The following is a 144,179-nucleotide window of genomic DNA, read 5'->3' on the forward strand; positions in this document are numbered from 1 at the left end:
ATCGTCCAGCGTATACTCCTCGAACTCGTAAGTCTACAATCAAGATAACATATGACACCATTAGACCATTTACCTTACTTACTAACCAATTAAAGTACGAAAAGAGCTTAACGAATTTCGGACAACATTTCCTTTGAAAACTTAACAATCCCTCAATTTCCAATTCAACCCAAACATCATCAACAACATCATCATCAACAACAACAACAACACCATATGGCAACATAAACAAGTAAAAATCTCTCAAAAATCTTATCAAAATCAGCCCGCAAGGCAACCATATCAACAAACTAGTTTATGCCTCCATAACACCATCCCCTTCACTTAAAACCATTAAAACTCTTGATAGTTAAATCAAAATCAAAGGTAAGAATCATATACATACCTTGAAGGAACTAGAACTCCCAAAAATCAAACTTCAACTCCAATTCCCAAGCTCAACAACTTCAATGAAACCCTAGGAACAATTTTCCTTTCACTAGCTCGGGTTCACGGGGCTCGGATCTTAGTAAAACTTCACTAATGTGATGGAAAATGTTGAGAGGGAAATAATTTAGGGTTTTCTCTGGTTGGGGAATTATAAAATGAGGAATAAAACATGAGGGCTACATATAAATAAGTGGAACAAAAAGTTCCAGTGATGCGGGTTGACGAGAGGGTCGACGGCTCGTCGACGTGTCGATGACTGTCGACTTGTTCCGTCCCTCTACCACCTGAAGTTCAGAGGCTGCGGTATGGAACGATGCCTCATCGACGGCCCGTCAAAGTGGACTTGTTTCTGTAGGTTTCCCTGTGTCCCTCCGACTCGCGTCGATTCGATTAAGTTCTAATCCTATCGTATTGCAAGGAACATATACTTGTACTTTGGTATACGCAAGGTAAGACACTTAATATCTAGAAAATTTGGGTACAAATCTCTGTACTATGGGCTTAAATCACTAGGAAGCCAAAGACTTTCTTACGACGAAAATGAGAGGCGTAACAAAGATGCACTTTTGCAAACGGAAGAGAGCACCTTACAACCCATCACAAAAAAGATAAATTTAATTACTTCAAATAATGATGCTCCTAATGCTCACAAAAATACTTCTTTGAGCCTAAGAAGAAAATGTTCAAGAAAAATAATGGTGGTAATAACCAAGCACAAAATCAACAAGTACAAAATGGAGGACCATGCTTTGTCTGTGCCAAGAGTGGGCAGATTGCTTGATTTTGCAAGTTTTGGAAATGTGGTCCTACACCTCAGGCGAACGTTGCCGAAGAGCCACTTGTGGCGGTGATAGCAGACATAAATATGGTTGAAAATGTTGATGGATGGTGGGTTGATTTTGTTGCAAACCGTCATGTCTTCTATGACAAAGATTGGTTCAAAGTGTATACTCCTTTTGAGGAGCCCAAGACCGTCATACTTGGTGATTCTTAGACCACTCAAGTGCTTGGAAAGGGAGATGTCGAGTTGAGCTTCACTTATGGAAGGGTACTAACATTAAAACATGTACTTTTTACTCCTTCCATGAGAAACATTTGATGTCTAGTTTTCTTCTTAATAAGATAGGCTTCAAACAAATTATTGAGTCCGATCAATATGTAATAGTGAAAAAAGGTATTTTTATGAGAAAGGGGTATACTTGTGATGGGATGTTCAAGTTGAATGTTGCGAGGAATAAAGTTTCTAATTCTGTTTACATGCTTTCTTCTACTAATTTTTGGCATGCTCGTTTGTGTATGTGGGAATCATGAGTAGTTTAGGATTAATCCCAATGATTAAAAAGGATTTTGAAAAATGTGAGGCTTGTAGTAAAGCCAAAATCACCAAAAGGCCTCATTTTCAAGTTGAAAGAAAAACTGAATTGTTAGAGTTAGTTCACGCTAATGTTTGTGAACTTGGAGGAATTTTAACTCGTGGAAGAAATAAATATTTTATCACTTTTATTGATGATTTTTCTAAGTATACAAATGTTTTCTTGATGAAAAATAAAAGTAATGCTTTTGAAAATTTTAAAATTTATCTCCATCACTACCAAAAAAGCTCGAATTACCTTGAAATTTTACCTGGGGATTTTTTCCTTAGATAATTCCTACGGATTTTCATGCAGAAATTTAAAAATTCCTAAACTCTATTATATTTACATGTGGATATAATTTTCCCAGGTAAATATGCAAGAAAATGTGGCTCTATTTAGCGCCAAAATTTTATATGGGGATTTATTTGAGGAAAATAATCCCCAAGTACCAGTTCGTAGGTAATTCTGTTGGTAAAAGATCAAAAATATGAAAATTTCATTTCCTTTGTAATTTCGCAAGAAATTCCCCCCGTGGCAATACTTGCGAATTTATCTAGAGATTATTTCTTGGGGATTTACCTGGTGATCTTATTACCTAAGGAATTATTTGGGGATTTTGTTGGTGCGATTTTAGCTGGAAATGTTTTCTTGAGAATTTATCTGGGGATTTTGTTACCTAGGGAATTACTTGAGAATTTTGTTTCTATGGATTTACCTGGGGATTATTTCTTGGGGATTTACCTAGAGATTTAATTACCTAGGGATTTTCTGCAGCGATTTTAGCTGGGGATTTGTTCTTGGGATTTTATTACCTAGGAAATTAATTGGGAATTATTTGCCGCGGATTTACCAAGGTATTATTTCTTGGGGATTTACTTGAGAATTTTTATTACCTAAGGAATTACTTTGGGACTTGGTTGGGAATTAATTCTTGGGTGTTTATCTGGAAATTTTATTACCTCGGGAATTACTTTGGGGGGTGGGGGGAGGGAATTGCATCGATTTTAACTAGAATTATATCTTTGGGATGTACCTAGAGATTTTATTACCTAGGGAATCACCGGGGACTTTTGTTGCTGCAATTTTAGCTAAGATTGTTTTCTTGAAATTTATCTAAGAATTTTATTACCTAGGGCTATGAATTAGGAATTTGTTGCTACGATTTGGTGTGGATTACTTATTGAGGATCTACTCGGGGTTCTATATACCAAAATCATTTTAAACACAAATTTCATCTCTCGTATATATTTTAAATTTATTTGTAGTAGATGTAATTAAAATATTCATCCCTTATAAAGGTTGATGATATTATATTTATTTAGATTGAATATTACGTTTCATTAGACATGATGACCGATTGGCCGGGTACAAATCCAACACTTCATTCGTTTTAATTTTGAGTGTCTTAATTTGACTAAGCACATAGATAAGTGATAAGGAATGACTTTTGAATCTTGTGATTTTAAATGAAAGATGTGTATAAATATTAATCTTGTTGTCTTAAACTTATCATGTAGGATGTTTGAGTTGAAAACTTACTAAATTAAACATAAGCACACTTAAATTCGAGGGAGTACCAAAAATAATTTTCATAAAATCTTATTATTATATTTAAATTAAGAATTTAATATTGTTGATCCCATTTGTGCGATTACACTGGGTATGTTGTTGTTGTAATTTAATATTATTGATGTAAAAGAATATGACAAAGCAAATATATGATCACATCAGACATTTAGCTAATCCTACTTTGTACGTCAAACATTCAGCTAATCCTACTTTGAATCTTGTGATTTAAACAAAAGATGGGTGTAAATGTTAATCTTGTTGTCTTAAACTTATCATGTAGGATGTTTGAATTGAAAACTTACTAAATTATACAGAGACATACTTTTAGTTTCAAAAGAAAGTAAGGCCACTTAAATTGGAGGGAACAATTTTTTTTCCCCATAAATCTTGTTATTATATTTAAATTAAGAATTTAATATTGTTGATCCCACTTGTGCGATTACACTGGGTATGATGTTGTTGTAATTTAGTATTGTTGATGTAAAAGAATATGACAAAGCAAATATACGATCACATCATACATTCAGCTAATCCTACTTTGTATAGGAGTATATATTATTTCTTCACAAATATTTAAAATGTTGTAATTTAACTGTAGTATATTACTAATTAATGATTAGTATTAATTTGTAAATATTAGTATTTGAGTATCAGGTGATCAAATAATTTTATTATCAAACATCTTCTCAGTTAACTTCTAACATTATAGCACTGGTGATGAAAGGGTGCAGGTGTGTGTCAACCCCCCTGGTAATGAATGTACAAAGGAGAGGAAAAGGGCTATGCCCACCCAAACCAATCCCCCATGATAGCGTGTTCTTGGAACATAAGGGGGTTTAACCGACCCTTTAAGCAAAAGGAACTAAAATCCTTTTTGTGGAAGAATAAAATTAGTATTATAGGAGTTTTGGAGACTCGGGTGAAAGAACAAAAAGCTAGTAAAATAAGGAAGAACTTGGGGTCTGAATGGAGCTTCTGCTCTAACTATACAACTGCTCTAAATGGCTGAATATGGATATGTTGGAAACCTGCAGAAGTTGATGTCACTGTGATAATGTCCACAGCCCAACTAATCCATTGCAATGTAACAGATTGGAATTCGACCTTCTCCGCTGCAATGTCATTTGTTTATGGCTTAAATACTATGACTGAAAGAAAGGCACTATGAGAACAACTCCGACAGGTTAGTATGGGACTGCTTGCACCATGGTTGATATTGGGCGACTTTAACACGTTGCTAAGTACTGATGATAGATTACATAGGGCACCAGTACATATGAACGAGGTTGCCGATTTCCAAGAGTGTATTGATGACATTAGTGTAGGCCAGGTTACGAGAAGAGGCTGCACTTACTCGTGGTGCAACAAAAGGGACGCAATAGATAGAATCTACAACAATATAGATTGGGTATTTGGGAATCTTGCTTGGTTCAATCACTATGGACCAGTTGAGGCTGTTTACATGAGCTCGGAATGCTCTGATCACTGCCCAATCCTATTAAACACTGAAGTCATTTATGCTAAGGCCAGAAAACCATATAGACTGCTGAATGCCTTACTACCGTTATACCCCGTATTTTATACGTCGAGTTATTCGCGAAGGAATCGACGTGAGTTAAAGACGGAACCCTTCCCGGACACGAAATAGGAACCTTTAATTCTAAATTTCTAATTAGAACTAAGTGTTTATAAATTTTACTTAGTATAAAAATATTAGTGGAAGTCTTATTACACATTTTAATATTGGCAAAGAATGCTAGTGGAAGATTCATTACACATTTTAAATATTGACAATTCATTATTATATGAAGGCATGCTATTACATGTTGGAAGACTCATTACCCACATTTAAATATTGATTCATCCACTACACATTCTTTTGCATAGTGGACAATTAAATTGAAAGAAGGGAAAGGGGGAGTCTCGGCCAAGTAGCCGAGTATAGTGGAGAAAAAAATGTGGGATTTGGTTTCAAGGTTACTTGATTGGTTTAAAGCCTTGAGTGGGACACTTTTCACTCTTAAGGGATGCATATATAAGGAAAAATCTGTGACTAAGAGCTCATTTCCATCTTCAACATTACAAGAAATATAGAGATAGAGAGAGGAGAGCCATTCGGCCATGGCTAGCAAAAATTGAAGCTTAAATTTGTTGATCAAAAATCATATTTTCCAAGGTATTTCAGCCCTTAGGAAGGTGCATAGCAACTTGGAGTAGCCATTGGAGCAACAAGAACAAGTATTAGTTCATTTCACAAACTCTAGCCAAGTTGAGAAGTCAAATTGTCAAGGTAAGGTTTAACTTTCTTTTGCATGTATTAAGGGTGGTTTAAAACGTATGGTAGATGTGTAAATATAAGTTGCATTTAAGAAATCATATGTGTTGATGTTGAAGTATGGTTGTAACTTGGTGAACATGAATTGCATGCATAAAATTTTGAATGTTGGTGTTGGAATGTTGTTGAGCCGTACGGACTGTTTTAGGACGAATTTGGATGTGTTGTGAATATGTAAATGTACATTGCATGTATGAAACTATGAATGTTGGTGTTGAAATATTTTTGAAGCCGTAGGGGCTGTTTTAGAGCTGATTTGGATATGTTGTGCATGTGTAAATGTGAATTGCATGTATGAAATTGCGTGTGTTGATGTTGAGACATTGTGGAAGCCGTAGGGGGGCTGTTTGGTGTGAAATAATGGACTGATTTTATTTAGTAATTATGGTTGTTGCTTTCATAGATTGCATGGTAAAAAGAATGAAAAGAATTGGAAGGTTAAAGGTGAAGTTGTGTTGATATGAACATGTTGTTATTTTGTTGAGTTGAGGCCGTGTAGTGGACTATTTTGTAGAGGGTGGTGAACTGATTTTACTTCATGTTTTGATTGTTGTTGTCATGAATTTTATGATGGAAATGAAGGTATTTAATGGTTAGAGTTGGAACTAAAATTGTTTGTGGGTTGTTGTAAGGATTATAGTGATGACAATTTAGCTTAATTGGGTATGAATTGGTGATGTAGTTGTCGTGTGACTGCTGGTCGTATTTCACTGAAATTATATGAAAACAAGATATGAAATAATGTGTAAGAATCGTATGTGGTTTGCTTGGTATGTTCGTAAACGTTTGCAAAAATTTCGGGCACTTCTATGTTGATCGGTTATGGACTGTTTTGGATGAGTTGTTGTTTTCGTTAAGTTGGAAAAACTAATTATAGTTAAGAGTATACATTATGTTGTTGTAGTGATTGGGCTGTTATAGAATCGTTTTGATGAAGTGTTATGACTATAGACTAATAAGAATAAAATGGAGGTGTCATAATCGCATGTAAACTATTATTGAGTGTTGTAAGGTATGAGCTGATTTGAAATTGCATACGGGCTGTTTTGTTACGTTGTGGTTGATCTTGTTGAGCTTGAAAGATTAATGATAGATAAGAATATACGTTGCATTATATGTTGGTTGGGCTGTTATAAAGTTGTTACATGTAAACGTTAAGGCTACGGACTATTAGAAATAACTTGAAGATGTAGTAGCCGTATGTGAATCGTTATTGAATGTTATGAATGTGGGCTGTTTGGAGTGTGGTGCGGGCTGTCCGGGTTGGTATTGAACGTATGATTATTGATGTTGGATTGGTTGTATGTAGTTGGTTTGGATATAAGGAAAACGTCGTCTAAACATCTAGAAAGAAGTTACTAACATTAGAATACGTTTTGAATCTCCCCGTAGCTTAACCATAATTCTTGACGTCTTAATATAGGTTGAAACTTTGGGCAGCGTATACGTGTTGTGTTACGAATAAACGCCAAAGGTATGTAAAGTTAACACTTCTTTCTTTTTGGCATGATCCTTACAAAACGAATAGACGATATGTATATGGTTCCAAAGAAATTCCTATTCTTAGAGCCACTAGGATGACTAATGTTCTTGATTCTCAAAGTTTGATTTATTATTGTTTTGATATGTACATATGATTTCAAAGTTCCATTTTGATATAATCCACAGGGACATCCGAAGGTACTTGATATGATTATTATTTGAATTTGCAAATGATAGTTCGTTTTGATTATTCCATCGAGTCTTTGATAATGTTTAAAATTGCATATGGTTTCTCACTACTCTGCTCGTGCATGTCTCAATATATCTTTCACCGAGTCCCGGGCCGGGTATGTTATCGTGCACATTTTCACTGCATTGTTCACCGAGTCCCTCACTAGAGGGCCGGGTACGGTATATATATATATATATATATATATATATATATATGATGATGTGATGCCATGATGATGAGATGATGATATGATGATATAATGACATGTTATGGCGGCCAGGAGGGCATATGATGACTTTATTCACCGAGTCCCTCACTAGAGGGCAGGGTACGGTATATATGTATATGATATATGATATTGACAAGCATGATTATGTTTCAAAGGCAAGTGTTCTGGTGTTCTGAACATTGTACTTGTTCCTGTACTCCTTATTTCAGTTATGATCCTTTTACTGTATTTCCCGCTTTACATGCTCAGTACATATTCCGTACTAACCCCCTTTCCTCGGGGGGCTGCGTTTCATGCCCGCAGGTACAGATACTCGCTTTGGTGAGCCGCCAGCTTAGGACTTCCCTTCTACTATCTTGGAGAGCTCCGTTGTTCCGGAGCCCAGATTTTGGTATAGATCCTTTTGATCTAAATATATGTATATGTTGTCTAAGGGTACGACGGGACCCTGTCCCGTCATATTTCACGGTTGAAACTCTTAGAGGTCTGTATACATGTATGTGGGTTGTATTCAGATGTGATCAGTTGTGTGTATGATCAGTACGCGTGTTCTATCGTTGTAACAGCCTTGCCGGCTTGCATATATTGCCATGTTGTGATAGCAGCCTTGTCGGCTTACTTGTGTTATTGTTTCGTAGTGGCAGCCATGTCGGCTTGCGTATATATATATATCGTTAGGACGTTCCCACATGTTATGACAGCCTAGTCGGCTTACGTACTGCGTTATCTGTTGATAGTTGTGACTCCTCAGGAGACAGGTTGCTGGATATATATAAACATTTATGTGACAGCTCCGAGACTATGTTTTGGTCTTTATAAGTTCTATGTTATGTTTTGTTGTGGATTGGCCATATAGCTAAAGATGTGCATACGGGTGTCCATCTCGGGCACCAGTCACGGCCTACGGGGTTGGGTCGTGACAACTACAACATGATGCTTTCACAAGAGCTGTGGTGAAGACATGGGACTCTCAAGTCACTAGGTACAAGATGTTCACTGTGTGGACGAAGCTGAAATTGTTAGAGGTTGAGACACGGAGCATACATAAAGAATACTCATCATTAGAGGTGCGCTTGACCCAACTGAGGCAGAAGCTGAAAGAAGTGCAAGATGGCTTGAATGAGGATTTCTTTAACCAGCAACTAATAGCTGAGGAAAGGGAAACTCTATCACTTATTCAGCGGGGGGATGGAATCCAAGAAAAAGTGCTGAGACAAAAGTCAAGAGCTGTGTGGATCACTGATGGAGACACGAATTCAAAAACTTTTCATGCTCATTTGAGAGCAAGGCAAGCTAGAAATAGAGTGTCTAGTAGCTTCAATGAGGCAGGGGTCAAGCTAACAGATCCTTAGCAAGTGCAACATGAATTTCTCCAGTTTTTTCAAAGACTACAAGGTAAAGCTGCTAGTGAATTGCATTGTGTTGACCCTATCATAGCAAGGGATGGACCATGCATCACGTTAGAACAACGACGACATTTGCTGGAACCTGTAACAGAGGAGATGGTGCACCAGGCTTTGAAAGATATGCCAGCAGATAAATCCCTAGGTATTGACGGCTACCCCGTGGAGTTCTTCAAAGCTTACTGGCAAGTAGTGGGAAAGGAAAAAACTGAAGTAGTGCTACAGTTCTTTCAGTCTGGGCAGCTGCTGCGAGCAGTAAACATTACTACTGTGATACTAGTCCCGAAGGTGCCAATCCCTTCATACGTCAAAGAATACAGGCCTATAGCTTATTGTACTACACTGTATAAACTGGTAGCTAAGATTCTCACCATGAAACTTAAATCAGTAGTAGACTACATTGTGGGTCCTTCACAATCTGCTTTCATAGAAGGACGGAGTATATTAGACAATGTGATTATAGCCCATGAATTGCTGAAGGGGTATACCAGGAAAGGGGTCTCGCCGAGGTGGTTGATCAAGGTTGATATAAGAAAAGCTTATGACTCCATAGAGTGGCCTTTCTTTCGGATGCTCCTGTTGGAGTTTGGACTGCCTCAGAGATTCGTAGAACTGATTATGAAGTGTGTCACCTCAGTCCGGTACTCTATACTGATTAATGGCAGCTTAACACCAATGTTCAAAGCGAAGAGGGGACTCCGACAAGGCGATCCCATGTCTTCTTATCTATTCGTGCTAGCCATGGAGTACCTTAACAGATCCTTAAAACAGCTATGTAAGCAGCCAGACTTTAATTACCACCCACGATGTGAAAGAATAAAGCTTGTCCATATATGCTTCGCGGACGATCTGATTATGTGCTGCAGGGCTGATTTATTGTCCATCAAGATGATGCTAGACAGGTTTGACCATTTCTAAGTGTGTCAGGCTTGAAGGCAAACTTAGAGAAAAGTTCCCTTTATGTTGCTGGTATAACTAATGATCTTAGGAACCGGATACTTGGTGAGATGCACTTCTCCCTTGGGACTCTTCCATTCAACTATTTGGGCATGCCCCTATCGTAAAAAAAACTTAACATTAGTCAGTGTATGCGACTGGTGGAGAAGATGACTGCCAAAATTAAATGTTAGAGCAACAATTTTTTATCATATAGAGGCAGGCTACAGTTAATCAAAAGTGTATTATTCGAAATGCAGACGTATTGGGCCCAAGTATTCTTACTACCCAAGAAGATACTAACACTGGTGGCCAATGTGTGCAGAAATTTCTTGTGGACAGGTTCGAATGAATATACCAGGAAACCGCCTGTAGCTTGGGATAAATTATGCCAACCCAAGTCTACAGGAGGCCTGAACGTAGTGGACTTCTTTATTTGGAATAGAGCAGCAATTCTTAAACTGGTATGGACTGTAGCAAACAAGAAGGATACATTATGGGTGAAGTGGCTACATGAATTTTACATCAAGAGAAGTAGCTGGGCAGAGGTAGCCACGCCAAAGCAAGCAAGTTGGCTAGTACGCAAGATATTTGAAGCTAGAAAGTGTGTAGATGCTATTGTACCTTTTGACTTAGCTGTGGTGAAATACAACAAACAAGGTAAGTTTAGCATTAAAGAAGCGTATAAGGACCTTCTCCCACAATTTAATAGGGTCCAATGGAAGAAGCTAGTGACGGTGAAAGGGATTATGCCCAAACACCATTTCATATTGTGGATGGCGCTGCAAATGAGGCTCAACACAGTGGACGGGTACGGTGGGGCATAAGCGTACCAGAGGAGTGTGTCCTCTACTCTTCCACAGCAATGGAGACTCATGCCCACCTATACTTCGATTGCCAATATTCCAGAACTATTTGGCAGAAGCTCCTAATCTGGTTGGCGTGCAATAGACAAATAGGTAGCTGGTTCAATAAGGTGGAATGGGTCTCCAATCAGGTCAGGCATAAGAGAGTCATACGGGATATATTGGGAACTTTGTTTGCAGCTACAACATATCATATATGGATAGAAAGGAATAATTGAAGATTCCAACAGAACAGCAAGACCAGTGAGGAGAGACTGAAGGAGATTGTACTTCAGATTTTTGTTTTGGCCCAACGAGCTAATGGTTGGAGTAAGGTGATGCAGAGAGTTGATAGATTCCCATGTTAAAGGTGGAGTATGCTGCTAAATGAAGAGATCGCTGCATATAGATGTGTACGAGATTACTAATAGCTAAGCATACTATAGGCTTACTATGTATTCTGTTCTATGAGAAATCAATCCTATAGTCCAACGGACTAGTCTGTACATAACGATTCAGTTTTGATTGAATATAAAAAATTTCCCTTTTGACCAAAAAAAAAGTGACTTGATCAAAATAATTTAACTAATTTTTTATTGTCCACATGTATTTAAAATGATGTAATTTAACCATAGTATGTAACTTGAACTACATTAATTTATACTTGTTAGCATTGATATTCAAGTATCAAGTGATCTGCTTGTGCTTGTTCTCCCTTCAAACATCATTGTATACTACTTTTAACATCATTAAATGGTTTATCTCGTATTCTTTGCTAGAATTGGTGTAGCACTTTTAAACACTGTATTGTGTTTAATTAAGTTATTTTTTATATTGGAAAAGAATTTATTGTGCCAATGTAAATTGGAAATAGCTCAAAGTTCCTCTTTTAAAAGAAAAATAGCATAGTCATAATTTAATCCACGTTTTATCACCTGAATTGTTTAGTTTTATTTTGTATAGGGGAAGTCTTAATTTTGATACAAAATAAGACTTTTTGTGTAAATGCACATAGCGAGAGAAATGAGTGTGGTAGACAAACATGGTACCACATTGATTAGGAACACAAAAAGTTCCACAGTTTATAAGAAATGAGCGGCAGTGCAACTGCCAGCTCAGCGATACCATGGGGGATTTGCGAGGAAGCATTAATTGAATTCTTAATCTACTGTTTACTTTTACTTGTCCAGTATTTTAAAATTAATTTTTTTTACTTGTCATTTTTAGCATATTAAGACAATACAATTTTTATTTTATTTTACCATAGTACTAAATACTCACTTCAAATCATATTTTAAATTTAATAAAAATATGCATCAATCAATATAGGTACATTGATAAATTATACACTTTATTTATTATTTCTTAATTGATGTGTATAGTTAAAAGTAGATAAGTAAAAGTGAGCGAAAAGAGTATTTTATTAGCTACTTGGTCTACTTAGTAGAGTTGACAAGGTGGTAAAATTGTAAAATGATGATTGGGGGACACGTTGGGGTGGGTTTGAGTGGTTATGTGTGATAAGTTGGTAGATGAGAGTGATAGGAAAACGTTTAGAGTTGATGCTTTCTTGAGTTTTTTAATGTTGCATAAAGTTCCTACGGATTTACCTGGGGAATTTTCATGTGGAATTACATGGGATTCCTATTCTTACGAATTTCTACCAAAACAATCATCAAAGTTTTTTTTTTTTTTTTTTTTTTGCAATAAATCCGCAAGTAATTTACATGGGGATTTAAGTCCTTACGTAATTTACCTGGGAATTCTTAAAATCCGCAGGAAAACATATATGGAGATTTGAAAATCCCTAAGTAATAATTACCCACGAAGGTTTTTTCATCAATTTTTTTTGACAAAATAATCCATAGGAAACTGAATTACTTGCGAATTTTCTTGTATAATCCCAAGAAAAATACCCATGTAATTCGCATTTTTCTTGTATGAAGTTGAAAATCAGTTCGGTAGAAAAAAAATAGAAGTGATAGAGGTTGTGAATATGAGTCTAATGAGTTTATTTCTTTTGTTAGATCATTGGGAATAATTCATGAAACTGCTACACCTTATTCTCCTACGTCTAATGGTGTAGCGGAGAGAAAAAATAGAACTTTGGTTGAGTTAACAAATGTCATGCTTATTGAGTCAAGAGCACCTCTAAATTTTTGGGATGAGGCTATTTTGACTGCTTGCTATGTGTTGAATCGTGTGCATCATAAAAGTCAAAATAACACTGTTTGAGTTGTGGAAAGGCCACACGCCAAATTTGAGGATTCCTATTCTTACGAATTTCTACCAAAACAATCATCGATTTTTTTTTTTTTTTTTTTTTTTTGCAATAAATCTGCAAGTAATTTACATGGGGATTTAAATCCTCCCTAGGAAAATCCCCATGTAATTCACATTTTTCTTGTAGTGACATAAAGTTGAAAATCAGTTCGGTAGAAAAATAAAAAGAATTAGAAGTGATAGAGGTTGTGAATATGAGTCTAATGAGTTTAATTCTTTTGTTAGATCATTGGGAATAATTCATGAAACTACTCCACCTTTTTCTCCTACTTCTAATGGTGCAGCGGAGAGAAAAAATAGAACTTTGGTTGAGTTAATAAATGTCATGCTTATTGAGTCAAGTGCACCTCTAAATTTTTGGGGTAAAGCTATTTTGACTGCTTCTTATGTGTTGAATCGCGTGCCTCATAAAAAAACAAAATTAACATCGTTTGAGTTGTGGAAAGGCCACAAGCCAAATTTGGGATATCCAAGAATTTGGGGTTGTTTAGCCTATGTGAGGTTAATGGATCCCAAAATTTCTAAGTTAGGTAAAAAAGTTACTACTTGTGCTTTTTCTTGGTTATGCTTCAAATAGTACAACCTATAGATTTTTTTAGTCTCGAAGATAATATAATCATAGAATCGGTGATGCTATTATTTTCATTTGATTTTAAAAATACTAGGGGTCATAGGACTGAAGAAAATATTTTATCACTACCTAGTTCTTCTATTTTTGTTTTGAAAAATAGAGAAAATGATGATTTTGAGTTAAGAAGAAGTAAAAGAGCAAGGTAGAAAAATATTTTGGTTTTGATTTTTATGTTTTTGATGTTGGAGTTGACCCTCTCACTTTACAAGAAGCTTTATCTTCACATGATGCTATTTTTTGGAAAGAGGCTTTAAATGATGAAATATAATCATTTTTTTTCCAATAAAACTTGGAAGTTAGTTGATTTACCACCGGGTTGTAAAACAATTGCGTGTAAATGGGTCCTAAGAAAAAAGTTAAAACCGGTTGGTTCTGTTAATAAATACAAGGCTAGACTAGTTGCTAAAGGTTTTAAACAACTAGAAGGCCTAGAATTTTTTGATACTTTTTCTCCGATAACTAGAATTACATCCATAAGACTTTTAATTGCTATTGCTGCAATTTTTTATTGGCATATTCACCAAATGGATGTAGAAACTACTTTTTTAAATGGGACCTAAACGAGGAAATTTCTATCGAACAACCCGAAGTTTTGTTAAAGCAGGACAAGAAAGCAAAGTATATAAACTTACTAAATCCCTATATGGCTTGAAATAGGCCACCAAAGCGATGGCATGAGAAGTTTGATCTCTGCATGATTGAAAATGGTTTTAGAACAAACGAGTGTGATAAGTGCATCTATCATAAGTCTTGGAATAATTCACATGTTATTGTTTGCCTCTATGTTGATGATTTATTGATCTTTAGCTCTAACATGAATGTTATTGGTGAAACTAAAAATATTCTTAGAAGCCATTTTGATATGAAAGATCTTGGTGAGGAAAATTTTATTCTTGGAATAAAAATTGCTAAAACATGTGATGGAATTTTCCTTGACTAGTCACATTATGTTGAGAAAATTTTGAGAAAATATAACTATCTTGATTGCAAGCATGTTGTAACTCCTTTTGATTCAAGTGTTCACTTCTTTCCTGTTCAAAGTGAAAATGATGTGGTAAATCAAAAGAAATATGCTAGCTTAATTGGAAGTTTGAGATATGTGATTGATTGCACTAGGCATGTATTGTGTATGCAGTTGGAGTACTTAGCAGGTTTACAAGCAAGCCAGATTGGAAAACTTTATTTGGTGATTCCTGTTCTACCACTGGCTGTATCTTTACTTTGAGGGGTTATTAAGTTGCACTTTGGAGAATATAACGGCTTGGTTTTTTTTCATTGATTTACATACACTGGTACATCAATATATAAAGTACAAATAGTGAGTAGTGTTCAACATAAACTCAACTACCAAGTAATAAATATAGGAGTCCTAAACAGCTTCTAACTACTGGACTAATTGAGTCGGTCTAATACCCTCCTTGCAAACTGAAGGTGGGTCGATCACCTTGAGTTTATCTCGTAAGAACTGAAATCGTGCAGCGGATAGTGGCTTCGTAAGTATATGAGCGACCTGGTCCTTAGACGAGAGAAATTGGATAATGAGGTCATGCCTGGCTACCTTGTCTTGCACAACGTGAAAATCTATGTCGACATGTTTGGTACGAGAGTGAAAAATAGGATTAATGGAAAGGTAGGCAGCACTAATGTTATCACACCAGAGAGTGGGAGCTCGAGATAGTTGAAGTCCAAGCTCGAACATTAATGATTGAGTCCATGAGAGCTCAGCAGCAGCATCTGCTAGGGCTTTGTATTCAGACTAAGTAGATGATCGTGCCACTGTTCGTTGTTTGCGCGAAGACCAGGAAATTAAATTCGGGACAAGTATATCGCATATCCACCGGTGGATTTTCGATCATCTATGATGCCAGCCCATTCAGAATCTGTGAACGCCTGTAAACCAATGTTAGAAGCTTTTGAAATGGAAAATACCATGGATTTAGTGTGCTGAAGGTAGCGAAGGATTCACTTTACGGCATCCCATTGATTCACTGATGGATTGTGCATATATTGGCACACTTTGTTCACCACAAATGATATATCCGGTGGGTGAGGGTGAGGTACTGGAGTGCTCCAACTATCTGCTTGTAGAGGATTGGATCATCAAACGTAGAGATGTCACTCTTATGAAGCTTCACAGTGGTTGCCATGGGGGTGCTTAAAGGTTTACAGTGACTCATACCAGCTTTGGAGAGTAAGCCTTGAATATATTGAGATTGAGACAGTGAGAGACCGGCACTGCTATGGTACACCAAAATACCAAGGAAGTAATGCAACGGTCCGAGGTCTCGGATTGAGATGGTGCTGCCAAGTACTTGAACAAATGAATTAAGAAAGGAAGTATTACTCCCTGAAAGAACAATGTCGTCAACATACACCAAGAGATAGGCAACAATATTGGCATGAGAATAGATGAATAAAGAGACATCCGTTTTTGAGGTGGTGAAGCCAGCAGTAATGAGAAATTGATGAAGCTTGTTGTATCATGCTCGTGGAGCTTGCTTAAGGCCGTAAAAATATTCGTGAAGCTTGCATACATGAGTAGGGAACTGAGGATGAGAAAATCCTGGGGGTTGAGGTATGTAGACATCTTTGTGTAGCTCACCATGTAGAAAGGCACTTTGAACGTCCAATTGACACCCATATGTTACCGCAAGAGACAAGATTATTTGGATGGTGGTCGGTTTTATAACCGGACTGAATGTTTCATGATAATCCTGGCCCTCAACCTAATGAAATCCCTTGGCAACGAACTGAGCTTTGTAGCGCTCAATGGCTCCAACAGAGTTCCGTGTTATGCGAAATACCCATTTGCATCTTAAAATGTTCATTGAGGAATTAAAGGGAACCAACGACCATGTTTGATTTTTGAGCAAGGCTGTCATCTCAACCGACATAGCAGCGCGCCATTCTTGAAATTTGGAGACATCGGTGAAGCTTGTAGGCTCAATTAACGGAGGGATATCGAGAACTTGGGCAGATTTGGACACAAGGTGAGACGTAGGCTTTCGTTTTGAAGCTGGATGTAGCTGCATTGGATAGGTTTGTTCTGGTGGATTATTAGAATTAATAGAATAGTTGGACCCATGGTGTTGAACCAAAATGGAAGGTTGTGGGGGAGGGTCCATGTGGACTAGAGTAAAAGGAATGGAGCAGGTCATGGGAGAAGTATGTGGAGGATTAACTGAGCGAGAGGTTGGACTCGACAAGGGAGGATGGTGAGGAGGAGACGACTCTGAATCTATAGTTGTTTGGAAACTGTTGGGATTCGAAGGAGGTAAAATGGCGTGGGACTGGTAGAAATATAAGTATGGTAGAGTAACAGAGGAGGATGCCCAAGGTGACATACGGATTGGAGGTGGAGGTCCAAGAATGGACGTGGTTGCAAACAGAAATCGGGATTCGTCGAATTGAACATGCCTGGCAATGTAGAGCCTGCCAGAACATTTATTAAGACATATATAACCATGGTACATCGGACTATAACCTAAGAAAACACACGGTTGGCTTCGAAAATTAATCTTGTGGTGGTTGTCGGGACGTAAATACGAAAAACAAAGACACCCAAAAACTTTGAGGAAGTTGTAATCTGGCACAATGTTAAAGACAAACTCAAACGGTGATTTTCCATTGTTAGTTGGAGTGGGAAGACGATTAATTAAATAGATAGCAGTATCAAAGGCAAAGTGCCAATATTTCGAGGGAGTAGAACTATGTGCCATAAGACTTAAACCATTTTCAATGATATGCCGATGTTTCTGTTCCACCTTTCCTTATTGCTCATGAGTGTTATGCCTAGTTTCGCACAAAGAGTCGACAAAGGGCAAAATTCACCACACTAATCGGTTTGAAGTGACTTAACTTTTGTGCTGAATTATCGTTCAACAAAAACTTGGAATTGAGTAAAAATTTGATAAGACATCAGATTTTTGGAAAAGCGGATAACACCATATATAACTAGAAAAATCATCAACAAAAACTAGAAGAAAACGATGACCTTGAGAAGATAAAAAAGGAGAAGGGCCCCAAACATCTGCAAAAATAAGTTGCAAGAAAGAAGTACTTTTATTAATGCGAAGTAGAAGAGACAACTTATGGGACTTGCCAGGTTGGCAAGCAGTACATAAATTATTTAATCTAAAACTAGAACTAGAAAGCTTGTGTGTAGACATCACTTGACTGAGAATTTTCTGATGCGGGTGACCCAACTGAAGATGCCAATAAGATGCGAAAACTTTGACAGTAGAGAGGGCTGAAGGAGAGCTTGAAGATTGCGGCTTGATAGACATAGAATAGAGGCCATCGCTACTCCGACCTGAAAGAAGTGGAATCTTGGAATCCCGATCCTTGACAAGAAAATGACGAGGGTGAAATTCAAAGAAAGCATTATTATCATTAGCAAACTTTCGAACAGAAAAAAATGGTTTAGTTATAGAGGGGACATGAAGAATGTTATTGAGAAAAAATTTACGATGACAGGGAATCGAGAAAGAGGCACTACCAGTGTGTTGAATTGGCAAACCTTGTCCATTACTAACGTGTAATTGATCCGAGCCTTTGTATTCCTTAGCATGAGTGAAACTTAAGAGATCCGATGCAACATGATGGGTGGCACCTGTGTCAAGGAACCAATTCTGAGTCAATGGAATTGGTGCCTGATGAGTGAGATGTACAAATGGGTTGATGGTTTGATTATAGCGCTGAAAGCAAGTAGCGGCGAGATAATTAGTACTATTACAAATTTGACATCTCGCACGTCCATCGTTATTTGCATTCCAAGGCTGAGAAAGAGAGTTGGGTCCATAATTGTTGCGTGGGTATTGATTACGACCATCTCGTCCCCCTCGTCCCCTATACGATCTGTCGCGACCACGGTGAGAGGTATTATTGCTTTGTCCAGAACTCTGTTTATCCGCAGAGAAGACATTGTGAGCAACATTAGTCGATGGTGCATTAGAGTTGTCACCTGGACCAATGGAAAGAGAACATGGAAGAGCGATAGATTACTCATGATTCAAGAAAGCTGTGGAGCTCTGGTATGAAACCCGCTCGGGTCTTGCTGATAAAGCAGTAACAATATCCTTGAAATCAGGGCGCAATCCTTTAAACACATAGATATTAAATCGAAGGCATTCAATGTTCTTCTCATGGTTGCCAACTCGTCCGATAATAGTTTTGCTTTTTGGAGAAATTGAGAGACGGTGAGGTCATATTGTTTGAGATTTTGCAACTGCATATGAAGGTTAAGAACCCTAGTATTGGAAGGAGAAGAGAGAGTAGCCTCCAAGTCATCCCAAATTTCCTTAGAGCTATTTAAGTCGATACCTATGGGTATGGTTTCTTCTGAGAGAGAGGATATGAGCAGACTCATGAAAATTTGATCCTGTTGAATCCAAGTAGCAAATTCAGGATTAGGTTGCGTTTTAGTTGAACTTTCAACAGATATAGTAGCCGGCAGACATGGCTTGGATCCATCAATAAAGCCATAAAGATTTTGACCTCGTAGGAAAGGCCACAATTGTGTCTTCCAAAATAAATAATTTCGGGAAGTGAGCTTAATGGAGATAAAGTGGTGAGCATGGTTTAAAGTATTAGAGGAAGAAGAAGAAGACATGACAGGGGTTGTTTGAGAGGCAACATTAAACGGGAGGGATAAAGTAGTAAAAGAATCAGAAGCGACGTCTGATACCATATTAAGCTGCATTTTGGAGAATATAACGGGTAGGTTTTTTTTCATTGATTTACATACACTGATACATCAATATATAGAGTACAAATAGTCAGTAGTGTTCAACATAAACTCCACTACCAACTAATAGATATTGGAGTCCTAAACAACTTCTAACTAATGGACTAATTGAGTCGGTCTAATATAGGTGGTGCTATTTGTTGGAAATCAAAAGAGCAAACTATTATTGATAACTCTACCATGGAGGCTGAACTAATTGTTTTAGCTTCAGCCAGTGAAGAAGCGAATTGGTTAAGATATTTATTATTTCAAATACCTTATTTTTGAAAAACCAATTCCTCCTATTTTAATTCATTGTGATAGCACCACTGCAATTAGAAGAGTTTAACACTGTTATTACAACGCTAAATCCAAACCTATAAAGAGAAGACACAGTACTGTGAGATCATATTTGACAAGTGGTACCATTAACGTTGATTATGTCAAATCTTGTGATAATCTTACAAATCCACCAACCAAGGCCTTGGCAAGAGAAATGGTCTGGAGCACATCGAGGGGGATGGGATTGAAGCCTATAAATTCATGAGTCGTATATGAGGAAACCCAACTTGGGGACTACAGATCCTATAACCAGGTTCAATGGGAAAAGCAAATCATATGATGATTTGTTCAGAAAATGCACTATTTTATTTATTCCTTCCCTATGGTGTGAGTTCATTATTCTGTAACAATTTGTGGAGGTTGAATTTATAAACTCTTAATGAAATTTTGTAGCTTGTATGAGTGAGGTGTTAAAGTTACAGAAGCACCCTTGACAGATTTCACCTATGTGAGTGTGGATGTAGGCCGCTTCCTAAGAGAATTGGGCACGTTCTCAAAAGCACTCATGAAACCGGGATAGTACAAGGTCGTAATGTGCTGGCTGTGAAAGCTCATGTCAACACCTTGATTATTATGTGTAAGCAGTAATTCATTATTTCTCTAAAGCAGTCATAGTTCAAGTTTGAGACCACTATGACTCTGGAATAAAAATTATTGTTTTACTAAGTAAAGGTTCAATGCAGAGCACACCTTCATTATGCATAATAGTCTCCCTTCAGCTGGTAAACTCTCTTATACTAATATTAAAATGAATGGGGGATTGATGGTCATATTAAGCATTTTAATATTAAATATATCATATTAAAGTGCATTTTATTTGCTTCCTATCCAATTCGTTTGTGTAGAAGTTGTGGCCATACTTTGCACCTTGAAATTCTCATTACCACTACTTATTTGTTTAGTGGAAGAATGTGGTAATAATATCCTTGTAACTCTTTTCTTTATTAAATTATTATTCATGCACATTTTTTTCATAACTTATGCAACCTCCAAATAATAATTCTTTCACTATCTATCTATTTTACTACTTCATTCATATCCTATTCAATTCAAGGATGATTTTCTTAGCTATAAATAATTATTCCTCCTTAACTTGTGGTGGGTAGAAAATATATTGGAGAGTTCTTGAAAAAATGAGTAAAAGAAAAGATAGTTTATTTCGTTGAAGGAAGGTGTTTTTTTTTTTTTTTGTGGAGCTTTGGACTCAATATCTTGTCCAGAGTTTGTTGGGTTATACGACGTGATTGGGCTGTTGTATCCTGGAGGGGACAAGTCAGGAAGATTACGGCTGGATCGGTAAAGATTTGCTGCAGTGGGCTTGAATCTCCTTAAAGAGAGCGAGATATCCGCGCCTCAGCCTGAAGAAACTTTATTTTCTTAATCTTGTTTCAATTGTAATTGTATTTTCAATTGTATTATCACCAACAATAGGAATACAATGAAATTGGTGACCAGTCAGGGGCGGAGCTAGAGCATAGATTACAGGCTCGAACGAACTCAGTAATTTTAATCAAAATTTTGTATTTATCTTAGTAAATCCATTAAATATGTATAAATTATTAATTTAGAACCCAATAAATTACATGCTCCTTGAACGATTGATTCATGTATAGGGTTAGCTGATCTGATCTAAAACGTTTATCACCGAACGGCAACAAAAGAATGGTGTAAAAAGTGATATAAGAAGAAAAAACAGTAGTAATTAACAACCAGGAAGCTAGTGAGAAAATAAAGCTGGCCAAGAGGGACAAATGAAACAAAAATAAAGCTCAGTTACTTACCAAAGCAAGAATCATCGTTGAGAAGAAGACATAAAGTAACTGAAAATAGGAAGAGAGATATTGACGCGGCTCAATCCAAAATTACATGGCTAAACACATACTTAGCCACGTCTTCAGATTGAGCCACATCAATATCTATATACTCCATATCTTCCTGAATGTATAAGCCAAGGTACCTATCTTCAATGCCCTTCTTCTTGTATAATTAGCCTTTTCTTTGGTATCCTTCTTTTTGCAGAATAATTTCAAAAACGAAATTACATATTTTTCAACTATCCTCATGTCGCCACAAAAGATCTTTCATTTCTTGTGGTGATTCCATCAAAAGCCTAGTCTCCTGCTAGTACTTGCGATCTAAAACACATGAAAATATTGAAACGAATTTGCTGTTTTATTTTGGGTGTGAAAAGATGAGGAGTTGGAGTTTCTTTGCCTTGGCAACTACTGTATAATCCAATACCTAATTATATGGACAGGTCCGTTCTTTCTTGGAAGATTCTACAATTCTTCCACCTATGGGTCCATATATTTCATCCCTGAAAGACAGGTCAAGAGGTAGTTGTTTACTTGTCACTAGCTTGACCCTATACACCACAACGCTCATTGTCAACTAGCTCTTTAATATAATTTGGGTTTAACTTCTATACGAAAGTGTGTAGTTTTTATATCACTATCTTTGTTAGTTTAAGGACGTTTCTATACTCAATACAAGAAAGTATAGAAATGACAATTAAAAATTTAATATTTAGCAACAACTTAATTTTATTGTTGGCAATGAACTTTTTTGTTGACATAGTATTAATTATTGTTGCAAAAAATACTTTTGGCAACCACAAAAATTAAAAAAAAAAAAAGTTGTTGCACGTTCTTGCAATAACAACCGTTGGGAAAAGTTTATGCAACAAAAAAAAAAGATTTTGTTATCAAAAGTACTTTTTGCAACAATAATTAATCTATGGCAATAAAAATAATTTTGTTGCCAAATATATTTTTTCTTGTAGTGACTATTAGAATACTTAAAAGATATCTACAGATAAAATTCTCGAGACGAACGATATATATACCTTAAATGCTTTTATTATACAAAATATAATATTAATTACAAAAACGTTCAAATTAAAGACATTACACCTTTTTATTTAAATTTTATTCAACTGCAGCCGTTCCATTGCTTTGGCTCTTAACACTGCAATTTTACTTTATTATCTTTCCAATTTTATTTTATGCCCCGAGGGGACACCTTAATTAACCCCTAAATGAATGTAGGATGTTCATTATAAAATTGGTGGGGGCCTGGGGGGCGAGACCGAATTAATAAGTAGTAAACATTTTTGCTAGCCAACTTTACAGTAATGTGTGGATTATTTCTTTCAAGGGGCAAATCTGCCTAAATATTTCACTCATACTTGCATTGTTCTACTTCCTAAGATTGAATCCCCCAAGACTTCAAAGATTTTAGACCTATATAAGTTTATGCAATGTTTCATGCAAGATCATTGCCAAAGTCATCAATACTAAGCAAAATTCTTCCTAAATCATAAGCCCCCAAGACTTCAAATATTTCAGACCTATAAGTTTAAATTTTAGAGCTTTAAGTTTAAACTTTCCTTGATCAGTAAAGAGATACGTGATGTTGATTACGGGAATAAATTGGAGCCTAAAAACACGATTGTCTCCAAATCCAGACGTATCTCTCCGAAGTGGGACTTTTGATTTGGAATTTTTGTAATCGTGGCAAAATGGAGAAAGTATTATTTAATGGAATTAAAACACGTAGAAACATATTTTACTCATGACAGTTCCTGCAAATTAAACCCAAATTTATTTCATGGCAAAAGATGATGCATCGATGATGCTTCATTAACGTCATATATTGTGTCGTTAGTTTTAGACCTGTACGTAATTATCATTTTATTATACTCTCTCTTTTCAATTTATGTGGCACCGTTCGAATTTCAAAAGTCAAGCGAGTTTTTTTTACTAGATTTGTTCATATGCTATATAAATATTTTGAATTATTAAGTACTATGACTTATAGTACTTTTTACATAGATTCAAATATACAAATTTTATTTTGAAAAGTTAAAAATTTCATGTCTAACTTCATAGTTAAAATTTAAAAATTTGACTCTTGAAATTCGAACAACAGAGGAGTAATAGAAGTCAAACTTCTATTTCAGTAATGGTGTCGAGTTCAAACAAAATGATATACATAAATTAGGGGTGTATATGGATCGGGTTGGTTTGGGTTTTCAAATACCAAACCAAACCAGTTATGTCGGGTTTTTAAATTTACAAATCAAATCAAACCAATAAAAGTCGGGTCTTTCAACTTCGGATTTTCTCGGGTTTTCCCGGTGAAGTCTTCATACAAAACATATAATTTGTGTGTCAAATATTTCTTTAGTCCTAGTAAGATACACCTATCTAATCAAGGTAATTTCTTAAGAAAATAAAACAAAATGTGAAATGAATGATGACATTGTACTAAAATATTCAACAAAAAATATAATCAAATCGCTAAACCATAATGAAAATGATCAAAATTTAAAGGTATTAAATCATGCAAAATAAGTACACCTAATAAGTATTAATTACGACTAAATATTAAAGAAAAATTAAATTAAAATATGTATTCTACACTGTTTAAACTAATCCAAAACTAAGAAATAAAATTCATTTTTTTGCACAGATTGCCCTTCTTTTGGGGTGGTCTTTAAATTTTCCCCCTCATATTTGTGGTCTTTAAATTATGCCCCTCATATTGCTGGTCTTTAATTTTTGCCCTTCGCATTGCAACACTGAGCGTTCATGCAGAAATCATGAGGTTCTGAGTTCGAATCCCCGCTCAAGCATAAATTAAAAAAGAAAACCGCAAGGCAAGGTTTGGGTTGCGTGTATGCTGGACCCGGCATAAACTTATGAAGGAATTACCAAAGTTATGCCGGACCCGGCATACTCATGCCTTATGAGCAGACTTCGCATAAGTATGCCGGGTCCGGCATAACTTTGGTAATTCCTTCATAAGTTTATACCGGATCCGGCATAACTTTGAGATCTCATGTCAACTTTTTACAGATTTTTACTGACATCAAATGCTCTATTAAAATTCAAGTGGTTTTTGTGTCAATGTAGCCTAAAGACTTTCTTTGCTACATTTCCTGTATTGGATATATTATAACTGCTCTTATTAATATATTATGGGGTAGTGTTAGAAAAGAGTAGTTGTCGTGATTTTGTTCCATTATATCTAAGCCTAGTTTTTCATGAGTATTAACACTATGATAATTGTTGACAGCATTTGCATGACGATGAGTGGAAGAGGCCACGCACAAAGTTTTTACCATGAAGCCTTTTAGTTCTGTAATAATATTGGAAGGAGGACAATGAAATTCTTCCTAGGTACCCTCATCCGGTGGGGGCATACTTTTAATGGGAAAACTTTTATGCCGAATCAGGCATAAACTTGTGAAGGAATTACCAAAGTTATGCCGGACCCAGCATACTTATGCCAAGTCTGCCCATAAGGCATAAGTATGCCTAGACCGGCATAAGTTTGGTAATTCCTTAACAAGTTTATGCCGTTGGGGGCATACTTTTAATGGGCAAACTTTTATGTCGGATCCGGCATAAACTTGTGAAGGAATTATCAAAGTCATGCCGGACCCGGCATACTTATGCCAAGTCTGCCCATAAGGCATAAGCATGTCTGGTCCAGCATAACTTTGGTAATTCCTTCACAAGTGTATGCCGGTGCCGGTGGGGGCATAGCGAATTTAAACTCTGCCTTGCGATTTTTTTTTTTTAAATTTTAACTGTGTGGGGGTTCGAACCTGGAACCCATAGAGTTTAAGCAAAGGGCAAAACTTAAAGATTTCAAATATGTAGGAAAAAATTTAAAGACCACCCCAAAAGAAGGGCAATTCTGCGAATTGCCCAATAAAATTCAACATTATTGTTAGTCATATCCCATTCAACTCTCCAGTCTCCACCCCGTCAACTCCACCTACCATTCCACAGTGCCAATCCTCTCCACAAATAAATAAAAGATTTAACTTATACCCATTAAAAACGTCATCAATTTTATGTGTGGTTATCCCGTGCTTTCAAATACTATTAAGTTACCAAACTTGTGTATCACTGGGGAGACTGGAACCAAAATAAGAATACAACGAAATTGGCGACCAGCCAGGGTCGGAGCTAGGATATAGATAATGGGTTCGACCCTAATTTTAGTCATAATCTTGTATTTGTCTTAATTAATTTATTGAATATATTTAAATTATTTATTTAGAACTAAGAACGATTTCATTCATGCTAGGGTTAACTCATCTGATCCAAAAACATTTATCGACGAAAGCAACAAAAGAATGGTGTCAAAGATGATATAAGAAGAAATTAAAAACCAGAAAACTAGTGAAAACATAATAAAGCCAAGAGGGACACATGAAACAAGTCAAACAACTACCTACGAGTAATTAAATAAAGCTCGAGTTAGTTACCAAAGCATGAATCACCATTGAGAAGATGACATATACAAAGTATTCTGGAAATAGGAAGAGAGATATTGACGCGGCTCAATCCAAAAATCACATGGCTAATCATATAGTTAGTCACGTCTTCAGATTGAGCCGCATCAACATCTATATATATCTTCCTGAGTATAAGGTATCTTACCGGAGTTTGTGGGATTTCACTGGATATGTTGTTGTTGTTGCTGTAATGTATAAGGTACGTACCTTCAATTCCCTTATTGAATAATTAGCTTTTTCTTGGTATCCTCCTTTTTGCAGAATAATTTTCAGCCATGAAATCATATATTTTTAAACCATCCTCATGTCGCCACAAAAGGTCTTTCATTTCTTGCGGTGATTCCATCAAAAAGCCTGGTATCCTCCTAGCACTTACTCTAAAGCACATGAAAATATTGAGACAAACTTTGGTGTTTTATTTTGGGTGTGAAAGGATGAGGAGTTGGAGTTTCTTTGCCTTGGCAACGATTGTATAATCCAATACCTAATTAATGCGGACAGGTCCGTTCTTTCTTGGAATATTCTACAATTCTTCCACCAATGGGTCCATTCCATTATTCATGCCCAAAAGACAGGTCAAGAGGTAGTTGTTTACCTGTCACTAGCTTGACCCTGTACACTTCAAAGCTCATGGTCAACTATACAGCTCTTTAATATAATTTGAGTTTAACTTCTATACTTAAGTGTGTAGTTTTTACATCACTTATGCATCGTTAGTTTAAGGAGGCTTCTATATTATTAGGTCACTCAAAAGATATTTACGGATAAAAATTCTGATACGAACGGTGTATATATATAACTTAAACGCTTTCCACATAACATTAATTATAAGAACATTCAAATTAAAGGCGTTAACGCATTTTTATTTAATTTTATTGAACTCAAACCTTTGCTTTGGCTCATAATACTCAATTTTTCTATGTATCGTTCCAATTTTATTTGATGCCCCGAGAAGACGCCTCAATTAACACCTCAATGAATGTAGGATGTTCACGATCAAATTGGTGGGGGCCCGGGTGAGACTGAATTAAGTAGTAGACATTTTTGCTAGCCAACTTTACAGTAAGGTGTTGTGGAGATGAAAGTAGATCAAATTCTTCTACAGAGTTGCTACTGCAAGCTGATCTCTGAGAAAGTAAATCTTTTTTTTTTAATTTTAAATTTCAATCCTAGTTTAATGTCACTCCAATGGGCAAAGCAATGACAAAGGATAAGCCCGTTGTGCCATTCGGAACGGAAAAACAATTTGTGTAGCTAACAAATTTGTCTTGTGTCTCCAAAAAACGTCATGCGTGGCATTCTCTTGGCTTGCAAACAGTTTCAATCAAAGGCTTAAATGTGATTGATAGCCAACGGTATATAGAATTAGGAGCACAAGGCCACTCATAAAGGAAGTGATCATAAAGGCTATTTTTACTTGCTATCTTAATCTCATGCAGCTTTGCACTTTCAAAATCATACCAACTGAAGTTTTCGTGTGTAGCTAAGGAAATCAAGTGGGAGCTGCATGGATGAAGATGTCCTATGTTTGTGTCCTGTATGCAATAAATGAAATTATTTTGTTTAATTTCTGTGAAACTCACCTTAAGTTTCATGACCCGTTCAACTCTTTTGTTGTCTGACGAAATCCATACCTCTATATGGCACTCATTAGTACTACTAACATAATGAATTTTGCCTCACATGAACACAAGGAAGAAGCTGTGGTAATGTTTTCACCATCTGCAGGCAATTGTGATCATTGTATATTCTCTTGATCTTCAGCCATGGATCAATCAGAAGCCAATTGGAACTCTCGTGGGTCTTTCCAGTAAATCACATCATCTAGCAAAACGCCAAGGCAATTTGTCCAATGCATATTAAATGGCAAGACAGATACATACAAGATTAGACTGTTTCCATTGCCCAGTCAACGAAGAAAATGCCTCTATCTTGTACGTTTTAGAGTATGTTCGCAGATTTGGAATACAAACCCGGAGTATTTCATAGTTGATCCTATCAAGTGATGCACGACCATGATCCCTTTTGCAAATGAATGTCAACGCTACATGTCCTTAAACCTTGTGGGGTCAAGGGAGGACTTTGTATTCTCTGGTGATGGGGTTGCATACAATAAAATGTGACTTTTCCTCGAAAAAGTTTGGGCAACAGAGAAGTAATCCATTTGAAGAGCCCACAATGTGCTTCCAAGGCATGTTGAGGAAATTACGGGAAGCGTTCAATGAGCCCCATTCTCCATCCTGCAGACCTTTAATCGTTGATACCCTTATATTGTGCACGACCGCACTGTTGGGAATAAAATAGACCCGCAAAAATAATATTCACGGTATTAGTGATAAACGCGGAACACTAACTTATGGTTAAATCAGCAAGAATAAAATGCAGCAATAATGACACCAAGATTTTACGTGGAAACCCTTCTCAATAAGGGAAAAACCACGGCCAAGAGGAGCAGCTAATATTATTATAGCAAGGAATTTTACTCTGTGTAGTAACGAGTACTAATACTCCTAAGACCACTACACCCTCAAAAGAGAAAAACACTCTTTTGATTTTTTCCCACCTCACTACAATATCACTCACACTCTATTTTTCTTCACAGACTATTTTCTTCAACAGTCTATGGTATACCTCACTTTGCTCTCATTCAGATGTATTGTCTGAGATTTTGGTGTATAGCAAATGATTTTGGTGTATCACAAATGAAGCATAAGCTGCCTATTTATAGGAATGAATTTCATATGATGAGGTAAGCGCTTACATCACGACTATGATGAGGTAAGCGCTTACATCATGAAAATGTGAACAAAAGAATTGGATTGTTGGCCAATTCCACAATTGCTACCAATGTGATTTTGTCAAAGGAAGAAAAATCTTCCTTTCTTAAAATATGGGATAGGGGACTGGACCCCACAAATCTCCCCCTCCAGTCTCATTCACCTGAAGGAGGGTACACTGGCTTCTAATTTGAGTCTATGATATTCTCTATTTTGAGAACCACGATTCTTGCCTCTCCCCCTAGTGTCAGTCACCAAGACATCTGATGAGGAGGAACCTTGAGATTTTCTTCTCATCTCTTCATTTAAAAGACTGCTCTTGGTAAGATCCATAGAGATCACACCATTCGGAGCAGAATTTGATAATGAAGTTCTAATAATTTCCCAAGAATCTGGTAGGGAACCAAGTAGAAACAGGCCTTGAATTTCTTCATCAAAATTAATGCCCATAGCAGATAACTGGTTCATGATCCCCTGAAAAGTATTCAGATTATCTGTCATTGCGGAACCATCGTGGTATTTTAAACCCAACATTTGCTTTATCAAAAACATCTTGTTGTTACCAGTTTTCCGAGCATACAAACTTTCAAGATGCTCCCATAGGGTCCGAGCATGTGTCTCCCCAGAAATATGGTTCAACACATTATCGTCAACCCACTGTCTAATAAAGCCGCAAACCTGCCGATGCAACAAATTTCACTCTTCATCTGATTTATTATCAGGCTTTTTATTTGCAAAGACAAGTTGATGAAAATTCTTGACATAGAGCAAATCTTCCATTTTGCCCTTCCAAATGGCATAATTTACGCCACTCAAAGTAACCATTCTACTAGTGTTGGCTTCCATCGTTTATCACAAATACAAATACTATTTTATTCGAAGACCAAAGTAATTCTTTTCTGATGTGGAAGTTCAGACTGTGCTGCAACCACAGAGCATACTCAGACAGAACCTTGGCTCTGATACCACTTGTTGGGAATAAAATAGACCCGCAAAAATAATATTCACGGTATTAGTGATAAACGCGGAACACTAACTTATGGTTAAATCAGCAAGAATAAAATGCAGCAATAATGACACCAAGATTTTACGTGGAAACCCTTCTCAATAAGGGAAAAACCACGGCCAAGAGGAGCAGCTGATATTACTATAGCAAGGAATTTTACACTGTGTAGTAACGAGTACTAATACTCCTAAGACCACTACACCCTCAAAAGAGAAAAACACTCTTTTGATTTTTCCCACCTCACTACAATATCACTCACACTCTATTTTTCTTCACACTCTATTTTCTTCAACAGTCTATGGTATACCTCACTTTACTCTCACTCAGATGTATTGTCTGAGATTTTGGTGTATAGCAAATGATTTTGGTGTATCACAAATGAACCATAAGCTGCCTATTTATAGGAATGAATTTCATATGATGAGGTAAGCGCTTACATCACGAAAATGTGAACAAAAGAATTGGCTTGTTGGCCAATTCCACAATTGCTACCAATGTGATTTTGTCAAAGGAAGAAAAATCTTCCTTCCTTAAAATATGGGATGGGGGACTGGACCCCACACGCACGTCATACCTTATATTCTATTTGACACTGTACAAGAGATATGAGGTCGGATAAACCTAGGAAAGCGGATAACTCTGGGTCCAGCCTAATCTAATCCAACTTTCACGAGTCATGGGATTCAAATTAAAATCGAAGAAATTGCACGGTTTTCCCTTCAAATGGGATTCTCTTTAATTTTTGCCCTTCAAAATCGAACTTATTACTCGAGGAAACTTACATAGGGTACCTCCTTAAGACTTTTTATTACAAAATATATAGATAGTTTTCCTTATTTTCAAAACATAACGATATATTACGAAACATGACGGATTTTCATATATTTTTTTTTTCCAGGATATATATATTTTTTTTTTAAAATAACTTTTTTTAAAAAAAAATATTTTAAGTTTTTTTAAAAAAAAATTATATATTTTTTATTATTATTATTTTTTTTTTGCTCAAAGGCTTAAAAAATTACCTCAAATTTTTGTGTATGAAATGTGTATGTGTGAGCGAAATTTTTAATATAATTTTCATACACACAATTTTGAGTGGATATTTTAAGCCTTGAACGAGATATACACATTTCATACATTTTTCATACCGTTTTCATACACTAAATTTTGAGCGAACTTTTTAAGCCTTGAGCGAGATATACACATTTCATACATAAATTTTTAGCCAAAAAAAAAAAATTAAAAAAAATTAAAAATATTTTTTTATAAAAATATATATATTTTTTTAAAAGCATGTTTCGTATAGGGTTTGTAATGTAATGTATTGTAAATATAAAACTATTGTCACGTTTCGTAAATATTTCTCCTTAAGATGTATATATACGTAGTTGTCCCTGTATAACTAGCGGGCATAAGTTTTTTAAGGGGGGCCAAAAATAACTTGTTGGATATTATGACGCAAAAATATAAACTTATGGCCTGCGAAAAAATTGTTGGCCTTGAGGGACAAAATTAAAGACCAGCACAAAATATGTACAAAAGTGCAAATGACCCTTCAAAATCTCATTCCAGCCCAACGCAGTACTTGAACTTTGGTTCTATTGCCTTTTAAATTAATAGCATAAAATTTTATTCATATTTTTGCAAGTGAACTCCTATAAACACATAATAGTAGGCAGAAGTACTTCGAATGGACATCGAGTCTCCATTAATTTGCCTTTCATGAATATTTACTGTTTAAGTGCTCAACTTCCTATTAATACCAAAATTTAAATTCCTCGTTCGCCATTTTTTAAACAAAAACAAAAAGTAATTCCCATCCTATTCAACCGACATGCACCATTTTTAATCCTGCAAAACAGATAGAAGAAAGAAAAAATAAAAATCATAACATTCAACAATGAATTAAGCAAACTAAAATAACAATAATGCAAGATTCAAAAAAAAGTTATAACCACTTCAAAGTCAGCTAACAAAAGTCACTCATCCACAACGCTGTCATATTCAATGATTTAGGAGAAAGAAATCCATGCGCAAAATAGACAATTTAATCACAAACAAAAAAAATAATTACAAAACAAAGACAAATATCCAGAAGACCAGTCAATCAATGTTCTAACCAATGGATTTAAAAAGAATACTTCTACAGAAACAGAAAAAAGATAAATGCTGAAGTGAAAGTTGAAAAGTGAAAGTTGAAAGACTTGAGAAAAGACTTTACGTTTGGGACTTTGTTTTGTCATTTTGTTTAATTAGCTAATAATTGATGCTTTTAGTTTATTTAAAAAAAAAAAAAATTGGACCATAAGCCAGCCCAATCTAGTCCCATGAGGTAAGCAGACTGACTTGAGCTACGCTGAACAGTCCCAAGTTTAAATGATCTTAAAAAATGAGTCGAGTGTAATAAAATTTGAAGAAGAAAAAAGGTAAAAGTAAATATTCCTTGACGTCACGGGTTCAAGTTGTAAAAATAACCTCTTGCAGAAATGTAGGATAACTGCGTATAATAGGCCCTTGTGATCCGGCTCCAAAACCCCCCACATAGCAAGAGCTTAGTGCACCGGACTACTCTTTTACTCTTCAAGTGCGTGTGGGTTCGCTTTTCTTTCAAATTACACAAACTTTGTTTCGGTTCACTAACTTTCCAATTTCATGGCTAAAATTCAGGGTTGAGTCATTATTTTGCTTTAGATTTGTTAGATTATGTAATTATTTAGTCAAATATATTTTGTAATCTTCTATTTTAGGATAGCATATATTAGAATTATTTAGTCAAATTAGTTCCTAATTTGTACCCGACAATTAGGTTGTAAATCATGTATATCAACTCATTCAAGGGAACAGAATAATGCAGGAAAACATTCTCTTACATGGTATCAGACTAGGTTCTCCTAAAAACCCTAGCATCCTAAAACCCTAGCCCTTGGCCGCCGACCCCCCCCCCCCCCTTCTCTTTTCGTTTTCCTCTTCTTCGGCTATTCCCCCTCCTCTTTTCCATGGCTGACACCTCCAAGTTGCATCCTGCGACTATCGTCACCAATATCAAATCATGCATCCCTATTGTGCTTGACTACGAAGGAAGCCAATACAATAACTGGGCTACCCTCTTCAAGCTCCATTTTCGTGCAAACTTGGTTATGGACCACATCCTACCTCCTGCCTCCCCCATTGTGCCACCACCGGCAACTGCAGCCGAAAAACTTGCTGCTAAGGCCCTGTGGGAACGGCTGGATGACATTGTTCGGCAATGGATATATAGTACGATATCGAATGATCTTCTCAACATGATCATTCATCAAGAGGACACCGCAACTGAAGCTTGGGACCGTCTTGTTCATCTCTTTCAGGACAACAAATCGGCTAGGGCTCTTGCTCTTAATGCAAAATTCACCAACACAAAATTGGTGGATTTTCCGAATGTGAAAGCATACTGTACCAGGCTGAAAGTTCTTGCAGACAATCTCGCCAACGTCGGTCACAAAGTTTCCGACGAACGACTTGTGCTTCGTCTTCTGCGAGGATTGTCGGAGGAATATAAAACTTTTCGCACGACGGTGCAGCACCGTACTCCTCTCCCATCTTTTGACGTTGTCCGGTCGATGCTTGAGCTTGAGGAGGATAGCCATGCCGAGGACGCCATTCACGACTTCGACTCGAATGCTGTTCTTGTTTCCCACAATGTTACTCCTCAGAATTTCTCAGGAAATTGACAGCCCACTAACTCTGCAAATAATTTCAACAATCGTGGAAATTCGTAGAATCGTGGAAAGAAAAATAACCACGGTCGCAGCGGCGGCAACCGCAACAACCGCGGTGGCAGCGGCAATGGACAAAGCAGTGGCGGGGGCAGCCGCACCAATGCACAGGCATACCAGCCCGTCGCGGCACAACAGTAGGGACCCGCTACCCCGTCGTGGTATTTTCCACCGTGGGCAGCGTGGGGGCAACAGCCGTGGGCCACTCCACCGTGCCCGTACCCCACGGCTGGGTGGCAGCAGCCCCGCGTCTGGCAACAGTCGCGTTCATCTCCTTCGCAGCAGGGAGTTCTTGGTCCTCGTCCTCCACAGTCGTTCTACTCGTCAGCCTCGTCATCACATGGTGGGTATGCGCCCACAGATATTGATCAAGCTATGCACACAATGTCATTGAATCCGCCCGATGACAAGAATTGGTACATTGACACCGGGGCCACATCTCATATGACCAACTCCCAAGGTACTCTTTCGTCTTATTATCAATTGAGTAAAAATAATGGCATTGTTGTTGGTAATGGTAACATGATTCCAATTCGTGGTTATGGTCATACATCCCTTCAACAAAATCCCTCTTTAAAACTGAAAAATGTCCTACATGCACTTAAACTCATCAAAAACCTTATTTCCGTTTGTAAATTTACTATCGATAATATGGTTTCTGTTGAATTTGATCCTTTTGGTTTTTATGTGAAGGATTTACGGACGGGGAGAAAACTCATGAGATGTGAGAGTTCGGGTGATCTTTATCCATTCTTCAAAAAATTTCGAGCCATCTCATTTTCCGCACCATCTGCTTTTAGTGTCATCTCTCCTCATATATGGCACTCCCGTTTAGGTCATCCAGGGGATGTTATTCTTAGTTCTTCACGTAGTAGTAATTTGATTGAATGAATAAGGCTCGAAACAATGTTTGTCATTCTTGCCCTCTGGGGAAATTAATTAAATTACCTTTTTATGACTCTCTTTCAACTACTACTATGCCCTTTGACATTGTTCACAGTGATTTATGGACTTCACCTATTCTTAGCTCTTCATGTCACAGATATTGTGTTTTATTTCTTGACAATTACACTAATTTTCTTTGGACTTTTCCTATCAAAACAAAGTCCCAAGTTTATAATTACTTCTTGTCTTTCTGGACTTTCATTCGCACTCAGTTTGACAAAGAAATCAAAACCTTTCAATGTGACAACGGGCGTGAATTTGACAATGGTCCTTTTCATAAGTTTTGTGAACAAAACGGGATGTTTTTCCGCTTTTCTTGTCCCCACACTTCCCCCCAAAGTGGTAAGGCGGAACGAAAAATTAAATCCATCAATAATATTGTTCGTATACTCCTTGCCCATGCATCTATGCCCCCCTCCTATTGGCATCACGCCTTGGTCATGGCAACGTACCTCCACAATATTCTCCCTTCTAAACTCTTAGCATATAAGACACCCACTCACATTCTTTATCAAAAGAATCCATCATACTCTCATCTCCGAGTCTTTGGCTGTCTATGCTTTCCTCTCTTTCCCTCCACACAAATTCATAAGTTGCAGTCTAGGTCCACTCCGTGTGTCTTCCTAGGATATCCTTCCAATAATCGGGGGTACAAATGCTATGACTTAGCAAGCCGAAAAATAATCATAGCCCGGCATATGTGGTTTGATGAAAATTCCTTTCCATTTTCACAAATAAATACTCCATCTCCTACCTCATATGAATTTTTGGATGATGATAATTCCCCATTGAGAATCCAATTGTTGCATGACCGAGCCACTGCTCCGCCAATGCAGCCCCCTCCCTCTCGTGCAACCCACCACTCGACCTCCCCCACCTCCTCTTCGACATCGTCGACTGCCCAGCAGTCCACCTCCACTGCCCCAGCTTCCCGCCAGCCCCTTCAGCCCACTGCTACGGCCCCCACGGCAGTCCCCCCGCTACCGACCCCTCCCTCTCCTACGCTGCCCCACCACGGCAGCAGTAACCTCCCTGCCAACCCCCCACCCGTCCATCACATGACTACACGTAGTCAACATGGTATTTTTTAAGCCGAACTTGAAATACCATAATCAAGCCTTAAGTGTCACCAACAATTCCATCTCACCCATTCCTCGAAATCTCGTTGGTGCACTTAATGACCCGAATTGGAAAAATGCTATGCAAGATGAATATAATGCTCTTATTGATAGTAAGACTTGGGAGTCGGTCCCTCGTCCTCCAAATGCTAATATTATTCGGTCTTTATGGATTTTTTGGCATAAAAAGAAATCTGATGGTTCTTTTGAGAGGCATAAAGCCCGTCTTGTAGGTGATGGCAGGTCTCAACGGGAAGGTGTTGATTGTGATGAGACTTTCAGTCCGGTGGTCAAGCCGGCAACTATCCGTGTGGTTCTTACTATTGCTTTATCTCACTCTTGGCCCATTCACCAGCTTGATGTAAAGAATGCTTTCTTACATGGCAATTTGTATGAGACCGTCTATATGTATCAACCTCTGGGATTCCGGGATCCAGCTCATCTTGATCATGTCTGTCTCTTGCGTAAGTCTCTTTATGGTTTGAAACAGGCACCACGGGCTTGGTATCAGCGTTTTGCTGAATATGTGGCAACCATTGGTTTCTCGCATAGTACATCTGACAACTCTCTCTTCACTTATTGTCGTGGAAAAGATATTGCTTACATTTTGTTATATGTGGATGATATTATTCTAACTGCATCTTCAGACTCTCTCAGACTCGGTATTATGTCCAAGTTAGCTACGGAATTTGCAATGAAAGACTTGGGTCCGTTGAGCTATTTTTTTGGAATTGCTGTCTCCCGAGACAAAAATAGTCTCTTTATGTCTTAGAGTTCTTATGCAGAGGATATTCCTGACAGGGCAGGCATGTCACAGTGTAAGCCTTGCCCCACTCCTGTTGACACAAAAGGCAAACTCAGCGCTTCTTCAAGCGCCCCGTATGAGGATCCTACGAAGTATTATCGTCTGGCAGGTGCTTTTCAATACTTGACATTCACTCGGCCTGACATATCATACGCCGTCCAACAGGTTTGCTTGTTTATGCATGACCCCAAAGTCCAGCATATGGAAGCATTAAAATGCATTTTGCGTTACATTCGAGGTACGATTGACTTTGGCACACATTTATACAAGTCCTCTCTCCAGTCACTACTATCATATACAGATGCTGATTGGGGAGGATGTCCTGACACTCGACGCTCCACATCGGGTTATTGTGTCTATCTTGGGGATAACTTGATTTCTTGGTCTTCCAAGCGCCAACCTACTCTATCTAAGTCAAGTGTTGAAGCAGAATACCGAGGGGTTGCTAATGTTGTCTCTGAGTCTTGTTGGATTCGTAATCTGTTGCTTGAACTCAATTGTCCTATTCGTAAAGCAACTTTGGTCTATTGTGATAATGTGAGTGCCATTTACTTGTCTGGAAATCCGGTACAACATCAACGTACCAAGCATATTGAAATGGACATTCACTTTGTTCGTGAAAAGGTTAGACGAGGCGAAGTTCGTGTCCTACATGTTCCGTCCTGTTATCAGATTGCTGACATCTTTACCAAAGGTCTTCCGCGCGTACTATTTGATGATTTTCGGGACAGTCTAACCGTTCGTAAACCTCCCGCTTCGACTGCGGGGGTGTGTTAGATTATGTAATTATTTAGTCAAATATATTTTGTAATCTTTTATTTTAGGATAACATATGTTAGAATTATTTAGTCAAATTAGTTCCTAATTTGTAGCCGACAATTAGGTTGTAAATCATGTATATCAACCCATTCAAGGGAACAAAATAATGCAGGAAAATATTCTCTTACAGGATTTTCAAAGACTACTCTTCGGGTTCTCTTCTCATCAGGTCTGTTTTTTATTTTTTTTCCTTATTCACCATTTGCCCAAATTTCTCCCAGTTTCATTATTTTCATTTTTGTTTTGAATTTCGATGTTACTTTGAGCTTTAATTTGTTGTATCAGTGTGCTGACATTAAAATTTTGATGACCATATATTTGTTTATTCCTACTTCTAATCATTTTTTAAAGAAGAAAAAGGTAAAATACTCTCTCCTAAAAAAGTTGTCACTGTTTGCTTTTAAAGGGTCAATTTAACTATCTTTGAAGCTAAATTGAATTAGACTAATTTAATATCTAAAATTAAAATTTAGATATTAAAATACAATACAAAAAATACTATATATTGTAATTCTTTTTTTTGGTTTCTCATCCGGGGTCCGATACCCACATTGGAGCCCGATTAATCCGAATTCGTGTCGGGTAGGGCCCCATTCGGGGGTACTGCTCTCTACTAAGGAAGTTGCAATTCTATGTAATATGTATATCAATATAGTGAAAAGTTTACAGCTTAAAATGTTTATCAAAGTCCGTATAATTTAACTCTCGAAAAGCAAAACATAATTCGGACAGAGAGATTAGGAAATTAACACTTTTATTTGACCACTATCATGTTCTTACAAATTTACAGAATTGTAATTTGTTAAAGCATATGACTATTTTTTATGCTCTCTTTTATATTAGTTTTTTATATGTAGGTCAATTGACCGAATAATATCAAAGTATTATGCGTCTTTAGTATATTTTTTTTGTTGTCTGATTTATCGTCGTTCAAGGCTTGCAAATTATAAGCTTCCAGTGACGTCCTGTTATTTCGATTCCAACCAGTGGTATCAGCACCAGATTCATTCATCTCAATGGATCTGTAATTTCATTGTAGAAGAAGAACTACTTTCAACCACTTTTAACCCATTTTCAACCAAATTTTAACCCTTGCATTTATTTTTAACGCAGGGCTACTTTAAACCAATTTTAACCCTTACTTTTATTTTTAACGCAGGGCTACTTTAAACCAGTTTTAACCCATTTTTTAACCCATACTATTTTTAACCGTATTTCAAATCATGACAAGCAATAATCTCTCTTTCAATGCCCCACAAACCTTCACTGGTGAAAACTATCAAATTTGGTCAGTTAAGATGAAGTCTTATCTTGAAGCTTATGATTTGTGGGAAGTTGTAAAGGAAGATAAACCCATAGAACCACTCCCTGAAAATTCTACTCCTGCCCAAATCAAAGCTCACTCAGAAGAGAAAACCAAAATTTTTACAAAGCCAAAATTGTGATTCAAAATCCTGTTGCTGATTCAAATTTTTCTAACAATTATTACATATGAAACAACAAAAGAAGCTTGGGAAAACTTGAAAAGGAATATCAAGGAAGTGAACGAGGCCGCCAAATTCAAATTTTGAATTTGAAAAGAGATTTTGAATCTCTTAGAATGCAAGAGGGTGAGACAATCACTCAATATTCTGACAGAATTTCTTTGATTGTCAATAGAATCAGGTTGCTTGGCGAGAATTTCAAGGATAACAGAATAGTTGAAAAAAATCTTTGTGACTATTCTTGAGAGATTTGAGTCTAAAATCTCCACTCCAGAAGAGTCTAAAGATCTCTCTACTATCTCTCTTGCAGAATTAATAAGCGATCTTCAAGCACAAGAGCAAAGAAGAGCTTTCAGACAAGATAAAGTTGTCGCGGGTATTTTTTATGCAAAACACCAAAAAAGAAAAGTCAACTATCCTCCTTGCAAATATTGCAAAAAAAAAAAAAAAACACACTTGGAAAATTTTTGTTGGTGGAGATCAGATGCAATATGTGGAAATTGCAAACAAGCCGGTCATGTTACCAAAGTGTGCAAGTTCAAAGACACCCTAGACAATTCACAAGCATTACTGGTAGAGAAGATGAGGAGGATCAACTCTTTTAGATTGACGCAACAGAAGCAAGGAAGAATGCGTTTTTCTAGAACAATCAAGTCTTCAAACTTAAATTGGATACATCAACTGGAGTTTGAGGGGGAATGTTAAAATTTACTTTCTTTCCGCTTCATGATTTAATTAGTGGTAGAAATATTTACTTCCTTTTTGGCTAGAAATATTCTAGAATATTTAGTTTTCTTCTAAGTCTGGTTACTACATTAATTATAAAATATTTAGTTTCCTTTTAGTTTAGTATCTTTATTTTATTCTCTTTACTTTTCTATAAATAGAGATGTATTCTTTTATTTTCAATGCAAAAACAATTCAAGAATCAATACAAAGAGTTATAGTTTATTCTCTCTTCAATTTTCTCTCTCAGTTTTTTTCATTCCATAACACTAGTAACCTTTATATAAATGAATATGCACATTCTTTTTAATTAAAAGGTAATCAAATTCCTCAGTTAGATTTATGTTAGCAACAGAGAAGATACTATAGAAACTAGTGAATGAATATTGTCAGAAACACGGAAGCTGAAAAAAGATTATTTCAATTTATTAATAAAATACAAGAGATTAGTACAATATATATATATATATATATATATAAAGGAATAAAATATTCTATCATTAGCGTAGTGGATCCTAAAATAAGATATGTAATATTCACATTTTCTAATGTATATTATTCTGTAAATATCACTACTAAAAAATCTCTATTTTCCGATTGATTTTTCATTGAAAAATGTTCAGTGGCTATTTCCCACTGAATGTCGGTGGGAAAATCTTAAATAGAGTAGTGTTTTCACACGAAAAAAGTAGGAAGTTTCCCCGCGTTTCAGTGGGAACATGTTTCCCATCATACGTTTTTCCAGTGAGCTAGTTCTGTGGGAATGAGGTGGGAAAATCATGTTTTATAGCACAAATTTCCCACGTGAGAAAAACATCTTTTTCTAGTAGTGTATATTTTACATTCTTTTTGTTTTTAACGTGATGTCCGATAACCCCTTTAAGACCCCAAATAATCCAAATATATGATACGAAATTTAAACAATATGTAATATTACCGTCAACATTTTGTAAAGTATAATCCAAATATATGCTACATATTTAAAGAGTATGTAATATTACTGTCAACATTTTGTAATATATCATTCAAATATATGCTACCATAAAACAATACTATCTAATATTACAATCAACATTTTGTAAAATATATTTCTCTAAATATGTGATCATATTTTAATAATATTAAAAGAGCCAAAATAAATTTTTGTCAAAATCTAATTGGATTCACTATATCCCGCAGAATTACAATAATATAGAACTATTATTAATTTTTCATAAATATTTGGAACCTTCTGTTATAAATGAAGAGAAAAAACTGTTAATTAGACATATTTTGCATTTCATAACCTCAAAATATTAAACAAATGGCAAAGCTTAGCATCTCAAAATCTCTTTATGGCGTTATTTTCATTGTGTTCCTTCTTTCGGGTATTTAGTTTCACTCTTTTATTTTGTTTTTGGTACATTCTTTCACCCCCTTTACAGTTTACACTACAATTGACCAGTAGTAATAGTAGTATGAACCTTATGTCCAAAATTGATACTCTTTTCTTTTATTAATTTGTTATCTTTTTCGCTTTCTTTATCATGGATTATAATATGTGTCCAGCCAGAGAATAGTATCAAGAATGAGAAAAACACCCGAAAAAGGAGAAACACAAACCACCACCAAAAGAAGCATTTTTTTTCTATTTCTACTCCCCCACGTCATTTTTATTTGTCACTTTAACAAAACCAATTTGGTACAAAATATTTGAAAATCAAGAATACATTATTTTTGCCCCCAATTTCACCTTTAGTTTTCCAATAATACATATAGTCGTAAACTGAGAGATAGATATAATTGAATTAAATACCATTTAAAATTGATTTATTAAATATATATATTTTTCTTAATGTGTATCGAAACCTTAAGCGTCCTATAAAAAGCAAAACTCCAAGAAGCACGGTGGACATGTAGTGCCACATGTGAGTCCATGTGAATTCGGTAACTTTGGTCTAGACTGAGTATATTGTATCATGAAATTCACTAAATATTGCATAAGTTCGATTTTGAAGGGCAAAAATTAAAGACCAACCCATTTGAAGGGCAAGCTGTGCAATTATTTCTAACAAAATTGTTGGTGTGTGCAGTTCCCGAGATATGGGTTGAGGCAAAAGAATGTAACGAAGGGCTGCCGTGGGTGACGACAGATTGTGAAGGAGAACAGCCCGGCGGGCAATGTTGGAACGAATGTCAAAATAGGCACGGTTTAAGTGTCAAAGCTAGCTGCAGAGGCGATGTTGGTATACCCACTCAATTTTGCTGGTGTAGCTGGCCTTGCTAATGCCAAAAATACTACTCATGCAGCTTATATGTACTATCCTGGTCATTTATAAGCAATAATATATGTTAGGGTATTTTTAAAGTAATATGGAGAACAGTGTACTTTAGCTTACGAGTAGTTAGCAACTTATATTATCAATTCCGAACTCACAACGTGTTTCATTGAGGTGTCGTATTTGTGATGGAAGTGGCGACGAGAAGCAAAATTAGCCTATAAAATATAACATGCTTAACCTATTCATTAACCTGCTCATTCATTAACTCAATCATTTTTGACCGATCTAATAGCCAGTGTAAAAACTAAGCTGACTTGGTCTAATATGTTACTTAAACATTTTGACCGGCCTAGTAGCCATGCGATTTTTTTTTTTTTTGGATAAACAAATTATTTTAAAATAAAATAAAATAGAACTGGTATCAATTGGGCTAGATGGTTTATGACGAGCCCAAGACTTTTTTAACTCAAAAATAAATTTTTGGAACCAAACTAACCCGTTAAAAAAAGAAAAAAAAAGAACCAAACTAGGCTTAACGCACAGAATCTGTGCGTGAAATGCCTTTCCACCCCGGCCCCAACATTTATTATTTGGAAATCAAACTTAAAATTAAGTTTTTTTCCATACTTTGACCGAACATTAGTCACGTTTCAAAACACCAGAATATAAATATTTTATATAGAGCTTAATATTTTTTTCGTGTACAATAATATTGACTCATTACATCAAGTATACATATACATTTAGATCGTCGTTTTAGAGGTTGTAAAGTGCTCCGAAGTAAGTTTGAAAACTTGTTATACATATACATTTAGATCGTCGTTATGGGGTTCTAATTAACATAGGACGTCGCACGAGTTATTATTAATCGACAATAAATACTAAAATAACTAATTATCATTAAAAAATAATGCCCAAAAATATATATAATATTAACATAAAATGTACATTTTATTTACAAATATGCAATCTCCTAAGGCCTAAGGATCCTCCTAACCCCACCACCCTCACTATCATCAGGATCCTCTCTCCTCCTCTTAATGACAGGATGATTTATGACATGATCATCCCCTTCTTCAAGCCCTGGGTGAAAATATGCTTCCTGTGGGAGACGGCGGCGGTCTCCACCTGAGTAGCCTCAGTAAATGCCTCAGGAGATGACTCAATCGAAGGAGACTGGACCACAGGAGCAGAAGAATGAACCTGAAATAACATATAAACAATTTAATGTTTCATAAACTAAGCATGAAATAACATATAAACAATTATTTAATAAATTTGTGAAAAAACAAACCTGTGTGTCGACGGCCTCCTGAGATGGCTAGTCAGAGGGCTCCTTAACTAGCTCCTCAACGGTCTCCTGAGCGCTACCCGGAGTTGTAGCTGGAGGTGGAGACGGGTCAATCTGAACAAGAGGAGACAGGTCCACAGGCGCAGAAGAATGAACATATAATACATGTAAATAATTTAGTTTAGATTAATAAAATAATTAATTAATACATTATTTTACTGTAAAAAAACAAATCTGTGTGTCGATGGGCTCCTGAGATGGCATGTGAGAGGGCTTCTGAGTGCCCCGCGGAGCCGAAGATGCAGATGGTGCCGTAAGCCTGGCTGTAGGACGATGAAAGTAGTCATCGAAAATAATATCCAAGTTTATGTCCTCATCTCCGTCTCCTATATGTAGATCACTAACTGGCACCTGTGGAAATGATAACCAATGATTATAATGTGGGAACATCTCTAGAGTATATCCAGGTCTCTGTAAAGTCGACGGCCTGGAAGAAGAAGTCGATGGGATATTTGTAGTCGACGGAGCCTGATGGGCTATATCGTCAGGCTCATCTACTAGACCTCTGCCAGCCCGACCACCTCTGCCAGCCCGACCACCTCTATCAGCCCTACCACCCTCAAGAACACCCTCTGGTGCAAGCTCTGGAACATCCTTATCGACACGATACCACTCCTATGCCCATGTCATACCGGTGTCGGTAAGCTGAACTATCCATGCTGCATATGCCGCTATCCCGGGGTCGATGGACTCTGCAAGGGGAATGCTCTCATGGCGTATCATCAGAGTCATCCGTAGCTGCATATATTTGCAAATTTTAAGAATTGAATAAATTCGTAAAGTAATACTAATAAGACGATGGATTAATTTTAATACTAATAAAACTTACTAGCGCCTCATACGTTCCTGAGCCTCGACCATTGATGAGTCGTGAAATTACGCGATATTCGATGCTAATTCCTTAAGTTTTTGTGACACTTTAAGCACTTTTGTTGTTACTTTATGTGTAATTTTGTTGTTTTGTAGGAAAAGATGCCCGGACAGCATAAAAGAGCAAAATGGATCAAAATGGACCAAAATGGAACAAAATAGAGCAAAACAAGCCAAGATAACTGAAGTGAACCAGAGCACCACCTGCGAATCGCAGGTACTGCATGCGAGTCGCAGGTGGTGCAGCATCTGTTGACAGAGAATGGCCAAATAAAATAAGACAATGATGCAACACATGCGACACCACATGCGATTCGCATGTGGAACCCGCGAGTCGCATCCTGTGTCGCAGATGCTGCACCTCGGCTGATTTATGAGATATTGGTGCTCTATCCAGTTTTATGTGATTTAGAAGTGATCGGAAGAAACCAAGTGAAAAGAAAGTCAAAAAGAGACCAAACTGGACATTTTTGCAAAACTGTCAAAACTGGACAGTTTTGCAAAAACGGGACAGATTTGCAAAACTGAAACTTTGGGGTTTATTTTGTCATTGTTTGGACTTGGAAAAATCTGGGCATAAAAGAGAGGCTTAGGGCAACAAAACATTTTCATCTTTGGTCATTTTGCAAGTTTTGGAGGCTAGGGTTCATCTACACCATTGGAGGAGAAGATTGGAAGCACTTTAATGAGATATTTTTCTTAATCTTTTCTTCAATTCCTTGTTTTGTATTGTATATCTAAGTGTGTAGTATTTATTCCATTATTTGAATCTTGTTTATGAAAATATTCTTGATTGAAGTTTGGTTTGAAACTCTTGTTATGCTTATGTATTGAATGATTTTTATTCCTAATGAAGTGGGTTATTGTTTCTTTAATTAATCTCGTTCTTGAATGTTTCCAAAAGGATTAGCTAACCCTAGGACTCACCCATTTACTTAGATTGAGCTCGGAAGAGGAAATATAGGTTGGGAAAGATTAATTAACAAGAATTTTGGTCATTAAACTCATCTAATAACTTGAGCTCGGAAGAGGATAGTTACTTGAGGTTAAATTGATTGTGCCTAATATCACACTCTAAGGCTTGGAAAATCTTAGAGTGAAATTCATTGATTTGGTTGGAAGACTTTCAATGAGATTTTAGAAATCATTATCTATTAACATAAACCTGCTCTTAGTTGTAAAATCGTAAAATACGTTGGATCGTTACTTGAGTGCAATCTCCCATTATTCATGCTTGTGGCCATTGATCATTTTACTCGCTTTCTAGGTTAGTTTACATTTCCGCATTAGTTATAATTTTCTCAAACAAAAACCAAAATATTATCTATCGTTTGGCTTTAGCGTAGTTGGTGAAAGTTCCTTACTTTCTTAATCGCCTAGCATATTGTTCCCTGTGGGATCGACCCCGACTCATAGTTGGGTAAATATATTGCATACGACCGTGTACAATTTATCTTCGAGGAGTGTATTTGGACGTTATCAACCATCAAGACGCGGGGCCAAGGGGTTGGTAATCAAGGAGCGAGTGATACGCATGTACCACGTCATGTACTCATGGACCGGAGTGTCATGTCCGACCGCGGCTAGATTCGTCATCCTCGCGTTCCATGCATCGACTTCCTGGTGCATACGTGCCCGCCATGTCACACTGTCGATCGAACACTCGTCCCTGGTATAGTGGGTGTGCTCCCAACGTGTAGCCGCGGGTATGTTCTGCACATGCCCAAACTGTCGTAATACGCGGTCGGGCGCGTGATGCCCAACGATGTCCATATGGATCAATGGACACCGTGCCATCCACATGTGCTCACCAGTCCTACAAAACGCCGGCAGCTGACCCAAAATCTGATCATACGACGTCCATATGAAAGCCTATAAAAGGAATTCAACTAGTTAACAATAAAAGACTAACAAAAATAACAAACTAATGTTAAATAAAAAAAACTTACCTCGGGCGCCGTCATGCGGTCTAACTGATCACTAAACGGGAGAATGACATGGTGCGTCTCCACACCTCTGGTACGGCCTCGCGACCATCTCCGTGCGTATGGCATATCCTCAGCAACATAGTCATCGGGAGGGTGAGTAGCTATGGGATGAAAAGGTCTCAACCTAGTCCACACCCATATCTGTCATAGTCATCAAAAAAATTATTTATCAGTCATCATTTCGAAAAAATATATTTAGTGTTTTATTACACACACTTAAATACATTACCTGAAGAAGAGGGCTAAATGCAGCGACCTCAAGCCTCTCGCCCATAGAGGCTCGATCAAATCCTCTGTACATGTAAGCCAGGACAGCGGCGCCCCAACTATAACATCCCAGCTGGTCTAGATCCTCAATAAAGAGCAGATACCTCATGCTCATATTCGCACCCGACGTGTTCAGGAACATGATGCCCCCGAATATGATGAGAAGATATAAGCGAGCACGTGGTCAACATCAGCCTGAGGCGTCGCCTCGTCAATCGGATCCTGCAGATCTACGAGGCGCAAGTGAGCATCGAGGGAGGACCGCAACAACTGACTCCGTCCACGCATATCCCTCTGCAGAGGCTCGAAACCAGTGAGCCTAGTCAACTCCTGGCGATACGGCAGCATCTCCGGAGGATCCACTCTATATAATGCCTATCCATCAATCTGCAGACCATAAATCACCTCGACATCCTGCAGGGTGATGGTAGCCTCACCAGTGCGGAGATAAAATGTATGGGTCTCCGGTCGCCAGCGCTCAATTATGGCCGTCACTAGAGCCCTATCGTGCACAAACCGACTAACCTCGATGCACTGGTAGATACCGCCCCGACGTAGTATATCTATGACACGAGGATGTGGGGGAATAACCTCTAGAATATCCCATGTTGACTCCCCCGAACGGGTACGGACCACTCTACTAGAGGATACAGTGCATCCCATACATACTAGGACCTATGCTCATGCTGTGGATAATGTACCTCTCTGTTGTCGAAGGGCCCCGGCTCCATGGTGGTATCCTATCTATTTTAGGAATTTTAAATTAATCATTAATACATGAAGTAAGGATTAAAGTGGTATATTTTTTACGCATTTTAAATTAATCATTATTTTTTTAATTAATCTCTACTACGTAGTATTAGTTATGTAATCTTTTACTGAGAAATTATACAAAGGATTGAATCCTAAACTAAGAATTTTCAATTTCTAATTAGCAAATAAATAAATTAACAATTAAAGATATAAAGATTAATAATTAACAAATCAAAAAATTAACAATTAGATAGCAAACAATTAGCATATAATTAATAAATAGAAAATTAACTAACTAATCAAATAAATAACAAATTATTAGCATATAATTAATAAATAAACAACTAACTAATCAAATAATTAACAAATTATTAGCATATAATTAATAAATAAACAATTAACTAACTAATCAAATTATTAACAAATAAATAATTGGCTTAACAAAAAATAAATAAATAATTAGTTAGTCTAAAAATTGAAATAACTAATCTAACTATTACCAAATACTAAATAAACAATTAAAAAATTAACAACAAATAAGCAAATAAACAAATTAATTAGCTAGTCTAACAATGAAATAACTAATCTAACAATTACCAAATACTAAATAAACAATTAACCAATTAACAACAAATAAACAAATAAAAAAAATTTAAAAAAAATTAAAAAATGGACTGAAAACAGCCCTTTTGAGCACAACAAAAGTGCGTAAAAGTTTTTTTTTTTTGTCCATATTCGCACAATAGTAATGCTTAGGTTAATAATGTAATAGAAAAATTGTAGTAAAATACCTAGATTGAAGCTTTGATTTTGAGTTTTTGACTTGAATTATACGCCGCTTTATTGCGAAGAAACTTATTCCTAGACTTCAATATACCAAAAATATTGACTTTTGGGTTGGAAATCAACAAGAAAATGATGTTTTTGATCGCGTGGGACCTCGAAAAGGGACCTTTAATGGTTGATTTTCCTTTTTTTTTTTTTTTTTGAATTGGAGGATCAGTGGTGGGGAAGAAGAAGGGCCCGATTTATTTCACCTCTTTTACGCACAGATTCTGTGCGTAAAAGGACTTAAGTGTAAAACTACACTTTGATCCTTTTACGCACATAATCTGTGCGTAAAGGCTATTTAGGTTTTTTTTTTTTTTAATGGGTTATTTTGGTTCCAAAAATTTATTTTTTGGTTACAAAAGTCTTGGGCCCGTAAAAAATATGGTACCCTATTCAATTAAGTAACTACTCCAACTTGAAGGAACGACGGTGAAAACATTCTAATCCCTTTATTTATGTTGCATAGCAATACAAAGAAATATTCTAATATTTTAATATTTAATATTCTGCTAAAAATACTTAGATTAGATTTAAAATTTCATAGAAATTGATCCATAATTTTTTAATTAAGATTATCATAGTAAAATTATAAATTAAGGATAGAATGATTATTTTGTACTACATCGATCTATCCCATTATATATGGCACGGTTGCCATAAGGAGATTTTAACAACAACTTCATTATGAATTTTAAATTTATTTTATTATTTTTTATCAGAAAACTTATGGAATTTGAAGTTTGAAATTTACAATAAAAATTAAATAGCTTGACCCAATGAGAGGTGATCGCACTTTAATAACTTAACGTTGAATTTAATTATTTCCCACAACTGAACATAAGAAATAAAATTCTAAACAAATATATGGCTACCGACAACATACATTTTTGAGTGGGAAAGATAAGTTTAACCATTACAAAATGATACAAATATACCCCGCCGTTATAAAATGGTGCAAGTATATCCTATTTGCTGACGGAATTTAAAAAAAAATCATTTAGGTTATTTCTTAATTAAAAAAATGACACGTGAATTTTAAAAAAAAAAATTACTCATATTTTTTTAGAAGACATATTTTCTAATGTCACATAGTAATTTTTTTCTGATAGGTCGGATTTGATTCCTTTTAAAAAATGGATAGACTCATTGGGCCTGGGCAAAAGCCCGGGCTATCGTCACTAGTATGAGTCATATGGCGCACAAGGGCTTCTAGAAGCAATGTAATTTAATCTTCAGATTTCGTTATCTATTGCCTTTTATTCCTTTTGTGCAACTAATTAATTAGTTTGTTAGAGGACTACGAATAGTTAGATGACAAGTGTACAATTAATTAGATTTTATTTCTATAAATTTTACATTGTACAACTGAAGCAATGTACACAACAATACATGCTCAATTCATCTATTTTTCTTCCATTTTAACAATATATTAAAACAATGGCCAAGTCTAGCATCTCAAAATCACTTCATGACGCCATTTTCATTGTGTTCCTTCTCTCAGGTATTTACTTTCACCCTTTTAGACTACAATTGACCTGTAGTAGTAGTAGCAACAGCAGCTTAAGTTATAAACGTTATTGCCAATTTTTTCCTTTTATTAATTCGTTACCTTTTTCGCGTTCGCCGCCATGGATTTATAATTTTTGTCCAGACGAAAATGCAAATAACTTAGAAAGGAGAAAGATAACGCATAAATAAAATTGTGGCAAACATAAAATTCTGTGCAAACTGGTTGCCAAATCACAGTCCTCCTGCCTTTGAGCCAAAAGAATCTGATTCAAAATGATTTGACATTTACGAGTTTGTGTTAGAAAAAGAACAAGCATAATAGAGAAAATAAGACTAGCTTTAAGGCATAAAAGATAGCATAGTGACTTTTAAAATATATTAAATCTATATTCATTAGGAAATTACGGGTAAACTAATATCGTGATATAAAAAAAGCCAAAAATCATACATATTAATTTTGGTAACCACTTCGTCAGAGAAACTTAAATTCAAATAAAACCGAATTATTTATTAAATTTTTAAAAAACGTATAATATTTGCATTTGTACACTCTTATTCGTATGAGTTTTAAAGTTGAAGTAGGCATTGACTTGTAGCGTATTTAAGAAAAGCTACTTTCACCGGTGTGAGACAAACCCACAGTCCCTACAATAACAAACTATTATGCTACAAAAAAGTCAAAATTAGTGCAAAATTGATTTTAGCTAAAAAAAAAAAAAAACTGATGATTCGTCGCTATATAAAGATTAGCAACGAATTTTGTTGTTTAGTTATCAAATTTGTCCGTCACTAATTCCTGTATTTTTTTAATAATGTTACAAAATGTTGATATATATATATGCAGTTCATGAGATGATAGGGATTGAGGCAAAAGAATGTAACGAAGGGCTGCCATGGGTGACAACACATTGCCGAGGAGAGGTGGCGGAGGGGAACTGCTGGGTTGAATGTCAAAAGAGACACGGTATGAATGTCAAAGCCAGTTGCAGAGGCGACGTCGCTTTGCCTACTCAGTTTTGTTGGTGCAGCTGGCCGTGCTAATCCCTAGAATAGTGCTACTCCCTTATGCCCTTAATGCTATTGTCAAGCGATTTTTCCATTTTGCTAATCTCTTGCATCTATATATAACAATGCAACTGATAACTTTTGCTTTCAAGTGATTGATATTTGATTAAAAAATTTACAAACAATTTTTTTTATAGAAATTGATGTTATAAATGCCCCGAGAAGTAGAATTCTTTAAAATACCGAATGGTCCATAATGAAATTAATTACTCGAGGATAAATGCTTAAATTATTTTAGGGGTGTAATGTAAATAACTCTACAAATTACGCTAGAATTGGTTCTGTTGACTAGATACCCAATTTGATCGACCAACAAAAGCCTCAAATCATTTCTGAAGTAAATAAATGGACTCTATCATAGTTACATGGAATACTATCTTTTCTCTCTCGTCTAGCACATATATTTTCAAGAGTATAAAAGTACAAGGCAAGAGCATTAATTCTATTTCCTGAAGAATTTCAAGCCTTCCGACAAACTCGAGATCTAGTCAACATTCAAAGGTCAACAGTCAACTTCAACATCTTAGACTTCTCTTCTGTTTGTTTTTTACTCCATCATATCATTATCATGGAGTAGTTTAAGATAATGAACTTTTATCGATGAATAGTTGGTCTCTCGACTAATTTTAACATACAAAACTATTCCAGGGATGAGGTGAGATAATTAAAATCTATCTATGTTAAAAAATTTATTCTTTTTAGTGGTACAACTTATAAACAATGTGATCTCGCTTATCACTCAAAAATAAATGGAGAAGGAGATTTTCTTTGATACATTGAATTAATTGAAAAATGATGGAGATTTTATTTTTACACAACGAAGAAACTAAATAAAGAAATCTTTTAGAATAGACAAAATTAAACGAAAATAAGCTAATTATAAATAAGGAGGCTCTTAATTTAGTTACGCAAATTATCTAAGTATATGAATTACGTTATGGTACCTATGGCAGAAGAAAAATGCACTCTTCTTTATCCTCCTATCTCGCACTATTTTATGTGTTCAATCCTTTTCTAATATCTTTTTATAAGAAAAATTTATGTTCTAATAAAGCTAAATAAAATATTAACGGGAGAAAGAATCTTTCTAAAATTATCAATCAGGTCATGCACTTTTTCCCTATATGACTCACCTTTCATTTTTATAAGTGAGGAAAGTCTAAAAGTTGGATGCCTTGTTATTCTAGCGTTGATAATACGTCGTGAAGTGTCAGCTCCAGCAATACCACCATCATAATATTATAAATATTATACTCACTCCCTCTCAAAAAATGTCAAAGTTTCTTTTCTCCGGAATCAAACTTGATGAATTTTAACCAATATTTTTCAAAACTTATGTTTTCACTTTGATATGAAGAATTGCAACTTATAATACTTTTGATATAGTTTTTGAATATATATATTTTAATCTTAAAACAGTGAATTAATTTAATCAATTTAATTTAAGAGATTAATCATATTGACTTTCAAGAAGCGAACTGTGACAACTATTTTGAGACGGAGGGAGTAGCATGTAATGCTAGTGAGGATGACCAGGTTCAATGAACCTACAAAAGGAATCTGCTGAAATAACAGCCCTCAATTCCATTTGCAGGTTGAGAGTTCCTATAAAGAAGCTTGATTGATGATGAAATGAAATTCAAACACAAAGGTCTTCCCTTGTCTTTGTTTTTATAGAATTACTCCAAGGATGTAACTGTGCCATTATCTTCATCTTCAAACTCTCTTCTCCTCCAATCTCAACTATGAGCTAGGTCAGTTATTTTATCATATCTTTTCTGTTTACTTTTTTGTTTTTTGGGTCATCTAAACCTAAACTTTCATAATCTCTAGTTTCCAATTCTGCAAATACAATAATATTTTGCTCTCTATGTTTCAACTTATATATTTTACTCTCTTTTTTAGTCAATTCCAAGAAGTACACTTTGTATAATTTAAGAAGCCATAATTTCAATATTATCGTTTTACCCTTAATGACGCGTTGTTAAAAGAATGACATCACATGGTTATGACTATAAAATTCAAAAGATATTCTAGGTATATTAGACACACATCTACTTTAGGCAACAAGATTTAAAATAGTACTATTTACACATTACATTTTGTGCCTAATTAGATTAAGACACACAAAACGAAATTAAGTAGCGTTTGAAAACAATTTATTTCTCTGGTTGAGCTTCATAAACAATCTCTTCACTGGAATTCTCTATGGAATTGGAGCAAACTACTGGGGGAAAAAAAAAGTAAATACGTCGAGAACTTTATTAGTACATATATAATTCAACTTTGATTTTACTTACATCAAATAAATCGATGGTTGTTGCTATATTTGGCCTTTACTACCTACTACGTACAAGGACATCAATATATACAGATATAAGGCAGATGATAAGGACGTCCTCTATAATCTGTTTTTATTTATTTATAGTTCTCTAATATTTCCAATCTAATCGCCCAACTAATCCATCCTCTGTTAATTTTTTTGTTATCATCTACATCAAATTATACTAAATTGAAAAATATTTTGATTTGAGTCGATCTTTTAGTTCGCTGAGAATTTTAATGGGCGAACCTAGCTCCCCCATAGGCAAATTCTTTATATGTTTTCCCTCATCCCAATTTCATTAAGTGGAAGGAATATCATCAATATTCAAGCAAAAATACTAAAGCTAGTATCAACATGAAATAGTTTTTACTCTGTGCAGGAAGCTGTGGCTAAAGTCTACGAAGACTTCAAGACCATGAAGAGTCCTACGTATGGTACATTTGCAACCTTGAATTCATGCCAACAAACTCATCTGAATATCAGAAATTTTTAAAACAAAAGAAACTCTCAGCTTATTGTGTGACTATGATTACAAGAAATGCTTCGCTTGAGGAAACTAAGGCCATTTTAAGGAGCATTTTTGCTAGCAGTTTCTTTTAATTTGACTTGAAGAACGTCCAAAGAATGGACTGGCTAATAAAAGAACCTGAAAGAGTTACTAGTAGGTATCGGTCGCGTGTCCGATGAAATAGTCGAGGTGGACACCACTATAGTCCAGATACCATACCATGCCACCATTATAATTAAAAAAAAAAAACAAATTGAAAGAAACAACGCACAAGTGGTAGATGCATATTCACCGAGGAGTTCATTATCTATTATATATACAGAAGAAAAAAACCGTTGTTGTATATACAGTATGATTCCCGATGATGACGATGCGGATGAGCCCCTTTCGGCCCTGACTCCGTCCTTGAGCGCAGAAAGCATCAATTGATGAGTTCCCCCTGTAAACTTCATTGTTATTGTCTCAGATACTTATTTCTTCTTTCCTCGTCGAATAAAAGGCTATTCACCTTCTTTTTATAAGTTAACAGTTAATGAAAAATTCACACTACCTTGTAACTCCTCATTGTTTTGTTTTTGCCCCTTACTCCTTTACTTAAAAGGTTTTTGTTTTTTACATTTATGCACTGCCATTAAGGTGAATCTATAGGCTCTTTTAGCAAAGTACATAATGTATCCTCAAATTTCCAATATGATTTTATAAGATCTAGTTTCATTCAAGTAATGGATTCTAGGCAACTGAAAGGATCTTGTGATCAATCCAAAGATCATTTGGATTGTAACTTTTCATTTCTTTAACGACATAAAATATTAAGAGGGAAAAAAAATCTTTTTTTTGTACCTATCTCCCTGTAAAATCATTTACTCCGTTTAGAAAACATGGTATATGAAAAGAGATAATCTAATACACAGCGATTGCAATATTCGCCTATCTATCACATTGATGAACCCAATGATTTATTTGGATCTCTTTGTCGATATATCTATACTTTGCATCAATTAGTAAAACAGTTCCCCAAAAAAGGAGTGTTTCTTCGGCTAATGTAGTCATCAAATCATAAACATATTTAGAAGTAATCTAGGTTCAAATTTGCCGTATGTTATTTTTGAAATTTGGAATTTATTGCCTTATAAATTACTTTTAGAAACCATAACAAATTTAATACTCTTTTTTATTTATAATTCCATATGCTCTTTCCCATTCCAAAATTGACATAACATTGTTAGTATCCAAAACAGTGACTGTAACGTTTCTATAGCGGGCTTAGCCGCATTAAATCCACACCTAAAAGGGCTTCTGATCGGGCACCCAAGCCCAATCGATGTGGGCCTAGGATTTAGTTCCTTCTCTCTTTTTTTTTTTTTTTCGAAGAAATTGCAGGGTTTGTTCAAATGGACTGGTTTTTAATTGTTGCCTTCAAAATCGAACTTTGCCCAGCAACCGTAAGTTATTTTGAGGGAAATAGTCATGCGCTGCATTACTTATGAAATATTAAGATGCGAAAATATAAATTTATGTTCAGCGTCAAAATTATTTGTCTTGAGGATAAAAATTAAAGACAAGCATAAATAGGGGCAAAAGTACAGTGGACCCTTTCTTTTCTTTTTAGATGTATGTAACCTGGCTACCTCTTCCTTTCCTCATTAAGTGAATACATCGATAATCTTTTAAATTTATTAATAAATTTTATTCACACATCTGAATTTATCATGTTCTAATTAAGCACATGAATATATGATAAAGTGTTTCTATTATACACTTCCGTCTCAAACTTTTGAATTTTTTTTTGCTCGTATTTTTAAACGTCCATTACATAAACACATAAAATATGTCACATCTTTTAATTATATACATCAGCATCAACTGGAACATGCCTGAGGTAATACAACTTATTGAGGATAATGAGTATAACTAAAGGAGGTGATATATCTTAATTGGTTAACGTGTCTACATGTTTGACGTTTGACACGCACAAAAACTTTTTCAAAATTTTAGTCAGAAATTTCCAACACAAACACTTTATCACATGTTAAGATGCTCAATCAAAATAATTTATAATTTAAATGTCTAAATAAAATAAGTTATAATAAAATTTAAGGGGCAGTCAATGTATTAATTCAGCCTTTCTCAATTCCTTTTTCTAATTAATTAATTATAAGAAAATACATGTTTGTCCCACTTGAAGTAAGATTCGTAATCTTTCTTTCTGGAATACTAACAACAAGAATTATTGACAAAAATTCTTATATTTAAATTGTTTTAACAATGAATTAATAATGAGATGGACTAAGCAATCTAAAGTGAATATTCATTGAGACGAAGTATGATATTAAGCGAAGAAAAGAATAATTTTAGGAAAAAGACCTTTTATCCGACAGAGATATAAATGTTTATCAAAGCAAATATTGACCAGATCCCCCAAACAAGAGTCTTTGAGCATCATAAATTTATACACTCTCCCCACTTGTATCACTGCATTATCTGACATTCTAACTTGCTCATTTCATTTTTCTTTATCTATTTTTTGTTTTAATGAACCAGGGCAGGTGTTAGAAAAAATGAGCTGCATCCGATCAACTTCAACTGACCTATCTTATACTTTAATATAAGTCAACTTGACAATTTTTTAACTACTACAATAATTACAAATTGGGAGCTATTTATTGATGCTCATTAAGTTAGGATACAAATAACAACAACAACAACAACAACAAGCCCAGTATAATCCCACTATGTGGGGTCTGGGGAGGGTAGAGTGTACGCAGACCTAACCCCCACCTTGAAAGGTAGGGCGGCTGTTTCCGAAAGACCCTCGGCTCAAGAGAGGAGAGAAAAATAAAAAAATAAAATAAAAAAAGGACAAGACAAAAGGTTAGATATGATCAAGCGTATCAAAAACAATATGAAAGCAAGGAATAACGAAGCAAAAGAGTCATGGTAAAAGGAGAATTAACTGCTATAAATAACTATGAAAATGAAAACAATGAAAGTAAATAAGCCATTATAAACCAACAGATACTCGCAGAAATCAAGAGACAAGAAACTATAGAACAACATAACTACTCTTAAGGGGGGATAAACGCGACTACCTACTATCATTCTACCCTAATATGAGTCCTTCATACCCTCCTATCTAAGGTCATGTCCTCCGTAAGCAGGAAATGCGTCATGTCCTGTCTAATCACTTCCCCCCAATACTTCTTCGGCCTACCTCTACCTCTTCTGAAACCGTCGCTGGCCAACCTCACGCACCTCCGCACTGGGGCATTTTCATCTCTCCGCATCACATGCCCAAACCATCTCAACCTCGCTTCCCACATCTTGTCTTCCACTGAGGCTATTCCAACCTTGTCTCGGATGACTTCATTCCTAATCCTATCACTCCTAGTGTGCCCACACATCCATCGCAGCATCCTCATTTCCGCCACTTTCATCTTCTGAACATGAGATTTCTTGACTGGCCAACACTCCGCCCCATACAACATAGTTGGTCTAACCACCACTTTGTAGAACATGCCTTTAAGTTTCGGTGGCACCTTCTTATCACACAACACTCCGGAAGCAAGTCTTCATTTCATCCATCCTGCACCAATACGATGTGTGACGTCATCATCAATCTCCCCATTTCCTTGTATAATAGACTCAAGATACTTGAAACTATCTTTCTTCTGTATGACCTGGGTGCCAAGCTTCACTTCCACGTCAGCCTCCTGTACTATATCACTGAACTTGTACTCCAAGTACTCTGTGTTGGTCCTCTTGCCTTTAAGTTTCGGTGGCACCTTCTTATCACACAACACTCCGGAAGCAAGCCTTCATTTCATCCATCCTGCACCAATACGATGTGTGACGTTATCATCAATCTCCCCATTTCCTTGTATAATAGACCCAAGATACTTGAAACTATCTTTCTTCTGTATGACCTGGGTGCCAAGCTTCACTTCCACGTCAGCCTCATGTACTATATCACTGAACTTGCACTCTAAGTACTCTGTGTTGGTCCTACTCAACTTGAACCCTTTAGACTCCAGAGTTTGTCTCCAAAACTCCAGCTTAGCGTTAACCCCGCTGCGAGACTCGTCAATCAGGACTATGTCATCCGCAAATAACATACATCATGGCACCTCACCTTGAATTTGCCGCGTCAATCCATCAATCACCAAGGAGAATAAAAATGGGCTAAGAGTTGATCCCTGATGCAGCCCCATCACCACTGGGAAGTGCTCTGAGTCTCCTCCCAGAGTCCTTACCCTGGTCTTGGCCCCATCATACATGTCCTTGATCGCCCTAATGTACGCCACAGGTACACCTCTAGCCTCCAAGCATCTCCATAGAACCTCTCTCGGCACTTTGTCGTATGCCTTTTCTTGGTCGATAAATACCATGTGCAAGTCCCTCTTCCTCTCCCTATATTGCTCCACCAGTCTCCGTACAAGATGAATAGCTTTTATAGTTGAGCGCCCCGGCATGAATCCAAACTGGTTCTCTGAGATAGACACGCCTTTCCTCACCCTCATCTCCACCACCCTTTCCCACACTTTCATAGTGTGGCTTAGCAGCTTGATCCCTCTGTAGTTGTTGCAACTTTGAATGTCGCCATTGTTCTTGTACAATGGAATCATTGTACTGCATCACCATTCTTCGGGCATCTTAGTCGTCTTAAAGATGACATTAAAGAGTCGAGTCAACCATTCGAAACCTGCCCTGCCTGCAGCCTTCCAAAATTCCCCCGGAATCTCATCGGGCCCGGTCGCTCTTCCCTTACTCATCCTACGAACAACACCCTTAACTTCTTCAACCTTTATATTCCTACAATATCCAAAATCACGACACCTCTCGGAATACTCCAAATCTCCCAACACAATATCTCTGTCCCCTCCATCGTTCAAGAGTTTGTGGAAGTATGACTGACATCTCCGTCTAATGAGAGCGTCCTCCACTAGTACCTTACCATCCTCGCCCTTGATGCACTTCACCTGATCCAAGTTGCGCGCCTTCCTCTCCCTCGCCTTGGCTAGTCTGTACAACTTTTTATCCCCGTCTTTGTCCTCTAGTTCGGCATACAAGCGTTCAAAAGCTGCTGTCTTTGCCGCCGTAACCGCTAACTTTGCCTCCTTCCTCGCCATCTTGTACAATTCCCTATTCGTTCGCCTCTATTCATCATCCTTGATGTCTACCAACTTCGCATACGCCATTTTTTTTTCTTCCACCTTCTCTTGAACTCCTCCATTCCACCACCAGTCCCCTCGGTACCGACCACGACTACCCTTCGAGACCCCCAACACCTCTCTAGCTACTTCCCTAATGCAACTGGCCGTCCTATCCCACATATTGGTCGCCTCCCCACTACTCTCCTAGGCTCTCATAGATCTCAGCTTCTCCCCCATCTCCAGGGCACCCGTCATGGTCAAACTCCCCCATTTGATCATAGGCCTATCGTCCACGACCTTCTTTCTCTTCCTCATCTTGATTTCTAAATCCATCACCAAGAGTTTATGCTGGGTCGATAGATTCTCACTCGGGATCACCTTGCAGTCTTTACAAAGACCTTTATCTTCCTTCCTAAGGAGTAAAAAGTCTATCTGCGTCTTAGCCACCGAACTACGAAAGGTTACCAAGTGCTCCTCTTTCTTCGGGAAACTCGAATTGGCCATCATCAGCCCAAAGGCTTTTGCAAAATCCAACAGTGCAACTCCTCCTCCGTTCCTGTCCCCGAAACCACAACCTCCATGCACATCGTTATATCCCCCTGAAATTGACCCAATGTGCCCATTGAAATCTCCTCCGATGAATATCTTCTCAGTGGACGGTATACTTCCCATCATCTCGTCCAAATCCTCCCAAAAACGTCTTTTCTCCTCCTCGCTCAAGCCCGTTTGCGGCGCGTAAGCACTAATAATGTGCAAAATAAACCCTCCAACAACCAGCTTAATCGTCATCAACCTATCGCTAACTCTCTTAACCCCTACCACCTGTTCTCGTAAGTCATTATCTACTAAAATGCCTACCCCATTCCTATCCCCCGACCTACCTGAGAACCATAACTTATACTCATCCACATCTGTAGCCCTGGATCCTACCCATTTAGTCTCCTGGACACAAGCTATATTGATCCTCCTCTTCTTAAGAATCTTAACTAGTTCGATGGACTTCCCCGTTAGAGTCCCAATATTCCAAGACCCTACTCGTAGACTAGAGACTCCCTTAACCCACCTACCCCCTCTAACCCTCACCCCTATCCGAGAACATGACCCTAGTCCACCATCATCTACCAAAGCCAGTAAAGCAAATATAAACTACTCGACCAAGCAGTAATCAATACTAAAACACAAGTTAGTACTAATCTAGATGAAAGTGTAACTACTACGACAAGAACGAAATAAGTAATGCAAGAATGCAAATTAGCAGCAAGGGTAAAATACAGAGAATTAAAAAATAAAATTAAAAAACCGGAGGTACCAACTCCAGTTAGACAGAACCTGTTGACGTTGGAATCACTGTCCACTGTTCACGCCGGAATCACTGTTCACGCCGGAAACACTGTTCACGGCGGGAAGCTTGAATCTGTCGGACCAGAGAGAAGGAGAGGAGAGAAGAGAAAAGAAGAAAAGGAAGATAGGAGAAGAAGAGGAGTGGGGGTGGGTATAGGGCTGTCACAAACCCTAGGAGAGAGAAAGAGAAAACTTACCTGGGGAGGCCACCGGGAGGTTGCTGGCCGGAGTTGGGGGGTAGGGGTGGGGGTAGATGAGGGAGTTCGGGATGGGAAGAAGAAGACCGTTAGTTTCCTAGAGAGAGAGAGAATAACATATGATAATTAATTTATATGAGCAAGTGTTGGAATATTTATAAAGGAAAATAAATTTCACCATATAAGTATAAGGATACTATTATTTTTCCTATTTTGATGAAAAACAGTTTCCATAAAAAAATATTTTCCACAATTTGAAGTAACCCCAAACACTGGAAAATGTTATCCTAGGATTAAAGTGAGTGTTTTAGATTTATAAAGTTTTATGGTATTTAGATAAAAGCTGAGATGCGTTCTTTAGTAGTAATTGTAAGAGGAGCATTGGGAGTCATATGCTCATAATGTTGTGTTTTAAGACCATTAAAGGGGGAAAAAATGATATCGAGAAGATTGTAAATGGACCGAAGGTAATGGCTTTATAGAGTTTAATATGTTAAGTATATTTTTCTTAAATATTAAGGTTTTTAAAACATAGATCATTGTATACGGACTAATTAAAGGGGTGAGCGTCCGGGTATTTACGTTTTTTAAAAGGATAGGATCCTATGCCCTTTATTATATGTTGGAGTTCCTTTCTTTATATTTTTAAATAGAAATATATCACTTTTAATCACTTAATTATTGGTAAATCATGATTTTAGTTTAGTAATTTCAGACAAGTTATATTTGATCTTCAATAAATTAAAACGTGCACTTTGGTACCATTGTTTGTAAATTTTCACAAATTAATTAGCATAAATATCAACCGTTCCATCACTTAAATCACCCATTTGGCATTATGTTAAGTTTGTATATTGTTACTCATATTTAACGATAATGTAATTCTAAACGTAGTAAAAATTTGACATAGTTCCTGCTTAAGCAAAGCAAAAATACTCATTCTATGAGAATACTCTTACCAGTATCATTAAATGGTAACATAAGTCTTGGTAGTGATTTATCTACACAACTCATTAAAATACTAAACAATATTGATGAAGTCAGTTGTTATAGATTTTAATACCGGCACCGACAAAAGTAATGACAACTCTTCCTTTTAACTTAGTAATATTTTAAATTAGAGACACACCTAATCCTTATAATGGGCCTGTTTGGAAAGCCACCTGGTAATTGGAATTGGTGTAATTACTAGGGTAGTAATTACACAGCCTAGTAATTATACAGTAGTGTAATTACAACGACATGTTTGTTTGTCATAACGTAATTACAGTGTAATTACAAGCGTGCTGTTTGGTTGCACAAGTGTAATTACACAGTCAGTTTAATTTAAAAATAAAATTTAATTATAAAAAATTTAAAATTAATATTTAAAAAATATTGCCTTTATAAATGATATTAAATTAGTTATTTAATAACACATTGTTTCTTGAAAATATATTAATTAATAATCATATATTTGTAACTAATATTGTAACAAAAATAATTGATATATATTTTTCAAATTAATATTTAATTTTAATTAATTATAAAACTTAAAAGAAGACTTTTTTTGTGAGAACGTCATGGATTGGATGTTTGACAAAAAAATAATATTAATAAATATAATGCCATAACATTATTCAGATGTTTGACACAAAAAATCCATCAAATGTAAGTGAAAAATAAACAACATGCAATGTGAAAGCAAATAACTTAAAATTGAAAATATAACCTAAATTCAAAATCCAAAAGAAAAAGTTCAACATAATACTCTTATGTCAAATTCCAACATTACATAAGTAAGTTCCAACGTAACTTAAGTAAATAATTCAAAAGAAAGGAAAAATATAAGTCTATAACCCCATTCACAATGAAATTATACTTTAATAACGTCACCTGTTATATGTCAAGTTTGTTAATAACTCATTCTTTCCAATATTAAGAGGTGTAGTTTCAAATATTAGAATAATAACACGGTTATGCTAAATGAATAAAATAAAAAAATAAAAAAAATACGAGCAATTACATGGAATCACAAGAAGTAAAGGTTGGGAATGAAAAGAAAGAAAATGAAAAATAAATAATATAAAACGAAAAATACATTTTAAAAAATAAAAATAATAAAAAAGTAAAAATAAAAAAGAAATTAAAATAATAGAAATAAAAAAATATTTAAAATCAAAAAAATTAAAATAATAGAAATAAAATAAATTAAAAATAAAAATGAATTAAAGTAAAAAAAATAAACAGACTAAAAAGTAACCCTGTAATTACAGGGTGTAATTACACCCAATTCTCAGCCCCCCTTTGAGAATTAGAGAGTGTAATTACACCCTGTCAATTACACTCAATTCCCACCTAACTGTGTAATTACCTGGTCAAACAAACAGGCCAAACTGTGTAATTACACCCAATTACACTCAATTCCAATTACCTGGGTGGCTTTTCAAACATGCCCTTACCAGTATCATTAAATGGTAACATAAGTCTTGGTAGTGATTTATCTACACAACTCATTAAAATACTAAACAATATTGATGAAGTCAGTTGTTATAGATTTTAATACCGGCACCGACAAAAGTAATGACAACTCTTCCTTTTAACTTAGTAATATTTTAAATTAGAGACACACCTAATCCTTATAATGGGCCTACAGATTCCCAGGAACTATGGCTGGTGTCGCGTTGAATGTTCTTGAACCATGCAGAGGGAACATGACTATGCTAAATCGCACGTGTTTGTGTGGTGTCAAACCTTGCCCATAAGCAACCCATCTCTCTTTGGGTGAGTTTGGAGGGAGAAAAATATGCAATTTTTTTTGTATTATTTTATTTTTTAATTGATCAAAATTTATTTTATTTGAAATTATAGTTCATTAAATTTTTTAAAAAAAATCTGAGGGAAGTTAAAAATAAATAAATCATAAGTAGTATTCTACATCTCCGCATCGATCCTCCAAAACACTTCATCACACTTCCACCCACCAAAGCCCTCACCCCTACCTCCATGCCGCCTTACTCCACATGTATATAAAAATGCTTTTTGTAACATTGTTTTCTGCATACTTATCAAACATCATAAAATAAGTAAGAAGAAACATTACTCTGTTTGTCTTATTTAACTGTCGCTTTAGCTCTTTACGTCCATTAAAAAAATAATAACTATAATGTATAGTTTATAAGTTATCCCTATTTAATATGGATAGATTGATCTTTCCTCTTAAATATTGTGTATATTTCTATTTCTTTAATGTTAAGGGTATAATTAGAAATAATTATCTAGTTCAGTTTTGAATTTCTAATGTGACAATAGTTTGGGATAGTTTTATTGAGCTTATAAACAACAACAAACAGTGTAATTCTACAAGTGAAGTCTGGAAAAGTAAGTATGTACGCTGATCTTACCCCTACCTTGAAAAGGTAGAGAGATTGTTTCCGGTAGATGACCCTCTACATTTAAAATAGAACGAAGGAAATATTCTCCATGAAACATTTTCGGTCGAAAACATTTTTTCTTCCTAACATACGCACCATTTATGTCTTTTAACTTTTTTCCGCTAGCACTATATCTCGATCTTGATGTGTACTTAAATTAAGTCCTGATTTTCACTAAATGCAACCGAAAAATCTAATTTGTCTCTTATCTCGTTGAATAAAGGGGGAAAAAAAAAGGAGAAGATGGATTTCCTTTTGAATTTGTATATGTTTATATTTAGAGGCTGAGTTAGTTTTAGCATAATGTGGGTAAACAGAGTAGATTCAATTTACAGTTATTTATTATTCCACTGACATTTTGCATTTTCAATGAAGAAAATCCTATATTATAGGATAACCAATGCCTAGCTAACTTCTGATACCATGGCAGCAGAATAAAGCAAAATTTAAAGTTGTCTAAGACAAGTCCAAGCTGTGTTTAATACTACTTAGATCTTCGCAGTTTATCTTTCCAAGAAAAAAAAAGTTTAATTGTTGAAATTTAGAAAACAAACTAACGTTTTCAACTTTTGGTCTAATTTTTATTAACATATACTCCCTCCATCCCATAATATGTGTCATCTTAGCCAAATTTTTTTGTCCCATAATAAGTGTCACCTTAGAAAACCAAGACATAAATTGACTAATTTTTTCCAATTTTACCCTTAGACAATAAAATAACATCTAAATGATGATTGAAAAAGCTACATAATAACTTGGTATTGTTGGATTTTCAATGTCAAAAGGTTTACTTCTTGTTCATGCTCTAATCAAAAGGTAAAAATAATTTATTTTTATTATATAGGGTAATGTGGTAAACTTCATATTGTATTATTGGTTGCTTAATATGCGTATTTTTGGCTAAAGTGACACTTATCATGAGACGGAGGGAGTACTTTGGATAAGTTTTTTTTTTTTTTTTTTTTAATACCCCTCCCCCCAGGAGTTTTCCCTTTTGTTCCCTTGGTGACTCGAACTCGCAACCTTCGGGTTAAAAGTAGAGGGCGCTTACCATCTGAGCAACCCCCTCTTGTCTACTTTGGATAAGTTTTCGGTCTAGCCTTCACGTGTTTTTGTTTTTGTTTTTCATATAACAAATAAACCGGTCAATCTCGATCGTTCTCTTAAAAAGGACAATGCAAGAATACAATGATAAATAGTTGAAGAGATGGGGAGTTTTGTCATTACGTATCTTGCCCGTACTTTTTAGTTCTTTTACTATCAACAGAGAGGGGAAATAAAAAGAAGAGTTTACCATGAAAAGTTAGCCCATATACACACCACATGTTACCTCATCAAATCACGCCGAGAAGCCAACATACAAGTCAATCCTTCATATATCGTGTTATAACATCACACAACTATGTAAAGACTGCTATCATTACATAGTCCAACCTTTTATTTGCTTCTCTCTTCATGTTGTTATTTTCGTACTATGTACGTTTTTTGTTCACAGAATATGACCCTTAAATGGATTCAAGCCTCAAATCACGCTTAGATAATTATCGTTTTGTAACTTGTAAAATATACATCCCTCTCTTTGTTGGAATGGAAGAGCTTAACCAAGCCGGGTGTATACAATAAACCAATGAACACAAAACATGTGTCTTGCCTATATACACCTACAGCTAAACTATATTAAGTGATGTGTATTTTTCAATTGAGCATTTAACAATCAAGGTATTGCTTGATTTGGTGTGTATGTCCCATGTGAGTAAGAATTTACCCCTACCTTGTACCATTTATGAAGTTGCAACTCAACTCTACCGATTCTCTTATTTTTATTTAAATTGTTAAAGTTCTAAATTAAATTAAATTCATTTAATAAATATCCTAACTATAGTTAAAGGAATATGTTATAAAAAAAACAATTTTAACGTTGATAGAAAGAACAATCAATTTCACTTTATCCTCTTAACATCTAAGGGTCAGGAAACAATATCCCTTCACACGTTGAATTGAAACAGTAACCCCTTATACTATTTCCCAGTGAAATTTGTTTTCTAGACAAAACTACCAAAATATATCTCTTATTTATTAGATATAAGCTGTCTATATATTTGCATAAATGTAAGTACTCAAATAAAATGCCGATTGATTTCATGTAACCAAGCATTTCTTCCATAACCCTCGACAAGACTAAATGATTTCCAGCTAATGAATTTCTAACGTGAACCATGAGTTACGTTCAAGACATATTTTTTGAACTAACATAAATCAACAAACAAAAGTTGGAAGAAGGGAAACATCCTAGCAATTTGCAATAAGAAAAATCTCACCCACATCACTTTCAACATAAATATTTGTTTAATCAGAATATTTATGTATTAAAGCACAGTTGAAGTGTTCAATGTTTTTTGCTGTTTATCAACAGGTTAAGTAGTTTTGACATAATAAACTTAAAATCTATGATTAACTCAAATTACTACTGAAATTTAGAATTTCAACTTAAGGTTTAACTTATGTTTTAGGAATCCTAATTACTTTTTCCCATCAAAGTTGGAGACTTAAATTATTAATGAAATTTAGAATATTAAACAAGGTTTAAATTTTATTTTGGAGGAATGGAATGTCAATTATATTGTTACCAAAGTTTATTTTGGAGAAATGTCAACCATGTTACCAAAGTTAGAGATTACATTGATTGCTTATATTATTTTAATCTAGATCTTTAACATTTAAACAAAAAATTTATTTTTTTTGAAATTTTTGAAGTTAGAGTTAGAGTTGTGTTTGACCATAGTTTTTGAAATTATGGTGTAAAAAAGTGAAAAAATTTTAAAAAATAAGTTTTTCTTATTTTTGATATTGAGTTGTATTCTGAATTTTTATGGCCAAACGCTAAAAATAAAAAAAATAAAAAAAAATTCCGGAAAAAGTGAATAATTTTTTACGGCAAACGGCTGCTAGTTTAAGCAAGCCCCTGTTTAGAGCATAAATAGCAATTGGAAGTAGCTCTGTTTACAAAAAAGAAAGAAAGGGTGACCGTCTTCTCTGTAGTCTGTTCAGACACAAAAAGCAGAGTAGACAGCTCAACTACAGCTTGTGAGCCCATTTCAGCATCTTCTAATCTCTTCATTAGATTAATCTAAAGTGAGAAAGAGAAGAAAAAGAACTACACAGAAGAGTTTCCATTGAAAGAAAGAAAAGAAAAGTTAGGAGTAACTTAATAGTGTTAGATCTGTCATCTCATCTGCATACTCATATTTTAGTGTTACAGGTAGAGAAACAGAGTTGAAGGTAAGATGAGGAGCTTTTGGTGGTCTTTAATGGTCTTATTCCTATTGGGTTTCTCCAATGGAGAAAGTCCATATAGATTCTATACTTGGAATGTTACTTATGGTGATATCTATCCTCTTGGTGTCAAGCAACAGGTACTACTTGTGTTCTCTTAATCTTTTTTCTGTTTTTAAGATTATTGGTTAATGGGGTTGGAAACTCTGTACTTTGTTTACTCTATTTTTTTGGCTGTCAATATCAAGAAATGCTTTGGATTTGAAATATGTGCATTGTTTTAACTCTTTTCATGTGAGGAGATTATTTCTGTATATTTCAGGGGATATTGATAAATGGGCAATTTCCAGGACCCCCAATTGAGTGTGTCACCAATGACAATGTGATTGTCAGTGTTTTCAACAATCTGACTGAACCATTTCTCTTGTCCTGGTGAGCACTTATTTCCCTATGCATATTTGAATGAACTGCTTAGTCTCGAATCTGTTTATGTTACATGTAGAAAATCAGGACGATAATGTTCTACAGCAGTGTCTGAGTTGCTGTCTTAATGTACATTAGATATGTTACTCTCATTATATCATATTTTAATGTAGTCTCTTGACCGATTTTGAATTATCTGCATAGGGTATTGCTTAATCCTGAAGAAATGGCTTTCACTTTCAAAAATGATAAATAGATCTGAAACTCCTTGAAGTTATTCAAATGCGTATGAAAGTATTGAATAACATATTCATCATTCTCTAAGCAATTTGGCGCACTTTCCTTTTTTACTTTGTTCCAAAAAGAAATGTCACATTTATATAATTAGAAATAACTTAACTTTAAAATTCACCTTTTAGCCTTAATGAAACGACTCACAGTCACACGAATAGTTAAAGCTGTTTTAAGTCCAAAAGAAAATGTCACGTCTATATAATTAGAAATAACTTAACTTTAAAATTCACTTTTTACCCTTAATGAAACGACTTACAGCCACACAAATATTTAATGCTGTTTTAAGCCACAAATTTCAAATGTTTTCCTTTTGGGACTACTTACCTGTGAAGAAATGGCTTTCACTTTCATAAATAACAACCAGATCTGGAACTCGTGGAAGTCTTGAATAATATATTCATCAGCTGAGATTCTCTAATATTTAGTCATGACTAAGCAATTTGGAACTATTGGATTGTTTTGTCTCTTGGTAATTATGCCTCATTCTGTTTCATGTTTGTCATCTGCCTGGATAGTGAACAAAACCTCAATGAACACCTGAAGTTCCAGCATATATAATTAATAAGAATACAAAATCGACTATTGGGCAGGAATGGAATTCAACAGAGGAGGAACTCATGGCAAGATGGAGTTTATGGGACTAACTGTCCAATCCCACCAGGCCAGAATTTCACATATGTCCTACAAGTTAAGGACCAGATTGGCAGTTTCTTCTATTTCCCATCACTCGCTATGCACAGAGCTGCTGGAGGTTATGGTGGCATTAAAATAGATAGTCGTCCGTTGATTCCTGTTCCTTTTCCTCCACCTGCTGGTGAATACACCATATTGGTTGGTGACTGGTTCAAGCAAAATCACACTGTGAGTAGCGTATAAATACATATTCTTGAAACATTTTGTGGATCCGTTAAGACTCTGAATCTTATTGCACATATCACAGGATCTTAAGGCAATTTTAGATGGAGGAAGTGATCTTCCCTTCCCTGATGGCCTTCTAATGAACGGCCGTGGGTCCAATGGTTTAACTTTCACAGTTAATCAAGGTGATCAGACTATTTATTTGCATTAACTCTTGCAAAATAAACACCGCATTTCTTGCTTTTACATTGCAGTGACTAAGAATTTTCTTTCCAGGCAGGACTTACAGATTCAGGATTTCCAATGTTGGCCTCACAACAGCAATAAATTTTAGAATTCAGGGGCACAAGATGGTCTTAGTTGAAGCAGAAGGGACTCACACCCTACAAAACACCTACGAGTCGCTTGATATCCATTTGGGTCAGTCCTATTCTGTATTGGTCACAATGGACCAACCGGGACAGGACTATTACATTGTTGCCTCAACACGGTTCACTTCACCAGTACTAACAACAACATCAATTCTTCACTATAGCAACTCAGCAGGAAGTGTTTCTGGGCCTGCCCCAGGTGGACCAACAATTGAGATTGATTGGTCTCTCAATCAGGCTCGATCTGTTAGGTACATTGTGAATTTTTGCTGAATGGAGATCAGAAACTGCCTGCATGCTTGTCCTTTTGTTCTCTGTGAGATTGGGATTTTTTCATTTTTGGCCCGTCGGCTGAAATGAATTACAGGCGCTAGCCAAATATACAAAACTTATATACTGATTATTTATATGTATCTATATATATATATAAATACACACAAACACACAAAACCTATACATTTATTGGTTGTTATTCTTTTGAGTGGTCTAAAAATGTAATTATGCCACTTTTGAGTGCAGGCAAAATTTGTCAGCAAGTGGTCCAAGGCCAAATCCGCAAGGTTCTTATCACTATGGGTTGGTTAACACCACGCGAACAATTAGATTGGCAAGTTCTGCTCCAGTGATCAATGGTAAACAGAGGTTTGCTGTCAACAGTGTGTCGTTCATTCCAGCAGACACACCACTCAAACTTGCAGACTACTTCAACATTTCCGGGGTATTCAACCTTGGCAGCATCCCGGATAACCCTACTGGAGGTGGTGGTTACCTCCAGACTTCTGTCATGGCTGCTGATTTTAGAGCCTACGTCGAAGTTGTGTTCGAGAATCCAGAAGACATTGTGCAGTCATGGCACATTGATGGGCATATCTTCTTTGTTGTAGGGTAAGTTCGTTCATTTCAGCTAGAAAGGAAAAGAAATGAAAATATAAGGGACAAAAAGCTGTTGGAGTAATGTTTTTGAGGGTTATGCCTTTGAGTTAACTTCCATACAATGACGTCAGGTCGCTAAAAGAATAACTACCGTCAGACTTCTCTATAACAGCATAACAACATTTTACTATAACGGTCAAGTTCTTTTTTGAACTGATTTTTCATGTTATGTCATATGTTCTCTATAACAACATTTTACTATAACAACCAAAAAATATCCAGACAAACGATGCTGTTATAGTCATATAGAAGTTTGACCGTAAATGTAACCGTCCATAATAAGTGAGACTAGTAACACAAAAGTAAGACAGTTAACCTCTACAATTGGTTAAAATACGCTAATAGTGTATATAAATTAAATCCTACGCCTTTAGTTTGTTAACACTGATTATATGAACAGGATGGATGGTGGACAATGGTCACCTGCAAGCAGATCGAACTACAACTTGAGAGATGGAATTTCGCGTTGCACAATTCAGGTATTTCCCAAATCCCAACTAAACTTTTCAAGTTCAAGTTCGACAAAGTTCATCAGCTTCCTTTTATGTGTGTTTTCAACATTTCTTTTCCTTAACTCGGTGATCAACAGGTATATCCAAAGTCATGGACAGCCCTATACATGCCATTGGACAATGTGGGAATGTGGAACATCAGATCAGAAAACTGGGCTCGCCAGTACTTAGGACAGCAATTCTACCTTCGTGTTTATTCGCCAGCCAATTCATGGAGAGATGAGTATCCAATTCCAAAGGGTGCTCTTCTCTGTGGCCGAGCAGCAGGTCGGAGGACTCGCCCACTCTAATTAAGGAATGAACCATCAGCTTAACAGTCACGAAAGGGTGACTGGTCTTATTTGTTAGTATGAGAGCTGTGACAAACAATTCTAAAGGGGAAGCAGCAGAATCTGCTCTTTTTGAGCACTTCGTTTTTCTTTCTTGCCCATTTAAAATGTTATCTTATTCCATTTTAGGATTACTTTTGAGATTCTTGATTGCAGCATGAGAGGAAAAGTAATGTGTATTCCTCCAAGTTCATTTTGTGCAACTCAATTCATAAAGTTGCTTCCATTTATTCATCCATTCTTGATTATCCTCTGATGCTTGTATAATTCGTTTTCAATGCTTCATACTAGGCATTCAAAATTAGCCCATAAGAATATGACTCGTCCAACTCGTGCAGCTCAGCTCATTTTATCCCAACTCATGTCAGCCCATCATAAAATCGAGCGGGTCATTTGCTCTTATGCTCCTCTTTTGTGGCGGTCTTTAATTTTTGCGCTTCAAATCGGACTTATGCCCTTATGCCCCTATAGGCATAACTTCGATTTTGATGGATAAAAATTAAAGGCCAACCCATCTGAAGGTAAAAAATTAAAGACCAACCCATTTGAAGGGCAAACCGTGCAATTACTTCGATATTTAGCCCAAATTAATTTGCCCAAATCCAGCCAAACCCACCCGTTTGACACCCCTACTTCTTATGTAGTACTGCTCTATTTGCTTGATTATCTCTTGTTTTATATAAGGCTCTGAATTATGCTTGACCTTTCAATCTTTTACACTAGCAAACTCAGGATTCAATGGCCCTGGGTGTTCACCTTTAAAACAACAAAAAAATCAATTGTTTTGAGTCAGTTTCAAACTCTACTCCTTCATAGCTTAGTCTATGGCCTGTGACCTTTTAACCAAAACATCAAGTTCTTTTATTGTTCCCTAGGTGCTATTTAATATTTTATATCAAAATTTAATATTTTCTATATATAGAGTATTCGCTGCCATTAATGGATACTCGGGCACAAAAAATTAATACACATGGATCCGCCCCCGTTTTTTCATTGTTGTGATGTAAAACCACTAAAAGACAATGATACAATAGCAAAATTCCAACTGGTTTTTTTCTTTCAATATTGATAAAAGCGCTCTAATTTTGACTTTTAAAACAACTATCAATTGTTTTCATTTTAATTTCATCTCTTCATTTTAATATACTCTTTCCAATAAATTTTTAAAAGAACCGACTCCTTTTTCAATTTGAAAATTAGTTAAAAAAAAAATAATATCATGCTATCATCAATGAAAAACTTTTATAGTCGGTAACATATTTAGAATCACAAATTTTAAAAGTGGTTAAATTTTGAGTTGTTATAAAAGAGCACAAATAAAAGGCAGAGTCCCTTGTTGTAAAGCGCGTCAAAAAATAGTTGGGCAAAATATATCTATTTTAAGTAAGAAAAGTAAAGTGGGGAGCGGGCTGTCTGTCTTCATACTTCATTCTTAAGTTTACTCTTCAAAAGTACTACTCTCTCTGCTCTTCAAAAGTACACTCACTTCACTGAATCGAAGACACACAAGAAATATGGGAAAAGGTTGGAGGTCTTATTGGTTGCCTGTAATAGTGGTGGTGGTGATGTTACTTCATGTAAATGTCATCAATGGGGACGACCCTTATAGGTTTTATACTTGGAATGTCACATATGGTGATATTTACCCTCTGGGTGTCAAACAACAGGTATTCTCTTTTGACCTTGCTACTTGTTATATGCTGAAATCCTATGTAGCTAGAATTTTCCAAAAATGTTGCCTGCACCCGTGTTGAATTCTTGAAAAATGCACTATTTTTAGAGGATCTGACATGCACTGGTCCGAGCAACATACTAGAAACCTGTAGTTATAAGAGTGATTTAAGTCATCTTAGTAAAGTTAATTGTCTCTGTCTGTTTATCTCTGTTTCGCAACAGAGGGATATTGGATTTTTTCTTTGGTGCTGGTACAGACAGCTTCTTTTTTATATTTTTTTGTTTAAAAATGGCAGGGGATATTAATAAATGGGCAATTTCCAGGACCAACTATTGACTGTGTGACCAATGACAACTTGATTATCAATGTTTTCAACAACTTGGATGAGCCCTTTCTCATTTCTTGGTAATTGCTCATGCTTTGCATTCCTATATTTTTGTTCTTATGGTTTTACTAATTGAATGGTAACCGCTTGCTTATTATGAATTCTTTTTTCCCTTGTGATAGTTAATACTCCTACTTTTTGTTGAGGGCTGCACTTTTAAGTTTTATGTACACAACATAGTGTTGTCTTTATGTATCATTATGGGCTCTGTATCCCCTTCTGCAACTTCATGGACACTATGTACATTGAGATCTTTTCTTACTTTTTTTATTTTTTCCTGTATAATGTTAGATTATCAAAGGATATGCTACCTTATGTCGTGTGTACCCTCTTAAAGTTGATTATTATATACAAATATATATGCTTACAAAATGATTTCTGCATCTTCATTATTTAAACAAAGATTTCCTAATAGGTTATCTAGCTCACTTATAAGTGGCATATCACTTAGTTCCAATTTGACAATATTATTTGAACAAAGATTTCCTAGTAGGTTATCTAGGTCACTTATAAGTGGCATATCACTGGGTTCCAATTTGACAATCTCTTTCATTATGATGATCTGATAGTTCCCCACCATATTGATTGGCGCTACAAATTTGTTCTGTTGAATAACATGCATGGAATGATTTCAATTCAGGAATGGCGTCGAGCAAAGGAGAAATTCATGGCAGGATGGAGTATATGGTACTAATTGTCCCATTCCACCAGGCCAAAACTTCACTTATGTTCTCCAAGTCAAAGATCAGATTGGTAGTTTCTACTACTTCCCTTCCCTTGCCTTCCACAAAGCAGCAGGAGGATTCGGTAGCATAAATATCGCCAGCCGCCCCAGGATTCCCGTTCCATTTCCTCCTCCTGCTGGAGAGTTCTACATACTCACTGGAGATTGGTTCAAACAAAACCACACTGTGAGCCTGTGCACTTCCAACAAATTTTATTTAAATCTTATCATTAAGTTTGGTCACTAAGGGAATTCATTTTCTGATAATCCATGTGCTTATTTGCATTTTATAGGACCTCAAAGCAATTTTGGACGTTGGGCATGATCTTCCCTTCCCTGACGGGCTCCTTATCAATGGACGTGGATCAAATGGTTATACGTTCACCGTGGATCAAGGTCACCTTTAATCAGACATAGTCCTATCAATTTTTTGGCTGTGTACTTTTTTTTGGCAAATAAGGGAACATTTTATTCACCAAGTATACTGTACAGCTCAAGAAAAACAAACAAAAAAGAAAAAAAGAGTATAAGAACATCCAGAAGACTGGGTTATAACTTCCCAGCTTCACTTCTCTACATCAAAACTTCCTTGCTATGCCTCTACTAACTATGGGTAAAAATTCAAGCTAGCTATTCTTCTATTCAATCTACTCCTCAAAGTCCCTCTCTGGTGAACCTCTTGTATGATGAGCTTCACAATTGCATCTTCACTTCTCTGCTTATGTTGAAAAATTCTCGCATTTCTCTCCTGCCAGATATGGTAAATAGCCCCAGCCAATGTCATCTTGTAAATCTCTGCATGATCACTCTTGCCTTTGCAATGCCCTATAGCCCAATCAACTTCACCTTGCCAATCTAAAACCTGTCTGGTAATTCCTTGCCATTGTAGCAACCTTCTCCACACACCTGATGAGATAACACAGTCAAAAAACAAGTGGGACACTGTTTCATTGGTGTTAACGCAATGAGGACAGTGTGCATCTTCTAATACATCCCAATGAGCTAGCCTGTCCTTGGTGAGTAACCTTCCATATATAGCTAGCAGCCTAGCCTCACCACTAAAATCCATTTGGGAGATCCCAAGTTGTGGCATACTAGATTCTTCCAAGGTACATTCTGAAAAGTTCCTCTGAGCTGTAAATACAATCTCTGGATTGAGAAGTTGTTCATTTGTATTACTTCACCCTCCATATAGCCTGCATCTTCCAACCTTTTGGTGGCTTTTAATATCTTCTGAATTAACCAAGATGCATTCTTCCTTACCTCTCCCCATAGTGATCCTCCTTTTCCATAATAAATGTGAACCCATTGAACCCACAACTTATCTTTCTTGGAGCATAGATTCCTGTTGCTGTATACTTCTCTTTCTGTTAATCTGATACATATATATATATATATATATATATATATATATATATATATATATATATATATATATATATATATATACATATATATATCCTCTTTTTTGGGCTTTTTTCATTTTTGGCCCATTGGCTGAAATTAATTATGGGCGCTAGCCAACATTGATTATGCATATTATGTGTATATTATATGTCTATTCTGTATATACAATATGTATGTTATATGTATATTTATACTTAATATACAAAACCTATACATTTGCTGGCTATTATTCTTTTGAATGATCTACAAATGTAGTTATCCCTTCTTCTTTTTTTCTCGGTTCCAGGCAAGACTTACAGATTCAGGATATCAAATCTCGGGTTCACGACTTCCGTAAATTTCAGAATCCAGGGGCATAAGATGATGGTAGTTGAAGTAGAAGGGACTCACACTGTGCAAAATACATATGATTCCCTTGATATCCATTTGGGACAGTCCTATTCTGTGTTGTTAACAGCAGATCAACCTGCACATGATTACTATATAGTTGTCTCGACGCGTTTCACATCTCAAGTTCTCACAACTACGTCTACTCTTCGTTATAGTAACTCAGCAGGAAGTGTTTCTGGCCCTCCTCCTGGTGGACCAACAACTGAAATCGATTGGTCTCTTAATCAGGCCCGATCTCTCAGGTGCATCTCTCTTTACTTTGATATCAATGATAGTAACTAGAAATAAATGGAGGGATAACTACATTTTTGGACCACTCAAAAGAATAATAGCCAGACAATATTTATGTTTTGTATATTAAGTTTAAATATACATAAATTATATACACAAAATAAACATATAATATACATAATCAGTATATAGGTTTTCTATATTTTGGATAGCACCCATAATTAATTTCGGTCAACCGGCCAAAAATGGAAAAATACTCTTCTTGTTGCAGAGTACTAAATAAGCTTCCATTTGAATTGCTAGATGAACAAAGTTCCTAACTCATTAGGTCATGTAAACTGTTGCTTTGTGCCATTAGTTCCCAATCATATGCTATGCAAAATTTTGTTTTCTTGGTTGTTTAACACCTATGCTTGTATGGTAACAGGCGTAATCTATCAGCTAGTGGACCGAGACCTAACCCCCAGGGTTCCTACCACTATGGACTGATTAACACCACGCGCACAATTAGACTTGCGAATTCAGCTCCAATCATCAATGGGAAGCAAAGATATGCTATCAATAGCGTGTCGTTTATTCCAGCAGATACACCGCTTAAACTTGCTGATCACTTCAATATTCCCGGGGTCTTTACCCTTGGAAGCATTCCAGATAGCCCTACTGGTGGTGGTGCTTACCTTCAGACATCCGTTATGGCTGCTGATTTTCGAGCTTATACTGAGGTTATCTTTGAAAATTTAGAAGACAGTGTTCAGTCTTACCACATTGACGGACACCATTTTTTCGTCGTGGGGTGAGTTTCTAAAATTGAAATCTTGTATGTTAAACTTAACTCCAAATTCTTTATCTATACAATATCTAACTCTATGAAATAAACAGGATGGGTGGAGGAGAATGGACTCCTGCAAGCAGATTAACATACAATTTAAGGGACACGATTTCTCGTTCAACTGTTCAGGTAACTTAATTGCATAATTACATTTTTGGACCGCTCCAAAAAATTATAGCCATCAAATGTATAGGTTTTGTATATTAAGTATAAATATACATATAATACATATTGTATACATATAATATACATAATCAGTGTATTGGTTTTGTATATTTTGTATACATAATAGTATGTAAATTGATTATTATACCTATAATCAAATCACATCTTTTCGACTAATTTCTGAAATTAAGCACTTAGTTGGTTTGCAATTTGATCATGATTGATAGGTGTACCCCAAGTCTTGGACTGCGCTATACATGCCATTAGACAATGTGGGAATGTGGAATATAAGGTCTCAGAATTGGGCTCGCCAATATTTAGGCCAGCAATTTTATCTGCGAGTTTATTCACCAGCAAATTCATTGAGAGATGAATATCCAATTCCCAACAATGCCCTTCGTTGTGGAAGAGCAGCAAATAGATGAACTCTGCACCAATAATTATAACAACCTGCAGAATTGTTATATGTAGGTGGCTAGAATCATACTATTTATTACATTTAAATAGGGCCATTCTGCATATTACAAGTGCAGGTGGACTCAGTTTTTCTTTTATATCTATTGTTTTGGCTTCAAGTAGTTGTTACTGATGTGCTCATTGAAATAATCCAATTCTTGATTTTATTCACTTATCTTTGGCTTCAGTGATTTTTCCTTGTAATCAATATAATTTCCTTTGTTTTCACATGTTTGGCAGGAGCCCGAAAATATTCGTACTTACACTTTTCTGTCAAACGAATGATGGAATTGGGTAGAATTTTGAGTTAACGAGTTCTGAACCGTAGAATAGGCAGCTTCCCAAGTTCTGAATAAATTATTTATACAAATTAAGTGAATTTCTTAACGGAAGTACAAAATTTTGGCTAAAACTATCAACTAACAAGAATTCTACCACCTCCCTTGGAGTTATGAGTGCAAGGTAAAAAGCATGTGCATTAGAACACAAATTACATTTAAAGAATGCATAAAAATATAAATCACCATTCTTAAACTAAATACGTTTAGATTCATGCTTGAAAACCATAATCACAAAAATGTTCAAATCCCTAAAGATGTCCTGTAAAGGGGACAAAAGGAGTACTAAGGATTCGCCAAATATGAAACTGATCATAGTGAGTTATAATGATCTTGGCTCGTAATATTTTTTGAGAAACTGGAAGATTTTTATTAATCATATTGTTCCAGAATAATACAGTCCATACTGATGTCTATTAGGATATTTTGATTGCCCATACCAGTTGGCATATATTACAAACACTATGCTATAGGTATTTAATTAAAAAAGTCATTCCTTCACGATCATCGACTAGTTTAATTTTGGTGCAACAAAAACAAGAGGACCAACAAAATGAATAATTAATATTGTTAAACTTGAACTGGTTGGAAGCTTGCTTAATTAGCTACTAGATGTGCCACATCATTTCAAAGTTATGTCTAACCACCGTTGTCTTCCCCAGGAGCACTAACAACCTGTAATCATGTAAAGTGACGTGGTTTCAAATTTATTTTGACCCTAAGGCTTTTCATAGACGGTAAATCACTTTCATAACACTTTGCTCTTTTAATGTCGTGTTCCAATAATTTATAGGCCATCGTGTGGGTTCCATAAACCTCGTTTATATTTTACTTTAAAGTATAAATTGATTACGAATATTTACAGGGCTTTATAGAGTGTTGCGAATCATACTTACAACAAATGTCTATTTAATGGAATTCTACTTGTACATACATGTAATTAATATCTTATTTAAGAAATGTAACTCTCGGATGATTTTAATTTATATCCTATAAAAGAGACGTTCCTCACTTTGAGAGAAACAAACTTGAAAGAAATAAGAACTACCTTATTTCCATGTTTAATACTCTTTTTATTCCTCTTTATATTACTATTGTACTTTTACTTTTATTTCACAACTGTTCTGTTAAAAAGTGTGTACAAGCTTAATTAGATCACAAATTGATTAGAACATTAGGAGTAGTAAAGTTAGAACAGTAGGAGTAGTACAGTTCCTCTATTGCAAATTAACCATCCATAAAACTAGGCTGTCAGTTTAATAAGTTTCACTTTGGCTCTAATATGTTGAGTTAATTTGGTGTCTCTTTTGACTCTTTTAGAACTGGAGAATAATAAACTAAAGATTCTTATTAAGCGGACAAGACAAGAACCTCGTCTTATCCGTACTTCATCTTTCCTTTCTTCTTTTCCTTTCTTGGCTCATCATCTTCATTCATCGACTTCATCAATGGCGACCGGAGATGGCTTCTTGTCAACACGAGAAAAATAAAAATCTATTGATTGGGAGATGGGCGATGCCATATGGATACTAAAGAGGTGTGAACATTTCACTTCTTGTAATTAAAGCACTAAAACACACCATATAAAAGCTTGTTATGGACCACGACTACTAGATCCAACTTTCTAATTAGACTAGCAAACTATGCCCGTGCGATGCATGGGACACAACATGATTAATTTGGTTACTCAATTTAGTTAGTCTTTATGGTTTGTATATTTTGCAAAGTATATTGCGATTCTCCTTAGTGAGTCTCCATATTTTTTTTTTTCATTTCCTCTTATTTTTCTCCTTAATTTCTCAATTGTTGTTAAAATTTGTCTTATTTTGGTTATCTCCGCCTCCTTTTATATTTAGTAAGTTGACAATTCAAATATTCTACATGTCAAGTTTATAATCACAAGATTCAAAGGATATTTTATTATATTATACACATTTTTTATTTAGAACCACAAGATTCAAAAGTCTATCTTTATTTCTTAAACTCTGTGTCTGGTCAAACGTAGACACTTTAATTGAGATAGAGGGAGTATATGCCAAATGAACGAAATGAAAGGACAATTGAGACACTGCGGACACGTGGGGACTTAAAAAGTAAACACACATGAGGTAGTATTAATGTTAAACTTCTGAAATGTACACATGTTAGTCTCGGCTTAGAGTACAATTTCAGTTGCTTTTCGTACAACTTATTGTTGCTGTGTTCGTCCACTTGGGCGTTTATTGTTAAAATTTTTTTTTATCTTATTTTGGTTATGTCTGCTTCTTTTTATATTTAGTAAGTTGACAATTCAAATATCCTACATGTCAAGTTTATAATCATAAGATTCAAAGGATATTTTATTATATTATACACATTTTTAATTTAAAACCACAAGATTTGAAAGTCTATCTTTATTTCTTAAACTCCATGTCTAGTCAGACGTAGACACTTAAATTGAGACAGAGGAAGTATATGTCAAATGAAGGGAATGAAAGGACAATTGAGACACTGCGGACCCGTGGGGACTTAAAAAGTAAACACACAAGAGGTAGAATTAATGTTCAACTTCTGAAATATACACATGTTAGTAGTCCCTGCTTAGCGTACAATTTCAATTGCTTTTTGTACAACTTATTGTTGTTGTGTTCGTCCACCTTGGGCGTTTAATGTGGCCAAGTAATGTGGGACGAAGGAAATACTTCATTTATTAATTCTTAAAGAATGTGAAAAGTCAAGTAATGTGGCCAAGTAATATGGGACAGAGGGAGTACTTCATTTATTAATTCTTAAAGAACGTGAAAAGTACAAAGTAAACAAGTAAAAGTGCACAGAGAAAATAAATATGTGGAAGTGCATACATGTATACATGAGAAGAAAATAAATATTCAGCAAGAACGTAAAAAGTCAAAAGTCAACAAGTAAAAGTGTACGGAGAAAATAAATATGTGTCGGAGAATTAAAATTGAAGTGCATACGTGTAATAAATATTCAGTACTATGACATATATCCACGTGAGATTTATTAATTCTTAAAGAACGTGAAAAGTCAAAAGTGAACAAGTAAAAGTGCACGGAGGAAATAAATTTGTGTAGGAGAATTAAAATTGAACTACATACGTCTATACATGAGAAAAGAATAAATATTCAGCAAGAACGTGAAAAGTCAAAAGTGAATAAGTAAAAATACACGGAGAAATTAAATGTGTCGGAAAATTAAAATTGAAGTGCATATGTCTAGACATGAGAAGGGAATAAATATTAAGTACTATGACATATGTTCACGTGAGATAAAAAAAGTAGTTGGGTAAAGTGTACAAGTTATATAGCATTTGGTACAAGCATTCATTGCGTGTATAATTTGTAAAGCTTGTGGTACAAGCATTTGATGCGGTGTTAGTCCTCCTTAGCCACTTATATATAATAGAAAAAAATGCACGGAGAAAATAAATGTGTCGGAGAATTAAAATTGAAGTGAATATGTATATATATGAGAAGGGAATAAATATTAAGCACTATGACATATGTCCACGTGAGATAAAAAAGTAGTTGGGTAAAGTGTACAAGTTATATAGCATTTGGTACAAGCATTCATTGCGTGTATAATTTGTAAAGCTTGTGGTACAAGCATTTGATGTGGTGTTAGTCCTCCTTAGCCACTTATATATAGACTAGCAATACATGCTCGTGCAATGCACGGGCCGAACATGTCTATTCACTTTAATTAGCCAGTCTTTAAGGTTTGTATTTTGAAAATAACTTTTAAAAACATTTTAATTGTTATTATATATAGCAACATATATAAAATGTATTTTATGTACCATCACTTTAGTTATAATTAAAAAAGGGAGTTTAAAAATTAAAAACATATGATGGAATTAAAGCTTTAAGATGGAAAGAGTCAGACTTTTTTCTCATTGTCATGATAATAAAAGTTGTTTATCGATGTAAAAAAGAAAATTAGTAAGAATATGAGGGAAAAGTAATATTTTGATTCTAGAATTTTTCTTTTAAATTCTTTAATATCTTATATGTATACCGACAGGTTGATATCCATTTGAATTAACTAACTGTTCAGATCCAAACATAAGAACCATTGTTGTATATATTGAATTTTTAAAAGTAAAAATAATAAAATATTTTTATTAAATTAATTAAAAAATATATTATAATTTTTTATATTAACAATTATAGATAAAAAAAATTGTTACAAAGAAATCAAAATTAGAAAAATATATGTTATATTGTAAATCACCAAATTTTAATTCCGAAATAAAAATATAAAAGTAATACATTTTATAAATGTAAAGAAACAATAATCAGAGACTACAAAAGAGAGTAAAATAAGTAAAGTATTGACAAAGAAGGAAAACTAGGATAAAAGTCACTCCCTCCCTTCACTTTTACTTGTCCAAGTTAACATATCAAGAAAAAAAAAAATTTCTTCTTCTTATTTTATCCTTCACATTAATTACTCATTTTCAAATCATTTTCTGAGACTATTGAGACTATACACCAATAAATATGAAAATTATGATAAAATATATACTTTATTTATTAATTCTTAAAGAACGTGAAAAGTCAAAAGTGGACAAGTTATGTGTAGGAGAATTAATGAAGTGCATACGTGTATACATGAGAAGAGAATAAATACTCAGTGCTATGACATATGTCCAAGTGGGATAAAAAATAGTTGCTTAAAGTGTATAATTTGTATAACTTTTGGTACAAATTTTCATTGCTATTGTTCGTCCTCTCTTCACGTTTAAAGTATTGACAAAGAAGAAAAATAGGATAAAAGTCACTCCCTCCGTTTATTTTTACTTGTCCACGTTAACATATCAGGAGATAATTTTTTGTTCTTATTATTAATTTTACCCTTCACATTAATTACTCATTTTCAAATCATTTTCGAAGGCTATTGAGACTTTTCTAATATATATAAGTGTTACTTGTCACTTTCCCTTTTGCACGCCCCTTAAGAAATCATAAATAAAAGATGTATTTTACTATCTTACCCCTATCTCTCTCCAATAAATACATTCTAATCAAAATTGACTATTTTCAAAAACATTTATTACTAAGGGTAAGATGGAAAAGATTTAATTAATTTTATCTTGGTTTTGTAAATGAACAAGTAATTTGGACATATATTTTTAGTAATGTGGCCAAGTAAAATGGGATAGAGAGGATAAGATGGGAAAGATTTAATTAATTTTATCTTGATTTTGTAAATGAACAAGTAATTTGGACATATAGTTTTAGTAATGTTGAGTACTTCATTTATGAACAAGTAAAAGTGCATGGAGGAAATAAATATGTGTCGGAGAATTAAAATTGAAGTGCATATGTGTATACATGAGGAGAGAATAAATATTCAGCACTATGACATATGTCCACGTGGGATAAAAAAGTAGTTTAGTAATGTGGTCAAGTAATATGGGACGTAGGGAGTACTTCATTTATTAATTCTTAAAGAACTTGAAAGTCAACAAGTATAAGTGCACGGAAGAAATAAATGTGTCGGAGAATTAAATTTGAAGTGCATACGTGTATACATGAGAAAAGATAAATATTCAATACTATGACATATGTCCACGTGGGATAAAAAAGTAGTTGGTTAAACTGTACAATTTATATAGCTTGTGGTACAAATTTGTATTGTTGTGTTAGTCCTCTCTTCACACTTATATTTCATTTATTAATTCTTAAAAAACTTGGAAAGTCAAAAGTCAACAAGTATAAGTGCATGGAGGAAATAAATATGTCGGAGAATTAAATTTGAAGTGCATATGTGTATACATGAGAAGAGATAAATATTCAGTACTATGACATATGTTCACGTGAGATAAAAAAGTAGTTGGTTAAAATGTACAATTTATATAGCTTATGGTACAAATTTATATTGCTATGTTCGTCCACCCACCACACTTATATATCTTAGAAATAGATTAGATAGATGGGTATAATATGGTACAAATTTGTATTGTTGTGTTCGTCCTCTCTTCACACTCATATTTCATTTATTAATTCTTAAAAAACTTGGAAAGTTAAAAGTCAACAAGTATAAGTGCACTGGGGAAATAAATGTGTCAGAGAATTAAATTTGAAGTGTATACGTGTATACATGAAAAGAGATAAATATTCAGTACTATGACATATGTGCACGTGAGATAAAAAAAAGTAGTTTGTTAAAATGTACAATTTATATAACTTGTGGTACAAATTTCTATTGCTATGTTCGTCCACCCACCACACTTATATATATTAGAAATAGATGGGTAAAACATAGAATGCTCTATGTACAATTTGTATAATAGAATATAATAGAAATAGATGGGTACAACATGGAATGCTCTATGTACAATTTTTTAATGCTATGTTGGTCCTCCTTTGGCACTTATAAATAATAGAAACTAGCAAACTATGCTTGTGCGATTCACGAGGCCCAACATGATTAATTTGATTACACACTTTAGTTAGTTTTTATGATTTGTATATTGTGCAAATGATTGATACTGCGATTCTCCTTTATGAGTCTCTATTTTTTTTTTTTTGCTTTTCCTTTTATTTTCCCCCTTAATTTCTCAATTGTTGTTAAAATTTGTCTTATTTTGATTATTTTTGCATCTTTTTATATTTAGTAAGTTGACAATTTAAATATCCTACATGTCAAGCTTATAATCACAAGATTTAAAGGATATTTTATTATATTATACACATTTTTAATTTAGAACCACAAGATTCAAAAGTCTTATCTTATTTCTTAAACTCCATGTCCGGTCAAACATAGACACTTAAATTGAGACAGATGGAGTATATGTCAAATGAAGGAAATGAAAGGACAATTGAGACACTGTGGACACATGTGGACTTAAAATAAACACACAAGAGGTAGTATTAATGTTAAACTTCTGAAATGTACAGATGTTAGTCCCGGTTTAGAGTACAATTTCAGTTGCTTTTTGTACAACTTATTGTTGCTATGTTCGTCCACCTTGGGCGTTTGTTTTTAAATAAATAAAAAATTGTCTTATTTTGGTTATGTCCGTTTCTTTTTATATTTAGTAAGTTGACAATTCAAATATCCTACATGTCAAGTTTATAATCACAAGATTCGAAGGATATTTTATTATATTATACACATTTTTAATTTAGAACCACAAGATTCGAAAGTCTATCTTTATTTCTTAAACTCCGTGTCTAGTCAAACATAGACACTTATATTGAGACAGGGGGAGTATATGCCAAGTGAAGAAAATGAAAGGACAATTAAGACACTGCGGACTCGTGGGGACTTAAAAAGTAAACATACAAGAGGTAGCATTAATGTTCAACTTCTGATGTGTACACATATTAGTCCATGCTTAAAGTACAATTTCAGTTGCTTTTTGTACAACTTATTGTTACTGTGTTCGTCCACTTTGAGCGTTTATAGAAAATTTAACATATATTAGAAATAAAAAAAATTGTCTTATTTTGGTTATACCGGCCTCTTTTTATATTTAGTAAGTTGACAATTCAAATATCCTACCTGTCAAGTTTATAATCACAAGATTCAAAGGATATTTTATTATATTATTCACATTTTTAATTTAGAACAACATGATTTGAAAGTCTATCTTTATTTCTTAAACTCTATGTCTAGTTAAACGTAGGCACTTAAATTGAGACAGAGGGAGTATATGCCAAATAAAGGAAATAAAGGACAATTAAGACACTGCAGACGCGTGGGAATTTCAAAAAGTAAATACACAAGAGGTAGAATTAATGTTTAATTTCTAAATTCAGTTGCTTTTTGTACAACTTATTGTTGCTGTGTTTGTCCACCTTGGGTGTTTATTATACATAAGAAAAATATAGAATAGAAAAATAGAAATATATTTTTAGTAATGTGGCCAAGTAATATGGGACGAAGGAAGTACTTCATTTATTAATTCTTAAAGAACGTGAAAAGTCAAGTATGGTAATGTGGCCAAGTAATATGGGACGAAGAGAGTACTTCATTTATTAATTCTTAAAGCCAAGTAATAAGGGACGGAAGGAGTACTTCATTTATTAATTCTTTAAGAACGTGAAAGTCAAAAGTGAATAAATAAAAGTGCACGGAGGAAATAAATATGTGTCGGAGAATTAAAATTGAATCTTTTTGTACAAACGCGTGTCCATTCATCATTAATGAAATTGGCAAAATTTATAGTACAATCTAACTTGTCCTTCACGTACAACATGGAATGCTCTATGTACAATTTGTTAATGCTATGTTGGTCCTCCTTTAACACTTATATATAATACAAAAATATATATAAAATAGAAATATATATAATAGAATATAATAGAAATAGATGGGTACAACATGGTACAACATGGTACAACATGGAATGTTCTATGTATAATTTGTTAATGCTATGTTATAATATATAAAATAGAAATATATATATATATAATAGAATATAATAGAAATGGATGGGTACAACATGGAATGCTCTATGTACAATTTGTTAATGCTATGTTGGTTCTCAATTTGTTAATGCTATGTTATAATATATAAAATAGAAATATATATAATAGAATATAATAGAAATGGATGGGTACAACAAGGAATGCTCTATGTACAATTTGTTAATGCTATATTGGTCCTCCTTTGACATTTTTATATAATAGAAAAATTTCTTAATTTAGGTCCAATTTCTCCGAAAAGATATTTTCCGTACCCTACTCAATAAATTCACGTTTCTCTTTGTCAAAAAGTACGTTAGGACCTACTTTTAAATTTTAATGAAATTAATTAATATGTATATAATTTTAACATCGATACTTATGTGCCTTAATATTTAAACCAAATTAAGTGGCTCTATTGAACACCCACAAATTTGATGGAATGAGTATTTTAAGTGGAACTTCCTAGGCCTTGTTGAAGACAAAAACAGTAACATTTGAAGTTAATCTCGTCTAATACATATGCGGCCCCCTAAATTTATTTCTTTTTTCGATTTTGGCATCTTAACTAAGTGTTGTTCCTATTGAATCCCTGAACTTGTCCCAAGTATGTCTATCAAACCCCCTAAATCTAATTTTTATTAGAAGCAGAAATTAAATTAGGGAAATGAAGGTGGAGTAATATTTTAGACATGTGGTAAGCTATTCTTTAGGTCATGGATGTGTCGATTTCTGCTGGTTCTGCTCTTTCACTGCGAGCTTAATTAAGAGCTACTCTTTAGGGGATTTGATAGACATACTTAGGAGGAGTTCAGAAGTTAATAGGAACAACACTAAGTTGAGATGCAAAAATGAAAAAAAGGGACAAATTTAGGGGACCAAATATATATTAAGCCTAGACGTGTCATAAAGACGATGGCCCATTTGCCATGCCATTACACAATGGCAAAATTAATATTGGGTGGTGTCGGTAGTAGGGTTGGATCAGCGTTGACGGAGATTTTCGATCTAAAGAACTACCCATTTCGTCCCAATTTATGCAGACGTTTTTCAAATTTTAACAGTCACATAAGTTTTTCTTTGATAACATTTTTTCATATACCATTTAAATAGTTTGACGTTAATAGTACTTTTCATGTAGGTTCTAAATTAAATATGTAAATTTTATTTAAAAAAGTTTAAGAATTTCATGTCTGAATTCAAAATTAAAATTTATAAATTTGACTATCGAAATATGAATAGTGCCACATAAATTGAGAACAAGGGAGTAAAATACAGTAGAGATGGTCTATATACCTATGTAATCCTTTTGACTAATTCTATTGGTTCATTTATTGTTCCCGCCAGTTCCCCAACGGTTCCCCAACGTTCAAACGCGTCAAATAACCATGCATGCAGCTTTGCACATTACTGACATTAATTGCTTCAACTGAATAATAATATGCTAAACTTGTCAACTTGGCTGGTCCAGTAAGCCTATATAAATTCATAGACTGTGAGTGAGGAAGAGCAGTACAAGTAATCTGATATATCTGAGAACCTTTGTGATCATAGTCATGGGTTCTTCTTCTCATAAGTGGGTTGTAGGGTTACTTCTTTTCTTGTGCATTTTCTTGGAATTAAGTGCCATCACTTTTGGTGATGACAAGCTTGATGAGTCGAGGTGGGGTAATAATGGTTGCGGATATGGTAGGAGGGGTTGTGGTGGACGCGGTGGATATGGAGGACGCGGTGGACGTGGTGGATATGGAGGACGCGGTGGACGTGGTCCAAGGTTTGGTGGTGGTAGAGGTGCAGGAGGAGGGTTTGGAGGCGGAGCTGGTGGAGGAGGAGGTCTTGGTGGAGGAGCGGGTGGTGGAGGTGGACTAGGTGGAGGAGGAGGTCTTGGAGGAGGAGCAGGAGGTGGAGGTGGAAAAGGTGGTGGATCTGGCGGCGGCATTGGTGGTGGTGCAGGAGGAGGTGTTGGTGGAGGTGGTGGTTTTGGTGGTGGTGGAGGAGGAGGTGTTGGTGGAGGGTCAGGTCATGGTGGTGGATTTGGAGCTGGAGGAGGTGTAGGAGGTGGTGCAGGAGGAGGACTTGGTGGTGGAGCTGGTGGAGGTGGAGGAGGAGGTGGAGGTGGTGGTGGTGGGGGAGGTGTTGGAGGTGGTTCTGGACATGGTGGAGGATTTGGAGCCGGAGGTGGAGTAGGTGGTGGCGTCGGAGGAGGTGCTGCAGGAGGAGGTGGTGGTGGAGGAGGCGGCGGTGGTGGAGGAGGCGGTGGTCTTGGAGGAGGATCCGGCCATGGAGGTGGTTTCGGTGCTGGTGGAGGCGTAGGAGGAGGAGCTGGAGCTGGTGGAGGAGTAGGAGGAGGAGGTGGATTTGGTGGCGGTGGTGGAGGTGGAGTAGGAGGAGGATCGGGTCATGGTGGTGGTTTTGGTGCGGGTGGAGGATTAGGAGGAGGAAAAGGAATTGGAGGTGGACATGGTGGAGGAATTGGAATTGGAGTTGGAATTGGTATAGGAGTTGGTGTTGGAGCTGGAGCTGGAAAAGGTGTTGGTGTTGGGAGTGGATCCGGTGGTGGAGGCAATGGGAGATGATAAATATCGTAGCCTCATAGCTACACTTCGGCAGTACCAAGATGCATGTGTTATTTTAGTCGTTAAAGTTGTTAATTAAGCTAAGGCTACTAAACAAATGAGTTTGTATGTTTGGCTTTCATATGCATTGTATTTTCCTTAATTTCAAATGTATCATCCTCGATTAAGAAAAGCAAGAAACTATGAAGATTAAACTACTTATTTCAAATGTATCATCCAATTGATGGTTTATTCAAATAATCAACATGACTTCGTGTTGTCGATCCTATGGCGAGTGTTTCCTTTCTCTTCATCATTCCCTAAATGTAGCTTTTTCCCCCTCAATAAACTACGTACTTAATAGCTTTAGGTATATATGCTCAAGTTTATTCCTTCCATTCTTTGGAATTTGAAATGTAGCTAAATCCACTTTGCAATTAAGGCATGTTTTTTCAGGAGGAAGTTCCATTGGCCAGTCATTTTTTTTATTAAGGGAATTCAAATTATAAGTAAGTAAATTCGGAAAGAAACTTAAGGAATTTAACCTCCATTGTACATAAAAAATTTGACCTTGTATATATAATGTAATTTTCCGGCGAAAGAGGTTTGATCCCCTTGTGCCCCTAGCTCCGCCAGTTGGAAGATTATTATTGTTTATTAATGGTTAAGCTAGCTAGCAGTTTAGAGAATTTGTTAGAATTTCCTAAAAATTGAGCTGCTTCTTAAAAATTGAGTAGTGGATGGATCTCGCCTAGCAGTTAAGAGATTTTGGCAGAATTTATAAATGAAGCTGGAATAAATTATTTTGGTAGACATTCTTAAAATGTATAAATAAGAAGCACCGGCGAAGAGTTATCATTATAAACAGCATTTATTTATCATGTGCTAGCCTTTACATAGACCAATCAAATTGGACAACAAACCATATGCTACCAGTTTACTTTATTCTGATGGACTGTTGTCATTCTTAATTAGTCCCCCAATCAGTAATGTAAAATGGTAACATTACACTGAATAACAACATAATGAACAGCCAAATCAAAGTGAATAGTTTCAAAAGTTGCATATCCCCTAGCAAGCCTAAATTTTCCTGTACCACCAACCAGAGCCACTTCTCTTACTCTCTCAAACTGAGGACTAGCACCTTGTAATTCCAAAGTACTCCCTTTATATTCTTCATTGGTAAAGATAATTGATATTAGCACATGAGAAATTTTGCCATCCAATGCAGAAGTAACATATATGCCCTGTGCTCTAGCAATTTCTGCCGAGTTCTTATCAAAGGCTTCTGTTATTGGATCATCAGTAACAAACACTGAACCAAATTTAGCAGAACTTTGGGGACCATCTTCATGGCCTGTTATTTGTAGCAAAGTGGCATTTGGTCCACCGGACCAATCTTGAAAATAGAGTGTCATGTTTGTTTCTTTAATTTGGCCTAGTTCAGCCTTTGAGGTTATGAAAATTGTTAGAAGCAAAATGAGGGATAGCTTGATTGAATTTGATGCCATGGGGATCTCGGGTTTGTTACTCTTGATTCTTTGGGTTTTCTGTGCTTTGATTTTTGGTGAAATTGATAGGTATTTATGCATTTGGGGGGGGGGGGGGGGGGGGGTGTTTATGTTTCAAGAACAAGAAATTTGAAGTATTTTATATTCTATTTTTTTTTTTTTTGGTAACTAACGATCTTTATTAATTACCAGAATAAATATTACAAATTTAGCTCAGCTATCACAGCCAGCTAAGGTCTAAAGTCAACAAAACTACACTTAAGTAATTTTATGTTCTATTTGTTTCAATTTACGCAAAGCTATTTTCTTTTAGCAAAAAGTATGACCCTTTTCAATATTTGAAAATAAGATACCACAACTTAAATATTTCATTTTACACTTAATGAAAAACATTTATAGGCACACAAATATTATGCTATGTTTAAACTATAAGTTTCAAAACTCTTATAGTCTGCACAAATTATGTGGTGACATGTTCAAGACTAAAATTTTCAAATATGTTCACATAAATTGAAACGGACCGAGTATTTTATTCCCAACTTTGACGAGGTTGTGAGAGTAGATGATCATAAGACTGAAACTTCTAACTTAAAGATTATGTGTTAACATCGATCTCACTGATAATAACTAAGAAAGCAAGTGACAATATAGAAGGGTACGTTGGCTAGATATGATGCGCATTTTCCTTTTTTACACAGTTTCTTGTAGCAAGCCAAAAGACCTATATAGCTTCGATACTCTCTTTTGTTTTTAAGTGGCAAATCCTTTTTCTTGGTAAATAAGCAATTTTATTACCAAGTGAAAGTTTTAAGTACAAAGAGAAACTAAACAGCAGGAATGGACATAGCCCCATAACCAGTGTTTAACACCTACCACACCTCTAACACCTACAGCTATCTTGTAGCACCTACTTTAGCAGCCTAGTTCACTTCCTTCAGGGAAGTACAGGATACGAATTTAATTGCTCTAGTGCTTTGCCCAGTCTTGGTCTCATGGTTCCCCTGCAGAACACTTCTTGTATAATCACTTAAGTCACCTGAGCACTACTCCTATGCTTGGCTTGAAATATACGGTTGTTCCTTTCCTGCCAAATTGTGTATACAGCACATGCCAAAGTTATTCTAAACAGTTCAGACTTTCCACTGTTCCCTTTTGCATTTTGCACAGCCCACTCCACTTCACCTTGCCAGTTCTGAGCCATCCTAGCAATCCCCTGCCATCTTAGTAATGCATTCCACATAGCAGCTGAGTAATCGCACAGGAAAAATAGGTGATCATGGCATTCATTTACTACATCACACAGAGGGCATATCACTGAATCTGTGATTCCCCATTGGGAAATCCTCTCTCTTGTAAGCAGCCTTCCCCAGATAGCCATTTGAAGGATAAAGATCCACTTGGGGCATCCATAATTGTTACAGATGAGTTTTCTCTAGTTGACTTTAGTAAAATTTCCTCTAAGCTTCACATACAACTGCTTGATAGAGAACCATTGTAATTGTTGGAGTGTAGCATCATCATAACCAGCAGCAACCAGATTCTTCCGAGCTTGCAGTATTTTCTGAACAACCCATGATGCATTAGAAAACTTAGCTGTCCAAATGTTATCAGACTTAATGTAGTAAGCATTCACCCACTTGATCCACAACCTATCCTTTTTTTTGCTAACATTCCATAAGAGCTTGCAACTAGCAGCTCTGTTCCAGGTTTGAATGTCAAGGAGATTCAGGCCACCAGCAACTCTTGGATGACACAGTGTTTCCCATGCCAATAAGGATTTCTTGGACACTGAAGTAGAACCAGTCCAGAGAAATCTTCTGCACACAGTTTCCACAGTTTTAATAAGTCTTTTGGGGAGGATGAATATCTGGGACCAAAACACTTGGATAGAAAACAAAACACTCTTTATCAGCTGAACTCTCCCAGAGTATGACAAGAATTTAGAAGTCCAGGATGTCACTCTGCTCATCATCTTTTCCAACAGGGGTTGGTATTGGTTGATAGACAGCCTCTTTGAACTCAGAGGAACCCCTAGATATCTGAAGGGCAACTCTCCTTTGACAAACCCAAGGGATTCCACTATAGCCAGTTGGTCAGCATCAGGTACCCCCCCAAAATAAATAGAGCTCTTCTCAACATTTGCCTGGAGACCTGACACGAGAGAAAATTCTTGGAAACAATATCTTCAATTTTTCACACTTAGGATGGAAGTTGAAATCAGGGATCCTGCCTAGTTTCTTAAGGTTCCTAGAGAAATACTCCATAGCAATTACAAATAGGAAAGGTGACATAGGATCACCTTGCCGTAGTCCTTTCTTTGCTGGGAAGGGAGGAGTGGGGTACCCATTTATATTAACAGAATAGGAAACAGTGGTCACACATGTCATGATCCACTTTACAAATTTAACAGGGAAATTTAGACAACCAAGTACTTGTTCCAGGAATTGCCATTCCACAGAATCGTAAGCTTTCCTCATGTCAATTTTAACCATACACCTTGGTGATATACTCCTCCTCCCATACCCTTTGATCAACTCATGGCTTAAGATAATGTTATCTGTAATGACCCTCCCAGGCACAAAAGCAGACTGGCTACTGTCAATAATATAGTCCATCACCTTTTGTAGCCTCTTTGTAAGAATTTTAGAAATTATCTTGTATAGAATATTGCAATAGGATATAGGCCTAAAATCAGTGACTCTAGAGGGATTCTTCACCTTGGGAATCAAGATGACACTAGTACAGTTTATGGCTTTGTAGAGTTCACCTGTTTCAAAAAAAGCAAGCACAGCTTGAGTCACAGCTTCACCAATTGTAGGCCATGTCTTCTTGTAGAATAGTGCATTCAGCCCATCACTACCCGGGGCTTTTGAGTCTTCTATGTCTTTCAGAGCTTCCCACACATCCTTTGCCTGAACCTCTTCTATCAATTCAAGCTGCTGCATCCTGTTTAAAACAGGTCCATCTCTCATTATTTGGGGGTCCAGGGCAGGGAGGTATTCATTGGATGACCCAAGTAAATTGTTATACAAACCTAAGATCTCATTTTGTACATCCAGTTTATCATGTATGGTATTACCTGCACCATCCACCAAATTGTTAATATGGTTTTGTGATCTTCTATTCCTCATGCAAGCAAAGAAGAAGGAATTGTTTGAATCCCCCAGCTTGAGCCATTTAACTCTAGATTTCTGTTGTAGGATGCTTTCCTCAATTAAGGACCACTTCTCAAGTTGAGCCAGTATTTCTTTCTCAGTTACCCTATCCTCTGTTTGTGGATCATCCCTTCTCATAGTTGGTATATCATTCAGCTGCTCTCTGAAATTGTTCACTCTATCTGATACACTATTAAACTCTTTCAAATTGAGTTGTTTCAACTCTTGCTTCACCTCCTTCAATCCTTGCCATACACTACTCATACTCCAGCCCTGTCTAGGGGTCCTCCAGGCTGATGTTATCACCTCCTGGAACTTGGGATGATCAGCTAGGCAATTTAGAAATTTAAACGGCCTAGGCCCCTTTTGCATATTTTCCTCCAAGTGCATGATTAGAGGGGTATGATCAGAACAACCAGGGTTTAGGGCATGGACCTCAAATTGTGTCATTTATATCATCCACTCAGCATTTACAATAGCTCTATCTAACTTGCTCTGAACATTGTTATTTGACCAGGTAAATTCCCAACCAGTTATCTTGAGTGTTACCAGAGTTTTGCAGATAGTCTCTTAAATCTTTCATCTCAACCTCCAGTACAGGGTTCCCATTTTGTCTATCATCTGGAGAAGCTACAGCATTATAATCCCCAATGGCAAGCCAAGGCCCCTAACATGATTGTTGAATAGTTTCAAGATCAGCCCATAAGGTTCTCCTATCTTCAACTGTGTGCAGCCCATACACTGCTGTGAGTAGGAACATTTTCTGTGTATTCTTTAACATAGCCGCACCATGGATAGTTTGGCTGCTCATGGAACACCGAGTGAAATGAACACTAACAGGGTTCCACAACACTATTATTCTTCCTCTTGGACTCAAGCTACTGTTAGAGCACCACTCCCACCCTTCAACAATCTTCTTCATCACCCTATTTATGTTGTTTTCTTTTATTTTATGCTCTAATCTATATATAATATAAAGCTAGGAATAGACAATCCTATGTGGCACATTTCAATGGTCTCCATTGACATTTATCTTTTTTCTCCCTTTTTTGATATTTTCTCCATCATTTTTATCATTAACTATATTTAAAAGCCCATATAAAGACAATTAAAAAAAAAAGGAATTGTAGCAATAAATTAAGAAGATGAAGAGACAACAGCATGAGCATTACATACGAAATGAATATTAACTTGTAAAAGCAATAAACATATGTATTAAATGTTTAATCAATGACCTCATTTTTCTGATATTTTTTATAATTAATGATCAACATTCACAATGTTAATATAGCAGAATACGTTCAACATGATATAATGCAACCATAAAGAAATTACTTTTCCAATAATAGTTTTCAACCTCTCATATTCCTTCTTTATGGAAATGCCTGGAGTCTTCCTTTATTTTTTAGTATTAACTCCGTTATTTGCTCCCTCACTTGTAACTTATATCGCATTTAAATTCATTAAACCTCTTTAATTATCAAATACTACATTTAAATATGAAGATAAAGAACAAGTGTAGACAACTCTATGTTGATTAGGAACTGCCTTGGGTTTTTCTCCCTACACATATTTTATATTTTAATGTCATTATACTATGTTCATCCTTTTTAACTTTTTCTTATTTTCAGACATCAAATTTTCCCCAGTCTAATGAATATGAAGGTTGGATGTTTCTGAGATGAGAATGTAAGCAAAGAATTATTTTCTATGAAAATACTAATTATTTTTATTTAACTTTGTAAGCTTTTTCTAGCGAGGCTATTCAACTCTTAGTCTCTTCACCTTATGATATTCTAATATTTTGTTGCTATTTTGGATTTGGTATACTATAACTCCCGTTTGTTCATAGAATTTTCACTCTTTTTTTTTAAGTAATTCAAAATAATGTTTAGTATATAATATTAGGTTCATTGTTTAAAATTTTCTTTGAAGGCAAAGAGCAATTAAAAAAAAAATCAAGCAATGCTTCGAGTAAATCCTGAGGTCATGGAGACAAACCTTTTCTAAAGTCGGCTGAAGAATATAATCAAACGGATGAATATAGTAATCAAGCCGCTAAATCATGTAGAAGAAAATTATGTAGAGATGGACTCCATTTTCTTTGTAAGATATTTTTTCAAGTCTTTTTTTAATTTGATTTTTCCCTGTTTAGGTTTTTACTATAAGAACATAAACCACATTGGTTATTCTCCTATCCTTTGTAAGTTTGTACAGTTTCTCAAAGCAGTAGTTTCCTTTGATTAATCCTGAAAGCTAACATTAGTACAAAACTATATAGAATATTATTTTCCAAAGCTATTATGTATAACATTGTTGTTTCTTAACTAATAGTATGTATTTGAATGTGATAAACATGTCATAAAACTAAAAAAATATAAGATAAACATGTCACAAAACTAAAAAAAATATAAGATAAACATGTCACAAAACTATATAGAATATTATTTTCCAAAGCTATTATGTATAATATTGTTGATTCTTAATTAATAGTATAATATGTAGATTGTAGTCTGTCAGCTATTATATATGAATGTGATAAACAGGTCATAAAACTAAAAAAATAATAAAAAAAAAATTATGATCTTAAATATGCGATGAATTTTTTATTGGGTTAAAATCATGTCATTAAAAGTAAAATAAAAAATTTAAACTAAATCATATTTATCTCAAACGTTTTTAATGACATCCAATATTACAAAAGAAAAAAAACGAAGCATTGACACCAATATGAATTTAAAGTAAAAATCTTATTTAATTGGATCGAAACACTAAAAAGAATCTTTAGAATATTTTTAGAGCTAAAATATTTAAAAATTTGTTTTGTGAATTTAACGAGATATTTTTATGACTGCGCGAAGCGCGGACAAATACACTAGTATTATAATAAGTGCGACATTATTTATGGACAAGAACTTCTTAAACTCCTTCGTTTATACACCTTATTAAGTCCTCTTATATTCCAAGCTACTAAATTCATTGAATTGGATTGAAAGGAGCTCCACCCGGTTCCAACTGCTGACTACATTGTCCCTTTTCAGTGTTTCCATTATTGTCTTCTCTAGGCAGCTGCTCCTCAACTTGCTGAAGTATATTGTAAGCATTATTCAGTGCGGTTGCCCCTGATGTATGAGCAGTTGCCACTCTAGGCACCCCTTTACCAGGTATTGCTTTCCATTCAGTATTTTCATGTTGAGTAGCAGGAGTTGGGCCTTGAGCGATTGCCTTGCCAGGCCTCTGAGCTAATTTGGGGTTGGGACCCCCTTGCTTTGGCTTATCCAACCCATTCTGCCCCATTTGTTTCTCTGTGCCTTTTGTTGATGCCATCTTTCCTTTGGAAGTATTTTGAGCTGGTTTTGGATCATGGTTTTTTGCAGGGGGTGGGCAAGTGTGCCCCACCATCAGACATGTCTGGCAGTACCCTGGCTCCCAATCATACTCCACAGCTTGCTAAAGTATATTTCCTGAGGCTTCTAGCACCTTCACTAGATAAGGCAATTCTCTAGTGACATCCATCTCTATTAGAACTCTAGCATAGGAAATACGCTCAACTTTCGTTGTAGAATCATCAGCATACAGTGGAACACCCAGGGTACTACCTATTCTACTCAGAGAATCCATACCCTAGCATCTCAGAGGGAGGTTTGGAAATCTGACCCAAAGTGGAATGGTTTGTAGAATTTCTTTGCTAAAGTCAAAGGAGGGTGACCATCCCTTAACTATAACAGGTTTAGATTGCATCATGTACGGACCTGAGAACAGTACACCATCCCTGTCTGGAATTTCAGTAGAAAGTAGCCATCTATATGATAGTATGCTTTAGGTTTCGCTGCAAAGTTCCAATTAGTTGCCATGAATCTCTCCAATGCACCAAACGTAGGTGCTTCTCCCACAACATAGAGGATCAGTGAATTTTCCCATTTGTCTAATTTTCCATATTTCTCTCCTTTGTGGATCGTAGGAGCTATATAGTTTGGCGTCATACCTCGTGAAGCAAGTTTGTTTCCAGCAAACAAATTCGACCATTTGGGTCCTCCATCAACGTGGGGTTTAGCCGCCTTAAGCAACAATTCCGGTAGGTGCGTACGTTAACGTTAGCCGACCTAGAGAAAAGAGAGAGAAGATTAGGGCTGAACTATCCTTGTATTTTGTATTCATAAAAATTAAGTGGGAAATCCTATTAGAAGCTATTCTGTCTTTCTTCCTTTTCGCAAATCTATATTCCTGTTGTTTTTGATAAATTATGTTTGGTGCAATTTAATTGAATAATATCACTTTAAAATAAAGGCGGATTCAGGATTTAAGCATAACGGGGCACCATTATCTTTAGTACGCCAATTACTAGCGACAAAGTTAGGTGTGCGACTCTAAAAAAACTTATTGATTACAATAACAAAGTAAAAACTTCAATATTATCAAATATAATTAATTTGGTACTAATATAACAAAAGTACATCATCAACTCATACTTGAACTCGACGTGTTTTCATTTGAAAAATAAAAACAAACCTGACTTTTCAAGACCTTAAGTTGATTGTACAAAATCCCAAATTTAAGATTATGATAAGATTTTAGGGCTTAGTATAAGATAATAAAATTTTTAATTAAATTAAATCTATAAAGTTATGTATTCCTTAATCCCTAGTAATTAAATACTATTATATACTTATATAATAAGTAATCTATATTAATCACTAAAAAATAAGGGAAAGCTTTATCGTAAGAGAAGTCCAATCGTTGGCTCGAATTCAATTACCAGAAAAATTAATGAATATTGAATAGATTCGACTATTGGGTGACGTTCCTAACTGAGTGATTTGTGAGAAACTTGATAATGGAAGAAGGGTTTGAGAATGGAGAGAGCCAAAGGAGTTTCTTTTTGCTTATTAGGTTAGGAAAAGATGAGTGGAAAGTGGAAAAAGATCTTTTGGAATTTTGGGCTTTTGGGTGAAGGGATTTAATGGAAAAGTAAAATGGGAGGAGGACTAAATAATAAAAAGATTTTAAAAAATCTGCATTAAACGCAAGTTTGTACAGCAGTTTACTATACAAATTTATATAAAATAAAAATAAAAATTATAGGACCTGAGATTCAAACTCGGGTCGCGACGGAGGGGCACTCCTGCCAACTGAACTAATTTAGCAATTATGTTTGACAGGTCCTTTTAAAATATGTGATAGTTTTTCAAGATATATAAATATATGTATATAGAATATTTTTTGAAGTTACGGGGCACGTGTCCCCCACCCTTCAAGGTGGGTCCGCCCCTGCTTTAAAATGCATGTAAATTGTTAGATGCAACCTACTAGAATTGATAATAATTTAATTTCCATATTCATTGAACATAAATGCACAATAGCTGGGGAAATAGTATTAGATGGTACAGTTGTTCAGAGCAAATGGCTTTGGTTTTAGAAGATACGACCCCTAGTCACAAACCGATCGATTTTAAAGTTGATGAAATGACTCTTTAAATGAGTTTTTGTCTATTAAATGTCCAGCTTATTAATTAATTCTTTATAACATACTATATTTTCTTTTTTTTCTATCGACAAATAAGCTAGCAGTCGTTGACGTTTTTTCAAAATTTTCTTTAAACCTCTCTAAGATAAATAGTATTTTTAGTGCAATTCTAAACGTGAAGTACATCTATATCTTATGATTTTCCCATAAAAGGCAACTCGACAGAGGGGACTAGGGAGTAGTCATCAATGTTATACGGATTCGTATAAGGGTGTGAACCAGCAAGAAATCGGTATGAGTATCTTTTTACTAATCCATAGTGTATTTTGAAGGATTTGCACGAAGTGCTCATACCCTTGTTATACCTGCTCGACACAGGTACGTCAAGACGAATGAAGGATCAATGTAACCTAGGGTGCTCTTGCAGATTCTAATTATGTTACTGTGCTAATATTCCTTCAACAAATACACCTCTACTCCAAGTTTTACAAAGGAACAATATCAACAGATGTTAATTAAGTTTATTAAACAACTGTCAGATTAGTGGATACACAAATGCATTTGTACTCTTCAATCACTAGTTCCAGATTGTAATCAATTTGGAGAATTAAATCTATGCTCTGCTTCGAGAAGTTGTGCACTAAACTGTCTATTCTCTAAAGTAGCTCATTTTGGTAATCAAGTATCATAAAATGTGAAATTGCAACAAGTATTTTAAAAAAGGCTTCACTTAAGAGTGGCCTCAACTACTTTTGTTGTGAGCAAACTTATTAAACACTTAGGGGTCGTTTGGTTAAAAACAAATTATGTTGGGATAAGTTATGCTGGGATTAATTACGTTGGGATAAGTTAGGCTGGGATTAGTTATTTGGAGTTATTTTTTATTGATTGTTTGGTATGTGGACTAATAGTATTATACATTGAATAATTTCTAAAAAGAAGAGGTTTCTTCCTTATCACGGGATAACTTATCCTGGGATAACTTATTCCACCCTATGGCAGGTATAACTTATGGCAGCACTATTTTTACTCCTGAGATAACTTATCCCATGATTACTAACCAAACAAGGGATAAGGAATTGCTAAATTCTTATCCCAGAACTAATTATGTTTATCCTTCGTACCAAACGACCCCTTAAGGAGTAAAGGTATTTAGAGCTTATTTGACCAATTTGTCATGATTCACACAGACAGGCTACTTTCCTATCCAAAACTTCTCAACCCGGAATTTGCCATATTTAATCAAGCAATTTTTCATATTGGAACCCTAAGAAATAATTGGAATTTGCAAATTAATTAAGAATGTTTTGCTAGAATTAACTGATTGTACTTTCTATAGCGAAATATCTGAAAGCATACAAAGTCGTTAATAACTTGAAGGTCAAAGTTACGAACTCATTTTTCTGAACTACGCAATGGAGGCAACAAAAATCGATCAAGCCATTACTAGGAGAATACTAATACCATTTTGATGGTAACCTATTCATAAGGCAAGTTAGTGGGAAACAAACGAGTGCATCTATGCGGAGAAAGATCGACAAAGGTGTTTTCTCGTATAAAAACAAGCTCTGAAAGGCGAATACCAAATTGCTTACTTGAAATAGTTTAAATGTTCAGCTCGAGTCGTGGTAAGTATTTTGAATTGAGTTTCAAACCTTAAACATTAAATGTTCAAACCTTAATGAAAATACTTACCAGGTGTCATGCCAAAATATTTAACATATCTCAAGTAAATGGTTTTTGCTATTCATCTTTCAGAAATTATTTTTATACCAAAAAAACACCTTTACCTTGAGATCCTTCATCGATCTTTCTCCTCATAGATGCACTTATATGAATCCCTCCAACTTGCCTTATGAAGTCACCATCAAATTGGTAGTATTCTCCTAGCAATGGCTTGATCGATTTTTGTTGCCTCCATTACGTAGTTTATATTTGTAGCAGCTTGAGCACCTCTTAGCCAATCCCAATAGGATGAACCATAATATGCATACAAGCAAATCCATACAAGGGTGAATCTATGTATGGAAAATGGGTCACATGGACCCATGGTCACCCGATTAAATTTGGTATATTATGTATATAATCCTTATAATATATCTGATATTAACTGAAGGAACACATGGTCAAATTAGACCAAGTGGAGCACAGGTTAAGTGCTGGATTAGTCCCTAGGTTATGGTATCGAACCCTACTAAATGCACTTTTGCATCTTGTTATTATTATTATTTTTAATGTGAACTCATCCCCCTGATATCCTGGATTCGCCTCTGAAGCCAACTGTTGCGCCCGAGCAACACGATACATCATATAAGTAGCTGCAATAATACCTGCATCTAAAATGTAGATTTGTTTGGATAAGAAAACTTTCTAGTTTATGAGAAGTGGAAAATTGTTTCTAAAATTTCTATCCATGCAACATGCTTATTTATGGAGTTAATCCATCAAGCTATTTGGAATAAAATGCAAATAATTGTCAAGATTGAAGCACTTCTAGTACATTAGTTCCCTGTTTATACTTGAATTTGAATTGATTATTGTAGAGGGATTTGTTAATTACTTTCTCCTTATACAGGAGCAGCTCTGTCATAATTATATAAAAAAAAAGTTATAGTTACTGAAATGAAAATAGCTAGTAACAAATATTTCATTGCTTAGAACATTATATTGAGTCATGAGTTAGTCAAGGGGTATACCAGGAAGCAACTTTCACCTAGATGTATGATTAAATTGAATTTACAAAAAGCATATGACTCAATAGAATGGGTTTTCATTGAGCAAATGTTAAAGGAGATTGGTTTCCCTAGTCTGATGGTGCAATGGATCATGATATGTATTAGAACAGTGAGTTACACTTTCCTCATCAATGGTGTGTTAACAGAGACTATTTGTCACGCTCCGAACCATGGCCTCGGCGAAACACGACACTCTGTGCCTTACTGCATGTGACCGAGCGAACCACATGGCTTGCTGAATCATCATGAGGCATAACATGAGCGGAATATAATGTGAATGCATGATGAGCCTTTATAAAAGGTAATAAGTCATAATACTTAATAAAAATATTTGTTTAAACATGAGTACGGAAATAACATGAATGAGGCAAAATGGCTATACGACTCCGAATGTCTGACATAACATAACTAACTTGTCTAGTCTATGAAACCGCTATCATGAGTCTGACTGGAAAACATACTTACTGGGACAAGGCCCCAAGCATACCTTAGATGCATAACTAATCATAAAACAAAAGTTGACTAAACCCCGAATGAGATGGGGCTCACCAATAAGCTGATACGAATGTTGTCCCACTGAGCAGATGTGTCGTCCTGTATATCAGTACCTGTATCGTGAAATTTCCACCCTGGATGTGCTAGCGATTGACACATAGGGGAATGGTTGCCCGGGTTTCTCGGCCTGGTATCCTGCACCTCGCGTTTATGATATCTACATTCAACTGTGCCCCGGAGACACGGTCCATGTAAAGCAACTGAAGGAAATAACATGGGACATGGAATAACATGATAAGAACTGAAACTGAAAACCTAGACATGAACATGAGCATGAGCGTGAGTACATATATATATAACATAAGTAAAACATGATAAGTAGGGAGAGCATTTCATAAACCGTCATATGATATCACCACGTGGGTACGTGGAGTCTGGTACCTCGCCGGACCAGCAGAGCACTCATACCTTGCCAGGGTATAAGGTGGTAACGTGCCTGATGGATCCATTCAGTGTAAAATTAAGGTATCATCCTATCCGGGCGGAACGATCCTTGTCCTACGGTGGCTACGTAGTTTCAGGCTATCTGAGCCTTCTCGGTAATTCGTGCAACTCCCAAAAACATGAACATAATATAGTTGGCTAAGAAGCCCATGATTTTTGTGAATTAACTTGTACTTGTCTTGTAATCATGATTTTACGAAATAACTTGTAAACATAGTTTCATGAAATAACTTGTAAACATGGTTTCATGAAATAACTTGTAAAACATGGTTTCATGAAATAACTTGTATTTAGTATGTATGTATCTTGTATCATAGCATGAAAGTAATTATATAATATAGTTGCATGAAAACTTGTAGACATGTAGGATATTCATGAAATAATCATTTTTATTTAAAAACATGCATGCAAGAACCCATGGAATACGAGATATGGGTTTTCATGGATTACAAACTGATTCTCAATAATCATATGGAGTATTAAGAACACAATGATAAAATAATAGCAATTCATACATAATATATTCATGGACATGGACCTAGGGTTATCATGAGTATGGTATAGAAACCCTAGTTTTCATAAGGATTCATACTTTATGGATTAAGAGGCGTGGGGAAGAACAATGATGTCCCCACACGTAGATAGCAATTTTACATACCTGGTAATGCTCCAAAACTTGAATTAAAGACTTGAGCTTTGAAGAAGATTTCCAAAATCTTGAATTCTTGAACCTTGAGATGGGTTTTCTTGAAAACCCTAGTTTAGGAATGATGATTTCTTGTTTAGATTATTAGAGTAGGCTTACCTTGGTGTTCTTGATGATGGAGGAGGGTAGGAGGTCGTTCTAGGGCTTGAAGGAATGAAAATCAATTGTGTGAACTGATACAGACGAATATATACTGTTCTGGAAAATTAAAATTTCAGCCCAGTTAAATACTGGCCGTATTTTGAAATACGGACTGCACTGCGTCTCTTCAGTAAAATGACCATAACTCTTTGTACAGATGTCTGTTTGGCCCCTATAATATACCGTTGGAAAGTTATTTCAAAGATCAACGACTTTCATCAAGGAAATTTTCCCAAATTCCAAATACGTATTTAACCATTTGACATAAAAATACGGCCCGTATTTAACCATTTGACATCCAAATGTCAAATTCCAGAATGCTCAGAAATCCTTGGTACCAGTTTACGATTTAAATTACGGGCCGTATACTGAAATACGGTCACTGTTCATGGGCGTAAACCATCATCTTACAACTAAACAGGGAAATTCCAATTCCCACATTCTTTATCTGATTTTCTAAGTCTAGGATCATGGTCAAAGCTTAGGTTAAAGGCACGGGGTGTTACAATATCTCCCCCTTGAGATCATTAGTCCTCGAATGATGGGTCATGGTTAAGAATATGGCTGGACATGGCTTGGATACATGAACATGAAAGAAACATGACGTAAAACATAAGAGCTTAACATGGTTACATGGGAACATAGTCATGGATCATGAGAACTGAATACGTGATTACATGGAAACATGTACATGAGCAACATGAAACTGAGTAGCACCTACATGAATGAGAATCATGAAACATTTGTCCTCGATTTATGACTAATAGTTAGGAATCGCTACTAACTCGGGAAGCTACAAAATTTATGGCAGGACTTCCTTCATAATTCAAATCCTCACGCATTTCTCAAACGCCTGCCAACTAACTAAAGTACCAACGCACAACTCACATAGCATCTTAATACACATGATGTGACATAACGTGATTACTGAATCTTGAATGTATCTAACATAAATACTGAGCTGGCTTGAACACATGGATATTGGCTGAATGATTACATGATTACTATACATGGGGCTTGGAAGAAATGCGTAGGCACGAATGACATGAGTACTAGAAATAGGCACGAACATGACATGATTACCTGGGCGTGAGATGCATGACGTGGGACATAAATACACGAAGACTGGATGACATGAATACATGAGTGCTAAACTGTCATGAGATATGAATACGTCTGAAAATGGATATCGTAACATGGGACCTGAATGTCGAAACATGATTGTTACAACATGTGGGTTGAATACTAAGCGCGTGTAGGATTTGGATACTTAGAGACTTAATCACAAACATTCGTATGTCACCATGGTAATATGAGATAAGAGTATGACTAAGGCTTTGAATGTAAGCGCAACTCGATGTGAATGCGACAGACATGAGTCGTATAACAAGAATATGATCCTAACATAGGTGTTCATAAATCTCTAGCATAGGCATGACATGAATACGTCGAATCTGAGTAGAATACTCCTGAGATAAGTACCACAGGGTACATGAAAAGATATCTATTTGAATATAGGAATGCACCTTACTTCTGATTATCTTTTTAGCTGCTAATCATGATTATGAATACCTTAGCTCATCTTGCTCATTCTCGTGAGCGAATTATAGAGGAAAGAGAGAAAAGGAATTATTAGTACTATTCACATGAGATACTTTGCTTTAGAGAACACACATGACATAGTGCATTGTACATGGAGGACGTAACGTGGAACATGCGTACATGGGAACGTGATTCATATGGCATGAAACGTGAATATGTGAATAGCATGACATGGGACATAGGTACATGAAAAACATGGCGTTCACATAAGTATCTGCATACCTTGGCGTATAGACTTAAGTTCATGAGCATTGAAGTAAGACTAAGGCATAAGTCTGACTTGCATAGAACACAAGTTGCAGGCTAACTCTTGGATACTCAGAGACGTAAGGCATGGATAAAACATTACCTTTAGAATTTAGATATACCAAAAGAATAGGACATGATTCAACATAGCTTACTCTTATCACCGTGAGTAAACACCCTTGTTATAAATAAGGCACATGAAAGAATGGATTATAGGCATGTATAACTCGTTCCTCGAGCATCTAAGACATGGATAGAAAGTCACCTTGAACATAAAACTGGCATGGGTACTTCGGAAAAGATAAGGGCATCCTTTGAGATGGTTTGAAACATTAGTCAAAGAAACATAAGCATGAATTATATAGAATCATAGGTAGGACATCCATCTTGGTTCACCTTCATTATTATCTAACAACATCATTGTTACGATACCGCTATAAGTGGAATGCATAGCGAAATGAATTGGGGCACGAGTATGTGGTAACATAGATAACATAATCATAGGGGTCAAGATCATCATCAGATTTGAAAAGCACTTAGATGCTAGAACATGGACATGAGTATAAAATCATGATAGATACGTGAGACCTGAATGCGGTTTTTTAACTTTAGACATGAGCACACCAGAAGTGCCAGACATGAAAGGACATTCCCTTGTATAACTTACTATCGTATGAAGTCTTAATTCTTGTATGTTAAATGTGGAGTATCAATCTCTAACATGGGCATGATATGGGTACGAAAGGCACAAGTAGAGTACGCCTGGGTATAAGTACCACATAGTATATGAATTACTCTGGAATTGGAACCGTTATACCCTTAAAACTCGCTATTCGCTCTAGAACTTTATCTTATAACATAATTACCTAGTACTTGATCTCAATAGCATGACAAAGATCACATTCTTCGCACCTTATCTTGGCTACATGAAACTGTGACCCTCTGACATAATCTCCTTAACACCTATCAACTTACAAAACACATAGTTTATATCGGCACCTTATCGCACGATCTCCCCCTTAGTTCAAAAACTGACGTTTAAATCCTGTGGATCCCTTGAGTTAGTGATAAGTGGTCATCTAGTGGTTCTGCTAATTTCCTCTAACATACTGACGACTCATTTTGTCACGACCCTACAGCGTGGGCCGTGACTGGTGCCCGAGTTGGGCACCTGTGCCTACCTACTTACCAAATCGGTATAGCCATATCTTATCCACATTCAACATATAATAATTAACACAGATTTTATTTTTGAAACAGCGCACATATCACACATATCATACCGAAGCCGAAATATATACAAGCCGTTGAGGCCGTCGTAGCGAACCACAAACGTAACCGAACAACAGTGGCCCACGACCCACATATATGTCTACAGGCCTCTAACAAACATAACAGAATCATATGACAGGACAGGGCCCCGCCGTACCCCTGAATATACACATACATATACATATCAGAAAAGTATATACCAAAGGATGGGCTCCGGGACAAGGGAGCACTCCAAAGCAGCAGAACGGATAGCCTAGGCTGTCGGGTCTCTCACACGATCGCCTGTACCTGCGGGCATGAAACGCAGCCCCCGAAGAAAGGGGGTCAGTACGGAATATGTACTGAGTATGTAAAGCATGGAATGCAGAAAACAGAATCATAAGCGGAACAACGGCACAAAAGAAAAGAGTGCATTAGTCAGAGTACCAAGAGGTTTATTTCCGAACGTAAATCATACTTACCGATGTCATACGTTAGTAAGTACCAAAACACTTACTTTCCAAACACAGATCATACGTGCCGTCGTCATATGTCATCATATATATATATATATATACACCTCGCCGATCCAAATATAGTACGATAGCGCCGAGGAACGTACGACCCGATCCGCATATAACATATTAGTGCCGAGGAACGTACGGCCCGATCCACACACATATACATATATATATCCATATACATAACATATACTGCCGAGGAACGTTCGGTCCGGTTCATATACATAACATATACTGCCGAGGAACGTTCGGCTCGATCCATAAATAATATAACATATTGCTGCGGAACGTGCAGCCCGATCCATACATATCATATATTTATATATACCGTACCCGGCCCTCTAGTGAGGGACTCGGTGAGTAGAGTCATATCATCATGCTTTCATACCATCATACACACATATACATATACATATACATAACATATACATATCTATAGTACTACTTCCTTTGAAAAACATATCTCGTTCATGTATATTCAGAAGACAGAACATATCATATTGGTACCTCTTTTGAAAAACGTATCTTGTTCACATACGTACAGAAGGCAGAACATATCCTATTGCCGAGGCGTCAGCTCCGATCCATAAATATAACGTAACAAGTTAGTGGCGAGTATAGCATAGTACGAATCATAACATTACCGGCTGTGACTCGGCGAATGACATATTAGTGGTACGCCCAAGCGGAATAGTGAGAGGCCATGTACATGTAAATCAAGAATCGATGGACATTTATACTTACCGACCCCTGAAGGCTCTGAAACAAGTTTCGGGTCAATCCGACTTAGTATGAGAAAGTTGCGAGCGTTTGAAGTACAGAACATTCTTTGAGCGTTTCAGAAGTCATTTTTGGAAAATCAAGACCAACATCATGGCATGTATCTCTCGGGTATCGTTATGGATCAAATCAAATAGAACTTGGGATCATACGTACGCATCAAAGTGTGTCAAAGACTTACTAGAATAATTGATCGCGCTAGTAGTTGGAAGTTCAAGACTTGAGTCAAATTATTCCCTTCTTGAGTACCATTCGAAAACATTTTAGCCAAACTTTAGACATCATAGGTGCACATCACCGGACATCATAGATACATAGCATCGGACATCATAGGTACATAGCAAAACCATACGGAACAACTTATGGGGGTCAAGGATGATAGCCAACCTAATGGCTCTAAGAGTAAGAATCTTTCGGAAAACAAAACATTTCATAAGCCATACTTGGAAATTTAGGTATCATTTATATTAGAAAACTTCCGAACGTCATTATGGATCAAATATTCACATTAGGAAACATCAAATGACATTATGGATCAAATCAAATGGAGACTTTTGAACCATATATTTACGTACCAAAACATTCATTAAAGACTTTGGTCATCTCGATTTTCTTGTGAACAACATTCGGAAACATAACCACTAGAGTCTTCGAATATCACAATATGCATCAAACCGTAGGAAATACTTTATGGAAGTCAACGATGTTAGTCATCCTCGTGGTTCTAAGAGTAGGATTTCCTTTATAAGCGTACATATACATTTTTGTTCATTTCAAAAGGATCATGCCAAAAGAAGGAAATGTTAAGCCTTACATACCTTGCCCGCTTTCTACGCAAATCCAAATTTAAGCCTTTGGCTCCACAAGATCTACACAACATTAATGCGCACCAACCATTAGATATAAACACTTAGAGTCCAATTCAAGACCATCACTTAATCTACAGAAATTTCGACAGCATTTCCCCTGTAAATGCGCCATCCCCGAGAATTCAACTCGGCCAAAATACAACAACACATCCGAGAATTTAACTCGGCCAAAATATTAACAACAATACCAACGATTGTTCCAATAATACCAGCAATCAATTGAAGACACATTCTAACATTAATAACCTTATTCTTTACATAATTCATCAATACTCAATTCAACTACATGCATTTTCAAGTCAATTCCAATGCTCACATATTCATTGCTTATTCAAGATAATTCAACACAATTCAAGAGCACTTTAGACAATTTGCAAAATATTCAACAATTCCCCACTAACGCCACATCTTACCCGAAACCTCCACAAATGCAATAGGACTACAAAGTAGCATTGTCTCCTTCCAAATTCATCAACAACACAACAATTCACGCTTTAGAACTCCGATTCCATAATTACTTAAAACTATATTAAAATAACATAATTTCCTATAACAACTTACAACAAATTTTCATGCCAATTTAAACCATTATTCTTCCAATCCCATCACAAGGCCACAACAACACAATTACCATACTAAATAATTTAATTCATCTCCCTTCACTTATGTGCACCACACGGCCACCACACACAACACTCACAACACACAATTTCCATACTTTCCATTTATTTCCACACACTACAACACATATGCAAGTCTTCCATAATACAAAAGAATGAAATTCTTACCTTTCCAAAAATTTTCACTTGCCACAAAAGGTATTTTCTTGCCTCAAAAATTATACCACGTTGAAGAGGACCCTTGAATTAGTAGAAATACTAGGAGAATATATTTTTTTGGATCAAGATGAAAGGCTTCAAATTTTTTTTCCTTTTTCTTGTTCTTGGCCGAAAATGGGGTGGTCTTTGTTTTTTTTTTTTTTTGTTTTTCTCCAAGCTTCTTGATTCTTCTTATGTTGAAAAATGAAAAATGAAGAATGGGTCATCTTTTTATTATATTAAGTCTCCAAGGCCCATGTATTTTTTTTGGATGGCCAAACTTGGCCTTTTTATGTCCAAGCCCATTTTTTGTGATTCATGGAATTTTTTTTTTCAAATTCCAAATTTGCCCTTAGGCCTCCGCAATATTTTTATGAGCCATCTTGCGAATTTGCCCTTTTTACCCCTAGCCTCTCTTAATATTTCCACATCAAAATTTTCATAAGCAACTTGTGTGCTAAACAAAATTAAAAATAGGCTTGCTTTTAACTTCCCGCAATTATCTTAAATTATCCGAATGCACAAAATGCGGGATATAACACATTTCTTCAGCTTACTTCAAGCAAGTCTTCCTTACTGGGAAAACTGGATTACTTAAATGAACGGGTTTCTAATGTACATAACTGGCATACTAGCTTTGTCAGTCTTGGGGAAAACACCTTTCTGATAATTCTTAAAGGCTCTTCTTCTGTAGCTTGCTCTCTTACTGCTTAGATGGTTTTCTTCTTTCACCCATGTCTATACCTCGAATTTAACTTAAACCTTTTGGGTTCTAACACGCCTTCAGTGTATTCGTACAGTTACCCACTTAGTAGTGCTAACTTGACTAAGTAACTCAAATCGTACTTCTACTAACTCTGCTAAAAATTTCTAATTCACTGTATCTATTCAAACTTACTTACTATGCTTCTGTTAACCACTTGCTTGCATCATATTCTCTAATTCTTCTCTGAGTACTAAGGTGAAGCATAAGGTTATTTCTAACTTTTCCTCCTTATCTGACTCTATTCTGGGGTTGTATACTATCTTTTCTGAACTATGGACCTGGATCACACTTAGGGAAATTTCATCTGTCTCAAACAAGAAATTGGAACAACTAACCCCAAACTCCCTATACACTTTCAAAATTATATCATACTATACACATCAGGGATAAATACTTAATCACATAACCTAAAAGGGAATTGTCATATCTTTTATCTCATAGTAATATCTGCCTCTTGTAGTAACTTACTAACGTCATCTCTCTAGGTCTGATCTGAATAAGCTTAAATAATTTAAAACTAACCCTAAAAAAAAATCATTATCTTCTGCTCGTGGTTTTCTTATCGCATCAGTCCCTTCCTAGTCATGTGCATAGATCATATATATATATATATATATATATATATATATATATATATATATATATATATATATATATATATATATATATATCCTTGAAAAATTCGAGACTTTCTAGTATTACAAGTGATTGGCTCTTAGGCTATTCCCCTGCTCAAAACTACCGTGGAAAATTTATGCCTGCTGCGGTTAACTTCGTAACATGCTACCTCGTGGGGTCTTAAATATAAATCATCACCCTTATACTATAGCTTCATGGTCAAAGAGTCCAAATAAACTTACCCTATAGGGTATATAACCTACGTGTGCTACCATACCGAAATTTTTCTTTCAAATGGTACTAACACCTGATAAACACGCCATGCACTATTTGGCAAGTCTTGGGTCTCAAATTTCCTTCTTGCCGCTTACAAGTTTGATACGTTCAGAATTCGATGGAAAAAGAATGTTACTTACTACTCTAAGCTTCATGGCACGAGTTAGAATAATTCATGATGACTCTATTTAATTTGAAAGCAACACATAAAAAATGATTAGATTTACATCTTTCTCATCTATTGAGATGAGGCGTATTCGGTAGAACGGGAAACAACACATGAGTCCGAGTGATTTCTGAGAACATAACTCTATTGCACGATCTAGAGTTGAAAGAAGTGAGACAAACTTAAATGTCTTGGTTGTCAACTGTTTATATGTGTGGCGCGCACATACATATAAAAGTGACCCCACTGGACACTGTTTCATAGACTCCCTAAGACACTTGAACCTAGTTCTTTGATACCAAGCTTTGTCACGCCCCGAACCATGGCCTCGGCGAAACACGGCACTCGGTGCCTTACTGCATGTGACCGAGCGAACCACATGGCTTGCTGAATCATCATGAGGCATAACATGAGTAGAATATAACGTGAATACACGATGAGCCTTTATAAAACGTAGTAAGTCATAATACTTAATAAAAATACTTGTTTAAACATGTGTGGAGAAATAACATGAATGAGCCAAAATGGCTATACGACTCCGAATGTCTGACATAACATAACTAACTTGTCTAGTCTATGAAACCGCTATCATGAGTCTGACTGGAAAACATACTTACTGGGACAAGGCCCCAAGCATACCTTAGATGCATAACTAATCATAAAACAAAAGTTGACTAAACCCCGAATGCGATGGGGCTCACCAATAAGCTGATACGAATGTTGTCCTACTGAGCAGATGTGTCATCCTGTATATGAGTACCTGCATCATGAAATCCAGGCCCCCGGGCAATAAAAGGGGACGTCAGCACATTGAATGTACTGGTATGTAAAGCTACTGAAGGAAATAACATGGGACATGGAATAACATGATAAGAACTGAAACTGAAAACCTGGACATGAACATGAGCATGAGCGTGAGTACATATATATATATATATATATATATATATATATATATATATATATATATATATATATATATATATATATATATAACTTAAGTAAAACATGATAAGTAGGGAGAGCATTTCATAAACCGACATGTGATATCACCACGTGGGTACGTGGAGTCTGGTACCTCGCCGGACCAGCAGAGCCCTCATACCTTGCCGGGGTATAAGGTGGTAATGTGCCTGATGGATCCATTCAATGTAAAATTAAGGTATCGTCCTATCTGGGCGGAGCGATCCTTGTCCTACGGTGGCTACGTAGTTTCAGGCTATCTGAGCCTTCTCGGTAATTTGTGCAACTCCCAAAAACATGAACATAATATAGTTGACTAACAAGCGCATGATTTTTGTGAATTAACTTGTACTTGTCTTGTAATCATGATTTTTTGAAATAACTTGTAAACATGGTTTCATGAAATAACTTGTAAACATGGTTTCATGAAATAACTTGTAAAATATGATTTCATGAAATAACTTGTATTTAGTATGTATGTATCTTGTATCATAGCATGAAAGTAATTATATAATATAGTTTCATGAAAACTGGTAGACATGTAGGATATAAATAATCATTTTTATTTAAAAACATGCATGCAAGAACCCATGGAATACGAGATATGGGTTTTCATGGATTACAGACTGATTCTCGATAATCATATGGAGTTATTAAGAACACAATGATAAAATAATAGCAATTCATACATAATATAATCATGGACATGGACCTAGGGTTATCATGAGTATGGTATAGAAACCCTAGTTTTCATAAGGATTCATACTTTATGGATTAAGAGGTGTGGGGAAGAAAAATGATGTTCCCACACGTAGATAGTAACTCTACATACCTGATAATGCTCCAAAACTTGAATTAAAGACTTGAGCTTTGAAGAAGATTTCTAAAATCTTGAATTCTTGAACCTTGAGATGAGTTTTCTTGAAAATCCTAGTTTAGGAATGATGATTTCTTGTTTAGATTATTAGAGTAGGCTTACCTTGGTGCTCATGATGATGGAGGAGGGTAGGAGGTCGTTATAGAGCTTGAAGGAATGAAAAATAATTATGTGAACTGATACGGACGAATATCTGGAAAATTAAAATTTTCGCCCAGTTAAATACTGGCCGTATTTTGAAATATGGTCCGTATTTTAAAATACGGACTGCAATGCGTCTCTTCAGTAAAATGACCATAACTCTTTGTACAGATGTTTGTTTGACTCTCATAATATACCATTGGAAAGGTATTTCAAATCTCTACAACTTTCATCAAGAAAGTTTTCTCAAATTCCAAATAAATTTTGAAATACAGGTTGTATTTTTAAATACGGTGGTCCGTATTTAACCATTTGACATCCAAATGTCAAATTCCAGAATGCTCAGAAATCCTTGGTACCAGTTTACGACTTAAAATTACAGGTCGTATACTGAGATATGGTCACTGTTCATGGGCGTAAACCATCATCTTATAACTGAACAGGGAAATTTCAATTCCCACATTCTTTATTTGATTTTTTAAGTCTAGGATCATGGTCAAAGCTTAGGTTAAAGGTACGTGGTGTTACACTATTCCTGCAAAGAGAGGGCTGAGGCAAGAAGACCCAACATCTCCTTACATCTTTGTCATAGTGATGGAGTACCTCAACAGATGCTTAAGTACACAACAACAGGATCCAAATTTCAATTTCCATCAAAGGTGCCAGAAAATGGGAATCACTCACCTCTGCTTTGCAGATGATCTTTTGATGTTTGCAAGAGGAGATGAGTGGTCTGTATAGCTAATGAAGGAAAAGTTTAATATATTTCTACAGCCTCAGGACTCAGACCAAATTTCTGTAAAAGCCAGGTATATTTTGGAGGAGTAGATCATCAAATTCAACAGAGAATATTGGGAGAATTGGGGTATGAAGTAGGAGACCTGCCTTTTAAATATCTTGGAGTTCCTTTATCTACCAAGAGATTAACTGTGATCCAATGCAAACCTTTGGTAACCAAGATAACTGCTAAGATCACCACATGGATGGCAAAAACTTTGTCATATGCAGGTAGGATATAACTAATAAAGGCAGTCTTATTTAGTGTTCAAGCCTACTGGGCTCAGCTATTCCTACTGCCTAAAAAGGTCATGAATATGATTGAGGCTGTGTGTAGAAGCTATCTATGGACAGGTGAGGCAATAATATCTAAAAGAGCTCCAGTAGCATGCGAAAAAGTTTGTCTACCTAGATGAGCTGGAGGGATAAATCTGCTAAACTTGCAAATATGGAATCAAGCAGCAATATGCAAAGCTTTTATGGGCTTTGAGTAAAAAAAGGACAAATTATGGATAACATGGGTTCACACTTACTATATCAAGAAGCAATCAATTTAGAGTATGCCTATACCTACCCACGCCTCATGGATGATGAGGAAAATCTTGAATATGAGAAATTACTGGAAAACATTAGATGACACCAATAAACTAACTCAAGGAGGTAAATTTATCATTTCTAGAGCCTATACACAATTGAGATGTGCACTACCAAATGTGGAATGGAAGCACCTTGTGTGTCACAACTGTGCAGAACCAAAGCATGCATTTATCCTATGGTTGCAGATGCAAGGCAGGTTAAGAACAAAGGATTTGCTACTAAGATGGGGCATACCAGTGTCAGCTTCCTGTGCCCTATGCTCCTAGGCACCTGAGACTGCTGACCACCTATACTTTGAATACCCATATTCTGAAACTTTGTGGAGGGAAATGCCCAATTGGCAGAAAAGACATAGAAGGATACAAATATGGGGTGATGAATGGAGATGGGTAAAACAAAATGCAACAGGCAAGGGAGCAAGAGAGGTTATCTTGAAAGAAATCTTTGCAGTTGCTATTTACTACATATGGTTTGAAAGGAACAATAGAGTGTTTCAGCAAAAGGCTAGACCCAGTGATGTTGTGCTTCATCAAGCTAAACTTGGACTTTACATCAGAGTCAGAGGAAATAGGAGATTGGATAAATGTGTTAGATCATTTTAGCTATTATTGACTTGATGGATGTAATGCTTAGTTTCCTACTGGTTACTAGTATTAGAGGCTATTAGTATATTTTTGGGAAGGGTGGATCAGTTTTATTCCCCTTGGTTTTGTAATGAGTTCACTTGGTAATTAATAAAATTCCTTCAATTGCCCAAAAAAAAAATTAGTATTTTTCTGAGAAGGGTGGATCAGTTTTATCCCCCTTGGTTTTGTAATGAGTTCACTTGGTAATTAATAAAGTTCCTTTAATTGTAAAAAAAAAAAAGGGTCTTTTACTTATCTAGTATACTAAAATAGATTTTTTTTCACTTGTCTACTTTAACAAATTATGAGAAAATTAATTACTTTTTCCAGTTTTATCCTTATCATTAACTGATCATCTTTCAAACTAATTGGAGTATTAGTATTCATTTTAATATTTCTAAAATACCAGTAATAAAAATAATTTAATTAATGCTTTTTGAGGAACTGAACAATTAAAAGGGAACAGCGGGAGCAATAATTATCTGTTTTCAAAGAGAAGTTTCAGACGACGTGACCTTTCGATTGAAATAACAAATACTTCTTTTTTCCAGCATAATCACATCAAGAATTTACCAAATCAAACGCCACTCGTTAGTAAATAAAACAAGAATAAGCATATATCCAAATAGCTGGTAAATAAGGATAGATATTTGGTGAACAAGAAATAGCTCAAAGTTCAAAAGATGTCACCTCTCAGCTTCCACTTACTCAGTTCTTCAAAGAAACAGAGAAAGAGAGGCCTTTTGTATGTTTTTCACTTGGTTTCAGAAAATAATGGTGAATATAATGTCTTGTTTGTGGGACCCACTTCCCACAGGGGCGAACCCACTTTAAAGGGTGGGGGGACACGTGACCCCCGTAGCTTCGGAAAAAACCCTATATACATATATTTATACCTTGAAAAACTATCATATATTTTAAAAGGACCCTTCAAACATAATTGCTAAAGTAGTTCAGCTGGTAGGAGTGCTCCTGCGTTGATGCTCACTAGTCGTGACCCGAGTTCGAATCCAGCTCCTACAATTATTTTTTTTTTATTTGTGCAGTAAACTGCTGTACAAACTTGCGTTTAATGCAGATTTTTAATTATTTTTTTTTAATCTTTTTATTATTTAGTCCACCTCCCATTTTACTTTTTCATTAAATCCCTCCCACCAAAAGCCCTAAATTTCAAAAGATCTTTTCTCACTTCCCACTCATTTTTTCCCAATGTAATAAGCAAAAAGAAACTCCTTTGGCTCTCTCCATTCTTAAACCCTTCTTCCATTATCAAGTTTCTCACAAATCACTAGGTTAGGAACGTTACCCATAGTCGATATTCATTAATTTCTCCCAATCGAATTCGAGCCAACGATCAGACTTCTCTTACGGTAAAGCGTTCCCTTCTTTTTTAGTGATTAATATAGATTACTTATTATATAAGTATATAATAGCATTTAATTACTAGGGATTGAGGAATACACAACTTTATAGATTTAATTTAATTAAAAATTGTATTATCTTATACTAAGCCCTGAAATCTTATCATATTCTTAAATTTGGGATTTTGTACAATCAACTTAAGGTCTTGAAAACTCAAGTTTATTTTTATTTTTCAAATGAAAACGCGTCGAGTTCATTTCACGACCCAAACCGGAGGGTTGTGACTGACACCCAAGACCCTACTCGGCTGAGTGTCATACTACCATTCTATTCATAAGTCACAAATTTTACGAACCCTTAAATTATGAAATGACGCTTCCGTCAAGTAAAATATGAAAACGTTTTAATAAAACTCTTTCATCATGTTAGAGACTTCTCCCTTATCGTTAAGTCAAAGAAAACCTTTAGTCACCATAAAATCTTTAAATCAATGCATATGAACACATCGACCTACATGGTTGCTTTACACAACTGTCGACATCTCGACGCACTATCCACAGGACACTGTCTGCAAAGTCTCTAATATGTAACAAGATACCATAACATAAGTTAGGACAGAGCCTTAACATACTCATAATGCATCTGACTTAAGTGTCCGCTACTTATCTGTTTGCACCTTTGTGGCATGAAACACAACGCCCCCAGGCAAAGGAATGCCAGTACGAATAATGCACTGAGTATGTAAAGCAGAATTGAAACAATATATCTCGACTCGAATGATAAAAGAGTAACAGACTCAATCTTTACCTGTAACCCATACTGATAATCATGTATGTGCTTATGAACTTTTAATACATCATGTGTATATATATAATGCATACCTTCGCCCTGCTCGCAGCCCCTTCGGGTATAATAACATAATGGTCCCATCGGGTAGCCTCTTCAGGCATCATAATCATTGTATACCAGCTGATTAGCTGGTTTGCGTATATAATGCCATAGCCCTTCCCCTTCCCCTTAAAATCATGTCATACATATATATAAGTGTGCAAGTGCATGATAATTTTTGTAAAACACCAAAAGACTCCCTTCGGAGCAATTTTTAGTTCAAAATGGGAACCTCTTCCCCTTTTCATTCGTCTCCTTCAAGACTTAAAAATCAACTATGAAATACATATGAATAAAGGAACCTTATGAATGTCCCCTTCGGGATTTAGACACCATTATGGAAACATACAACTTATGAATGCACCTTCGATACTTAAGAAGTCAAGGAACTCAGGATTTGAATAACACCAATACCAACATAAGAATGTGAACTCCTACATATAGGAGTGGATTCATTATGAATATCATTACGTTTCGTACTTGTCATAGATCATGCCAAAATGAAAGAAGGAATAGCCTTAACATACCTTTTTGGTCTCCTACTACTGAACGTTTATCCTTCCAAGCTCGTAATCTACATTCAAGATAATTCATACTACTGTTAGGCTTATCATCATATGCTTATCTTAAGTCTTCAAATTAAACCCCTTTAGAATCTGCCAAAATTCGGGCAACATCTCCTCTGTTTATATCTCTATCCCGAAATCGTAATACTAACAACCAACACAACAACAACACTAACACCAACAACATCATCATCAATACCAAAATATTCCATAAAACATCCCACACGATGGTTATCCACATACAATAGCAATATACACTTCCTTTCTTCCCAATCAAAGAGCATAATCTTATCAACACATCAATAACATTAGATATGATCCATATACATGGAAATTATCCCAACTACACGGCTAAAACATGCTCAAAACATTCCATAAACTCAATAACTAAAACACAACATTTTATGACCTTTCCTCCATAACTATTTTCATTTTTAAAACTTGCTAAACCTTTAAATCAACTCAACATTAGAGATAGGATGAAGAACATACCTTATACTTGAAGAAATTTAGCCACACCAACTTTCTTCAAGACCAAACTCACCACAACATCAAGTAGAAACAAGAACAATCACTTTTCATGGACTAGTTTGGTGTAATCTTGTTGAATTCTTGATTGAAGGGGTTGTAAGTGTTTAAGAGAAGTGTATGGATGTGTCTAGAACTCCCAAGCAGTGTAAATGATGAAAATAAATGGAATAATAAGGTATTTATACCCCCTTGAGAGTCGGTTCCACCTACTTTCCAAGTGGGGCCCGCGGGGAGCCATTTGGCAGCTTGGAGGCTTATCTTGAAATGCACATAACTCCCCACTCTGATGTCGTTTTGATGAACGGTTTGTTGAATTGGAAACTAGAGTTCTTGAACTTCAATTTAGGATTTTGTTTCACTTCAAAACTCCTGATATACTAGGAGATATGTCCCTCTAAAATTGACCTAAAATTTCTGTCCAAAATTCGGCCAACTTTTTTCAAATTTTCGACAAACTTATTTTTTCGATTTGTTTGATCTCGGAACCTTTAGACACTTGTTAAGAGTACTCCTTAATCTTATAAGGGTTCCATGACCTCTCCAAGCTTATATTAGTTTAGTTACAATGCAAACGACGCGGAATTTTTTGAGGTGTAACAGTTCAAGCATGAGTTGATGATGTACTTTTGTTATATTAGTACCAAATTAATTATATTTGTAATATTGAAGTTTGTACTTTTGCTGTTGTAATCAATAAGTTTTATTAGAGTCGTACGCCTAACTTTGTCGCTAGTAATTGGCGTATTAAAGATAATGGTGCCCCTGTTGTGCTCAAATTTTGGGTCTGCCTCTGACTACCCATCTTCCTTTCAAATCACCATTCACTTTATTCGTACTTTGTAGCATCATAAGGAGGACCCTCTCGAAGTGAAAAATAAAAAAATAAATAAAGGGTACGGTACATAGAAGGTTGATTTTTTTCAACGTGATGTATAGCACGAAATACCGATCGACACAAGAAAGGGTCATTCACGTGAAGGAAAAAAATGATTTATTTTGTATCGTCTTTCTCTCTTTATTGTACTGCACTTTAAAAACGAGTGGCACTATTGCCATGTGCTTTAGATTTCAACAGCTAGAAAATCTGTGAGATAGAGAGGTAACAAGTACTACGACAGATTGATCAGTCTGCAAAAAACTAATATTTTAGCTAGTAGGAAACAAAAGAGACCATATATATGCTTGAAGAGTGGCACTCTTGCCATGGACTTTAGATTTCAATACCTATCAAATCTGTGAGATAAAGAGGAAATAAAGAGTTCAAGCTCTTGATAAACATGCAGTGATAATCTATGTAATTGGTAATCATACTATCACATGTTAAAATTCATTAAAAAATTTTTTATGTTATTAGTGTCTATAACTTAATCCTTTCAAAAATAACCATTTCTCAAAATACTGGATTAAGACATAGAACTTACTACTACATGGAAAGAGTGTAGACGGAGGACGGGGATGATTTCTTTTATATAATGTGTTATGATTTTTTTTCTCTTTGGGGTTTCCTGTCGAGTGTTGGGTGTCCAATACCTACTTTGGAAGATTAGTTCGGATTTCAATCTCAGAGTTCGAATCCAAAATCTCTTACTATTAAAAATAGACAAAATTAATTTTAACCATAAGATTTTGGTCGTTGAAAGAATAATCAAAGTTAGTATGAAATATATAATGAAATGAGTATTTATATGTGAGGTCGGATAGTCGAGTAAGCAGTGGCTCATCTGAACCAAGAATGGTGAGAGAAATTTGTTAGATATTAGTAACAGGAACAAGAATCATGTATCTATTAAAAACAGCGAAAAATTCACAGCACCTTTGTTGAAAAATTGCTCCAAGCCAATTCTACTTCACTAGAAAATAGAACACTGATATCCACAAACTAAATGCCTTTTTCTCTTTTTCTGTGTGTTTTTATTTCTAAGGAAGAATTATATTTTTCTGTTAGAAGAGAGATATATATATGAAGAGAAAGGATAGAAAAAGGAACCGTTCACTACTGCGCCACAACTCCCACGTTGAAAAAAAAATCTGCAGTACATGTAGTTTTTTTTTTCTTTTTTCGTTTAACTTCCTTGATAACCTGCCTTAGTTTTATCTCTTCTAAATGGGATGGGTCAGGTCCACATGGGCGACCCACGACCCAACTCAATATCCAACATCTACCACTTCGCACATGGTTGACTAGACCAAAATCAGTACCATGGCCATACATAAGTCATACTGGCAAATAGTTCGTGCTACCTGCAAGCATCAAGAGCTATACATGTTAAGGTTTTACAAGAGCTTCACATAGGAATTCAATCACATGCGGAAAGAATTCACTACTAACATGAGAATCTTATTAATCGCAATACCCCAACATCATCCGCTACACCAATAGCTAGTTATCTGATCCCTCCTCCTCTAAAGAGGTGGACTCGAGTTCATGTTTATCTTTATATCCACAATTACACTTGACACCCTTATGGTAAGTGTAATGGCCAGCCTATGAATACAAGTTAAATTAATAATTTTAATTTTCTTCCCTTTCTACTCGAATCTATCTGTTCTAAATCAACTGTTTTCCTGGACATGCACTGCATTACCGAATCACTCGTGGCTATTAGTAACATGCTAAATAGCAACACTGATTGAAACTTCAAGAAACAGTCAAAGGTCAAAGGGTATTCCATTGAAAAGTTAATGTAACTTTTTGGGGTCTCACATAATGAAGAAGCAGTGATCCATTCTTCCATTATCTCATTGGTCGCTTAGCACACGTGGTATGAAACACGTGCTACGGTGTTCTTACCTTAGTGGCCCGTGTTTCTCATTTATTTATTCATTCAACACCATACAGATCTTGATCTAGATACCTTTAGATGTCTAACCCGAGCTTCTCTCTTCAATGATTCTCAAATCTATCTTCTTAGAGAAACTCATATCTGGCTTACAAAACAAGTCATAACATGGTGGGGGAACTCTTCTCTTCACGTTACTCAACAAAAGAGGTGATTTCTTGTCACACCCCGACCTTACTAGGGTGTGATGGGCACCCGACCCCACATTCGGAGCCGAGCGAACCCGCTGACTCTTATTACGTATTTAATTTTCTTAGACTCTTACATTAATAAGAAATGAAAACGTAGTAAAACCTTTAGAATTTTTTTTTTTGTACTCAACTCAAACAAAATATGTAATTATATGAGACTTATATCATGACACGAACGACACCTCGGCTGATGGAGCCGCTTACTGGACTGACATCCAATAACCACCACTCTGTCTGCAAAGTCTCTAACTTCGAACAAGACATCATAGCATAGTACGCTAACTCGGCTACACTCCAGGGTCAAATGGAGCTCGCCAACTTCGCTGGATCATCTTCTATAATAACTTTAACTCATCTGGGTATACCTGCGCGGCATGAAACGCAGCCCCCGAAGAAGAGGGGTCAGTACGAGCAATGTACTGAGTATGTAAGGCATAAATAATAACATAATAAAATAGACAAAACATAAACAACAACATAGTATGGAACATATGGAAGGTATAAGAAAAGGTACGACTGGAACTGCTTGCCTCTTAAGGCGGAATCATGCATGCTCACTTTTACTTTCCTGTATGCATATCCGTATAGCTGCCCGCCTTAGCGGTGACTGCCCGGCCAACTAGGCCCAGTGTATCCATATAGCTGCCCGCCTTAGCGGTGACTGCCCGGCCGTATAGGCGCGGTGTAATCATCCATAGCTGCCCACTAGTGGTGTCTGCCCACGCCCGAAGGTCGTGGTGTATCCGTATAGCTGCCCGCTTTCGTGGTGACTGCCCGTGCCATATAGACACGGTGTATCCGTATAGCTGCCCGCTTTCGCGGTGACTGCCCGTGCCATATAGACACGGTGTTATTATCCATCATAAGCATGCATAAGAGCCCAACCAAACGCTATAACTTTATCGGAGTGATGTAAGGTCGGTAACCTCAGATTACATTATGGAATAACCATGGCTTTGTCTCACCTCGAATGAACAATTATTATAAGGTGAGACTAGCAACGAATGGTAGCGTTAAGACTCGATCGGTACGTACATAAATCGACATACGAAGGCTCAAAAATAAGTTTCGGGTCAAACCGACTTAGTATACGAAAGTTATGAGCGTTTGAAGTTCAAAACCTTTTTCGAACATTTCAGAAGCCATTTCTTGGAAAATCATTCTTATCATAATCATCATAGAATATTCTCATCCTTGACATCATCATTGCCATCGTGAAACATATCCATCGTTATTGCCATAAGAGCTTACGAAATCATAAACCTTTGTTTTTTGAAAAATACGGACATTTTGGAAAAACATTTACGAGTTATTGGAAAGAGAATTATGCCTTGGAGTCGTAAACATCTAACTTTTGAAAAACAAGTAAGATATGGAAACAATTTTTAACATCACAACATCGGGATCATGCCTTTGAAAGAAAAGGGACGAGCCTTAACATACATGTGCCGCATCTTACTAGCTACGCTTATTCGTCCAACTTGTTAGTCTACATTCAAGAAGATCGACACTATCGTTAGATTCATCGACATATATTTGTCTTAACCTTTCAAGTACATTCACTTATTGTCTGCCGAAATTTCGGCAGCATCTCCCCTATAAATACACCATCCCTGAGAATTTAACTCGGCTAATTTTAATCAACAACAATCCGGGAATTCAACCCGGCCAAACTATCAACAACAATACCAACAATCTTGCCAATACGTCAACAACCCATTCAAGACATATTCTAACAATGACAACCTTTGTCATACAATTCAACAACATTCTTTTTATATTCAATTCAATTCAATTCTCATAACTTTCAAAACAATTTAATCAACATACTACTCCATCCAACACCTTCCAAATTTAACAAAACCAATGACAACCCATTTCCTTCTCCCAAATTTAATCACAACAACTCAACTTACAATCTTCCAAACAAATGTCTCCCTTCCAATTTCATGAATTACATTTGCAACCTACACATTAGCAACATTATTCCTACAAATACAAGAATCATACTAATGTCACACTAACTCCTTCCATGATCCACAAACAATCACAACTTCATTTCTAACCATTAAATCCCCATTTAACATCATAGAATTCATAACACAACAATTAAAATACTTAGTAAAATTAATTCATCATTTTTCCACAAATGCAACTATATTCGGCCAACACAACTACATGCATATTTTCATGAATTCTTCATCCATGTCTATACATTACAACAACAACCAATATACTACATAAAATTAATCGATTCTTCTAGCACAACATCACACACACACACGGCCAATACCATGCACACTCGGCCACATTCACAACTTCCCTATTTCCATGAATTCCATTCATTTTCACATACCACAACATACACAGACATCCATAACATATAAAAGAGGATGAATTCTTACCTTTTCCTTTAACCCTTCACTTAGCTATGATTTGCAACTTGCAAGAATACATGTTCTTTTTGCCCCCAACAATTGACTCATGTTAAAGAGGACCTTCCAATCACTTGGAATACCACAAGAAAATATTTTTTTGGATCAACTTCCATGGCCTCCATGGCCGAACCACCTCCTCACCTCTTTTTTTTTTTTTTTTTTTTTTTGTTCTTTCTTCCAATTTCTTGAATTAATATGATAAGCTCTCTCATATATATAATCTTTAGAAGCATGTGAGGGGCACATGTCCCTCCTTCTTTCTCTTTTTTCTAGACTTTTCTTCCTTTTTCTTGAATTTTCCTAAAATGGTCAAAGAAGACTAAGTGTCTTCTTAAGGAAGCTTTGGCCCATGTATTTTTATTATTTATAATTTGCCCCCCATTTAATAAAAATTGTTGACATATACCATCCATGCCACACGGCCATCTTGGAAATTTCAAGAATTTTCTTGAATATTTATGAAATTACCATTTGCCCCTAGGCTTCCACAATATTACCATGAACCATTTTGCGAATTTCTCTTTTTACCCTTAACCTTTCTCACTATTTCCATACTACCAATGTTCATAAATAATATTCATAACCAACTCACACATTAAAATAGATTTGGAAGATGGTCATTCCCTTAGCTTTGCCACGACTACCTTGAAATATTCGAACGTACAAAACGCGGGATATAACATCGCTCGTGTGAGAGATCCAATCTCGCGACTTGTTCGACACACTTTATCAATAAAATTACATCATCACATGCATATAAGATATGAACACAAACTCAAGAGTTAAATATTGATGAGAATATTATAACAACCAAGTCAGTTTACAATACAGAAATATGATCATATCCTACGGAAACCTAGAGCCATAACATGTTTCTCAAACATATCTCTACATATCGCCTTTGTAAAAGGATCAGCTATCATTTCTCGGGTAGATATGTATTGTAAAGTTATTTCACCACTTGCTACTATGTCTCTCACAAAGTTATACTTGATGTCGATGTGTTTGCTTTTGTTGTGATACTTAGTGTCCTTTGTGTATGCAATAGCCGCTTGACTATCACAATATAATATCATTGATCTTTGGAGATTCTTTGCAACACCCAAATGCTCAAAGAATCTCTTTAACCAAACAGCTTCTTGTACTGCAGATGCACAAGCCACGAACTCAGCTTCCATAGTCGAAAGGGTCGTGCAAGTTTGTTTATAACGTTTCCATGAAATAGCACCACATTAAGTAAGAAAGCATAGCTGGAGGTCGATTTTATATCATTCCGGTCACCAGCTCAATCAACATCTGTATACCCTTTCAAGCGTAAATCATTTCCACTATAACATAGTGAATAATCATCAGTCTCTTTCAGGTATCGAAAAATCCTCTTCACAACTTTCCAATGATTTCTTCCAGAATTGGACTGATACTTGCTAACCAGACCAACGGCATAACAAACATCCGAACGAGTACACATCATAGTGTATATCAAGCTCCCGACAACATTATATGGAACTCGAGACATGTCTTCTTCATTATATGGAACTCGAGACATGTCTTCTTTTTCTTTTTCAGTCTCTGGACACATTTCAAGGCTTAAAGTCTTACCTCTTGTTATAGGAGTATCCATGGGTTTGCAACTATTCATTCAGAAGTGTTCTAAATTTTCTTTATATATGAGATAGAATCAAAAACTTCTTGGAACGATCTCTTTGGATCTTAACACCCAATATATAGGCTGCTTCACTCATGTCTTTCATATCTGTCACGACCCAACCCCGTAGGCCGTGACTAGTGTCCGTGCTGGACACCCGTACGTACCCAATAACCCAAACCAGTATGTAGGCAGAATATACACATACAGAAGTCGAATGACGTTACTAATTGTCGTAGTAAAACAGATATAGCAAGTGGAAGCCGATAAGGCTATCATAGATCATATCAACCCAAAACATATACAGAACCCACACAAGTATGTCTACAGACCTCTACAGAACATAACAGAATCATAAGACGGGACAGGGCCCCGTCATACCCCTGAATAGCATACATATATATACAATAGCAGAGGACTGTACCAAAATATAGGCTTCGGACAAAAGAGCGCCCCGAAATAGCAGAATATAGTCCTAAGCAAGCGGATCAATAAATCTGTCGTCTGAACCTGCGCGGTATGAAAACGCAGCCCCCGAAGAAAGGGGGTCAGTACGAAAAATGTACTGAATATGTAAAGCACGGAACGTAGTAGACAAAGTCATAACCGAAGCAGAAGGTACAAAAAATGAACGGAATATCCAGATTAGCAGAATGCTGATCATAAAGCATAAATAGTGCATGCAGAAAACATATATCATATCTGATCCCATTACGGAACAAAATCATGACCGGAACAGGACGTACAGAAAAATGAGTATAATATCCAGATTATCAGATGCATATTTCCAGAACATAAAGAGTGTATGCAGAAACATATGCCATATCATATCCGGCCCCCGCCAAGGGACTCGGTGAACAGAACGTGGTCGCCACCCCGACACTAGCGCCACAACACAACATAACTCCAGAGTAGGGAATAACTCCGTAACATATCATATCATATCATATCAGAATGTGCACATGTCGAACATATCAGATGGCCATATCATATCATATCATCATATATCAGAATATGTGTACATGGCACAGCATACTCCACAACCCATGTACATGTATACCTGCCCCCTCACATCGAGGCGCGGCGAACAATGCAGTGAAATATGCGTGATAACATATCCTGGCCCGGGCTCAGTGTGGGAAACATTGAGGCATCCACGAATGGAGTAGTGAGAAACTAAATGCAATAAAATACCTTATATATTTACAGAGACTCAATGAGGCATATCAAATGACGAATCAAATCAATAAAATCGGACAGAATCATAATAAGTGAATTTCGAATGTCATAATGGATTACGGAAGCATAATCTTTCTAAGTTCGTTTCCAAGTTCCAAAACAGTTTACAAGACTTAATGGAATATTTAAAACAAGTTTTATTTAGTAGTTACAAGATTAGTTAAAACATTTCTTAAAAAAAAATGCTCGAAGACAAGTCATAACCACTAAAAGGGTAAAATCGAAAATAGTGGGCCCACCTCGGGACAAACAAGGCGCTGGGCTCAAACTACGCATATTAAGCTTATAAAGTTACCTACGGAGGTTCTGGGGGCATTCCATAATTTTCTAGACAATTTGCGAGAGTTTGCACAATTCTTTCAATAAAGCATACTTATAGGGTTCAATTCCATTGAATGAAAAAGGGGTATTTTCAAATGCGGATTCCGATGAGCACTTCCAGATAGCAGAATAGGATCCTAAGCGGGCGGATCAGCAAATCGGTCGTCTGTACCTGCGTGGCATGAAACGTAGCCCCCGAAGAAGAGGGGGTCAGTACGGAAAATGTACTGAATATGTAAAGCACGGAACGTAGTAAACAAAGTCATAACCGAAGCAGAAGGTACAGAAAATGAACGGAATATCCAGAATAGCAAAACGCTGATCATAAAGCATAAATAGTGCATGCAGGAAACATATGTCATATCTGGTCCCATTACGGAACAAAATCATGACCGGAACAGAACGTACAGAAAAATGAGTATAATATCCAGATTATCAGATGCATATTTCCAGAACATAAAGAGTGTATGCAGGAACATATGCCATATCATATCCGGCCCCCGCCAAGGGACTCGGTGAACAGAACGTGGTCGCCACCCCGACACTGGCGCCACAACACAGCATAACTCCAGAGTAGGGAATAACTCTATAACATATCATTTCATATCATATCAGAATGTGCACATGTCGAACATATCAGATGGCCATATCATATCATATCATATCATCATATATCAGAATATGTGTACATGGCACAGCATACTCCACAACCCATGTACATGTATACCTGCCCCCTCACATCGAGGCGCGACGAACAATGCAGTGAAATACGCGTGATAACATATCCTGGCCCGGGCTCAGTGAAGGAAACATTGAGGCATCCACGAGTGGAGTAGTGAGAAACTAATGCAAAAATAAAATATAGCACATTTACGGAGACCCAGTAGCATAATTCAGATGACAAACCATATGACAGAAGCGGAGCAGTAATCATAGTGTATGTATTTCGGACAACACAATAGCATATGTCAAAATAAGCTTTTTGTAATCATTTTCATGTTTCAAAATATATTATGGGACTTATCAAAATAATTCAAACGAATGTCATATAGTAGTTAGGAGAGTAGCCAAGAGTTTTCCTTTAGATTGTTACTCCAAAATAAGTCAAACGGAACAAATCAGAAGAATCTGGGGAAAGTGGGCCCACCTCGGACCAAATGAGGTGGCGTACTCATATTACGTATATTAGGCTTCATGACGTCACTGATAAGAGTTTTAAGGTAGTCGGATTCAATTTGCGCAAAATCTAGATGTTCAAATAATTTTTTCCAACTATTCACAAAATATTTAATTCAATTCTACTGAATGAAAAAGGGGTAAATTTGGACGTAGATTCCAAAGAGTAGAGTTGTCCCCGAGGTCCGAATCAAAGCCTATCATACCTAGGACATGCCAAGAGAATGAAAAGCAAAGCTTTACATACCTTGTATGCTCTTTACGCCTTTCCAAATTCAATTCCCGTTTCGCCCAAAATCTGTAATTGGTCACATTTACCAATTCTCAATTTCTAATTTAAGTATTCAATCTTTATTCATAATTGCCTACAGAAATTTGGGCAGCATCTCCCCTATACATATAGCATCCCCGAGAATTTAACTCGGCCAAAACAATCAACAACAACCCAACAACAACACCAACAACAACAACACAATATAACATAGTTAGTCATCTTTCCAACATAATGTCATAACCTTCATTCCAACTTCGTATTTTCAAATCAATATCGACATTCTCGTATTCATTACTAATCAAGATCATTACAACATAATTCGGAAGCATTTCATATCATTTCCACAAAATATTCACAAGATATACAAAATATACAAATTTTTCACCAAAACCATAATCCATCCAAAACTTCTAATCTTCAACATACATATTCATAACATGTTTCCATTTTCCAATTTCATCAACCATAATCATAATTTGCATCTTAACAACTTCATTTTCATAATTACATAAATCGACCATAAAATCACAAAACTTCTCATAACCACTTAACAACCAATCTTTCATGCCAATATGGACTATTTGTTGACATCCAATTTTGTCCCTCCTTTATTAAATTTTATTCACTCGGGTTTCTAAATTTACTGACAAGCTAAATACTTAATTTTCGCCGCTATTATTTTCGCTACTTTTATTTTCAACATTACAAGTATTACTTTATCACAAATTTTAAATGCTCGTCATCGTTTCATTTTCGAGTTTGGAATCGTTAAATTAATTACAAGACAACATTTTTTGCAAATTTTTTTTTCTACATATTAATTATTAATTACATAATATATATTATACCAGTTAGAAAAAAATAATAATTAAATAGCGGAGGAAGGACCAATATTTTTCAGCCAAATTAATAGCCCAAAATACAAATATAATATCATTTCCCTACCCAATTAATCATCCCACATTTTAATACCCAACTCACATTATATCAGCCCAAATCCTACACCAACTACCTGACCCGGTTCAGTCCAGCCCAAATCTTATCACCCGACCCGGCCCACACTTTCTATTTCCTAAACCAAACAAAACCTAATCCCTTCACTCCCTCCTTCACCTCCGCCGCTCACTGCTTCATCTCTCTCCCTTTCTTTTTTTTCTTTTCTTTCCCCTTTTTCTCTCCCTGTTCTCCGCGTCATCTCTTTCCCTTTCCACCACCGCCGCTCACTCCTCTCTCTTTCTCCTTTCCACTGCACCCCCACATACGCTCCCCTCCACTCACCGCCGCTACCCCACTCCTCCGCTCCATCCCACTCCAAACCGCTCCTCTTTTTCTTCCCTAAAACCCGAGCCACAATCCTATAAATAATCTGAATTAGAAGTAAAAAAAGGGGGGGACACTGACAAGGAAGTGAAACGAATCAACAAGAAAACAGACCCGAAAAAAAAAAAAACTGACACCGAAAAAAAAAAGGGCGAAAGAGATCGGGCAAGATCGGAAAAAAGGGGACTCAACATTGTTTTGGAAAAGGGGGATTTTTAAGTATTTAGAGGGGCTGATTTGAGGGTTTTGAGAGAAGAGGATTCAGTAACTTTAGGGGATTAATCAGTGTTTTTGGGGAATTCCACTTTGTTTCTTGACATCAGTTCGAAATTCAAAACCTTATTTCTGTTTGCTCTTTTATTATTTAGGTGTCGAGTATGTAAAACGTTTTGGGGGATTCAACACTGATTGGGGAGATTATTAGCTACGGAGTATTTTTTGTCACCAAGTCTTAAGCTTCTTTTATTCTGTTCTTGATTTTGTTTAAAATCAGAAAATACTTTTGTTGAAAATATGAGATTTGTGACGAAAGGTTAAATTCTTGACGATTCGATTAACTTTCGTCGTTGCTCGGCAAGAATTTTAACTACGACAGAGATACTTTAATTTTTGACTCGAGTTTCGAAACTGTCAATACGAGAGTAGATTTGAGGCCTCGACAACCCCAGTTCACTGTACCACAAAAGGTAATATCACCTCTTGTTTAAATTTCTTTAGCCCGACAATGCTGTGTTGAAATCATTGCTAGACTTGAAATCGCATATGTTCTGTTGACTGTCCAGTCTTTCCAATTGGTTTCTTAATTCTGCATTTCTGTGCTATTTGGAGCGCAAACATGGTTTAATCGATTTTATAAGCGCCGTAGCTTTACCTTGCTTTGGTCTGTGAATTGCGAAGCATGATTTATTCTGATTATTGAGAATTTGCAATGGTTTTATATGTAGCATTATGAGATAAGCAAGCATGTTTCAGTTTTTCCCCCTGAATCCGCATGTACCATATGTTAGTTGAAAATAAAATTCGCAAATGATTGATGTTCAGTGTGATATCCTGTAATTATCCTCCTCATCTCAGTTTATCTATGCTTAGCAAATCAGTCCTGAAATCCTTTAAAAGGTTTCACACTTGGCTGTTGGTTTGTTGGCAATTAGTTTTTGATTCAGCCCAGAGTTTGTTTAATTTAACACAAGCAGTGCGCTTAAATTTAGTTCATGTAAAGTGTTGCTGTTTCGACAAGATGATTGATGTTTGTGGTTATTTGCATTGCTCTTAATGCTATAATACTATGTTTTGTTTCAACTTTATCAAAATATAGTCGTTTAGCCTTATGTGTACTTGGAAGACTAGCCGTGTGGATTCTAAAAAAAAAAATATCATTTATGTATCTTTGACTAAGTTATAAATTAGCTTAGGTTTCGATGTCATCTTGTTAAGTTGTGATCTTCTTCGGTTTAAAACGCGATCTGTGTAACTAATTAACCATGAGTTTCGTAAGTCTAAAAACTCTAATTCAACTATGTCTGTCAAAAAATCAGTAGGCTTATGGTCTAACTATATACAGTTGCACCGTATGTCCAGTTCTGGTCATAAATCAGTAGGCTTATGGTCTTTTTGTGGTCCGAATATATAACGAAGATTCCTACGTTGATGTCTAGCTACTGTGGTTCTGTTTCCTGTTAACATGGTTTTCAAACTCGTCCACTCTAGTTTTGAAACTAATGATGATCTTGTAATGAGAAAGATTAGCCAAATGGGTAGTCCTTTTTAATCTGTCATCTTAGTTTTACCTGGAGATGATGTATATGATGTCACATGTTGTGTTCCAGATCTGTAAATCATGAATACAAGTGGTATGAAAGTCTTGTTTCGATGGAGTTCGACATAGAACTATCACTTAAGTTAATTGTTGAAAATCATGTTAATTAAACATCAAAATCTGTACAATCTCGTATTCTTTGTTTGGTAATCTGGTTAAAGTTGGTTAGTATATTCTTGGAAGGATTTTTTTTTTCTGGTTGGGCTGTATCTGTTAGAAATTTCTTCAAAAATCTGAGCTCATAGTTAATCATGTGGTTCCTTTTCTTCTAAAATATCAAATTGTTTTTTAAATGACTATGTTAATGGATGACTTAAACCAAAACAGTCCCCTGTTTCTCCTTTGATTTAAACCAGTATTTCTTCTAATATAAAGTCACCAAATATGTTGTGATAGAGGTTTAAGTTGTATCGTCTGGCTGATATCCCTCTCCAATGTTGGGTAAGATTTTAGTTTGTCTCTGCTCCCCGAAAGAGATTGACAAGGCGTTTACATTGTACATTTTTCTTGTCTTTCCTTGAACTCAGGAATATAAGAGGTTTCCCTCTTAATGGTTATTGATACTGCCTCGAGATCTCCTTCAAAATAACTGAATTTGTTATTTAAACTTCTATTATTTGAGACTGCAAGAATAGACATGTATTTGTGTTTGCTTATCCCCTCTTAAAGATCTAAACTTTAATTTTGATTGATATATTAAACTGACAAGTTATGGTAATTCTTCAGCGAGTGAAATATTTTATGCTCTCTTTGTTAGTCGCTCTGTTGTAGCATTTTATTCCTACATACTCATCCTTTTTTCTTTCACATTCTTTTTCTTTGCATGAACGCCGGAGCCGAAGAGTCCTACTTTGAGACTCAACGACACCGTTGCCCCATGGAATCCACAACAATATATTAAATTCGCTGGGCCGAAACCCATCAGCCCATCTGCAACAATTTGCTAAACAATTTCGTTGGGCCGAAGTCCAACAGCAAACAGATCACATCAGCTCAAGAAAGCGGGCTGAGCCCAAGTTACCCATTTAGCTACTTTTATGTTTGTATGCATTTTATGTGTATTATGTGACTAACATTTAGTGTTCGTTTGTTAGTTTAGGTAGACCTTAGTAACATTAAAGGTTTTAGTTTAGTAATGGGTTTAATTTCACAAATTATATTCACTTCTATTTTTAAAAGAAAACTATTTATAAGTACCTATAACGTCTATTTGAGTAATTGATTTTCAAAATAGCATGATTACATCTTTTGGCTAAGGGAATAATAATTTATGCTTACTATTTCAGAAATTTAAACATCATAACTCTTATACTAACGTTAGCTTATTCTAAGAAATAAAAGGGCAAACTAACTCATGGAATGGCTCTTTTCACTTTAGTTTCCTTCCAACATTTAAAATTACACATTTGTCTAGAACAACCTTTAAAACTTTTCATTAAAATAACTCTTTCGAATTTTAGTCATCTCCTCCAAATATAAACATTACATGTCTATTTTTTTAAAACTAAACTTTTTATGCAACTATTATTTTCTATAAGTTTTACTTTAAATTACTTTAAATAATTTATGCTTACTATTTCAGAAATTTAAACATCATAACTCTTATACTAACGTTAGCTTATTCTAAGAAATAAAAGGGCAAACTAACTCAACGAATGACTCTTTTTCACTTTAGTTTCCTTCCAACATTTAAAATTACACATTTGTCTAGAACAACCTTTAAAACTTTTTATTAAAATAACTCTTTCGAATTTTAGTCATTTCCTCCAAATATAAACATTACATGTCTATTTTTTTAAAACTAAACTTTTTATGCAACTATTATTTTCTATAAGTTTTACTTTAAATAACTTTAGGAATATTTATAAGAGATTTTCTTAAACATTTAAACATTACATTTACACTTAGCCTAACTAAATTTAAGTCCGGTCGGTTAACCATTGTTAATGGGTCTTAAAGGGTGCCTAATACCTTCCCCTTAGACTAATTGAACCCTTACCTAGAATCATTTGGTTTCGTAGACTTTACAATAATATCAACTTTAGATAACTACTTTAATAAACTTTAGGTGTCCTAATTCACCGTAAATAATTAGGTGGCGACTCCTTAACAACAAACACAAAAAATAGGAATCTCCAATACGTCATACTTCTAACTTTAATCTCCAGGGGTTAAAATGGGGTGTGACACTATTATCCTTCCAAATTCACCAACTAACATAATAATTCACATTTAGAACTCCACTTCCATAATTACATAAAAACTTCATTAAAATCACATAATTTCCTATAACTATTTCCAATAATTTTCCATGCCAACTTGAACCATTTTCTTCCATTTCCAATATAAGGTCCACCACAACTACAACTAGAATACAACATAAAATTCAACTCATCTTATTTATACAACATTACATACACATGCACACATGCAAACCCACTTTGTAAACTTCCATATTTCCATAAATTCTACTCATTTCTACATACTACAACATAAACCAACCTTCATAACATAATAAAAAGGGATTAATTCTTACCTTTTTCTACAATCTTCTTCACTTGACCAAGTTGTCAACTTGAAGAAACAAGTGCTCTTTCTTCCAAAATAATTACACCAAGTTGTAAAGCACCCTTAAATTAGTGGAAATACCACAAGAAAATAATTTTTGAAGGAAGATTTTAAGGGGTCAAATCCCCATGGTCTTGGCCGAAATGGCCTTATGTTCTTGCTCTTCATCTTTTTGTTTTTCTCCTCTTCTAATTTTCTTGAAACTTCTAGGTGATTTATGGCAATTAAATGACCCTTATATTAATTAGCACATGGAAATTAATAAAGTCCATGGGCTTGGGCCATTGTTGGCCGGCCACCCCTCTCTCATTTGGGCCTTATTTGTTTTTTTTTTTTGATTTTTTTTGGGCCAACCCGGTTGGTCCCGAGTTGGGCCTAGCCCACTGACCTTTCGACCTTAAAACGTCCATATCTCCTTGTACAGACGTCACCTGGGAACCCACGACCTATGGATGGAAAGCTAATTCAATTATATACAACTTCTATTTCTTGGTATTTTTCCAAATTCCAAATTTATAATACCGTTTTTGCCCCCCAAAGTCAGGTCACCCAAAAACGTTTTCTTAGAAATATTCGTTTGGAGGACTTCCACTTTGATTTGGCCCAAGGGTCCTTCTTGAGTTGTGTTTAACTTCACATATGTGATTCATATAATTTTTCACATGTCCCAAAAAAAATCTTGATGTGTGGGTCCCACCTCAACTTACAATTTATCCGACGTTCAAAAATACGGGATGTAACAATATCAAATGACTTAGAAAGCCATGACTTGATAGTTTTGACATACTCTAAATTATTTTCGGTTAATAAAATATCATCCACGTAAAGGGAAAGAATTACAAACATTCCATTGGACTTCTTCACATAGATGCAATGATCTTCATCGATCATGGTGAAATCATATGATATTACCTCTTTGTGAAATCTCAAATACCACTGCCTTGAAGATTGCTTCAGGCCATAAATATATCTTTTTAATTTGCAAACTTTCTTTTCTTGGCCTTTAACGATGAAACCTACAGGTTTTTCCATGTGTATTTCCTCGTTTAATTCACCATTGAGAAAAGTCGTCTTCACGTCTATTTGGTGTAATTCTAGATCCAAACGTGCAACAATAGCAAAAAGTAACTGAATTGAGGTAAACTTCACAACTGGTGAAAAGGTTTCCTCATAATCTATTCCAAGTTGTTGGGTAAAACCTTTTGCAACCAATCTTGCCTTGTATCTTTCTATTGACCCGTTCGCTTTGCGTTTAACTTTTAGAACCCATTTGTTCCCAATAGCTCTATGCCAAGAAGAAAGGTCAACCAGATCTCCGACTTTGTTAGTTCTCATGGACTCCAATTCTTCTTTCATTGCTTTCATCCATTCATCTTTTCTAGGGCTTGCCCAAGCCTTAGTACCATAATTAGGCTCATCCAATTCTGTGGGAGATACCAAGAAAACGTAATCCTCAATCTAGTATGATCGTTTAAGTATGCCTTTTCTAGTATTCTTACGCAATTAAAGTTCAGATTCCTCAATAGAAATTTAGGATTCAAAACTCCCAGTTGGATCAGGAACCGATCCTTGATCTATTTGACTATCAAATATGTCTAAAGACATTGTCTGATTATCTGAATTCAGCATTTTGTAAAGAGGCTCCCCTTCCGTTATTTCACCCTTTTTTGAAAAATTATTTTCTAGAAATGTGAAATCTCGCGAATCAATTTCAGTTATACTTCCATCTTTTAATTCAACAATGAACACATACCCTTTGGAGTGTTTAGAGTATCTTATAAAGATATATTTCTTCCCTTTTGGACTCAATTTTCCAAACTTACCAAAACGATCTTTTACATATGCAGCACAACTCCAAGGTCGTAGATCATTTAGATTTTGTTAGTGACTAGTCCATAGCTCATAGGGAGTGAAAGTAACTGATTTATAAGGCACTTTATTCAATAAACAGGTCGCAGTCAATAACGCATCTCCCCGGAAAGAGATAGGTAAATTTGCTTAAGCCATTATGGACCTTGTTATGTCCATTAATGTTTTGTTCCTCCTTTTTGCTACACCATTCTGTTGAGGTATATATGGAATAGTTAATTGTCTGGTAATGCCTTTTTCATTACATAATTCTTCAAACTGTTTTGATAAATATTCATGACATCTATTGGTTCTTAAAGTCTTTATACTTTTATCTAGTTGATTCTCAACTTCATTCATAAAACGATAAAACCATCATAATGAAGTCCAAAATCATAAAAAACATTGCCTTGAGTAATTCTAACACTATTATGACTAAAATTTAAATCGAAACCAAGATCTAGAAGAACAGACACAGATAGTAAGTTATGTCTGATCTTTGGAGCATATATAACGTTATGCAACATCAAAGATCGGCCACCATGCAAGTCTAGTTGCAAGTGTCTATCCCTTTGACTTCAAGCTTTGCATTATTTCCTACATATATCCACTTTGATCCAGGTGAGACTCGACGAAACTCCACAAACGCTTCTCGATCATGACTCAAATGGTCGATGGTCCCTGAGTCTATAATCCACACAGGATAAGATTCAGTTAGTAAAACAGTGCTAGAAACATATGTAGTACTTAGAGATGCATTTTGAAATGATATCTTTTTCGGCTCGGGACACTCACGAGCAAAATGCCCTGGAACATGGCAGTTGTAGCATTTCATCTTAATCTTATCTTTCTTCTTGAAAAACCATTTTCCTTACTTGGGATTTGGCTTGTTCCTTTTCTTTGAGGGTCCTTCTTCGGTCTTCTTACCCTTTCCGTCATTTTTCCAATTCTTCTAGCGCTTGAAGCCTGAAGACTTTGTGCCACTTAATTCTGCCACATAGGTATTAGATACGATTTTAGCAGCACCAAGGCACTCGTCTTCAAGCTCAACATGACAGGAAACTTCAAAAAAAAATTGATGCTATCATTATGAGTTAAGTTAACCTTTAAATGCTCCTAACTATTGAGAAGAGACGGGATCACTACCTGAACCTGCTGCTCATCAGAGAGAAAATGACCAAAACTTTTGAGTTGAGCAATCATGCTAGACATCACCCTAAGGTGTTGTTTCACATTGTGACCATGGCGCTTCTTGTAAATGTCAAATTTGTTAGTCAATGTAACGACCCGTTCCGTCGTTCTGGTGAATTTCAAAATATTCGTAACCCCGACTCCTGGAGACATGCTTGAAACTCCCCTTACAACTTGGGAATTGTTAACTTGATCGGGAAATCGTGTGAGTTGCATGCAAAGAATTGGATCCGGGCCCCCTAGGCCCAATTGAGCCGCTACAGCGCCTGCCAGGCTGCCCCAGCGGTGGTGTAACAGCGGCATGGAAACCGCAGAAGCGGTATACTAAGGATTTCTCATTTACCGCCCAGCGGTAACTAGGGCGCTGAAGCGGTACCGCTAGAGCGGTGACGCGACCGCCCCAACTGTTAAGAACAGTGACTCCATCTATTTAAGTGACATTTTGGGATTTGGCTTCATTTTTCCAAACCTTAAAATGTCCAACTGCCCATGAGGCAATTCTGGAGAAAAAAGTAAGGTTCTCTTGGAAGAGGTAATGCCTTTAACCTTCACCATCCTTCCCCTCCCATTAGAGATTCTTATCAAGAAACCCCTCATCTAGAAATCACTAGAATGGGTACCACAATCTCTTAAGTTCCCAAAAAGATGAATCCTTTGTCTTCTTAATATAAACCATTGGATTATTTTCCCTTTGTTCATTATCCCAACTTGGCTCTTAATCTAATCCTTATTTACCTATTGAAAACATAAATAAGTCTCTACTATGGATCTTGAAAATGGGTTTCTTGAACATAAGCCTAAAATGGCAAATTGACCAAACTAGTGACTTGAATATGGTCATGATTGTCCTAAATAAAGGTTGATTACTCAACTAGCGTAGTGAAAGCGAATCTAAAGGTGGAATAGATTCCATATCTACCTTATCAATGTCAGGATCCTCGATAAACGTGCTAGATGGTGAATACCACTCTGGGGTCTCATGGGAGTCACCAAACTTCTTGTGTGGTTACGCTATGGTGGCCAAGTTGAAGAATCAACGGATGTTCATGGCACCTGCTCGGCCATGAGGTAGGTTATGGCTTCCTTGCGGTAGACTCCGATTAGTTTTCCATATTGTTGTGTTAGAAGAAATGGAGAATGCATGTATAGGAAATCGGAGATTTGGGATGGAATTCTGGAATGGTATTGTTGTGTGCGACTTGTTTGTTCGGGCTTGTGGCTTGTAGACTCCTTAGGTATTGATGTGGTTTTTCTTGATTATCAGTGGATTTATGTAACTTGGGAGTAGCGGACAGAATCTAGTTGTTCTTAACAATGAAAACTTCCTGTAATACGTGATTATTTGTAGTGAATCTAAATGCTAGATGGAAGGATAAAATGTATCATGGTAGTGATTGAATTCTAGTTAAATTGTGATGAATAACTCGAGTATAGGGTGAGATTTTTGTCCTAAACTAATAGGCTAATTTAGGGAAATGGTAATACTACATATCAATTGATTGATCTGTTGGGTGTTGGGACTAGCCACCCGTTATATATACTTGATTGTTCCATTGTGATGGTTGATACCGTGAGTAGTTGGTGCGAATTAAAATCTGTATTATTGTCTTGATTAGAGATAGTATTGACATACCGTTATTGGTATTCGAATTGTGATACATTGTTGGCGTACCTGTTGTTGGTACTTGTGATATTGATATATTGTTGGCATACCATTGTTGGTATTGTGATATGATACATTGTTGGCGTACCCCATTGTTGGTACTTGTAAAATTGAACTTGATTGTTGATGATTGACATATGCATCGCACGCATTCTCTCATATTCATGATGCATGGCCGATACCCGGTGATGATATGGTATCGTTGAATGAGCGAAACTGGTATTTGATAACCTCTTTACTTGAATGATTTGGAAAAGGCAGATGCCCGAAGATCCATTCAGGAATCGTTGATTATATGAAACTGATGTTTGATAAACTCTTTTACTTGAGTGATTGTGAGAAGGCCGATGTCCGAGGTTCAATTCCGGAATCATTTACATATGTATTGCATACATTCTCTCATATTCATGATGCATGGCCAATACCCGGTAATGATCTGGTATCGTTGATTGAGCAAAACTGATATTTTGATAGACTCTTTACTTGAGTGATTGTGAGATGGCCGATGACCGATGATCTATTCCGACATCGTTGTTTCATGACCGATGATATCCCGAAATCGTTGTTAGTGCATGGACTCCGCGGGTCCCCCAGGATGGTGCCGGTGAGACTCCTCTTATGAGCAATTAGCTAGGGTCCCGTCTGTCTGTTGGGCAAAGATCTGGGATGGGTGGCACTTAGACTTCGCGAGTCACGCTGGGTTGTGCTACCGAGATGTCGATATTTCCGTTCGGAGTACATGTGTACACCTCATTTGCATGGCATGGCATCGCATTCATACCATTATTGCACTGCATTGCATCACGACTTGACTTGGATGTTTGGTGATTGGATTGTGATAATTGGACTATGATGATTGAATTGGATCGGATATATTCGGGCTTGACGTATTTGGGTTTAGATGCTTTACATAGGTAATGACGACCATTTGGACTCGATTATAATTAAATTATATTGTTAACTTGTGCCTATTAAATTAACCTAAAATTAGTCGCATGTTGTTTCTAAGAGAGGTAGGATAAAAGGCGTTGTAACGATGAGCCCGCCCCTAAACACAAATGAACGGCTTAGGAATTACATATATGTTGAGAATATATGTAGGTGACTGGTTAACTTACAACTCATTAGAGAGTAATCGCGGCCTAAGGTATATTGACGTTGTGATGTACTGTATATGGATATGTGATTTGATTTAGTGATTATCATCATTATTCGTGAATTCTTTACCAATATGTATTCCTAACCATTGTCGGCCTATGATACTTACTCAATACTCGTGGTTGTACCGATATTGCACTTGCTACACTCTTTTTAGGTGTATATTGTTTCAGGTACTTGATTGATATGAAGCGGAGCGTACTGGAAGTCCTCCTCCCATATCATTTCAAGACGGAGGATGCGTCGTAGAATGTAATGGTAATCTGAGTCAATAGTCGCTCTTATACTAGTCTAGACCAGGTCATGGGAAGTTGTATCAAGTCTGTAAATTAGTGTTGTTGTAAACATATAAACCTTGTGTTTATTGAATATTTATAAATGGAATTCCGTTGTATTTCTTAATTATCAAATGCTTTAAATGGAATGTTGTGTGATTGAGACGTTATATGAATGAGAGGGTTCGCCTACCAAGGTGGGAAGGTAGGTGCCCGCACGAGTCCAATTTGGGTTGTGGCAGTCAGCTATCTAAGGCGGCTCACAGTAGTACCCCCCATATGTCTCTCGTAAGTGTGCCCACATAGCATGAGCAGTAGGGTATTCCTCACATTCGTAAATGAGATCATCAACAACCGAACTCACAATAATTCCACGTGCAGTAGAATCTTTCTTTTTCCATGCATTGTAAGCTTCCAGATCTCTTATGTGTTGGGGCAGTGTTACCCTCCTCTGGGTGAACCAAAACATGGTTAATACCTTCCAGAGCATCTTGCTCTTCCAATACATACCACATTTTACGACTCCAGATGTCATAATTCTCACCGTTTAGTTTCTCGCCCTTGTTTAAATCAACAATGATGCTCTTAGATGCCATATCTGTTGATTAAGACAATTAAGAAACTTTTTACTCATCAATTGAAAATTAACACACAGAATCTTCAACATAAAATACGGGGAACACCTCTTCCATTGCTTGGGTGGGGGTGCAATTATTTGGTGATGGGTCAGGGCGGATAAACTTTTGGAGCAAGGGTATTTTTAATTAAATGGTTAATTTTAGCTGAATTGGGGATTTCCGTCCACTTAAGGGTACAAGTGTACACTTTATTAACGGAAGGGGTATATTTGACCACTTTCGCTAACGGAGGGAAAAGTTAACTAATAAACTAAAGTAGAGGGGTATATTTGACCCTTTTCCCAATTTGAAATGTAGCTAAATCCACTTTGCAATTAAGGCATGTTTTTTGAGAAGGAAGTGCCATTGGCTAGCCTTTTTTTTTAGTAAGGAGATTCAAAATATAAATAAGTAAATTCTAGAAGAAGCTAAAGGGATTCAAACTCCACTGTACATAAAAAAAAATTGACCTTGTATATACAGTATAATTTTTCGGCAAACAGAAAGTTTGGTCCCCTTGTGTCCTAGCTCCGCCTGTTGGAAGATTATTATTGTTTATTAATGGTTAAGCTAGCTAGCAGTTCAGAGAATTTTGATAGAATTTTCGAAAAATTGAGCTGCTTCTTAAAAATTGAGTAGTGGATGGATCTCGCCTAGCAGTTTAGATATTTTTGTAGAATTTATAAATGAAGTTGGAATAAACTACTTTTGGTAGACATTCTTAAAATGTATTCATAAATAAGAAACACCGGCCAAGAGTTATCATTATAAACAGCATTCATTTATTATGTGCTAGCCTTTACACAGACAAATCAAATTGGAAAACAAATCACATATACAATTTGACATTATTCTGATGGACTATTATCATAGTTAATCCCCCAATCAGTAATGTAAAATTGTAATATTACACTGAATAACAACATAATGAGCAGCCAAATCAAAGTGAATAGTCTCAAAAGTTGCATATCCCACGAGCAATTCTAAATTTTCCTGTACCACCAACCACAGCCACTTCTCTTACTCTCTCAAACCGAGGACTAGCACCTTGTATTTCCAAAGTACTCCCTTTATATTCTTCATTAGTGAAAATAATTGATATTAGCACATGAGAAATTTTGCCATCCAATGCAGAAGTAACATATATGCCCTGTGCTCTAGCAATTTCTGCCGAGTTCTTATCAAAGGCTTCTGTTATTGGATCATCAGTAACAAACACTGAACCAAATTTAGCAAAACTTAGGGGACCATCTTGATGGCCTGTTATTTGTAGCACGGTGGCATTTGGTCCACCGGACCAATCTTGAAAATAGAGTGTCATGTTTGTTTCTTTAATTTGGCCTAGTTCAGCCTTTGAGGTTATGAAAATTGTTAGAAGCAAAATGAGGGATAGCTTGATTGAATTTGATGCCATGGACAAGATCTTGGGTTTGTTACTCTTGATTCTTTGGGTTTTCTGTGCTTTCATTTTTGGTGAAATTGATAGGTATTTATGCAATTTTGGTTGGGGTTTTTTTTTTTTTTTTTTTGGGGGGGGGGGGGGGGGGGGGGTTGTTTTTGTTTCAAGAACAAGAAATTTGGAGTATTTTATATTCTATTTGTTTTTGTTGTTTTGGTAACTAACGATCTTTATTAATTACCAGAATAAACATACAAATTTAGCTCAGCTATCACAGCCAGCTAAGGTCTAAAGTCAACACAACTACACTTAAGTAATTTTACATTCTATTTGTTTCAATTTACGCAAAACTATTTTCTTTTAGCAAAAAGTATGACCCTTTCAATATTTGAAAATAAGATACCACAACTTAAATATTTCATTTTACACTTAATGAAAAACATTTATAGGCATACAAATATTATGCTATGTTTAAACTATAAGTTTCAAAACTCTTATAGTCTACACAAATTATGTGCTGACATGTTCAAGACTAAAATTTTCAAATATGTTCACATAAATTGAAACAGACCAAATATTTTGTTCCAACTTTGAGAAGGTTGTGAGAGTAGATGATCATAAGACTGAAACTTCTAACTTAAAGATTATGTGTTAACATCTCAATGATAATAACTAAGAAAGCAAGTGACAATATGGAAGGGTATGTTGGCTAGATATGATGCGCATTTTCTTTTTTTTACACAGTTTCTTGTAGTAAGCGAAAAGACCCGTATAGCTTCGATACTCTCTGTTGTTTTTAAGTTGGAAATCCTGTTAGAAGCTATTCTTGGTGCAATTTAAATTGAATAGTATCACTTTAAAATGCATATAAATTGTTAGATGCAACCTACTGGAATTGATAGTAATTTAATTTCCGTATTCATTGAACATAAAGACACAAACAATGGTAGGAATCTAGTAGCTCACTTGATTGACTACCTGAAGGCACAAACAATGATAGGGATCTAGTAGCTCAGTTGATTGACTACCTGAATTTTCACCTTGTTGGTGAGGGTTCGAATCCCCACATTGTAATGCCCTCCCCATTTCCCCTTTTCCGACTCCCTATGTAATAAAAACAATTTTAAAAAAAAAGAATGCACAAACAGCGATGGTACAGTTGTTCCGAGCAAATGGCTTTGGTTTTGGAAGATTCGACCCTTAGTTCCTTGGTCACAAATCGATCTATTTTTTAGTAGATGAAATGACTCTTCAAATTAATGAGTTTTTGTCTATCGAATGTTCAATTCATTAATTAAATTTTTATAAAGTACTATATTTTCCTTTTTTTCTTTCGACAAATAAGCTAGTAGTCATTGACTTTTTTCAAAATTTTCTTCAAACCTCTCTAAATAGCAACATGGCATAAGGGAGTACTCATCAGATTCGTTTATGGGTACGTTATAAGGGTGTGAGCTAGCAAGAATTCGGTATGAGTAGGGGCGTCAAATGGGTGGGTTGGGCTGAAATTGGGTCCATTAAAAAATGGCTGAGATAACAAATGGGTTGCGCTAATAATGGTCCAAAAGTTACTTGGACTGAAATGAGCTAAAAAAAGGCTGAGTCATGACCCGCCCAACTTGACCTAGTTTTTTTTAAGTGTATTTTCTAGGAAAATATTTTTCATGGAGAATAATTTCGCCGAAATATTTTCGCAGAATATTTTCTAAAAAATATTTTTCATGGAAAATATTTTCCAATATATCAAACACCTCAAACCTATGAGATACATGATACAAGAAAGTGAATACATAAAACAAAATAAAGTAAATCACAAGTAATAAACTCAAATTAAAGTAAATTTGAAAAATGAGTTAGAATTGAGTTAGCATTGAACTAAGTAGGAGATCGCTTTAAACATTTTGTCTGAGCAGATTGTCCCTCTTTTGGGGTGGTTTTTAATTTTTGTCTTTCGCTTAAAAAGATGGCCCAAAATACCCCGAGGTTCTGAGTTAGAACCCCCGCTTAATCAAAAAAAAAATTGCAAGGCAAGCCTGCCGCATTGCCTTATGCGGCAGACTTTTCCTTAAGGCATAACTAAAAGTTTGCCTTAAGGCAAAGTCTGTCACATAAGGCAAACTTTTTGCAAAGCCTTGCCTTGCGAATTTTTTTTATTTTTAGACTAAACCGGGGTTCAAACCTAGAATCTCGGAGTATTTTAGGCGAAGAACAAAAATTAAAGACCAGCAATTTGAGGGACAAAAATTAAAGACCATCCCCAACGAAGGGCAATCGTGCAAATTGCCCTAGCTTTAAAATGGATTATGTTG

General features: G+C 35.8%; 6 protein-coding genes and 2 long non-coding RNA genes across 9 annotated transcripts; 6 read left to right on the forward strand and 2 right to left on the reverse strand.

Annotated features, from left to right (window-relative positions):
* Positions 1–32,888: 32,888 nt before the first annotated feature.
* On the forward strand, positions 32,889–33,602 carry LOC132619519 (uncharacterized). Its single transcript, XM_060334403.1, has one exon. It carries the CDS (start codon positions 32,889–32,891, stop codon positions 33,600–33,602), a length of 714 nt encoding a protein of 237 aa, XP_060190386.1.
* Positions 33,603–49,240: 15,638 nt separating this feature from the next.
* On the forward strand, positions 49,241–50,530 carry LOC132619237 (uncharacterized). The gene is made up of 2 exons (XR_009574627.1): positions 49,241–49,366; positions 50,219–50,530. It is a non-coding gene; the product is annotated as an uncharacterized LOC132619237 (long non-coding RNA).
* Positions 50,531–51,717: 1,187 nt separating this feature from the next.
* Positions 51,718–53,830, forward strand: LOC132618308 (uncharacterized). Its single transcript, XR_009574050.1, has 2 exons — positions 51,718–52,193; positions 53,145–53,830. It is a non-coding gene; the product is annotated as an uncharacterized LOC132618308 (long non-coding RNA).
* Positions 53,831–66,353: 12,523 nt separating this feature from the next.
* On the forward strand, positions 66,354–70,615 carry LOC132617162 (L-ascorbate oxidase homolog). Of its 2 annotated transcripts, XM_060332110.1 has the most exons (9): positions 66,354–66,458; positions 66,634–66,787; positions 66,970–67,079; positions 67,955–68,225; positions 68,305–68,407; positions 68,499–68,844; positions 69,113–69,478; positions 69,927–70,005; positions 70,116–70,615. In XM_060332110.1, exons 2-9 carry the CDS (start codon positions 66,659–66,661, stop codon positions 70,326–70,328), a joined length of 1,617 nt encoding a protein of 538 aa, XP_060188093.1. In that variant the 5' UTR covers positions 66,354–66,458; positions 66,634–66,658; the 3' UTR covers positions 70,329–70,615. The 2 variants fall into 2 exon arrangements, with proteins under 2 accessions (XP_060188093.1, XP_060188092.1); XM_060332109.1 differs by having other exon boundaries at positions 66,366–66,787.
* Positions 70,616–71,657: 1,042 nt separating this feature from the next.
* On the forward strand, positions 71,658–76,804 carry LOC132617475 (L-ascorbate oxidase homolog). Its single transcript, XM_060332474.1, has 8 exons — positions 71,658–72,034; positions 72,338–72,447; positions 73,068–73,338; positions 73,445–73,547; positions 74,845–75,190; positions 75,607–75,972; positions 76,059–76,137; positions 76,401–76,804. Exons 1-8 carry the CDS (start codon positions 71,882–71,884, stop codon positions 76,596–76,598), a joined length of 1,626 nt encoding a protein of 541 aa, XP_060188457.1. The 5' UTR covers positions 71,658–71,881; the 3' UTR covers positions 76,599–76,804.
* A 10,136-nt stretch (positions 76,805–86,940) lies between these two features.
* On the forward strand, positions 86,941–87,960 carry LOC132619520 (glycine-rich cell wall structural protein 1-like). The gene has a single exon (XM_060334404.1). The coding sequence runs from the start codon at positions 86,941–86,943 to the stop codon at positions 87,958–87,960; it is 1,020 nt and encodes a 339-aa protein (XP_060190387.1).
* An 827-nt stretch (positions 87,961–88,787) lies between these two features.
* On the reverse strand, positions 88,788–89,547 carry LOC132619307 (dirigent protein 22-like). The gene has a single exon (XM_060334248.1). The coding sequence runs from the start codon at positions 89,529–89,531 to the stop codon at positions 88,923–88,925; it is 609 nt and encodes a 202-aa protein (XP_060190231.1). The 5' UTR covers positions 89,532–89,547; the 3' UTR covers positions 88,788–88,922.
* A 51,643-nt stretch (positions 89,548–141,190) lies between these two features.
* On the reverse strand, positions 141,191–141,974 carry LOC132617643 (dirigent protein 1-like). Its single transcript, XM_060332692.1, has one exon. It carries the CDS (start codon positions 141,937–141,939, stop codon positions 141,427–141,429), a length of 513 nt encoding a protein of 170 aa, XP_060188675.1. The 5' UTR covers positions 141,940–141,974; the 3' UTR covers positions 141,191–141,426.
* Positions 141,975–144,179: the final 2,205 nt, after the last annotated feature.

This window comes from Lycium barbarum, chromosome 11 (assembly GCF_019175385.1).
Source record: "Lycium barbarum isolate Lr01 chromosome 11, ASM1917538v2, whole genome shotgun sequence".
Classification (NCBI taxonomy): Eukaryota; Viridiplantae; Streptophyta; class Magnoliopsida; order Solanales; family Solanaceae; genus Lycium; species Lycium barbarum.

Bases quoted from the DNA above. Each gene is read 5' to 3' on its own strand.
- LOC132617475 (XM_060332474.1), top strand. From the start codon at position 71,882: ATGGGAAAAGGTTGGAGGTCTTATTGGTTGCCTGTAATAGTGGTGGTG. The intron at 72,035-72,337 runs GTATTCTCTTTT...TAAAAATGGCAG, and splicing joins CTCTGGGTGTCAAACAACAG to GGGATATTAATAAATGGGCA. The intron at 73,339-73,444 runs GTGAGCCTGTGC...TGCATTTTATAG, and splicing joins GGTTCAAACAAAACCACACT to GACCTCAAAGCAATTTTGGA.
- LOC132619520 (XM_060334404.1), top strand. From the start codon at position 86,941: ATGGGTTCTTCTTCTCATAAGTGGGTTGTAGGGTTACTTCTTTTCTTG.
- LOC132619519 (XM_060334403.1), top strand. From the start codon at position 32,889: ATGGCTGACACCTCCAAGTTGCATCCTGCGACTATCGTCACCAATATC.
- LOC132617162 (XM_060332110.1), top strand. From the start codon at position 66,659: ATGAGGAGCTTTTGGTGGTCTTTAATGGTCTTATTCCTATTGGGTTTC. The intron at 67,080-67,954 runs GTGAGCACTTAT...ACTATTGGGCAG, and splicing joins GAACCATTTCTCTTGTCCTG to GAATGGAATTCAACAGAGGA. The intron at 70,006-70,115 runs GTATTTCCCAAA...GGTGATCAACAG, and splicing joins TTTCGCGTTGCACAATTCAG to GTATATCCAAAGTCATGGAC.
- LOC132619307 (XM_060334248.1), bottom strand. From the start codon at position 89,531: ATGCATAAATACCTATCAATTTCACCAAAAATCAAAGCACAGAAAACC.
- LOC132617643 (XM_060332692.1), bottom strand. From the start codon at position 141,939: ATGAAAGCACAGAAAACCCAAAGAATCAAGAGTAACAAACCCAAGATC.